This window comes from Anastrepha ludens, chromosome 5, assembly GCF_028408465.1.
Source record: "Anastrepha ludens isolate Willacy chromosome 5, idAnaLude1.1, whole genome shotgun sequence".
Classification (NCBI taxonomy): domain Eukaryota; kingdom Metazoa; phylum Arthropoda; class Insecta; order Diptera; family Tephritidae; genus Anastrepha; species Anastrepha ludens.
In genome coordinates, this window is record NC_071501.1 from 42,674,861 (window position 1) to 42,819,039 (window position 144,179).

General features: G+C 37.2%; 3 protein-coding genes across 10 annotated transcripts; 1 reads left to right on the plus strand and 2 right to left on the minus strand.

Moving 5' to 3' along the window:
• Window positions 1-2,633: 2,633 nt before the first annotated feature.
• LOC128863661 (uncharacterized) lies at window positions 2,634-116,684 on the minus strand. Of its 8 annotated transcripts, none has more exons than XM_054102926.1 (9): window positions 111,563-111,836; window positions 111,309-111,404; window positions 17,965-18,756; window positions 14,622-14,838; window positions 14,285-14,557; window positions 13,096-14,218; window positions 12,934-13,032; window positions 4,930-5,034; window positions 2,634-4,868 (listed from the first exon to the last, which is right to left on the minus strand). In XM_054102926.1, the coding sequence occupies exons 3-9, from the start codon at window positions 18,146-18,148 to the stop codon at window positions 2,862-2,864; spliced, it is 4,008 nt and encodes a 1,335-aa protein (XP_053958901.1). In that variant the 5' UTR covers window positions 18,149-18,756; window positions 111,309-111,404; window positions 111,563-111,836; the 3' UTR covers window positions 2,634-2,861. The 8 variants fall into 8 exon arrangements, with proteins under 8 accessions (XP_053958901.1, XP_053958898.1, XP_053958900.1 ...); XM_054102923.1 differs by having other exon boundaries at window positions 111,507-111,836; XM_054102925.1 differs by lacking the exons at window positions 111,309-111,404; window positions 111,563-111,836 and adding an exon at window positions 115,553-116,684.
• A 17,511-nt stretch (window positions 116,685-134,195) lies between these two features.
• On the plus strand, window positions 134,196-135,002 carry LOC128863664 (uncharacterized). The gene is made up of 2 exons (XM_054102930.1): window positions 134,196-134,402; window positions 134,462-135,002. Exons 1-2 carry the CDS (start codon window positions 134,331-134,333, stop codon window positions 134,978-134,980), a joined length of 591 nt encoding a protein of 196 aa, XP_053958905.1. The 5' UTR covers window positions 134,196-134,330; the 3' UTR covers window positions 134,981-135,002.
• A 1,117-nt stretch (window positions 135,003-136,119) lies between these two features.
• Window positions 136,120-138,512, minus strand: LOC128863662 (TBC1 domain family member 20). The gene is made up of 4 exons (XM_054102929.1): window positions 138,249-138,512; window positions 137,395-138,176; window positions 136,875-136,984; window positions 136,120-136,809 (listed from the first exon to the last, which is right to left on the minus strand). The coding sequence occupies exons 1-4, from the start codon at window positions 138,328-138,330 to the stop codon at window positions 136,599-136,601; spliced, it is 1,185 nt and encodes a 394-aa protein (XP_053958904.1). The 5' UTR covers window positions 138,331-138,512; the 3' UTR covers window positions 136,120-136,598.
• Between the last annotated feature and the right edge of the window lie 5,667 nt (window positions 138,513-144,179).

A 144,179-nucleotide genomic window follows, 5' to 3' on the forward strand; every position in this document is an offset into this window, starting at 1 on the left:
GAAATGAAAGGCCTAGTTTTCATATTTGATTTGCAGTTTTCGTTTAATAGTCCCATCAACCTTATCATAACTAAATCTTGCGGGACTCTAAGTCCCGGAACAGATTTGCAGCGGCCCAGTGGGCAACGGACTGACGGCCGGTTATCAGCTGATAAACTTCCGTCGGGAAATGCGGTCGGTAAAACACAACTGCGAGGGGGACGGAAAAGACTATTGCGACGGGCCGGTTTTCAACTGACTGTGGTTACATTAAAATTAATTTTGTAGTGAAATCTTTTCGTTTGCTATATTTTTGAAGCAATTCGTTGAAGCTCATTATTACAAAAAACAAAAAAACTTCTTTCTAACTTATTAATAATGAAACCATGCAATTTTTGGTGTTGATCGCTTTATTTGCTTATTATTTTCCTGCTGTTGCTTGTACGCAAATTGTCATCAAGTAATCGGAAAAGTAACACTGAGCCCCCAATCCGTATGAGAAAATAGAAATATAAAAGAAGAATCTTATCATTTTACCGCCGTAAAAATAACCACCAGCAAGAAATCCGTCCCCGCCGCAGTTCTGCGCAATTTCATGCTGTTACATGTGTTCTAATTTTGACAGCAAGTACCCGTTAGCCCGTTACCCACTGTTCGCTGCAATTTTGTTCAAGGCGTAAGTTTCCTGCGTCGAAATAGTACAACATTTTTAGATACTTATGACTTAAGGCCCTCGCCTTATTTGAAATGGTGCTTTTGGAGTGTTTCTTTAAAAGAGTGCAAAACGGAAACGAAAAGAGATTTTTTTTATTTTAAATACTTTATTTCTTCATCCATTGTTAAAAAATAAACGTTTTTTTTGTCGTACCTGGCTTGTTCAAAAAGTTGTCAGCCTTCAAAAAATGGTATTCGATCATTCGGAAAAAAAAACTTTTAGTATTTTTTTTGCGGACCTTTAAAGTCAAAAAAAGAATAAAAGTTAAAAAACTGTTAAAAAACTTTTAGTATTTTTTTCGCCCCTTTAAAGTAAAAAAAAGTTAAAAAGCTGTTTTTCATCTTTTATCTTCCGCCATTTTATCAATTTTTTTTCTTTTCTAAAGGTCGTAGTTCACGCGTTGTTCGGAAAAACATCTTTTAGTATTTTTTTCGGACCTTTAAAGTAAAAAAAAAAATATTAAAAAATCAGTATTTAACGTCTGCCATTTTGTCATTTTTTTTTCTTTTTAAAGGTCGTAGTTCACACGATAACGACATTCATACTGAACAAGAACCTTTTCGTCCTTTTGATTTCACACACCTGTGAGTCCCGGAATCCGTGTCGCCAGCGACAGACCTTTTTTTGGCAAACCATGCTTTAAAGGCTGACAAGTTTTTGAACGAACCTCGTATGGCTAAAAAACGTTTGGTTTTTGACAATGAATCCGAAAATAAAATATTCAAAACAAAAATGAAAAAATTTCGTTCTTTTTTTCGTTTCCGTTTTACACGCTTTCAAAAAAACATCAAAAAAACACCATTTCAAATGAGGCAAGGGCCTTTAAACTCCCATACACATTTTTTGTTCAATCTAAGTTTGAAGGTGCTGCATTTTTTTTACCCTTATCATAAATTTTCCATTGCTGGTTTCATTAAGTTTTCTGTTGAAATCCCTCCCTAAAAATCCAGTCTCCTTTTAATTAACCTAAATTCCCTTGAAAGAAGACAAACCATCTCTCTCTGTCTTTTGTTTTTCGCCTGACTAATGGCGACATTTATTGTCCCTCCCTTTAGTGTTCTATTCCATTCCTTGCTCCAACTGGGACTCTTTATTCGTATTACCCCTTTTATACCTAAAACTTTAATACGAATTATGCAATGTAGACTCCAGTAGCACGCTCACCTCCAGAGCTAAACGAGATTTCGAATTATATTACATTTGATTTTTCTTTGTGAAAAAAACGTGTTTTCTCAACTATTAAGCTCAATACTATTTTAGTAATTTCCTCAAAATGTTTCAATCTGGATTATCGTCTCAGTCAGTAGTTTACTGATTTTTCCAATAAAACAAGCAAATAGACTTAAACAAGCCCACATATTAACAACTTGTAAATTCACTCATAATTCGTTATGTGGAAGCATTTGAGTGTACATTTTGATATATAGGCTGAAGACTCTTGATAACGGCACTATAACAGCCTACTTTACATAGGTATATTAAGAACTTATTACATTAGAACTTACACCCTGAACTTTTGGGTATAAATAGAGGTAAACGTTTTTAGGCGAAAATTTATCTGCAACTTTGCCGTACGATTTCCTCTCGCCAAGTTATTCAAGCTTTAAGTTGACTAATGGACACAAAAAATGCTAAGGCTGAAGCGCAAGCCTACATTTTATTCATTCATGCATTCAAGTTGGCAAATCGCAGCATGGCTTTGTCGACTTGACTTGCGGTGCTCAAAGGAATCATTTTTAAGTGATCAACTTTCTTTCCATTGATGATGTAAATTGTACATCAAAGTAGAAGAAGAATTCTCGTATCCAAATTTCGCTTTCTTTGCATCCGCCATTTGCAAGGTTTCTTCATATTGTCTATGGCGCTTTTTAATAATAAAAATTTTCCAAGCAGAGAGATTTTCATTTTTTTTTCTTTCTTTGTTTGTTTTGTTAAAACGAGGTTCCTTATATCGCAGTTGCACTGCACTAAGCCACACTAAGTTTCATGATTTCGTCTTATATCTCTATGTATGTGTGATATGTACAAATGTGTATGCAAATTAAATTAAAAATGGCAATTGCCGCCAAGCTAAGCTTGCGGATAGTTACGCTATTATTGTACCATAGTTACAGCTGAGGACTTTTTCACCATACGAAATTTTCTCATCCACACTCAAATATTCCTCTCAAAATTCTGTCTGTTGCAGTGTCTCTAGAGAGGATTTCTTAATAAGTCTCGCCTGAGAAGAATCTGAACTCTCGCTGATGCGATGCATTAACAGCGGCGACATGATACTATAGCCATCGGGCGTTGTACCTGAGCAAGCGTCCAAACACATCGTTTTATTAGTATTTGTATTGTTATTATTCATAATAAGCGGCGTTAAGTTGGACTTTAACGTGCAGCTTGTGGGTATTTCAATATTTGTATGTTTCGGCCCATCGGTGCTATCAATTAAATCATTCGAGCAATCAAAATGATTCATGGCTGATGTTTGTGCCAAAATGTCGAGCGTAGAGTCTTGCTTGTTTGGTGAACACTTACGCGGCTTGGGCAACAGCTTAAGCTCATCACTTTCGGTTTCTGGCATCTCCACCGAGGCACTGGGGAAGTCCAAGCATGGCATCAATAAACGCGGATAATTGGAAATGTAATCAACCACTTCGGCAGCCGTAGGACGTTTCTTTGACTCTTGACTCCAACACGCTTTAATCAAGCCCTCTAAAGGTGGCTTAACACCAGCCGGTATTTTCATCGTTTTGCCGCTTTTAATGAACTCGAATGCTTGATTATTGGTGAGACCTTGATAGGGGAAAGAGCCAAAAGTGATTATCTCATATAGAACCACACCAAACGCCCATACATCCGAGGATGGCGTGAACATGCCAAGCGCCAGTGATTCAGGCGCCATCCAGCGCACAGGCAACATTCCCTTTCGGTTGAAACGATAGTAATCACTTTCGTAAGTAGAGCGAGCCATGCCGAAATCACCGAGTTTAACCACGCGCTGCGCATCTACCAGACAATTGCGGCATGCCAAATCGCGGTGCACATATTTTTGTCTAGCCAGATATGAGAGCCCACGTGCCACATCCATTGCATACATCGTTAAACGTTTGGAAGAGATGTCTGAGTCTTCGGAAACTTTTTCATTCAACAAATGGCGGCGCGCAAGCAGATATGTTTTCAAATCGCCATACAGCATGAATTCCATGATAGTGTAAATTGGCTCCGTTTGCAAACAAACACCTAACATTTTGACGATGTTCTTGTGATTGAAACGTTTCATCGCCTCAGCCTCGGATAGGAAATCCAATCGATCTTCTGTAGAGGCACCCGCCTTCAGCGTTTTAACAGCTACCGCACTCCAGCCGCTTGCACCAATCTGCGCCTCTCCGCCATATACTGTGCCGAATGCGCCTTCACCCAAGCGTCGATTTAGTACGACGTTTTCTTTGGGTACTTCCCATTTGTCGAGTGTGTTCCCCTTGTTGCGAGATGGTGAAAGTAAGTCAATTCCAAAATTCTTCATTATCTTTGCTGACTGTTTGAGTTTCTTATCATAAAGTTTCTTCCAGAAAAGGAACGAAGTCAGCGACACAATCACCACTACTAAAAGACACATAATCGTCGTAAAAGTGAAAGCAGCGCTGGAACAATCCTTGTTTAGGAATTTCGCTAAAGCGGCAAAACTACAATCGTAGGTACCGTCCGCAGGTCGCTGCCCGCCAGAAAACCACACCACCTTGCTCTCCATTAAACTCAATTGACCGCCTTCGGTGCGCATGTTTTTGTTCGCGCCTACCACTCTTGGCTTAAACTTGCCCACGCTATTAAATTGCATCTGCCGCCACTGCACTATATCTATGTTTGTAATACGCGAGCCACCTTGACCAAATTGTATTGGCCCGGAAAGGCCAGTGAAGTTCGTCTGCCATATAAGCTCCACAAAACGCGTGACTACATTGCCAGAACGCAGGCTATTCACAGCATCCTCGTTCTCCTCCAAAAGTCTGGCAGCGGCATGGGCGTAAGCCCAAACAGCATCGTAGGCGAACCCAGTGTAGTTGGAGAGTGAAGTATTGTTTTCGGAATGCAACGTCAGCCACTCTCCCACAGTTATATTTTCCTGCATAATCGCATCAGGATCGCCAAATGGTGTGTGCATTATACTGAAATGACCTTCCGAGGCCTAGAAAAATTACTTAAAAGTTATGAAAATTTGGAAATTTTACCACATTGCAGCTTCATACCTTTTGCAGCTGCTCAGTTGTGCAGTTATGATTGATATCCAGCGTGTTCCAGTCTTTAGATATCCAGGAAGGCAAAAACCACACGTAGCCCTCGTAGGCAGTCATCTACGGAGGAAAATATAAATATAATATCGAGGCAATGATAGGGTGAGGATATTTTTTTGTTAATATTTTATTATATTATAAATAAACCCAGTCAATAAAAATCTACGAGTATTTGACTTAAATGTATAAATAAAAAATAGTTGGGGCGTACACATCTGTTAAGTGTTTTTCTGAGTTCCTCTTCGTATTTGTGGTGTGCGTCTTGATATTTTCCACAAAAGAAGGAACGTACAGTTTTAAACCAACTACGAACAGTTTTAAACCAACTCCGAACGGCAAATGGTTTTTATGAGACAGAAAAACTTTGGAAGATTTGCCAAATCCCGCCAAGGGGCGACCGCTATTAGAAAAAACGTGTTCTATTATGATTATCGGGGAATGCTAATTGCATTCCCAGTAAATATTATATAATTCTAAATAATTTTGGGTTACATATATAAATAATTGGCGCGAACCTCCTCTTATTTGTGGCGTGCGTCTCGAAGTTGTTCCACAAATGGAGGGACCTACAGTTTCAAGCCGACTCCGAACGGCTGATAATTTTTTTATTTTTATGAGGAGCTTTTTCATGGAAGAAATATACTCGGACTTTGCCATTGCCTGCCGGGGGCGACCGTTATTAGAAACAGCTTCTTTTTTTTGTAATTAGAACTCTACCACACTTAGTTGGCAGAAGGCCTTCAGTGGATTCGCTACTTGACATGTGCTGCAGAATAGTGAGGGAAACACTAAACATTTCTGAGGTCAATGGAATATGAGGAATCACGTGAAAATGACTTTATTGTTTTTCAAAATATTACCCTTGGAAATCAATACACTTCTACAATCACTTGAATCAATATTCAAAGCACTTTTTGCCACTCAGAAACTCCAAAACAAGCTATTTAAAGGCTTCAACAGCTTCTTCAGGCGTTGAAAAATGTTGTGAGGTCAACTTCTGATATTCGAGAGCAAAAAAATAGTTTCTCTTTCTTCCAGTTCATTGCAAAATCTACAGTTGTCGTTGTTTGCGATTTATATTTTGTGTGCGTGGGCCTCTAGCAAATAACTAGTTCTGGATTAATTTTACTTGTAGCAATTTTTAAAAGAGATTTAAGATGCTGATCGGTTAATTTACATCTGTAAACATTCTTTGTGTATTTCATTTTGGAAAAGGTTTTCTCACACAAGTACGTAGTACCAAAAACAGAAAACAATCCACGAGCAAACTTATGCAAATTACCAAACTATGCCAGTATAGTACATAGTAGCACTACTTGCCACTAGATGTCTGTTTGCTTATGTGTGCAGAAAAATTAAAATTGTTTTGGCCGTTGGAACATTCCGAAAAAAATATTATAGGCCTAGGGTTTCAAAGTTGCGAGACCCCTGGCCCTAAGGCTTCAAAGTTTGAAGATCCCTGTTTTACACCATCAGTTGGGTATGAGACCCGTGGCTGCTCGACTCGTTCCAAGAGAGTTGAATTTATTTGAAAAAATTCATCGGAAGAAGGTGGCTGAAGACATGCTTGAGCAAGTGAATTAGGACCCAACGTTTATCTAGCTCATCAGAACAGATGGATGAGACGTGTGTATATGAGTTTGACATGCAAACCAGTCAACAGGCGGCTGAATGGTTGAATGGCGCTATCCACATGAGCCGAGACCCAAAGACCACGTCAAAGTCGGTCAAAAGTGAAAGTCATGCTACTCGTTTCCTTTGAATATCATGGTGTTGTTCACTCGAAACTCATTCCAATTGGTTCTACGGGAAATAAAGAATATTACTTGGAAGTTATGCGAAATTTGAGAGAGAATTTGAGAACTTGGAGAAAGAAAACTCATGGACCTTGCTCCATGATAACGCACCATGAATTCAGATCACTCGCCAATCTATCTAACTCTCAGCGAAACGGTAGTGTTACGTGATCCAGTTCTCAAATTAACTAGTCAATTTACCGACTGGGATTATTTCCGCAAAATGTTAGAAGAATCTGAAGACAATACGTTTCCAATGGAATCAACAACAAAGATAGATGACGAAGTTTTAAAACTGACGAGAGAAATACAACACTCTACTTGGTCGAGCACACCTCCTTAATGAAAATTTCCGCTGGCCACAAATACACAAAAGACATAAAAGAAATGGTGCTAAAGAAGCGAAAAATGCGGCGTAAGTGGCATCAAACAAGATCACCTGTTGATAAAGCAGCTTTGAACAAAGCAGCGAAAGATCTCAGCCATAAAATTAAAGAATACAAAAATCAATCATTTACAAACTACGCACAGCAATTAAATAATAAAAGAGGCACAAACTACTCACTATGGAAATGCACCAAAAAGCTTAAACAGCCAGCTAACCATAATCCACCAATCAAAGTAGGCAATAATGGGTGGGCGAAAACCAACATAGAAAAAGCAAACATATTTTCAGATTATCTAGCAAAAATCTTCACACCCAATAGCGACACATCACCAATACTAAATAATGATGGCATAGCCAATGATAATTATGGCGATATAGTACCCATAACTGAAGATGAGATGTGCGCCGAGATACAAACGTTGAAGTCGAAGAAATCTCCAGGGTTTGATTTAATAACTGCCGAAGTCCTCAAACAAGTTCCACGAAACATCATTACTAAGCTAACAAACATAATGAATGCAATACTTTCCAATCTATTAGAAAATAGCTGATGTCATCATGATTCTAAAACCAGGAAAGCCTCCAAACGATGTAGCATCATATCGACCAATTTCACTGTTGCCCATCTTGTCAAAACTGTTGGAAAAATTTTTGATAAAGCGCCTGAGCAATATCATAGAAAATAAACAAATAATACCAACACACCAATTTGGATTTCGCGCGCGCCACTCAACTATTGACCAAATTCACAGATTAACTCGTATCATCGAGAACACATTTGAAGAAAAAAATGTATGTTCGGCTGTATTTCTCGATGTCTCTAAAGCTTTCGATAAAGTATGTCATGCTGGCCTGCTGTGGAAAATAAAGAATGTACTGCCAACAAAATGTTTTAATATCTTAAAAACCTACCTGACTGAGCGCTATTTTCGCGTCAGGTACGAAGATGAGTTCTCTGAACTGAAAGAGATAAAAGCTGGTGTGCCGCAAGGAAGTGTGCTTGGACCTCTTCTCTATCTACTTTTCACTCACGACCTGCCAAATAGCAGAAATTGCTTTATAGCAACATTTGCTGATGATACTGCAATATTAACCGTCGGAAAGACAGAAATAGAGTCTACTACACAACTGCAGCTTGCTATCAATAAAATATACAATTGGACAGATAAATGGCACATTAAACTGAACGAAACAAAGTCTGTCCACATCAACTTTACAAACAAAAAGACCAACTACCTGCCAATATACATAAACAGCATTAAAGTACCATACTCTAATACAGCAAAGTATCTAGGTATGACGCTCGACACGAAACTTAGGTGGAGTGCGCACGTGAAAAAGAAAAGAGAAGAACTGGACCTAAAATTCCAAAATATGCATTGGCTAATGGGTAAGCAATCAGCGTTATCCGCACCCAACAAGATACTGCTTTACAAACAAATTCTCAAGCCTATCTGGACCTATGGGATTCAGCTATGGGGGTGCACCAGCTATAGTAACACAGCGCACATACAAAGATTTCAGACTAAGACACTCAAGCATGCAGTTTGTGATCCATGGTATATTAGGACGCAAGATCTAGAACGTGACCTCAATATTGATTCGGTTACGGCAACCATAAAGAAATTTGCAAAGTCGCACGCAGAGCGACTAAGCAAGCATGTGAACAATGAAGCCTTGATTCTTAACGATAATACAAAATGGAAACGAAGGTTCAAACGTAAAAAACCTCTAGATTTAAACTAATTAATAAATAAAAATCAGTTAAAAGTATGAATTGTATTTTGCTGAGGATTAACTCAAATTATTTGTTGTAACAAAACTCCACAAAAATTGCTCGTTAGTATATATATGTAATGTTATACTAGTTGCAATGAAAATACTAATAAAAAAAAAAAATAAAAAAATTATAACGCACCGTCTCACAAGCCTCATATTGTTAACACTTTTTTGACCAAAAACTCGACAAATACCATCGACAAATACCATATACAGTATATGACTCAAATTGTGGTCCGTATGTCAAGATCGTGCATTATAAGTGTAACGGCACGTACAAAGCATTATTAAAATGTATATAATAGAGGCGGCCGCCGTAGCCGAATGGGTTGGTGCGTGATTACCATTCAGAATTCACAGAGAGACCGTTGGTTCGAATCTCGGTGAAAACACCAAAATTAAGCAGAACATTTTTCTAATAGCGGTCGCCCCTCGGCAGGCAATGGCAAACCTCCGAGTGTATTTCTGCCATGAAAAAGCTTCTCATAAAAATATCTGCCGTTCGGAGTCGGCTTGAAACTGTAGGACCCTCCATTTGTGGAACAACATCAACACGCACACCACAAATAGGAGGAGGAGCTCGGCTAAGCACCTAACAGAAGTGTACGCGCCAATTATTTATTTATTATTTTTTTTTTAATGAAAAATCTTCAATTTATAGATAGCATTTTTACTGAAGAAAAGTTTTAATGCAAGTATATCAACCAAAAGCGCGCTCTAAACGAGTAGGTGTAAGCGAAGCCATTAAGAGTTATACTGGTGTGCAAAGAAGTCACATAGGAATTCGAAAAGAGGCATGGATATATAGAATATACACATAACTATATTAGAATATATAAGTATACATATTTTAAACTCATACTCAAGGGGGGTGGCCCAATACGGCCTGGCTTTGCTTCCTGTACTTGTTTTGTTCATAACAATCAGTTGATTCGTAAAAACGAAGCGGTAATAGAGGTGAAACATATTGCGATTTTTTTTTTAATACTAAACATTTTTCTATTTTTATATATTTGGACCAGGTAACAGCTGCACTAATTACCTTATTAATTGTAAAACCCAGTAGCCTGTATTTTCAAGAGTTTTAATCCTTTGTTGTTTCGGCATTATCACTCGGCTATCTACTAAAATTCGTACACATTAATAATTTCCCAAGTAACGCCTCAGCCGATTCCAAGATCTTTACTACTACTTGAACTACAGAGGGTCCTTAAATTTGTTTACTACTGCTCAGAGCTACTAGCAGTAATGAAATTGCTTCATCTTCGTCTACGGCTTCGCATCCTCTTTGTATCCAACATAAAATTCACAAATCTAGCTAAACCAAATGAAATTAAATGAAAGACGGGGGTGTTTAATTCCTAATATCAAAATCGCTGCAAATAGAACATTGAGGAATTTGAATTTTCGCCGTACTTGAAACGCTTCAAGCAAAACTGCCATTTGGTCTCATTTCATATATTTCAGTATTGTCCTATTCCAAGCAAATCCAACCTGCATTGGGTCTGGATCTTCAGACTTATTTGGTATTTGCTGTATAAATGTAGGCTTATATGATACTCCCATTGCACCATAAACTCGTGTTTAAGGTTTTGTGTTTATGAGCAACTGTCAAGTATTCGGACTGGAGTGTTTCAGAAACTCAAAGTCAAGGCAAATCTATTAAAGGTGGAGTTGGTAAATCAGCTGATTTGTTTTTTTCTTTCGCCGTGTCCATGTGGCTGTCAGCTCAGAATGAAACTAGGCGAATTCATTATATGTATTCTAGTTTCCCAATACTTTGCTTTGACAATCTAAAGAACAGAACATTGTTGTTGGTCTAGTGCCACCATCTTTAATGAATGCATCTTTTTCAGAGTTTAGTTTGTTTGCTTATTGGCTTTCTCTTCTCTTCATTCTGCTTAGTTATGTATACAAATGCTTTCTGTTCGCTACTCGTTCGGGCTCTATTCGCTTCACGTAAAATGTGCATGTGAAAGAAAAAACAAAGTTATCGAGCATGATTCACCACTAACGAATACGATTATACCTCCTAAAACTGATATTACTCACTAGTGCTGCCAGTATTTTTAGTGCTGCCAACTCTCTTTTCTGATATTAAGCGATCCGCCCTAAGGCTGTGTTCAAACACGACAACTTTTGTTGAGACAGCTCGTAACTTTTGGTAGAGGGATTCATGGGGAAAGAAATGCGGTACCGAATTGCTCGTGCTCGGACAACACGCGTTGTGTTCTCATTCAGCTCAATGGTGTTGGGAACTATCGACTAAAAACAAAAACAAATGCAAACAACTCGTTTAGCCGCGTCTAAACGCAGTATTACTAATACTTAGTGCTTCCAAGCAAATGGCAGCTCTTTTTCAGTGTTGCCAACGTATGTTGATTTGTCTTCGTCTATTTGCTATTTACTAACAGATGGCGTATCGAGAGGACTTATATACATATGCGAGTAAACTGTCAAAACAGTCAACCGTGCGGCCATTATGAGACCTCAAACAGGCAAATATCTACAGCCAGGCAGAGCCGTTTATGAAATAGAAAATATCGATGGAATTTAGGTTGGCACACTGCCCCAGGCTATTGAAGAAATCGTCTAGCTGCCAAATCTGGGCATTTTCAAAGAAAGTGTCTTTTTTCGATCTTCTTCTCTGAAAGGTCTCCACAGCTTCTGCAAGGTGAGTTTGAAAATTGAATGGTGTGAAGCCCTCAGGACTTTTTGAGTCTCCGTCTATTGTACTGGGGCCACAGGGTTTTCGAAATAGCACAAGCAGAAATGAAGGTCCATATTTTCTGAGCTTTCCTGCACCCAAGTAATCAAGCTTCAGCACCAATAACAACGGAATGCCGAAGTTAAAAACATTGACAACTTAATTGGACAAGGCCCAATCATTGAAAAGTCACAAAGCTGAAATTCTCGTGGCGTTATGCTGGAACAGTTTTAAGGAAAAATGGTGTTAATGTATCCAAAGACACGATTCGAGGACGTATAAATGCAGAAAACCTCAAATTCCGAAGCACATTGAAAAAACCGCGGCTCTCATTATCAGACATTGAAGAAAAGCGTGCAAGGGCTAAAGCAAATTCAGAACGGGATCGGGAAAATGTAATATTCACGAACGAATCTTCTTTCTGGGCGAATAGTTGCATACACCGCTCCTGGTGTACTGCTGATAATCGACAACTTCAACGAACTGCTAAGCATCCAGTTAATGTTCATGTTTTGGGCTGTTTCTCCGAAAACCTATTTGGCGTTTATTAGTTTCAAAGCTAATTTGAATGCAGTTGTTACGAAAAAAATGTGCTTTAAAGCATTATTATCGTCAGCTGAAAGAACTAGTTAACCTTGGATTTAACAAGACGACAACGACCCCAAGCTTCGAGGCCGAAGGTGTGTAGAGTGGAAACAGCAAAATGGAATTGCAATGTGGGATTGATCATCAGAGTCGCCTGATGCCAACCCAATCGGTCATACAGTGACTTGTAAGAATATTTAAAAAAAAAGAATAATCGCGAAATAAAATCATAAATCTCAAACCACAACTAAACTGTCCGCTAGAGAAGTAGTTACTTCCTATGGTCAAAAAGAAATTTGTGAGAGGAACTTTGACTGCCACCTGACTTAGGAGATTCGTCAGCCGAAGTCTGCACGATCATTTCACATGTATTCACACACTCATCCAATCAGTCCCTGCTCAGATAGCAACAAAGCAACATGAGCGAAAACTGGGTTAGTTTTTTTCGTATATTGCTAACACAATCTTATCGCCAGCCAAAAATTATTTCACACATATTGACACACTCGCCCAATCAGTCGTTCTTCAGGCGGCAACGAAGTGTCATTGGTTGATTTTTTTCGTATATCACCGTTTATTTGTAAACGCATCCCAAGTGACATCAGCCCATCAGCTGAATCTGTCATATTCGATTAGAGCTGAATAAGGGTATATTAAAGACAACACCTGCAACAATCTGTTCACTATATATCGACTAAACTTACACCCAAATGGTAGGCCTCGCAAAGCGCCAGCTCAGCATTCCTGTTATGTATGTCCGCAATAATTATCTTGGCGTGCTTCTGTTTTAGGTCTAACAAATACTGAAAGAGAAAAATGGTATAGTTATTTTCACAGCACAACAGCACCGATTTTACATTGCTTACTTTATTCATTTCCGCAGCTTTTACATCACTCAGGAACTTTTTATTAGTAATCAATTCCAAATTGTTTTGCTTCATAGCCGTCTCCATATGCGATATATACTCTGTGTACTTTTGTCCATCCTCCGTTAGCGCGGCCACCCGTTTCCAACCCATAAATTTCATTAGCTCTATGTACACATCTTCATACTGTCGATTGGAGCCAATTGTGCGAAAGAAATAGGGATAGGCACGCCGATCGGCAAACGAGGCACCTTCAGCCGAATAAGAAATCACTGCCATATTTGTGTGCTTTGAAATGCCTGCGATAGGTTCGACTGTTTCGCTACAAGCCGGTCCAAGTACACCCAGCACGCGTGGTTCGGTGAAGTAGTGGATGAACACTTTCATGACCTCATCCGGTTTACATTGACCGTCATGGATTTGCGCATCCAGATGATAATTTTGCAATAAATGACTACGATTTACAGCTTCAACCGCTTGCCTTACAGCTTTCTCGAGATTCTGGTGACCACGACTAAAATCAGTAAGCGGGAATATTCCACCAATGTATAATTTAATGGTTGACTTGGTGCTGATCCATTGTGTGTAAACGTCTTCGTTCGACTTCAACCATTTGCATGCTACCTGGTTATAGACATCCTCGATATCTTCGTCGTTTCTTTTCCAATGTTTACTCAATTGCAGATCGTGCAGCATATGATCGTGAATTTGAAATTCACGCAAAGTAGACACCAAACGTTCTTCGCTCCTACCCAAGCGCTGATCGTAATATTTAAGTACTGGCGTGAGTTCGTATTTGCATGCAGTTAACTGCAGTATAGACAAATCCTCACAACGCGGTAGTGTAATTTGATAAAAATGAATTTCGCCATCGATGACAATAGACGGGGTCCAGTGGAGTACTATGAAGCGTTTATCGAGGTACTCACCACTGGCATTGGACTGATACTTGGCGTACAAAAGCCGTATTGTTTCGCGAAAATCTACACCCAACCAGAGAATGTTAACATAACTGCTGGTATTTTGAATGTGGTGCATGACAAAGGTGGTATCAGGCTTATGCTCAGCAAGCAATGTAACACAGGAGCTTCTAATGCAATTCGGACTTATGTACTCCTCGTAACTGATTGGGTTCAAAATAAATTTCAATTCTCCAACAAATTCCATATAGTTCAATAATAATACTCACTTTTTACCATGCCGCAGCTCGTCTAATAGTTCCTGAGATATGACGTAACGTCCATAGTCCACATGCGACTGATTGAGGAACACACTGTAGTGCAGGCTGTAAGCAGCCAGCTCCAGTGGCATTTCGACTTGACTTTTGGGCACAAACCAACCAAATCGCCCGGGCGTTATCGAAATGCCACCCTCAATGATGGTGTCTGGCACAATTGATCGCACCAAAGCGGGCATCCAAACGGCTACATTGATCATGGTCATGTTGGAAAAAGGTGAGTACCTACAAATAATAATTAGAATAGTTTTTAAGTGGCACACAATAAGAGTACAGACATCAGATTTACTTCAACTGTTCGAATATGTAGCGATAACTGTTCTCTTCGTATTGGTTAATAGAAATATTTGATGTGTACTTGAGCGGCACCAATGAGATATTACGGTAATTGAGTTTCTCGCGCAGAACAATGGCAAAAATGCGACTCATTACTTGGTGTAAAGCGCGATCGGAAACTTGCAGCCCAATGGGATGGTCTTGCAAGTTTGGGATGTCCGGCAGAGTATCTGAAAGAGTAAAAACAAAATAAAGAACAATAAATAACATATTTACGCCTAAATGCAGCACTGCTATGAACTTTACTACGTTGTTTATTATCCAACAATCCTTGTTATCTAAAACGCAGTATATGTGTAGAGTAAAGGTGGATCTAGTCAATCGAGTAATCAAAGAGTACTAGAAATAAAGCGGTATAAGGTAGAGGCTGGACGTAGCAGAAGCTTTTAATTAGGAATACCCTTCGGAACGTTATAGCATCGACTTTAGCTGGTCGATCTCATCCATCAACTACTCACTTGTGGAGGGGTTAACTCCAAACTAAAAGGCGTTACGATAATAAGCCCTTGAGGTGCACTCAAGACGGGTGGTAACGGTTAACCAGCTACTGCAGTCAGAAAATGGAGCAGAAGCTCGACCAAGCACCCAACAAAGGATGTATACGCCAATTAAACCAGTTGATTTTTGTGTCAACGAAACCTCTGGGGCTCTTACAGTGCACTACCAAATAGCTATACATATTATCTAATTGTGAGTTCAGACTCCAGATTACAAACAGGTATCACTCAGCTATTCTACAACCATTGGCGTCCATTCCCCTCCATGGGAACCAAAAATGAGCAAGAAGAATTATAGCCATGATTTACACACCCTTCTCTTCTTCTTCTTCTTGATTGGCGGAATAACCGAATCTAAAGTATTTTTACAAGATAATTCCGAAAAATTATTTTTTTGTCAAACGAAGCGTGTCACCTTTTCACAATTTTTCTTTCATTTTCGAAGTTCCCTTGTAAAAACTCTTGCACTTTAGACTCAGAAAAGCTACAGAGAAGGCTGCTTAAATAGCGTCGTTACTCAGTAGACTGATGGCAAGCATAGGGTGGGACGACCCAGACCCAGAGGAAGCGGGAAATAATGATGGCTGCCATGCTGTCCGTTCTATTATACGGAGCTGAACTGTGGGCAAATGCACTAAAGGCAAATCACCAGAGTAAGCTCCTAACATCAGTACAATGCACGGTAACTGTGAAAGCTGTGTCTGCCTATCGCACAGTATCAGTTGTCTTGTAAAAACTCTCTGCACTTAAGGCTCAAGGATGCATGCAAAATTTTTTTTTCTTTTAAAAGGGTTCAGTCTAATAAGAATGTATGGCTTTCAAATCGGCAGTAGAGTTGGGAAGAATATTTTTCGTCAGATTTGGAGAAATAAGTCTTTTTGGCAGCGTTCTATTCATGGATATTCAAGTGGAAGTGATAATAAAAGGCATCGGATTTTTACTTTCTTTGGCAGTCAAATAGACTGCGACCACCCTCAACTTCTAGGAAAGAATAAAGTAGGTTTACCAATAGGCAGCATTAAGCCAAATATATGGAATCGTATAAATATATAATAATATTTAGCTGGAATAGCTAATAAACGCTGGGACAGCCTCTCATCTTGTAAAACTGGTAGGCGCACAACAACTCACCATGGCAAAAAACGACCGTCTGAACTTTTGCGGTTGAAGGGGAATGAAGATTTTTTCTTCTCGAACTCTAACAGGCTACTACCCAATTGTCATTTAGCCGGCCATGAGTGTAGGCACCAGACAACATTCAAAGCTGCAGATGCATAGAAGAGAAACTGGCAATTTGTTAGCGCCCGGCACCCTACAGAAAGAAGAAAATTCATTAAATTCATTGTGTGGACGAGGTGGTTCAACACCGACTTTGAACAGCAATATAAAAAGCTTGTCGAAGTTCACTGTACTACTATTTAGCACTTGGATGCACAAAAATGCAGCCAGCCTAAACATGGAAGTCACGGGAGCTGCGACACCTCAGTAATACAGGACAAGAAATTTTTCAGCTTCACATATTGATTATTGATCAGGCAAATAAAAAATAAAAGCAAAATAAAAAGCCTTTTTGTAGCTCAAAACATTGCTCATCTCGACTTGCATTAATTTCGTTCAATGGCGCTTGGTTCACTTTGGCAGCAATTCCATTCTTACGAAGATACCAAAATTGGGTCGATACGTGTTTGGCCTCAATATATGAACATTTTTTCCTGTGCTGAATCCATTTTCTCACCCAAAAATTGCAAACAGTTGTGGATATCGATGAAGGAAATTTTCAGGCGTAAGTCGGAAATAATATTTGCAGAAAAAAGTTTCAAACCATGAAAATCAATAGTATTGCTATCAACCCCGGCCTCGATAATACGTATATACATATACTTCTTCTATGCAGCCATACTCCCAATGACAATAAAAAGGTCTCGGTTCAAAATTCAGCGCTTCCAGATATACGCTTGGGGCCTACTGGTGTCTTTGTACTACTAGTATTTGGTGTTGTTCTACAAATTGTGGGACCGACAGTAATAGCGCCTCGAATATTGGCCTCGAACTCGTTCAAAGTGGTTGACTTATTAGAATTGGTTAAGGGCTTGCCGTATTACCAGAAAAAATAATCAAATCGTATGAACGCGACGGCCACTTGACAAACGCTTGCTTTGAGATGACTCATTCTTAAAATTTTTTCTTCAGAACTTCGAAAATGTCATCGCTTGTGTGGCATGTAGCGCCATCTACTTAGAACCACAGATCCAATACTCGAATATCGAAGGTGTCGAGCTCTGACCGCAGAAATTCAATTAGAATAGCTCGATACCAAGGACCTTTAGTAATAGTGGCTCCTTTCTCATTTTCAAAGAAATAAGGTCCGATAATACCAGCAAGTGATAAACCTTGCCAAACAAGCAGTCCATTTTTATGGATGTATTGCTGTTTAGTCGAACACTTGTGGATTGGTATTCGCTCCAATAATACCAAAATTGCTTATTGACTTAGCCGCTGAGCTCCAAACGGACTCCGTCTGAGACACTGATTTCGCATCACATTTACGTAAGTATTTACATATTGACAACTGAACCGGAATTTCGATAATATTTTTTAATAATTTCCGGGCGTTCAAAAACGTTTCAGCGTGCAACGTTCCATGATGAAATGGCAAATCCTACTAAAATAAACAGCTGGATGTGAGTGATAACTTTGATACCTGCTGCAACATAACAACTTAAAACAATTTGCATTACCCTGATCACCCTTTATATAATACCTAAATAATCATAATTAAATTCACAGTATATAAATTACCGCCATCCGTGAAACAGTTATATTCATAGTAATACGGATAATGCTTCGGGAATCCATTTGCTACCAACGGCGTCTCAGCTTCTGTAGATTGGCTAACTGTGACATGAGTGAGTAAGAGCATGAGAATTGCAAGCCAATGAAGTAAGAGCGATGATCGCAGTGTTCCAAAAATATTCCGTTCCATGATTACTTCGAAATTCTAAATGAACTGCTGGATAGATGAATTGTTTTATGAATCGCTTCGTTGTGCTTTAAGCATTTATTGTTTGAAAAATTCAATTTATTTTGCAAATCTTAATTGTTTTCTGCATTGTAGTGATTATTCATTCGATGAAGCTTTTAGATTTAAGCACTGGCTGCTTTGTTTACGTGCGTGGTCGATCGATCTGTGTATGTAGCATAGTTTTTTCACTAAGTCCGCCAGTTCGTTTATTTCGAATTCGACAAATACTAAGTGTTGTCGATTAATTTTTTTTTTTTTTTTTTGTAAAATTAGCGCTAGTGTGCTTGCAGTTTAAAAATGCGAGTGTGATAAATGCAGCGTTTGAAAATAAATATTTTAAAAAATGCAGAAATATGTTTATAGTTGGTACTCTTCTATATTATTTATAGTAGTTGCAGTATATTTTCGTAGTTGGTTCTATTAGTAGTTCGATTAGTCTGTAAATCACAATCATCGTGCCATATCCGATTTCAGGTACGTAATGTCTTCATTTATTTACAATATGTTTATTAATTTTTTAATTTTCTTTTATGAAATTAATGTGTGCAAGTAAATACGCAGTCCGAGCACTGGAAATAGAAAATGAAATGAGTTATTAATAACAGAGTGTGATTAATTGAAATTTATACATTGCAGCAGAATATTTTCGTAGAATAATAAATGTCTTATTCAAAAGTACTTTTTCGAAATTTTGGATTACAATTTTCCACGGCAAATTCTATTACACTAGCCAACAAAATTGCAACTTTTGTCTGATGATTGAGGTTTATCACTTGAAGTTTACTAATTGGACGTCGCCGATTATAAATATATCCTCAATTAATTTGGGACAGCTTTTATTTACGAGATAGAGCTTTCGTTAATAATTCATTGCGTTTATTGCTGTTGTTATGATTTAGCTGTTGTCATGTTTAAAGAATACCGATTAAATGTGACACCGTTCGTATTAATTGACAATTGAGGCTTACAAAAATTACTTTGGTCACCTGATGGAAATGAAAAGTAAATGAAATCTCGAAAAAGCAGGCTGCAAGGTTGTAGCCTATGCAGATGATATTGCTCTCTGCGTGTCAGGCAAACACCTGAATACCCTCACTGAGCTCATGCAACGCTCAATCAATATTCTGTCAAAATGGTGCACCGAATGCGGACTAAATGCGAATCCAGCAAAGACAGATCTTGTTCTCTTCAATAGGAAACAACAATCTCCTCCACTGCAAACAATAACTTTAAAAGGGGAATCATTACTTCTATCTGATTCAGCTAAATATCTAGGAGTTATTCTAGATAGGAAGTTGAGTTGGAAATTGAACATCGAAAACAGATGTAAAAAAGCTTTCATAGCTCTCTATACTTGTAAGAAAGCTATAGGCAAAACCTGGGGTTTTTCACCTCGGATCATTTATTGGATATATACCTCGATCATCAAACCGATACTCTTCTACGGTGTGGTTGTATGGTGGACAGCACTCGAAAAACGGTGCAGAGTAGCCACAATTGATCGAGTTCAAAGAACAGCCTGCCTCCTGATAACAGGATGCTTAAGTACAACACCTACTAAGGCTCTAAACACGTTGCTTCACTTGTTCCCTATCGATCTGGCTGGCAAAGCGATTGCAGCGAAAGCAGCGACACGCATGAATGCTATATCGAAATGGAATAAGTATCTCGGCCATTCGGCCATACTGAACAGGAACACTGTTATCTCTTCCGACATAGACTATCATGTAAGTCTTCCATCACCACCCTTGCTATTCTCCTGTTCACTCCCAACTAGGGAAGAATGGAAGACAAATCTTACCGAAATCGATGGCCCTCTGATTATATATACAGATGGTTCAAAACAAGACGGCAAAGTGGGATTTAGAATCTTTTCCAATTCCCCTCACATCAATCTATCATTTAGATTACCCGACTTCTGTGGCGTATTCCAAGCGGAAATATGCGCTATCTGGTATGCTGCGAAAACTCTCTTAGAAAATAGAATATCACTAGAGGATATCCGCTTTTTCACCGACAGTCAAGCGGCCGTTCGAGCACTCAGCTCCTCTTATACCCACTCAGATGTGGTTCGATCCTGTCTCTTATCTCTTAACGAGATAAGTGTTCAGAATTCTGTCCAAGTTATCTGGATACCGGGTCACAGGGGATTCGAAGGTAACTGCAAAGCTGATGAGCTCGCAAGAGCTGGAGCTGCGCAATCAAATGTTAGTAACTTACCCACAATCCACATTCCGCTCTCAACATGTAAAATGCTCATCGATCGAGAATTTCACAGCATTGCTGATCGGAGGTGGCGAGTGGAAACTACTTGCGTTACGACCAGACAAATCTGGCCATCCTACAATCTGAAACAGACAAAAACCCTTATAAGTCTTTCGAAACACGAACTAAGGCATATAACATCTCTTATCACCGGCCACTGCCTTTTGGGCACTCACGCACGTCGGCTCTGGGTTCCTCAAAACGACCTGTGCAGATACTGCGAGGACGAAGATGAGGAAGTAACGAGCAGACATTTGCTGTGCAGTTGTCCGGGTCTAGCCAGAAGTCGACTCGCTCTTCTAGGCTCTCCAACAATTGACAATCTTTCAGTACTCTCGGACCTGAAAATCGAATCTCTCATCAAATTTTCGAAACGAATTAATATCTTTGACCAAAATCTACAATAAAAATCTCGGTTAGGTGGGGAAATCATTTAAAATAATGAGCTCTAGGGCAACACAACGGACCCAACTTGCGGTCTATGTGGCACTCCGATGCGGGGTCACCCTTAAACCAACCAACCAACCAACCAACCAACCAAGCCTTGGATTCCTCAAAAGGCATGGAAAATATGCGTTGAGTTTTTACGTTTGTGGGCAAATAAGAAAAGGAGTAGATTTAGGTACGAAACTGCTATGGTCTGGAAGGAACACGTGAACCACCGCGACGACTGTTATTTTTGTTTGATTATCATAACTGGCATTAGCCGGAAAAATCGAGCCAAATGGGAATATCCTTACATATGGTCGACATATAGACGTGTTTTAAGCCCTAAGATATCACCTGAACCTCAAGCTGGTCCATCACAGGAGGAGCCATGCATTTAAAGGCGAATACTGACTGTAGGGATAATGACTATGAATGTGACCTGGAAACGTCCAGACCATTCAACCAAAATTATTGAAACGAGCTTATTAGAGATGTTGGGTCAATTAAAGTCTGCTTTTGAACTTTTGGCTTCTAGGCTAAAAGAAAGAAACTTAATAACAAAAAAAACTAAAATTTCTTATTACCGCATAAGAGAACAAAATCTTCTGAAATATTTTGCTGAAGAAGATGACTTTGTATTTTGTAAAGATATACCTGGTTTAATGGCCACAATGGGATTACAAAATTACGTTTCTAATGAGTGGTGCTTATTCATAGACTCGTCTAAAATGCACAGTGGAAATAAATTTGGGTCGTTGGCCATTGCACAATCTACAAATAAAAGAAGAATATACAACGTTACTCTGGTTTTAAATAAAATTAAAAATTTGGAACACAACTGGCTCATATGTGTCGATTTAAAACTCCGAATTTAATGGTTACACAAAGTATCCCTGTTTTCTTTGCTTGTGGGACAGTAGAGCTAAAACACAACATTGAACTAAAAAACATTGGCCTACTCGGGAAGCGCTCATTCCCGGTCACCAGAGCGTGATAAACCCACCTTTAGTATCAAGGGATGGTATAATTTGGATGGAGGAGCGCTGTCAAGGCTACTGGAACGTTCACATGATGGCTGACTGTTGTTGGAGCAATCAGAACAGCTCTGCCTTTAGCTTCAAAAAGAAGATCAATCAAAAAAACGTTTTTTTTCAACCTAAAACCTGAATACGAGTAAAATATGCTTATCATCTTTAAATATAAGTGTTTTTTATAAAAACACTTGTGTGTCATATTCTTTTAACAAGAGCTGATACTGAAATTTTAGTTACAGATTTGAAATCCTCATAAAAAATTGGACTAAGATAATGTCTGGTGCATGTTTCTGTGATGAAAAAGAATGATTTCGGAAGAATTATGAGACCGATACAGTACATATACCTCCCATGCGCCTTTCCTTTAGAAGCCTCTCGAATTTTGAGAGCAAACTGGGCATTTACACAAGTAAAATTACGATGGAAATACTTTGAGGCTTCAATATTTGTGGGGATCATCATTTTCCTCCAGCACTATGAGTAGACGTGATTTTACTGAGATTCTGGGATACATTCGTTTCGACAAAAAGAATCAGAGGAGTCAACGTTTGCAAACAGACAAATTCGCTTTAGTTTCAGCAGTTTGAAAAAAATGTATTGAAAACAGGCAAAATTGCTCCAAACTGAGAGATTATATTACCGTAAATAAGCAACTTTTTCCAAAGGAGCCAGATGCCAGTATATACCAAACAAACCCTATACATTTGGCATGCAATTTTGGCTGGCGTCTGATGTAGGAACGAAATACTCGTATCTGGTAAATGGTTTTGTGTATTTAGTAAAAGACGAGGCTCGAAATACGCGAACCATCCTCAGCGAATTTGTCGCAATGAAACTTCTTGAACCGTACATATACCATGGAGGGTAGAACTGTTACAACCGTTAATTTTTTGACAAAAGACAGCATCGCACGTTTCTCAACGTTGTTGCACCAATCCCATGGATGCGCACTTACTGCTTATAAGAGCAAACCATATAAAAAAGTACTTCTATTAAATAGAACTTATATTAATAGAACTACAGGGTCCGGCACTCGAAGCATAACCAACTTCAGACCACTCGAGCAGTGGATGCACGGGCATCAGCTGTCTGTTAGTTGGCTAAATGACAGTCCAGAGTATTGTTTAGTGAAGAAGCGACTTGAGCGAAATCTCCAACAAAGTGCCAATCAAATAGCGAAAGAACTTAAAATATCTGACCATAGCATCCGCCGCATACTGAAAAATTATCTCAAAGTCAGGCCTTACACGATCCAAATGGCGCATGATCTCACACTAAAGAAGCAACAAGTCAGACTTGAGAGAGCCAAGGTGTTGCTGCGCTTGGCCGAAAGCGGTCAATTTCCGAACCTTGTGTTTTCTAACGGGAAAATTTTTGAAATTAACCAATTTGTAAACTCCCAAAACGATAGGGTTTATTTGACCGACCGTTCATACGAGAATTTGAGTCATCGGTTGGCCACACCCACCACTGGTAATGGTTTGGGCCGCTGTAACCGCAGATGGACGCTCTCCAATCGTTTTCATCGAGCCTGGAATCAACGTAAATTCGAAATATTACCGGAAAAGTATTCAGGATGTTGCTTTGAAGCCGTAGGCCCACAAACATTTCGGTGGCAGGCCATGGACGTTTCAACAGCACTCGGCACCGACTCATAAAGCTCGAGTGAACCAAGAATGGCTATAAAACAACGTTCCGAACTCTACAACGTCCATACAATGGCTCTCAAATTCACCAGACGCAAATCCGATGAATTATTCTCTTTGGACCGTTTTGGAGAGCAAAGTCCAAACTAAAAGCTTCACCAGTCTCGAGGCGCTGAAAAAAGACATTGTTCGCGAGTGGTCCAAAATCAAGTCACATTCGTTTCTGAACCGTCTCAAAGCCATAGACAAGACAAAAGGTGATCATATCGAGGAAAAGTAAATGTATTCTTAATTCTGTATTATTATCACACATTTTTTACTTTGAATTGAATAAGAGTAATTTTTCAAACTAAATTTATGGTATTTTCAATTGGTTAAACTGTATAGCAGGGAGACTCGTGTGAATTCGCTTCTTCAATCGCCTTCTCGTTTGAGTAAAATGTTTTTCTCGCAAAGCATTTCTTCAAACTGGAGAGTAGTACAAAGACTCCGAGTGAGCCCACTCTAGATAGTAGGAGGTATGTGAAACGAATCAGAATCCTATTTCAGTTAATTTTGCAACCACAACTGCTAGTGCGTTGTTGTGTTGGAAAAGGAAAATCTCTCGACTTCCTCAATTCAAACGAATGTCAAACACAAAGAAATACACCGATCTGGCTGAAACTTGGTATGTGTTCTTCTAAGAGATGCTACAGTACGGGCCAGTAGTGTCATCTCACTGACTTTCCTCTGACTTTTCAAACGATCCTCTTACAAGGCAAATCAATTGATATCTTCATGAATGCAGACAAAATCAGCAAAGTTGGTGCCCGTATAATTTTTCTTCGCGAATTCACAATTCTCAATACTAAATCGAAAGATAAAGGCAACCCTTGCCAGTGCATCTCGAAAAATCGTGTTTTTCGGTTTATCAGTTATATGTCGCTTGTTCTCAAGTAAGAAATCCAAAGCTGGAAAAAAATTACTTTTGATTAATGACAGAGCAACACCTGCCGGATATTTACTATTGTAGTTTAATGGATATACATTGTAAAATCTCTTAAGTTGCAATTAAAATTTAAAATTATTTTCTAGAAATTTAAATATCAAAACAAAAAGTGGAAACATTGTAACTGAAAGCAATGATTTCCTTACATTTTTGAGGTGCAATTTTCATATTTTGTTTACTATTCATTTGCATTTAGCCGCGCTTTTTTCCTGCAACTCAGCGTATTTTTGCATATTTTTTATTTAAAGGTTATTGATTTGTGTTTTACTGTCCATTTTCAATACATTGTATTTATTCATTGTTATGCAGCTACGTAGTTTTTCAATGCATATTACGGAAGCAAAATTCATAAACAAAATACCAAAACAGTGGTTGTTTGCACAATAACTCTTTTGAAATAGTATACCTTGTCACATACATACAGTGTCCAACAAAGCTATGAGAACAGGAATAACTCTTTATAGCTCTGGTAAAAATGTGAGCATTTTTTAAATTTAAGTAATTTTGAATTAGAACAGCATACGGAACTTTAGTAACCTCCAATACTAAATACTGGGTTATCTCGCCGTTACTGTAGAGCCTACTCTTAAATGCATTGATTATTACCATAAACAAGGAAAGGATCAAGAGAATTGCGTTGAAGGAAGTCTCTTCCAGCCAAGACGAAACTAATTCTGTTCACTGGAAGATATAAGACACCGAGTTTTCAGTTACCGTCTATAGATGGAGCAACACCAAACAACCAAGAGTCTTGGCATAATTCTGGACTCAAAACTTTCTTGGAAAATGAACACCGAGGAAAGGATGAACAAGTCTGTAATGCCCTCTTTATCTGAAAGCGGACATTTGGCAAAAATTGGGTTCTAAAACTCTATATAAACCACTGGGCGTACCATACAATCATCCGACCCATTTTGACTTATGGAGCTTTCGGGTGGTGAAACGAGTTTCATAAATAATTAGCTTTTGTAGGAAAAACACCTCAAACGGCGCTGAAATAGGTCCTACATATTGCACCCATTAATATTATATGTTAAAGGGATAGCGGACAAATATGCTTCCAGGATTAAAGCAGCAGGCATACTAAAGGAGAACATATACTGCATGACCACTCAGTTCTGCTATCTGTGTCAAACTTGCAAGACGCATTGAAAACAGACTACCTGGTTCCCAAGTTAGATCTGAACAAAGACTATAAAATACGAATAGCCGACAGGAAGGATTGTCAGACCAGAGTCACATCAGCTGATATTGGTCACCATATTTTTACTAATGGCTCAAAGATGGACGGAATGGGAATGTACTCATAGCAACTATCTTTAAATTGCACATGTAGACTCCCAGGCTGGCGCAGCGTCTTCCAAACTCAGATCTGCGCTATAGACAAAGCAACAAAAACAATAGATTTATCTCCGACAAGCCTTACCATGTTTGTTGATAGCCAAGCGGCGATGAAGGCGCGCATCAATTCTAGATGTGTTAAAGAACACAGGAGATCGCTCTCTCTTATTGAACAACCCAACACCGCAATTTGGTGGGTCCCCGGTCACTCTGAAGTGGAAGGAAATAAATGAGCGGATGAGTGTGCAAAGAAAGGCTCTGAGTTTGCCCTTCAGCGAGTGGTAGAAAACATAATCATTCCTCTAATCGAACTGTACGCTGAGATTGATTTGAGCGTAATCGCGGTAACCAATTGAAGTTGGTTTCTAACTACTAACTGCAGGGTCTCCAAAGCGCTCTGGTCAAAACTGATTCTTAAAAGGACAAAATGTCTGCTTGGATTCAACAGACTATCTACCAGCGTCCTCACGGGTGTTATAACGGATCACTGCACAATTTGAGTGAGAATTGGTGTACCTCACAATGACTTCTGTAGGAGTTGTGGAGATGAAGAAGAAATTGGGTCTCTACAACACCTCCTCTGTGAATGTCCTGCACTTCCAAGAAGCCGTGCCAAATATCTTAGCGATTATTTTTTTGAAGACCTGGGAAATTTGAGTGGTTTAAGCAACTTGGTTAGGGGATGAAAATCAAATGCAGGTGTCACAAATGGGTCTTAGTGCCACCGAGGCTAGCCCAACCTAACCTAACGGAAGCAGATAGATTCTTTATGAGATTTGCACTTCGACCCCATGGTTTTTTGGGACCGCACTCACTATACTCCATAGACCCACGAAATTATGAACTTTTAATTCAGGTGTTCAATATGTAGGCATGTCTAAGTTGCCGGTGGATAAGACTTGTGAAGAAAAGTCACATTCAGTTTTTTGGAATACTCTACCGACTTCGTGGAAGTTACTGTTTAAGACTGGTCAAAATTATTATTTTTTACTTTTTTCAAATTGAAACTATTTCAACGATACCTCGGAGATCAAATTCTGATTACCCGTAAAAAAATTATAGTGCTAAAACGATCTTATGTGGCGTCTCCATTGAAGAACCTTTGAATTAATTTCGATACGTACTAACGTACCAAAAAGGGGCCTAGAATATAGCGGGATGCGTGCATTCGATTTTCGGTATTTTTTTACTTGTTTTTGATAGTAAATAAAAGATAGACGTGTTTTGGTGAACATAAGAATTTTTTTCTATCGAAAAACATGGTTTGAAAAATCTGTATATTTTGCCTTTAGCACAACACCGTAATCGTACATCAGGCACCTGCGACTTCTTTTTAACAAAACTAAAAAGGCTCTTGACAGCACGAAAATTTGTCACAATTCAAGAAATAAAGACTACACTACTAGCACAGATTATGACATTAAGTTCCAAGCTGCGAGAATTGAAATCGCTGAGCTAAATGTATTACATCTGGCTGGAGGATTACTGTGAACGTTAGATGTTGCTGATCATGAAAAATCACCTTTTCTTAGCAAAAAAAAAAAAAACAAACATGATTACGTTAGGGTGTCAGTTGGTACCTTATGGTTCTATATTTGTTCCTAAATTTTTCGATACGAAGTTTTCAACGACCGCCGTAGCCAATCCGTTCATTTTATAATAAACATATGCATATCGAGAAAAGAGTTTTGAGCCAAGCGAATGGCATCTATAGTGCTTCTGAAATATGAGTCTAACATGGCATTATTGGCTAAAAACTGCAAAGTGGCCTGCATCACATATACAGTATTGGCCAAACTATAACCGCCCCCTAGTACATGATTTGTGATTACTAATTCTCTCAAAAAAATGAGAGCAGAAATAAAAATTCTTCCAGCCAAATAAAAAAAAGTTTTTGTTTGTCAGTTAGTCGATTAAAAGGCGAGCAGTTGAAGCCGGGTTGTTCAGTCGACGGCCGGCTAAAAAACCGTACATTTCAACAAAAAATAGAAAGCTCACCTTGATTGGACGGTTCAAAAATGGAATACTGTTTTATTCTCGGATGAAATAAAGTGCAATATAAAAGATTCCGCGGCCGCCGTAGCCGAATGGGTTGGTGCGTGACTACCATTCGGGATTCACAGAGAGAACGTAGGATCGAAACACCAAAATTGAAAGAAAAAGAAAAACATTTTTCTAATAGCGTTCGCCCCTCGGCAGGCATGGCAAACCTCCGAGTGTATTTCTGCTATGAAAAAGCTCCTCATAAAAATATCTGCCGTTCGGAGTCGGCTTAAAACTGTAGGTCTCTCCATTTGTGGAACAACATCAAGACGCACACCACAAATAGGAGGAGAAGCTCGGCCAAACACCCAAAAAGGGTGTACGCACCAATTATATATAAATATAAAAGATTCCGATGGTATATGACATGTGAGAGGACCGCAAGGGCTTAGAATCCACCCTAAGTATTACATATCAACTCCAAATTCGGTGGTACGGAGTTTTTGTTTCGACAAAGGGTCGGAACAATTCATCGAATAATAAAAATAATGGGCGGATTTACCGAAAATGTGAGATTTCTTCACCGACACGTTACTAAACGTGTTGCTGCCATGCGCTGAAGAGAAGATGATATTAAGATGGAGGCTCCAACAGGACAACGATCTTAACCGTTTGAGTGCTAAGCGATTTTCTTTAATACATACGAAAATTGCGAAGCAAAATTTGGTCTAAGAAAACTGAAATATGATGGCTTTACAAATATAAGCATAGAGAACACAAAAAATTACATATTTCAATAATTTTATTTTTATTTTGTAGACTAAACTATTAGTTATGATTATAAGAAAAACTTATTTACATTTTTTTAATATCATCTTTTTTTTTTTTACAACAAGTTCCGGCATTATTATTCAAATTTTGGCACATTTGTGGTTCCCCACACATGTACCATGCACACCTTTTTTGCAAATGTTGCATATTAGCCGGGAACGCTTTGGATTTTTAGATCCTTTTACACTACATACTACACATTTGCGCAATTTATTTTCAAAATATCGATATTGAACGAAAAATAAAAATTGTTTTTAACGGTCTCAACTAATTTATACTTTTATATGACATAAATTTTTTATAAATATCGCAAAATAATATTCAACACGTTCCTAGCCGAACGCCAAATGCACAGTGATGCAATCGTCGCTATAGCAACGCGCCGCAAATTTGGAGTAATTAGTTATCGTCGCTATATCGACGAATCGCACTCAAACGGTTAAGCACACGTCTAACCATTGCTGGAAACATAAAACAGCTGCTCTTTAACATATATTCCTAGGAGGAAAACCACTTAGAGTAGCAGAAAAGGCGAAATATCTAGGACTTGTACTGGATAGAAAGCTAAATTAAGGGCTCACAGTCGCAGATAGAGTACACAAATCTATGATGGCGTTGTACTCCTGCGGTAGGCTAATTGGAAAGAAATGGGGATTGGAACCCAGAACGATATACAGGCTGTACACAGCAGTGGTTAGGCCTATTCTCTACTATGATATTGTAATATAGTGGAATGCCCTTAAGAAGGGTGAGAACTTAAAAATACTTCACAAAAACTAGCATCTGTGCTTATAACTGTCGCGATGTTAACCGCACCATCGAAAGCATTACATGCGGCTTTAAACTTCCTGCCGGTAGATCTGCGGGCAAAATATATCGCGCGTAATGCGATGGTCAAATAAGAGCTACGGTCACGGCAAAATCCTGCCTGGCACTTCGGAGCTTCCCGGATTGGTGGACTATGTACTCCCGCCTACACTTTCCATTACAACGTTCACGACTCCTACATCCAAGGGAAAAGTGGGAACGGGACGATGTAAGGCAGAGCGAGTGTATCCATATATACACAGATGGCTCAAAGCTAGAGGGCAGGGTGGGCGGTGGTATATACGGCTCCCCGACTACTGTAGCTTATTTCAGGCTGAACTGATGGCAATAAAGAAAGCTGTGGCACTGATACAGTGTGATGCGATATCTGGAAATGGCATCTACAATTTCCCTGATAGCCGGGCGGCGATAAAATCCCTCACGAAACAGTCGATAATGGCTACCTTGGAGGCCATGAAATGCCGTACATCTCTTAACAAGGCTGAGTCATTTCACCCAATAATAACATGAGTTCCTGGCCATCGCGCCATTGAGGGTAACTGCAGAGCCGATGAACTGGCGAGACTCGGCACCAAATTGACCGATGAGTACATAAACAATGACACATGTAAGCTCCTCATCCAACGAAAGATGGCGTAATGAAGCCACCTGCAGAATCGTCCGTCAACTGTGCCGACTCTCAATGCAAAATGCGCAGAATCTCTGCTAAGCCAAAATAAACACAGTCTGAGAGCACTGATTTCGGTCATAACGGGGTACTGCCTAATAGGTAGGCACGCCCAAAGAATGGGTATGCAAGCACATGACTTCTATAGAAGTTGTCTTGATGAGGACCTTCTGTGCCATTGTCCTGCTCGGAGACGGAGATTTACTATTCTAGGCAGACAATTTTTTAATGAATTCGAGGTCTCAGTTCTGCAGAAATAGAATATATTCTAAAAAGTTTGAAAAGCACACACTGGTTTTAGGAGAAATAGGGAAAGCTCCCCACGCGGCATCACAATGGGCTATGAGCCTGAGTCTATTCCACAGGGCGACCGCTTCAACCTAATCTAGCCTCACTATTGTAAAGCTTTGTTGCGACGTAATGCCATAGATGTTTTAAAGTAAACAGCTCAGCGCACCAACCACAACTCCATTGAGAACTAATGAGATCTCGTTAATATGAAAATTAATAGGGAAAACTTTGTGACCCAGGACGAACTGAAACTTTTATTTCTGAACTTATTTTTTTGAGAAAATCAGCAAACGCAAAAAATGCACTAGGGGGGGTCTATAGTTTTGGTCCATACTGTATGTTCGTATTGTATATTTTCTCGTAAACTAAATGGTCCCTTTTTTTAACCTTCTTCGAATGCAAAAATTCTTCAAGTGTACATAAAAAATTGTTTACTGCACTTTCAGAAAGCCTTAAAGACATATGCACATATGTATGTACGTATTCTTATATATGCCTGTATATGTACTAGTGTCATATAACATAAGTTCATTGTTTTCACATAAATTCAAGTCGAACTTGCTAACGTACAACTTTTTCAAAAGCCAACTCGTAGTATATACTTACATACATACATATTATTTCCGTATGCACGTAAATACATTTTTTTACAATAAGTCGTAAGTTAAAACGACTTTAATAGCAAATTTGCAGTAAACAACATGTTTTGATGGAGTCTATTTGAATTTGGCAATAAAAAAACGAGTATCATGACCCACACAAAATGAATACTTATGCTCGTATGTACGTACATACCGACATGCATTACGTAAGCGTTTTAAATTCTCTTTAAAAGAACCAGAGAATATCACCGACGCCCGATCTACAGATATCTTGGTACAGCTCATTGCTTTGAAACGCATTCTAAAAAACGAACTCTAGGAACTTACTGTTATTTTTTTTCTTTTTGGTTCAAATTTGACACTAGCCACACCCAACTTGCATTTCTTCGGTGCTTAAGTTTTTTAACTGAAAAGCTCGGAATTGGCTTTTTGCTTTTGAGGTATGCACTAAAATATCCACTGTTTGTGAACAAATAAAGTAAATGTGCTAGAATTTTTTTCTAGATTACTGTTATGTACTCAAATAGATCAGACATAAATAACATGAAGACCGATTCAATAGCAAAATTTAAAATTTACTTCATTTGCATGGTACCAGTCACAAGCTGAGACTGTGTAGAAATTCAAATTAATCTTAAAACACTGAGAAGAAATTAAAATCTTTTTCAGCGAACCAATTTTGATGAACCTATTTATTACCATTAATTACCACAGCTGCCTGTAAAAACGCCCTGAAGATTCGTTTAGTAGTTTTAGATATAAGCGCCTCTAGGATCCATTGTGCTGCCGGAGCTATGAATTTCGAGTCGAAGATATTATCATATTTTATGTAATTCTTAATGCATATCTTCGCGACTTTTAACAAGCCGTTCAGCCTTTTGTCAGCAATATCCGTCAAGTATAAAAAATATGTTGATTCTAGGCACATTTGTCGAGTCCTGCAGAGAGCAGGGCAGTGGCAAAGTAGGTGCTCCAAAGTGGCCCTAACATTTCGCTTCATTGTACTCGTATGTGTTACACGCATCGCGTAATGTGGGGAGAGACAGTGTCCCGTCAGTACTCCAACCAATATTTTGTAGGCTTTTCTAAAGAGTGATAAAATAAAGTTTGTAGTTTTCGTATTCCAAATTCTTAGTATAATTTTGGTAGTTTTGTACTAGGTTGAGTGTTCCCCATATCAACTGCGTTTTCAGAGTTAGTTTCTCATTTAGTTCCGTTTTCAGAAAGGAGAGTGAAGGGTATATGTCAGACCCGCTGAATCTCGACAAACGAATGTCTGCCTTATCGAGCTCATTGGCTATTTCATTCCTTTCTATTCCTTTCCATCCATTTCAGATCTGCATTGTTGAATACATTCTGAGTTAGCCCACGGAGTCATAATTGCTTTAATAGTCGCTTGTAATTGTAATTGTATGAATAGTATGTGAATTCTATACCTTTCTTCCATCCATTTTGCTCTATAATAAGGCTGGGATTGTTTCAGAAGGCTTCTGTGAGAATTGTCCTGGCACCTTCAGGCTTAGTGCAGATCTTTCGGCTGAGTTTCTTACTACTAGTTTGATTGGATGCCAGTTTAGAATTCTTTCTATTACCGCTGCTGTAGCTCTGCTCGGCGATTACACAAATTCCTGCAACCCTTTGCACACTTTCCAATCCTTAACGTAAGTAACTTTATCGCACGTCGTCCACCATAATAGTGAACCATAGAGCATATCCAATGTGTGAGTCGAGGAGATAAGCCCCATGTCTTAATCTCCATCATTCTGAGTCATCAAAAGGCCGATGGATGCATAGGTTGATCACACGGATTAACGAGTGAATCTGTCGAAAACACGTAGACAATGATTTCTTATTGATAAAATACAGCAAGGCAAATAGCAGACGAATTTAACTGACGATTGAGCTTATTGCTCACGACAGCCTCCAGACGTAATTACCAAAACGGTGTCCCTGTAGGATGAGCCGTCGGACTTGAAGTGAGATTAGTAGGCGTGAAAGTCCCACACTGACAAAGGCCTTCGCTTGCTTTAACACCTCGTTAAAAACAAAATAATAAATAAAAAAAGTCTTAATATACTTGACAGTTTGCTGTCCACAATAATACCTAGGAATTTAGTCGATGTTTTGGTCGGACCGTCAGTTTTAGTTCTCTATTCACAAGTTTGATGAGAATCTGATTTATCACTAGGTTCCATAGAAGAGCGAAGTCTACTCCTGCCCGGTTTTGGAGTTCCTCTGTTTATTTCTTTCGAGATTGTACTGGATCCTCATTCGCCATCACTATCCGATATTTTAATAACAGGTTTCTGTCTAATTCCATTAAGAGTTCATCTACTATTAAGCCCCACAGTGTGATAGTTCACCACCATTCGGCACCCTCTGTATGTATTTGCCGTTATGCCACCTGAGTGTGGAGGATACCCCGCGCGCTGGTCGTCCTGAAGTCTTTAACTCCGACGCCTTGCTCGAACTCGTGGAAGCTGAGCCAAATTTAACAGTCGATATGATAGCTCAGAGGTTAAATTCATCGCATGGAACAGTTCACAGGCACCTGGTTCAGTTGGGAAAGGTTTCAAAGCTGGGAAAATGGGTTCCGCATAGACTTTCCGTCGCCAACCTTCAGCAAAGAGTGAATGTGTGTTCTCAGCTGCTGCAACGGCTTGAAAATGAAAGTTTTTTGAACCGTATCGTTACTGGTGATAAAAAATGGGTCTTTTACAATAATCCTGTTCGCAAACGCCAATGGTTAGATAAAGATTAAACACCAGAACCGACCCCTAGAGATGGCCTTCACCCCTATCTATTTAGTGGGATATGGCCAGTATTGTTTATTATGAACTTCTGGAACCAAAGCAGACGATAACTGCTGATAATTATTCCATCAGCTATCAAACCTGAATGAGACACAAAGTTTTGTTTCACCACAACAACGCAAGACCTCATACCGCAAGGCAAACATTAGGCAAGCTGAACGAGCTTGGATGGGAGCTAATGCCGCATCCACCATACTCTCCGGATATTGCACCTTGTGATTATCACCTATTCCGTGGACTTCAATCCCATATGAGTAACAAGAACTACACCTCAAAAGAAACTATAAAAAGGGATATCGAAGCGTATTTTGGTTCCAAGGACAAACAATTTTTTGAGCAGGGAATTAAAAATTTACCTAAACGTTGGGAAGACATTGTAAGTAATGAAGAAAAATATATTATCGCTTAATAAAAACTTTAAACATCCTTTTTATTAATTTTAAAGCCACCTTTAAAAAACGCTCGAACTTATGGACTGACGTGATACTTTCCCCATCATTTTTTATGTAAATGACGTAAGTTAAATTGAAGAATTTAGGATGAAGTCTGTCCCTTCTTTCCTGCTTCTTGTAGAAATATCTCTTGTGCCCTCTGCACATATCTTTAGTATGTACCAAAATGCAATAGTTGTTCTAAAACTCCTGGTAAGTGGCTTTAGAAGCAGGTCTATACCTTTTTGGAGTAATGCCGGGAAGATACCACTAACAATAGATGGTTTTATCAGCTCGAAGTTCATCCATTAGTTCATATTAACTCTTTCCAAGATGTCAGTATGATCATTTCCTAGCTCTACTATGGGTGATGAAGATTTACAACCTTAGCTAACACTTTATGGAGTCTACGAGCCTGGTTGGTGTGGTCAATGTAGTCCCTTCATTGTAGAGAGTTAGAGCGCGTTTGTATTCGAACCTGTGAAGCTTTAAATGATTGAATTTACAAAACAATGGATTCTGCTATAAGTCCGGCACCGCTTTTGCAGTCAATTAGATTAATACCAATATCATTCAAAATGTCCTTAGCAAAATCGAATTAGGTAAACGAAAATTGTAGGTTTGTTAATCCCCCCACCACATGAAAATTTAAACAAAAAATATCAGCAAAAGTTTTAACCTCAAAAGTGGGCTTATCTTCAGGTATATTCACAAACACTTTAACTACAACAATGAACACAGTTGTATTTCTCTAATCGGAACAAAACTTTTAAAATAAAGCATTTAGTCGCTAGATTTCCCTCCTCCCCATTTAACCACACCCAAACAATTTGCTATTTTCTTTTTCAAAATTTTATGAAGAACGTTTTGAAAGTGAGTTTTAGTCCCCTTTTTCTATACCAAGGTATACTTTAGCATTTCTTTAAATTCTTTATGCTGTTGAAATTCACGAAGCCCATTAAATTATTTACGAAATATTCATATCCAGAAATTCCGGACGTATTTAATACAATAAAACCACAATAGCCTTTCCGTTCTCATTGATCAGTTGCGAGCTTAGAAAAATTAAATATTATAAAATTACTTGTTTTATACAATATAGAGGGTATTCCGAACACAGATATCTTGGGATACAATATCTTATTTTGAGACACACACTTTTTTTGGCGCTCAACATCTCGACTGTTAACCAGTCTTGTACCTCCATGGAAACTTGTGTTTTGTTTCGGACGAGAGCACCACAACCTTCGGCATTATGTCAACAAACAAAATTGGCGCTTCAGAGTGTCATGAAATCTGCAGAATCTGTCTAAATGAGAAAGAGGAAAAGATTATATCGCACCTTCTGTGCTATTGTCCTGCTCTATCCAGGCGTGAATTCATCATTTTCGGTAGACACTTCTCTAATCAATTGGAAGATCTCACTATAGTAAAATTCAAGGATCTTCTAACAAATTTTTAAAAGTTCACACTGCTTTTAGGAGAGATAAAGACAAGTGCCCCACGCAGCATCACAACGGACTATGACCCTGAGTGTATCCCATAGTTTACAATCGCTCCAACTTAACCCAACCTAACTAAACGTTTTTGGTTCTTGAGAAGCCCAATACATCTGCTGGAGAGTAGCTTTTTTGTTGTTGATTTTGAACTATTGGTAGTCCCATCATTGGTAAAAACGACTTGTTTGGCGGACATTGAAGGTATGAATCTAGAGAATCACCAATTACAATAAGATTTTGCACCATCTTAAACAGTCACACAAACGATTTTTTAAGAAGTTGAAAAGGAGTTATCTGTATGCCGCGATGTCTGAATTTGATATCCCCACAAAACTAATACGGCTTTGCAAGATGACGTTGCTCAGCACCAGCAGCACCGTCAGAATTGGGAAGGACCTCTCCGAGCCGTTTGATACCAAACGAGGTTTCAGACAGGGTGACTCGCTGTCGTGTGACTTCTTTAACCTGATGTTGGAGAACATCGTACAAGCCGCAGAACTTAATCGCTCAGGCACAATGTTTTATAAGAGCGTACAATTGTTGGCGTACGCCGATGATATTGACATCATCGGCCTTAACAACCGCGCTGTTAGTTCTGCCTTCTGCAAACTGGTTAAAGAGGCAAAGCGAATGAGTCTGGTGATGAACGAGGACAAAACGAAGTACCTCCTGTCTTCAAACCAACAGTCGGCGCACTCGCTTATCGGCACCCACGTCACTGTTGATAGTTATAATTTTGAGGTTGTAAAAGTCTTCGTGTATTTAGGAACCAGCATTAACACCGATCACAATGTTAGCCTTGAAATCTCTTGCCAACAAGTGCTACCTTGGACTAAGTAGGCAACTGAGCAGTAAAGTCCTCTCCCGACGAACAAAACTAACACTCTACAAGGCTCTGATCATGCCCGATCGCGAAGTTGCGAATCTCCGCCAATATGAAACTATTTTGTTAAAAATAAATACATAATTGGCACATACAACTCTGTTATTTGTTTTGCCGAGATCCTCCTCCTATTTGTAGCGTGTGTCTTGATGTTGATCCACAATTGAAGGGACCTACAGTTTTAAGCCGATTCTGGCAGATGATTTTTATGAGGAACTTTTTCATGCTGGTACTTTGCTTTGTTAAGCCTCCTCTGGACACTTCATCCATCCATGGAAAGGTGGGCTCATTGGAAACAAGTTCCGTCAATCCCAACTTTTTTATAATGAGATATGCAATGCTATCAGTCGCGACGGGACTATCCAATTATTCTCCTTGTCGTAACTCTTTGGGAAATGCTACCTCTTTGCAAAACATGAAATCCTTCTAAATCAACACATCACAAGAAATAAAGCTTTGTAAATTCTCCACTCATCGATCTTAGATTACGTCAAATACTCTATCATGTCCTGACTTAAGAGGTATGTATTCCACGTCATACTACCATTGTCGTGAACACACCGATGAAAACTCTTGAGCGAGTTGTTGCTCGTAAGCAGACCATTTTGAATATGGAATGTTTTTTCTACAAATTTTACTTTTCCTCCACTTTTACTCAAAATTTCTAGAGCTAGCAACCCAGGGTCTTGCTAAGGGAGCCGATTTGTCAAGAAAGAACGAGAAAGCTGCTTACTGAGCAAACCTTTTATCATTTAATCATGCACCAACACAATCTCAATTTTTTTGCAAACAAATGATTGGCATGACCTGGTTGGCTGACGTCACAGCAAAATTCTTTCCAATTCGCTGAGAGGAAGTAGAGTAGATCCCCAAAGCGTGAACAAGGTTTTAGAAAATGAGATTGACAGGAAACTGCTACATGAGTTAAATCCAATTCGAAAAAAAGAATGTTTATTCTTCCTAATAAATCATAACAAACCAATAAAGTTGAGATTTGTTCACACTAATTTATTTTTAAAGTATAGTAAGCAAAAATAATACTTTATAGCCTCATGTGTACTTATAAAGGGTGATCAGATTCAAGGTACTATTTCCAATAGGGTTTTTTTTTTGACAGTTCACGCATTACTACTGTCAAACTGAATACCTAAATTTGTTCAGTATTCAATAACATTTCATCCTGGAAAGACTTACAAATCTTACAATTCTGTTATGAAAATCGACGCTATTGGAAAAGTTTTCATCGCGCACTTATGTGTGTTCAGCGATGAGGCCCATTTTTGGCATACTGCCTACGTCAATAAGCAAAAAATTGCCGTATTCGAGCTGAAGAGCAAGCTGAAGCCACTGAAGAACAGTCATTACATCCATTGAAAACAACTGTTTGATGTGGCCTATGGGCTGGAAGAATCATCGGCCCATATTTCTCTTTGAAAACGGGGACGAAAATTGAAGCCCGTGATCTCCACAGCATTTGATTCCAACAAGATGGCGATGCTTGCCATACAGCCTGTGAAATAATGAATTTGCTGCGTCGTCGTTTCGGTACGTAATTTATCTCTCGTCTCGGACCAATGGATTGGCCACCAAGATTGTGTGATACCACATCTCTGGGTTTTTATTTATGAGGTATGGTTCAATAAGTACCCGTATTGGAGATGGAGATACCATTTTTTCAAAAAAAAAATTTTTTTTTTTATTTTTCCACATAATCCCCTTTTATTTAGAAAGATACACTACTCCCGACACTCGGGCCCCTCCAAAAAATAGGATTTATCGAACTCTCCAAAATACGTTTATTTTTCGGCGATGACTTCCTCGTCCGAACTAAATTTTTCCCCCGCGAGCCATTTCTTCATGTTAGGGAACAAGAAAAAGTCGCAGGGAGCCAGATCGGGTGAATACGGGGTGTGCGGCAGCAATTCATAACGCAATTCATGCAGTTCGGCGGGGGCAACTCCGGATGCATGTGATGGTGCATAATCGTGGTGAAAACATAAATGTCATGAATGGTTCTACGCAAAAATAATAAAGATTGCACAGCCAATTTGATTTTTCATTATTTTATTTCAATTTAAAATCCAATACCTCTAAATTGACCACTATTTATGACTAGTTTATTTTTTCAACTGCGTTTTGTTCACTTTATCCCGCATTTAAAACGATACGTATTTATATTTGAACCACCTTGTATTGAAGTATTAAAAAAATACCAAGAAACAAAATAATGCTAGGTGATATAAATATCCATAGCCTACTGCTAGATATCTCTTTAATTTTGCGTTTTTAATTCTTACGTTTTATTTATATGCATATGTATGCATGCATATGTGTATACAAAATACACAAAAGATATCTAGACTTACTCATAAATAAAATTTAATATTTGGTTTTGCCACCACTTTTTTTGACACTTATTTTTATGTGATGCTGTCGCTGCTGCTGTCGTCGTCGCCGTTGGTGCGGCTTTGTGGTTAGAATTTCTTGTCTCTGCTTACACACATACATACATATACATTTTATTGGTCGAATTGTTGTTTTGGTAAAATGGGAATTCAAAGCAAAATAAAGCTAGTGACAAAATCGAAAATGCTTGGAATTTTCGTTTTATTTCGTATAAATTAAAAACAAAAATTCGAAAATTAATAACGCGCCCATAGTACTAAATAAGGGCGATTATCAGATGTACATATAGAAAAGTGTGCGCATGTGTGTGTGCGTGTGTGGTTATGCACATTAATGGTAACCAGAAATGTATTCACTCCAGATATGAGCTCAGTTTGTGTGACTTTGTGACAGCAGCGAATTTTTAAACTAAATTCAATTCTCAAATATGAATGATTGAATTTAATTTGATGAGCACTAAAACTAAAATGCCATACCAAGGCGAATTTATTACATATGCCGACATCCGCATATAAGCAAAAACTTACACATATTTTGTTTTTGCTTTTCTTTTTATATTCATAACGTCGAAATCAGCTGGATCTTTCATGACGAGTTACTTGCGCAAGGAAAATCTACAAACGTAAATAAAGTATTTCAAGCTACGCGTTTAAATTGTTTGAAGAAAATATTTGTAAAACTTTCACCGAGTTTATTATTCACTCCTCGACGTTGAGCAAGAAGCTGGCGCGACTGTAATAACAAAGTGTGCAAGGTTGAAGATCAGATGCAAATGGAGAATAGATAAAAGAAATAAACGCGGGCATGCACTTGACGAGAAGCCCAACGTAGACTAGTACTTTCAATTTCGTTTCTTCATTTCTGGACTTAACCTTCAACCAAGCAAATTGATTTAGTTTGCAAGATACCCGCGCTGATAACAAAGTTATTTGCATTGCGGTGATGTGCAATTAGCGCTACGTTGTATGAAAATGGGCGGCTAAGCAAGGGCTTACTCACTTCTACTTTCATTCAGTTAATATTTCCTCTTATGCGCAGCGCCAGCCATGAGGAGTTTTTTGCAAGTACTTTAACAAAAGATTAGAATTTCTCACATACGAAGGCAATCGCATTGAGTGTGAAGCGCAAATCATATCCACCTTTGTTTTACTTGTGAACTTGTTTCATTCATCATTGGTATCATGAGCAGAAGCTCCAGTTGGCATTGGAAGGGCTCGCCAACTCAATGAGAGTGAAAGATACATCACACTTGGGATGAAAAGTCCCGGCTTAACACATAGATGGCACTAGTTTTATTGCATTCACCACTTTTTCAGTTAGTAAAGGGTGCCTCATATTTTATGTCGGTATGAAAACGTTGAATAACTTTGAAAAAAAAAACTGATTTGTATAAGTGAGGTATTTTTATTTGGTTTGGTTATTTACCATTTATTAAAACTATTTTTTGAATACAATATCAATCAAGTGGCCACCTTTATTAGCAATCACAAACTGCGATCTTTTTTCTGCGTTTGTCATCACCTTGTCAAGCATTTCGGATTTTATAGCATCGCTTTCGGCACGAATCTTTGCCTTAAGCTGGTCAATAGTCAGCGGTTTGTTGGAGTTAACCTTGCTTTTCAGATAACCCCACAAAAAGAAGCCCGGGGGTGTTAAGTCAGGTGATTTGGAGGGCCAATCGATGTCGCCTCTTTTTGAAACTAGACGTCCCAGGAATTTTTGCTGCAGAAACTCAATTGTTGCATTCGCAGTGTGGCTTGGCGCACCGGCTTGTTGAAACCAGTAACCGTCTAAGCCTTTCTCACGCATTTGCTGACAGACATAATGAGCCAACATCCATCGATATCGGTTTCCATTGGCTTTCAACCCATGTGTTATGTAAATAATTTCAAACGCTTCGATTGTGAGCGATTTTCAAGATGAATCCTGATATGTTGTTGGCACCAATGTGTATACTATTTGCTTGGGGTGTTCGGCGATCTCCTCCTCCTAAGTATTTATAGTGTAGGTGATTTGTGTGGCTAAGCCTGCTAAATTTTTACTCGATGAATAAACTGAATACAGTTTTTAAAAATTGGGTAAATGGTAAACTAAGCGTGTCACATGCTTTTCACTTTTCACTTTTCATTCGCTATTCTCTTCTTCTAAAGGCTTATAAACCCTCACGCTTCACTCCTTCTCTCTACATATTTACAACCGGCCACCCCGATTCGCTATAAGCTAAACAGTATTATTGGGCTATTTTAATTATAATAATCACCGCTGAGCTTCATATACTCGAATTTATGCTAAATTTATTTAAAATATAAATATATGTAAGTATACATGTGCTTTTGTTTGTATATTTTTAACAGTCATGCATACGCATTTGTATCATTTTGGGTGACCTTGCCAATGGTAAGCAGATAAAGTCATAATGTGCGACGCATTTTTTTTGGTTGGTGTTCGATAGCAAAAAACTAAAAAAATTCAAGTCCGTGTTATGAAGAAAAATATTTCGAATGAAAATATAAAAAAATACTGATATAAAATAATTTAAAAAAATCTTGAGCATTCCGCCTGAATGGTTTGAAATGTTGAACGACGCAGTTCATAAGACTGGTTTCTTTTTAAATTAAATGTTGGCGCTATTCCGCGCTCAAAAGAGAACCAGACATTTTTCTCAACGATATGGAATGGATTTAGTTTTCCGGTAAAAAAACGTTTCGAAATTTTAAAAGCCACATTTGCGACGTGTATGGAGAAGACGAGTCTACAGCACGGAAATGGTTTGCAAAGTTCAAAAATGGCGACTTTAACGACGATGACACGTCCCGCAGCGAAAGGCTTTCTGAATTCGATGAAGAAAGTCTCTAATCACTTTTGAAGGAAAACGGTCGTCAAACCAGTGATGAATTGGCAGAAAAAATGAACGAGCTGAACGAAAAAAACAATGAAAGTTGACTTCACAGCATCTCGCCCGCCATCGAGTAACACGCGGTCATAAACAGCGCTTTTTGTATCGAATTGTCACGGAAGATGAGAAATGGTGTCCATACATCAATATGAAGCAAAGAAAGGAGTGGCTCCAGGAGATACGCCAAAGTCGAGAGTCAAGCCGGATCTTTGTCCAAAGAAGATAAGCCCAAACCCAAATTGTTCGCATGCACCCTTAGAGTAGGGGGTGTACTTATGTCTACGGGGGTAGAGAAAAAAATGAATATAGGAACTTATCTACACCCAAGATAAGATATAATGAAAAGTGCAGTGTTCCTAAGGTATTTAGTGTCGCTGATTACAAATCTGAAGTCAAACATTCCATTTAAAAAGAAATAAAAAAAATCAAATTCAAATTTTCCTATGTTCATTTTTTCCCTACCCCCGTAGACATAAGTACACCCCTTACTCTAAGGGTGCATGCGAACAATTTGGTTTTGAGCTTATTTCAAAGAGCAAAGTTCAACCTTCAATTACTGACAATAACGAAGATCGTAGCACGTCAGGGTTCTGCTCCACAATTTTTGGAAAATGGCCAAATACGCTATTTTTAGGGGTTTCAACCCTGCGAAAATTCCCTTCGGGAACACATCTTATTCGCATCAGAAAAATTGAAATTTGCAGGGCAGTGTAATTATATATATAAAATATAATTAAATCCGCCTTGCTGAAAATAAAATGTCCTTGCCAAACTCGGTAGGGGCTGTGATTGACTTCCCGTCAACTCGAATAAAAAATATTCACATTCGAATTTTGATGGGTATATGCTTTCCTTATATGTATGTATATAACTTCTTTACCTTCGAGTGGAGCGAAGGGCCATTAAAATTCTAATATTGTATATGTATAAGTATATATTCTAGTTTATATACCTTCCAATAAAGAAGCGGGCCATCATTTGGCTTGGGATGCAGCCATTCAAAAATTCGTCTCAATATTGATGGAAAAAGTGAACAAATTTAGCGCGATAGTATCGATAGTCACAAAACCATCGATACATCACAAAATAAGACCCGCTGTCGATACTATCGACGATAGTTTAAAAGGCATATGGATCTTTAAGCCAGTCAACCCAAAGTTAAGCCATAATATCATAATAATATTTATACAAATTTAAATTTGCGCAACTAATATCTAAAAACTAAAATTTGTGAAAACTAGCCTCCTTGCCTAACCAACCTCAACATTTATATCTGATGTGCCATACGCACAGATTTATCGATGGCACATAAATTGAGGTTTATAAATATAATAAAAGTACATATTTAAATAAAAAAAACACGAAAAAAGAAGCAATCGAAAAGGTTTTTAATAGCGGTCGTCACTCGATAGGCAAAGCAAACTTCCAAGTGTGTTTCTGCTATGAAAATGTTCCTGATAAAAACAAAATTCGTCTACCATTCGGAGGCGGCATAAAACTGCACGTCCTTCCTTTGCGTGAAAACATCAAGACGCTCACCATAAATAGGAAGAGAAGCTCGGCCAAACGCTAATTATATAATTTAGTGTATATGAAAATTTTTCCAATTGAGTTAAAACATAAATCTTTATTTTTCCTATTGGGCATTGGGTATTACCTCTAATATGGATAGCAACTAATCACCAGAGTTGCGAATGCTGAAAATTAAAGTCAAATATTTGCTTGGCTATTTAACCAATTAGTTGCAATGAGCTATAATTATGTTATGTTTATTGATGAATATAAAGCTAATATTTAGTAGCCAAACCACAAGTTTACAGTCTGTGTCAGAAGAAAAGAGCCGGGTTTTTCATGTAACTTCAAGATATATTTCGTTCTGCTTTTTGTTGCACAATAGTCCCACTCAAGGGCTACGACGCCAGTGCTAACTCAGGTTTGTGTCGTAAACGCAACCCAACTAAAATGAGTGAGAAGTACGCGAAACTTTTCGAGGCGGTATTTTAATGCACGCGTTCGAAAGGCCGCAATTATCTTACGCCGCGACTGCAAAAGTGATTAAATAATCAGAAAAGTTAGTGGTGATGTGGAATCAGCGGAATAAAGTGTACAAAAAGTGACGACAAAAAAGCATGATAAAGTTCTCGTCCAACTTTTTAAACGGGACCCTTCTGTGTGACTACGCCAAGCACGCACAATTATTGCTAAAAAGGGAATAGATGCGAGTATCAACACCATCGAGCGTCGACTGAAGGAGGCGAACATATCCTACCGTCCCACATCATCAAATCCACTGCTCTCAGAAAAACACATTGAGAAACAACAAAACAAGAAAATGGTGTCATAGTATTGGACTGGCCTTCCCAGTCCTCAGACGCCAACCCCATTGAAAATGTGTGGGGAACTATGAAACTATGAATTTGCCGGAAGGCCAAGCCATGATTTAAAGCAACTCGTGCGTCAAGTTCGCAAAATCTAGTCCTGTTTGTCGACGAGTTGCGCAGAGATGCTGGTTCAAAGCATGAAGAAGATGCCAGGGTATACTCGACAACGATGAAGACTACACGGCTTATTGAGTAATTGCCACTCGTGGTTTGTACATTTCATGTACAAAAATTTTAAATATATATCTTTTATACTTTATGAATAATCGCGGTTCCTTTTTTCAAGCACAGACAAGCACATACGAGGGCGGCTCAATAAGTGTCCATGTTTGATAAAAGAAGGCATTCCTGAGGGAAGTTGGTATTACACGGCGAAACAAATTTCAGACTGATTTATAGGTTAGTTTGAATTTGACAGCTATTTGAGTAAGACCAGTTTCGTGATTTTCGCTAAAAAACAGTATCGTTCGCTAATTCGCTTTTTGTGTTTGGATGGGAAAAATGGAAGGAAATAAAAGCAAATTTGGATGCTGCCTATGGGGACGCTTCGCAATCTATGACCACAGTTAGATATTGGTTAAACGAATTTAAACGTGGGCGAAAATCCGTTTTTTTATGAGAAGCGACCACTACTCCCGGCAGACGTGGCTACCGAGGAAATCATTAAAAAAGTCCACGACATAATTCGCGCTGAGCGACGAACGAAAGTGTGCAAAGTAACAGAGGCGACAGGAGTGTCGACCGGAACGGCAATTAATATTTTACATGATAAGTTGGCGATGAAAAACTTGTCGGACCGATGGGTGCTACGATTGCACACAAGCAAGCGGATGCAGCTATTAGCTTCGAAGCAGTGTTTGCAGCAATTTAAGCGAGATTCGAAGGAATTTTTGCTACAAGTTTTCACCTGGATTCATCATTACACACCAAAAACTAAGCAACAATTAAAACAATGGATTTCTCTCAGTGAATCTGCTCTAAAGAAAGCGAAGACAGTCCCACCGGCCGAAAAGGTCATGGCGACGATTTTATGGGATGCGAGTGGCGTCATCCTCATGGATTTATTTTAGAAAAAGGAAGAAGGATGACGGAACAATACCACAGTATTGACACAAAAAATTGAATGAGACACGGCCGCATTTGGCGAAATAGAAGACGCTGTTTCACCACGATAACGAATCAGCACATTCTTCCGGAGCGGGCGCCGGCAAACTGCATGAATTACTGCCGTACTCCCTATATTCACCCGATATGGCTCCATGCAACTTTGTCTTGTTCCCTAACATGAAGAAATGGCTCACGGGAAAAAAATTTAGTTCAAGCGAGGAAGTAGTCGCCGAGACAAAGGCGTATTTTGAAGAGTTCGACAATTCCTATTTTTTGGAGGGTTTAAAAAATTGGCCGGAACGGGGGGACTAAAAGAGGACAATGTTGAAAAATATTTATTTATTTTTACATGGTGTCTTCTCTGTTAACATGGGTACATGGATGCTAACACCAACTTCCCTCAGGAACGCTCTCTGTCATCAAACGCGCGTACTTCTTGAAACGTCCTCGTAAGTACCTATGGAAGTGCCTCCGTATTGTATCTGTTGAACTTATTTAGCCAGGATATTACATCGCTAACCATTCTCAAAGCTATCAGAGTGGATAAACCCTTCGTTACAGCGGTGCGATAGATTATTGAAGACTAAAAGGAAGATTATTGAAGACTATTTTTAAAAACTGTTTTTCTTTTTTGGCAAGAAAATTGATATCGAATCAATAGCCTACGAATTGTAAACCGACAGCCGCACTCCAGCATACTCCGTAAAATATACACACATACACACATACAAAAATATAATTAGTGTGTAGTGTTAAAGCATAAAATGCACGGCTATGTTGATGTCATTGCTTGATGTGGAGCGAATAGGTGCACAACAACAAATGAAATAAAATTCTAAAAACAGATCGCTCAGCTCTTTTCCCGAAACGCAAAAAGAATGCAACAATAACACCAACAAAAGTTGATCATAAAATTCTAGCATATCATTATAATTTAAAAGAAGAAGAAGAAGAAGAAAAAACGCGGGAACGCATTGCTGTTAAGTCTGTGGTGGTCTTCTTTACAACGCCTCCGCAGTCTATTATAGGTGGTATGCAATCTTCCGTGTCATCTACAGATCGCGTCATGTCTGCATATTTTTCTATTCGCTAGAATTCATCGTTTTCTCACTTGGCCAATCTGTTTTATTTTCGTTGGTGCTGACAGTGATCGCGCGCTTGCCGAGTGGCTATTGATCAAAATCAGATTAAAGCTTCATTTCGTTTATTTCGTTACGAAACAATGGAATATGCAAACGGAGTAAACAACAACAACGGCATGACTGTTGAAATGGATATACTCTAGATATGTATTAAACGTATATGTATGTATATACATATATTAGGGTGCATCATTCTCAATACAAAAAAACGTCCGTACTGTTTTCCATCGTTGTTCCATAATATTTTTAAATTTATACCAGAATATTTCGGCAAAATATTAAGATTTACCTGAACTGAATCGAAATGAAAGTATTTACCTACAAAACATCGGCTCACTTGTTCTTTCTGATGATGATGTCATTGAGGGACTTTTAAAGATTAAAAGCTCTTCTCAATCGGATGTTGACGGTCTTTGTGTAACATTGCTTAAAAATTTTCGCTCTAAGCAACTCTAATTTTTTTGGAAGATGACTTCAATCAGAGCCATATTGTGAATTACAGACCAATTTCTAAATTATCTGCTGAATCTAAACTTTTTGAATGTGTTGCCAAAGACAATTTATATTTTAGCTCAAATCGTCTGATAAGTCCTAGACAGCATGGTTTTGTAGTTGCAAGATCTACGTTACCTACCTACTCAGTTTTTTCTGAAGATTGCAACGCAAGCCTCCAGAATAGATACCAAATTGACGCGATGTACACGAACTTCTCTAAAGGCTTCAATAAAATCTCCCATACGATTGTAGTAACTAAATTGGCATGTCCCGGTTTTCACTCGACTCTCCTTGATTGGACTCAATCCTTTTTAACAAAGAGGTGCAGTACTGTAGTTATCGATGGGATTTCTTCGAAACAGTTTATTGCCACCTCTGGTTTAGCTCAAGGGTAATATTTTAGGACCTTCGGTATTTCTTTTGTTTATTAATGATATTTGTTCGTGTTTTTCCTTCGCTAATTTTCTTCTCTATGCTGATGATCTAAAAGTGTACGCTGAAATAAGTAATTCTAGTGATTCAGCCACCCTACAGTCTGACCTGAATAATTTATTTTCCTGGTGCCTTATGAATCGTGTATTTCTTAATTTTTGTTTTGATTGTAAGATCAATTTTATCAACACTTAAACCATGCCGTTTGCAATTCCCTAGCTATGCTTGCTTTAGTAAGACGTCACTCATCGCACTTCACTGGCCTATGTACTCTTAAGATATTATGCTCTGCATTTGTTGGGTCCAAATGATGATGCTGCTTTTATTTGGACGTGACAGAGGTACTCTTCAGGCAATATGATTTATCTTTGATCTTGTTAATGGCGAAATTGACTGCCCGGCTCTTCTCGAAAAAATTGTTTCTCGCTAAATTGCTACAATATTTAGCATTGTATTTTACTTTAAAATTAATATCTAAAATCCTGTTCTGAATTTTGTTAGACATTAATGAATAAATAAATAAAAAATAAACAAAATCTCATTAAAAAACTAAATTATCATATGCATAAATCTTTACATTTTTTAAACATTTTTACGCATGCCTTTTAAACTCTAGCTCTTCTATCAGCCGAGATGATTTTTTAGAAACAAATATTTTTAAAAACTAATTTTGCTTATAAAAAATTCACATTTGAAAATTTCGAGCCAAGGAGCACCAAGAAATTTGATGGCTCCTAAAACACTCAGGCTAAACAGACCATTGTATTTAAAGCTCTGGAAAGGGGGTGGATAGTCAAGGAGGGAAGGAGAAAAGTATCAGAGAAAGAGATAGGAAGGAATAGAGACAGAGATAGAGATAGTTAGTCCCATGAGAATTTTCCAGATTCTTTTAGAGAACGAATATTACTCATTCTCACGACATCGGAACCCAACACTCGTAGCCGTGCCCTAGCAAAGGCAGGCTACTCACAGAGAAAGTGCTCAGTGCTATCCGCCTCCTCCAAACATGACAGATACACTGTGTCCTCAATGATTCCAATGGTGGTCATATGCTGACCCCATGGGTTGTGTCCTGTAATGATACTGATCATCAACCGAACGTTTTTCCTTCCAAGTTTTAGTAAAAAGTTTGACAGTTTTCTGTTCGGACTTATCACAAAACACTTTAAAGTTCTGCAGCGTTTTAGACCGAACCAACGCTCTTTATGTAGATTGCCCACATAATCGCTGATCAAATTCATGATTCCTGCGGAACTGATTCCGATTATTGGCTCTGGCCCTTGTGGAGGAACCGCTGATCCACGGTTGGCTAATTCAATGGCATTTTTGTTTCCTTGAACACCGGAGTGTCCTGAAACCCATAAAAGTACAAGCCCGTTTTGCGACAGAATTAAGCTTCTTCTTACATTCTTGAACAAACTTTGAGGTTTACTTACTACTAATCAGTGCAGCTTGACTATCAGTGAAAACTCCAATCTGTTTCCCGTTCCATCTCCTCTCGATTATCCATTCGGCTACTTTCAGGATGGCAAAAACTTCTGTTTGGAAAACAGTTGCCATTTCCCCCATAGCATAGTGATACTTATTTCTATCGTTTAAGTACCATCTGGCTCCAGGCCCTATTTCATTTTTGGACCCATCGGTAAAGAAAATTTCCGTCAAACCTCCCTGCATGCATTCTGTATTGCTCCGTTGCTCACGCAATGGAAATCTGACGTAAAATTTCCTTCCAAATGAAACTTTGGGTATTAGGTCGTCTTAAGGTGCCAAAAACAGTAGATACTGCTCAGATAGCAACTTAAAGATTTCTCTGTGCCCCGAAGTTCCGCCTTCGTACCAGAAACCATATTTACTCCATACATTGCTTTTATTGCTTCCTGTTGTATTTTAAGATCCAGGGGGAGCAAATCAAGCACAGCATTTAGGGAATCACCGGAGGTTGTACTCATGGCACCCGTCATGCATAAACATACACTTCTTTGCAGCCTGTACAGTTCCCTTATTGTGGACTTAACCATGCTTCGTCGCCACCAGGCCACAGAAGCGAAAGTGATGATTGGTCTGATAAGTGCTGTGGATATCCAATGGACCGCAGCAGGTTTCAGAATCCAGGTTTTACCAAGATTACTCTTAGATATTTAACCTCATCGGAAAGACCAAGTGTCACACCTTTCAGTGTTGGAAAACTGAGTCCATCCAATTTCAGCTTTCTCGTAAACAAGACTATGGAAAGACCTTGTCTCATGCACCAGTCATCGATTTTGTCCAGAATCCTCTGCACTTTCGTGCAAAGCCTCCTTAGAGATTTATCCGATGTTAGTGCACAGACATCGTACGCTGCTTGGACATGAAAACCGAGTTCCTGCATCTCCGCTAGTAGATAGTCTACGACCAAGCACCACAGCAGCGGAGAAAGAACACCCTCTTGCGGACATCCTTGCTTGGCCCTGACGGTGATTAGTTCGTCACTGTTCTCACAAGCGGTTAACAGCCTCTCAGAGAGCATGGCTCCTACATTACCTACAATAAGTTCACTGTCTTGAGTACTCCTTGGTGTGCAGTGATACATCAATGTTCCAACATTACGAAACGGTGCCACGGTGCCTTCTGGTTGTGATTGAATATTGCCAAATACTCCCTTGAAGTTGCCGAACGATTGCATTTAAAGTAATATCAATTTGAATCAAACTTGGTACGCATCTCCCGTATAGTTCTTTCATAATTATGAATACTGGTATTACTATAAAAAAATTGAGTAAACCAGAGGTGGATGATTTCAATTGAAGGTGAAGAACCTCCCAAAATGATTTTTAAATCTGGTTTTTGTTTTTCAAACTTAGTTTTTTGCTCCGAAATTTTTAATGAGAGTGCGATGTGAATTAGCCAGCGGAGCCGCTGCATCTTTATTCTTTGCACTAAGTTTATCATGTGTGGATGTTGAACACAGCGAATGAGCAAGGGTCTGCAAGTATAGATATCCAATATAAATTTTCAGCAGATGTCGTACCCGAATGGGTTGGTGCGTGACTACCATTCGGAGACGTAGGTTCGAATTTTGGTGAAATACCAAAATTAACAAATGATTTTTTCTAATAGCGGTCGCTCCTCGGTATTGCCAATGGCAAACCTCCTCCTAATAAAAAAATATCTGCCGTTCGGAGTCGGCTTGAACTGTAGGCGCCTCCATTTGAGGAACAACATCAAGACGCACACCGAAAATAAGAAGAGGAGCTTGCAGTATAAAACTGATCGAATAGTTTAATCTCTAACGCCTATTTCGGCCAAAAGCAGTTAGAGATCATTCGATACCACCCAAATGCCAAAAAGGAACCGCGTTGATATCACCAAATACATGATTTTAAAGGCTGAATCCGAGCCAACATTCATCAAACGCATCATTACCGGAGGCGAGACGTGGGTTCATGAGTACGATACGCAATGCAGACATTGGGCGAGTGAGTGGAGAGCTCCGAATGAACCAAGACCAAGAAAACCACTTCGTTTTCTGTCAAAAAAGAAAACGATGCTCACGTTTTTTTATGGATTTCAACGGTATGGTACAGTACAAATTTTTGCCAGAAGGTGAGAAAGTGAATAATGGCTATTATTTGGGCCTTATGATACGTTTACGTGAAGCAGTTAACCAAAAAAAAATCATTTGTAAAACAATTCAAGGTGTATGCACCTTTATAACGCACAGTCGCAAAGTGCCATCATTATTCGTGAATTTTTTACCAAGATCGAACTCACCTGATATGGCTCCCTGTGGTTTTCCTCTGTTTGATCGAGTGAAAACACCGCTACGTCAAAACTCACAAAAACGATTACTTCTTCTTCTTCTTAATTGGCGCGATAACCGCTTACGCGATTTTGGCCGAGTTTAACAAAGCGCGCCAGTCGTTTCTTTCTCGTGCTAACCGGCGCCAATTGGACACACCAAGTGAAGCCAAGTCCTTCTCCACCTGATCTTTCCAACGCAGAGGAGGCCTTCCTCTTCCTCTACTACCACAAGCTGGTACCGCATCGAATACTTTCAAAGCCGGAGCGTTTGTATCCATTCGGACGACATGACCCAGCCAACGAAGCCGCTGGATCTTTATTCGCTGCGCTATGTCTATGTCGTCGTAAAGCTCATACAGCTCATCGTTCCATCGTCTGCGATATTCGCCGTTGCCAACGTGCAAAGGTCCAAAAATCTTACGCAGAATCTTTCTCTCGAACACTCCAAGCGTCGCTTCATCGGATGTTGTCATCGTCCAAGCTTCTGCGCCATACGTTAGGACGGGCATGATGAGAGTCTTGTAGAGTGTTAGTTTTGTTCGTCGAGAGAGGACTTTACTGCTCAGTTGCCTACTTAGTCCAAAGTAGCACTTGTTGGCAAGAGAGATTCTACGTTGGATTTCAAGGCTGACATTGTTATCGGTGTTAATGCTGGTTCCTAAATAAACGAAGTCTTTTACAACCTCAAAATTATAACTGTCTACAGTGACGTGAGTGCCGATACGCGAGTGCGCCGACTGTTTGTTTGAAGACAGGAGGTACTTCGTTTTGTCCTCGTTCACCACCACACCCATTCGCTTTGCCTCTTTATCCATTCGCTGCGCTATGTCTATGTCGTCGTAAAGCTCATACAGCTCATCGTTCCATCCTCTGCGATATTCGCCGTTGCCAACGTGCAAAGGTCCAAAAATCTTACGCAGAATCTTTCTCTCGAACACTCCAAGCGTCGCTTCATCGGATGTTGTCATCGTCCAAGCTTCTGCGCCATACGTTAGGACGGGCATGATGAGAGTCTTGTAGAGTGTTAGTTTTGTTCGTCGAGAGAGGACTTTACTGCTCAGTTGCCTACTTAGTCCAAGGTAGCACTTGTTGGCAAGAGAGATTCTACGTTGGATTTCAAGGCTGACATTGTTATCGGTGTTAATGCTGGTTCCTAAATAAACGAAGTCTTTTACAACCTCAAAATTATAACTGTCTACAGTGACGTGAGTGCCGATACGCGAGTGCGCCGACTGTTTGTTTGAAGACAGGAGGTACTTCGTTTTGTCCTCGTTCACCACCACACCCATTCGCTTTGCCTCTTTATCCAGTTTGGAGAAGGCAGAACTCACAGCGCGGTTGTTAAGGCCGATGATGTCAATATCATCGGCATACGCCAACAATTGTACGCTCTTATAAAATATTGTGCCTGAGCGATTAAGTTCTGCGGCTCGTACGATGCTCTCCAACATCAGGTTAAAGAAGTCACACGACAGCAAGTCACCCTGTCTGAAACCTCGTTTGGTATCAAACGGCTCGGAGAGGTCCTTCCCAATTCTGATGGTGCTGCTGGTATTGAGCAACGTCATCTTACACAGCCGTATTAGTTTTGCGGGGATACCAAATTCAGACATAGCGGCATACAGGTAACTCCTTTCCGTACTGTCGAATGCAGCTTTGAAGTCGACGAAAAGATGGTGTGTGTCGATTCTCCTTTCATGGGTCTTTTCCAAGATTTGGCGTATTGTGAATATTTGGTCGATGGTAGACTTTCCAGGTCTGAAGCCACACTGATAAGGTCCAATCAGTTGGTTGACGGTGGGCTTCAGCCTTTCACACAATACGCTCGCTAGAACCTTATAGGCGATATTTAGAAGACTAATCCCGCGGTAATTGGCACAAATTGCAGGATCGCCCTTCTTATGGATTGGGCAGAGCACACTTAAATTCCAATCGGCAGGCATGCTTTCATCCGACCATATTTTGCATAGGAGCTGATGCATGCACCTTACCCAAAAACGATTACGCTACTATGGAAATAATAAATCAAATTAAAATGTTTTCATTTACTTGTTTCAAATAAAAAATTGCGATACCGGCTACGGGTAGCATGAAAAGGTGCCATTTACATCTGCCATTTAAAAAGTATTATTTTTTGTAATATATGAATTTAAAAACTCATTACATTCACTACATGGAAATAAATGTGAAAAAGATCTACTTCTAATTAACTCTTGTGAACTAGACAGCTGACAAATAGGCAAATAATGGAGCGCGTAAGGATCAAAATAAAGATTTCCAGCACTCAAAATCATTTTCTTTATTTAGTAAATACGTTTTTCAAAATCTTGATTGGACGATTTGTTTTTGTGGTAGACTAGAACTATAAAGCTGTTTCAAAAAGTTAATTCGCACCTCACTTTTCAGTTGCTTGCGGAAAGTACTTTACATGTCTACAACGACTACTTTTGCAATTTATTAATTTATTTGTTAATATTTTATTTATAATTGGACCACTAGCTGTCACGGCTAGCGACCCGAGGCGCCACATACACTTAAGTTAAATTAAGTCTTAAAAGTATTAGCAACTATCAGGTCAGTCCATAAGTTCGAGCGTTTTTTAAAGGTGGTTTTAAAATTAATAAAAAAGATGTTTGAAGTATTTATTAATCAATAATATATTTTCCTTCATTATTTACAATGTCTTCCCAACGTTTAGGCAAATTTTTAATTCCCTGCTCAAAAAATTGTTTGTCCTTGGAGCCAAAATACGCTTCGATATCCCATTTTATAACTTCTTTTGAGGAGTAGTTCTTGTTACTCATATGGGATTGAAGTCCTCGGAAAAGTTGATAATCACAAGTTGCAATATCCGGAGAGTATGGTGGATGCGGCATTAGCTCCCATCCGAGCTCGTTTAGCTTGCCTAATGTTTGCTTTGCGGTATGAGGTCTTGAGTAGTCGTGGTGAAACAAAACTTTGCGTCTATTCGCTAAGGACGGTCGATTTTTGTTAAGTGCCTCATTTAGGTTTGATAGCTGATGGGAATATTAGCAGTTATCGTCTGCTTTGGTTCCAGAAGTTTATAATAAATAATACCGGCCATATCCCACCAAATAGACAGGAGAATCTTCTTGGGTTGAAGGCCATCTCTAGGGGTCGGTTCTGGTGTTTAATCTTTATTTAACCATTGGCGTTTTCGAACAGGATTATTGTAAAGGACCCATTTTTCATTACCAGTAACGATACGGTTCAAAAAACTTTCATTTTCAAGCCGTTGCAGCAGCTGAGAACACACATTCACTCTCTGCTGAAGGTTGGTGACGGAAAGTCTATGAGGAACCCATTTTCCCAGCTTTGAAACCTTTCCCAACTGAACCAGGTGCCTGTGAACTGTTCCATGAAACGAATTTAACGTCTGAGCTACCACATCGATTGCCAAATTTGGCTCAGCTTCCACGAGTTCGAACAAGGCGTCGGACTTAAAGACTTCAGGACGACCAGCGCGCGGGGCGCTGGAGGATCACGTCGCAATTACCACTTCGGAATTTTGAAAACACCTTTTGCGCAGTCCTTACACTAACGGTATCGTCTCTGAGAACAGTGTTAATTTCTGCAGCAGCAATTGTTGCATTTTTATCACTTTTATAAAAAAAAATACAAAATATGCCTCTTATACGCGCTCGAAGATTCCATTTATTTTTTAGCAACACGTGCTTCTATCCGCGCTTAAAATCACTTGTTGAATGAACAATATATCAAAGAAAATATAAATAGTTCCGTTATATTCCGCGAATAATTTTTTGTATGCAAAAATCGTACAAAAGTGAAATTATGGGTAAAAAACGCACGAACTTATGGACTGACCTGATACTTTTCGAAATTCCCCTTACAAACAAACTCGCTGAAAGCGCTTTCCTTGCCTCGTGTAACGGCTCGGCTCTTTTATATGGATTATGCACTTTTAATTTCTGTACGTTTCCTATAATAAAACAGCGCCTTTTGTTCCAAATATATGTAGGTATGTATGTAAACAATAGAATATTTTCTCCTAATAAACTTGTGTAAATATTAAATGGAACTAAAGAAATATGATGTAAACAGTCACAAAAACGAATTGCCAGGTAATTATTTTATTGTAAATATAATAGCGTTTAATACAGTATTGTCAGCGGTATGGGCTTGGCTAAATATACATATACCTCTGTATACATACTCGTACAAATGTGCCTGTGCATACTTGTAAACGTATTTGGTTAATGTTTACGTTGTAAACGCATAAATGTTATAAAGCACTCGTAATCGAGGAAGATGTCTTAATTGTTTTAGTCAATCAAGCTGCTATTTTCCTCAATAGAATATTGAGACGTTCTTGTAAACGTAGCCGCTTCAGAGAATTTCAGCTAACTTTAATTGCACTTCACAATTTAAATCAGTGCGAACAAAAAATGGTATGGCAATAAGTTTGCGCCCTCGTAAAAAAGGAGCCGCTGCTGATACTATTTTTGTGTTCGCTCTAGTAATATACTGGTGATTTGAAGGTGTATATGAAAGATCTCGATCGCAGTAGTTGACATTCGTTTGAAGTGTAAAGATTATTTTTTATCTGACGCCAAAAATGTCTACATTCGTCCCGAAAAAACAGCATTTGCGGAAAATAATGCTTCATTATTATCTTTTAAAGAAAAGTGCAACTGAAACGTGAAACGTCGAATGTTCATCAATATTTACGGTAATCACACCCAATCATACACAGCTTGTAAATAGTGATTTCGACGCTTCCAAAGTGGCAATTTCGACGTGAGTGATAAAGATCGCGAAGGGGCACCGAAAAAAATCGAAGATACTCAGCTACAACAATTATTGGAGGAAGACGCATGTCGAACCCTTGATGATATGTCTAAAGAGTTGGATGTTGACAGGTCCACCGTCGTTAAATGTTTGCGCGCGACGTAAATGGTCCAGAAAGCAGCTAACTGGGTGTCACATCGATTGAAAGAGTGAGATGTCGAGAGACGTTTGGTAACGCGTCAAATGATTCTTGAACGGCAGAAAAGAAAAGGTTTTCTGTAACGCATGTTGTTGTTGTTGTTGTTGTAGCAGCATAAACATTCCCCGTGCATACACGAGGAATGCTGCTCAAGTGACAGTGCTTGGCCGAATATGAATCCGGGTCGTTCCGGTTACGTGGAACCGACTGGCGAGCGACTGTCGTGGAATCGCCTGTCTGCATCGCATCGTCACTGGCGATGAAAAATGGATCTTTATGATAACCCTAAACGTCGGCAATGTTGGAGCCTGCCAGGTAAACCAGATCCATCGACAGCGAAAAATAATATTCATGCTTCAAAGGTTATGTTGTGCATCTGTGTCATCTGTTTTGAACTCCTTAAACCATCTGAAACCATTACTGGCGATTGTTACCGACTGCAGCTAATGCGTTTGAATCGAGCTCTGAGCTCTCGAGGAAAAGCAGCCGGAATGGGATGGTAGACATGACAAACTGATTTTGCTGCATCACAACGCCAAGTCACACGTTGCTAAATCGGTCCAGAAATATTTAGAGAGATTAAACTGGGAAATATTCTCCCACCCGCCGTATTCCTCAGACATTGCACCTTCGGATTACCATCTGTTCCGATCAATGCAGTCAGCCCTTATTGGAGAGCGTTTAACTTCTTACGAAAGCATCGCAAACTGTTTTCGAGATATCGCTATAATACATTTTGGACTAAAAGAAAAGTTAGATCGTAAATTTCCTAATATCTGGAAAAAAACCAAAAAAACAAACATAAAAAACCATTTGCCGTTCGAAATTAGCTTAATACTGTAGGTCCCTCCATTTGTGCAACAACATCAATACGCACGCTACAAATAGGAGGAGGGCCTAAGGCATGGAAAATTTCAGCATCCCGGTTTGTGTCGCCATCGCCTTGTGTGTGAAGGAGGAGGGTCTTGCTAAAAGATATATGGACTGTCACCATGTACACTATCATTCCAGGGTTTTCCTACTGTCTCTAGAACCCCCTGGGTGTGCAGGTAACATTTCTCTGATCTCCGTTCCAGGACATAGGAACATAGAGGGAAATGAAATTGCTGGTGAGCTTTCCAGGAAGAGGACTGAATTGGCCTCAGGGTCCTCCTACCCGGTCATCGGCATCCCCCTGACAGTTATTAAAGGAGAACTGCACAATTTATTTCTCAGGAGAGCGCAGAAAAGATGGAGCTCCATTTCTTCATGTACCCTTTCGAAAACTCTTTGGCCCCAGTACAAGTACAGTACGGAGGACTCAGAAAGTCTTGGGGACTACGCGCCATTCAAATTCCATACTCGTATCTGAGTTTACCGGTCATTGGACGATGGGTACACAAGCGGAAACGCTAGGTTTACCTTTTAACCTCCATTGCAGGAGCTGTGGAGACCTTTCAGAGAAGGAGACTGTTGAGCACTTTCCCAATAAATATCCGGGTTTGGCAGCTAAACTATTAGGTTGACTGGGTACTCATTTCTTCGACAGCCTGGTTTAGTGCGTCAACCTAAATCCCATCAAAATTCTCCATTACATCAACAGCTCCGGCTGGATGCAAACATCTTCCTGTTGAAGGTGTCACAATGGTATCAAAACGGCGCTTTAGCGCTACTTGGGGAGTGCCAGAATGGTACTTCAACCATTTCACCTACCTGCCACGAACCTCGATGTATGCATCAAAATACACTGAAATTCCTTGAGTAAAGAAGTATGACTTGTCCTTTCTGCTCACGACACCTAAGACCATATCGACCAAGACGTAGCTGGAAACTTCGTGTGCATAACAACTGGAGCTACTGTAGGATTGGAACATAGCCATCTGCCATTTATGCAGTTGGTTTTTTGGTCTCGGTAAAAAATTTGTTCGACAGATACAAGGCAATTTGGTCGGAGGACTCGCTGTTCTCGTGTTTGCTATATTGCGATATAAACTGTCTGCGCATAATGTAAGATTTATACCGGAGATCTTCATGGACAAGTCGACGGATAAGAACCTCAGAAGCATTAAGCTTTTATTATTATTTTATTTGTATTATGAAACCTGGCGAGGCCATTTTACGTCTTACTTGAACCGCCATTGCTCCTTCGCACTTCCGTCTGTGCCTAGTGCTACTGTGGCCTTACCGAGCACTAATTCCATTCTTATGGGTAGCCAAATATTTCTTGAATTCGTGTATCGTCTCAAAAGGTAATAAGTGTTTTTAGAATTCAAGTGCTTGCAGACAGATAGGAAAAAATTTTGAGCTAGCGGTGTTAAAAATTAAAAAAAAAATGTATCCATTTGTACGCAAGAAACTTCCAGGCCTTGAATAAATAGAATGGATTTAGACTGCACACCCAACAGAATAAAAAACTTCTGTCATTTCTGGTGTTTTATCTCAAAGGTTGGGCTTTTGGGCTAATTTTCGGCACAACTACGCGCTTTCAAGGCGGCCATACCATTTGCGTGGGTCGTTAACAAATATATTTTGACTTAATAATAAATATTTGGGCTTTTGTGATTTGTATTTTGTATTAGGGAAACTATAGACTTTTGTCTGCTTCGTCTGAGTGTGTGTGTTTTTTTTTTTTGAAAGGACCCTCAGTAAGATTTTTCGGGAAATAACTCCGTAGAATATTTTAACCCTGTAGCGACCTCCAAATCTCAGTTTTCAAACCTTACAAACTGAGTAAACGACCCATTCGTGAGGAGCAATGAGTTAATGGTTAAAAAAACTCTACAAAATATTACTACAAGTTAACGCAAAATTAATCAACTTATCGGAAGATTTATAAGTTTTGTAAATGGTGTCATACGTCAATCAAAATCATTTTTTTTTTATTTAGTAAGAAAGTTCACTGATAGCCAAGCGGATTCCGCCGGAATGGGCAGGTCACTATTTACTGGATACCAGGACACAAAGGAATTAAAGGAAATGAGAGAACCAATGAGCTCGCTAAGGCAGGTATTCGCTCGCCGAGATTGAGCACGTCAGACATATACCCATCACTCTCCTTTCTGAAAACGGAACTGAATAGGGAACTGTCTCTGGAAACGCAGTCGATATGGGAACACTCAACCTCGTACAAGACTGTCCAAATTATGCTAAGGACTTGGAATACGAAAACTACAAACTTTATTTTATCACTGTCTAGAAATTTTCGTTGGAGTACTAATGGGGCACTGTCTCACCCCACATCACGAAGTCAAAATGGGATTTGTCTAGAGCTGTGCCTGTAACACCTACAACGAAACGAATGCTAGGAGCAAGGGGCACTTTGGGACACCTAATTAGTTGGTTGGTGGATGTAGGTGTTGTCCGTGCGACACAGCCCAGACCCAATTAGCATAAAAGATGCCATTTTGATACACCACTTGTAGAACCACTGCTTTTTTATTAGTCGAACCATCATGATTTGGCTATAAATCTGCCTAGGTCGCAAATTTTCTTTTCTGCAATTTCTTTCAAGTTGGCCATCGAGAATTCCCCCAGCGTCCTATGTCGTAGAGCCAGACTTAGGCACTTACATAGATAGTGAAAAACTGTTTCTCTAGATTCTTCTTGATTGCAGCTTCTACATTTATTGTTAAACGGCCACCTCATCCTCCTGGCATGGTCTCCAAAAGGCCAATCATTGGCTATTGTTGACGTAGTTTTGAAAATGTCTGCCCGTGGCTTTCTTAATAATTCGTGAGTTCAGGATTTATTGCAATTGGACCACATTTGTTTAGTTCCACTAGTAAGTCTACCTATCAATGGCCTGCTTCTGGAATAGCGGGAGTATCTTCCTTTTGCGCAGGTCTTGGGGACAACCTATTTCTACCGCTTCGGATTTGTTATAGGATGCCCCTGTCTTGCTAATTCATCAGCTTTCTCAATTCCTTCTATGTTCCTCAGACCAGGTACCCAGATGAGAGTAATGTCTGTCGTGCGTGCTAAAGCATTAAGTTCTTCTTTGCATTGTCTGACGATTTTTGAATTGGTTGTAGGTGTCTTTGAAGCTAAGATGGCTGCTTGACGTACTTCCGATAGTTGTTGTGAATGGTTTTTAATCATTCTGCAAGCTTCTCTTATCCCGAGAACTTTTGCTTGAAAAATACTAGTCCAGTTCCCCAGGAGGAAGGACCTTTGAAGATTCGAGATCTTTCGAATACACTCCGGCGCCGACGCCGCAATCCATCTCGGATCCGTGTAAAGTGCAGTTGTATTCTCTGTGACCACTGAATTCAAATCCCATTCCTTTCGCGTGGGTATCTTTACCTTAAACTCTATTCTGAAGTCTACATAAGCCTTTGGCTGTTTAAGATAACACTATGACCAAACATCCTAGCATTCCAAAAACCACCTTCTTGTATCCTGAAGACGGTTTCGTTGCTATTAATCGTAGTTGTAAGTCTATTGGTAACAGGTAGAGCATGGCATTAAGTGCCTCTGCTGGGCACGAGTTATATCAGTTATACCTGCGCAGGCTGCTCGTTGTACGCTTGTTAGCCGCCTATTACTAATCCTAGATATGTCGCTCTGTCTGTAAGCGGAATTTCAACCTTATTGATTGGGCTTCGGAACTGAGGAATGTTGCTTTTGGTTGTAACCAGCATTAATTGCGTTTTACTTGGGTTAACATTTAGGCCACTGGTCGCAGCCCATCTCCTTAGTTTCCCCAGGGCTTCTTCTTGGGACACTTACTTTGTCACTGCCCTGCTCTCTGTAGGACTCGACAAATGTGCCTAGGATCAACATATTTTTTATACTTGACGGATATTGCTGAGAAAAGTCTGAACGGCTTGTTAAAAGTCGCGAAGAGGTGCATTAAGAATTACATAAAATAATATCTTCGACTCCAGATACATAGCACTGGCAACACAATGGACCCTAAAGGTCTAAGTGAGATCGTTTTACAAATCAGCCAGCACTACATAGCCTGTCCTAAGAAAATCAAAAACGAATTGATTAATTTTTGGCCACCGTGTACAACTATTTGCTTCGCTTAGGTAAAGTGGGCGCGGCTTGTATAAGTAGAGCGTATACGGTGAGCGATGAGGAGGTTAATACTAGTATAAGAGTTATTACTTTTAAATATGAATCTGTATTTATTTCAATGCTGGTGCTGATATGATTTTTTCATGCAAATCGGTTACGCTAATGTGCCTGTACTGTACTAATATAACCGTACATACATACTCGTGCATATGTATACTCGTATGTAAACGCAGTTTGTTACTTTCCAGTCATAACAAAAGCTCATAAAATTGCATTCAAAAGCGAAACCAGAGCCGACGAGTCGCATTTATTCCAGGAAGTCGCCAAACATTGCCAAATGGGCTGGCGTCTGTATTAGTATCGCTGCTATAAAATATTAGACTCTAATTGCGATTCTAATTATATGAAGTAGGTACAGTCCATTTAACCTTTTTATGGAATATGCTTAATATTTTTGTTTTGCAATAGAAATATTTACAATCTGACCTCGAAAATGTGACGATGATATGCATAATTGCTTCAAAACTCGTGTGCCATTAAGCGATAGCAAGATGTTTAAAGATGTTCAGATTACATGAAGAGATTATATACATATGTACATATATATATAATAAAAATCGCTCATTGCTCTGTGAAAATCGTATTCTAGGGATCAAAATAAGCAACTTTGCCAAAGGAACCATACCTCTAAAACGAATTCTGATGTCCACCAATTCGGGTCGAACGAAAAATCCCACTTTGACCCATTTAGAGTGCTCCAATCGAGTCCAAATCTATGACCGACCCCCACTAACTTTGGACGGCCGATCCACCCATGCCAGTGGCACACCCCCTGGAACTCCCCTGGGGAGTTCCCCATACAATCATTTCAAAATATCACCATTTTTGGCCTTTACATGAGAAAAGAAACTAAAAAGTTCGACCCAAATTGGGGGGCATCAGAATTCGTTTTAGAGGTATGGTTCCTTCGGCAAAGTTTCTTATTTTGATCCCTAGAATATGATTTTCACAGAGCAATGGGCGATTTTTTTGCCTCCCCACAAATCGACCCGGCACTTACACTCTATTTGTGCGCGTCTTGCATTTTTATTAACTAATGCCGTAGCTTCTGATACTTTGCGGTGTGCCGATGTTATTCGGAGAGCAACCGTTCTTTGAATCTCCACCAAAGTCTTACGTCTTCGTGTTGTTTTGAGGGCATCAGCCTAAATTCTAGTTCCGTGTAGAAACGCTGATTGAGTAGTTACCATAAGTACAGGGTGGCTGATGAAAGCCGCTACCAAAAAAAAATTGAATATTTTTTTTTCTTTTTAAGTTATCTGTTCCATTTTTGTTTTAATTTGCAGATTGATCTTTAAAATTTATTAAAATGGATAACTGGGACACGCAAACAAGAATTTGGATAGTCCGCCGCTATCACGCACTGGAGTCCGTAGTTTTGGTACAGAGAGAGTACAGGCGGATGTTTGGCGGCGATCCCCCGAGCAGATGGACCATAATGAGACTGGTGAATAATTTTGCTGAGCAAGGAATAGTCGCAAGAAGGCCTTATCATCGAAACCCACCAGTTCGGACGGAGGAAACGATCGCTGCTGTAGCTGCAGCTATACAAAGCAATCCAAGGGTTTCAACAAGAAGCTTATCTGCTCAACTTGGTGTCAGCCGACAGCCTTTGCAAACAATAATGCACAAAGATTTAGACTTATTTCCCTACAAAATTCAAATGGTTAACAAACTGAATGCAGCAGACTTGCCGATTCGCTTGGAATTTCGCCAGAAGATCCTGCAAATGGTGGAAGAAGACCAAAACATGTTAAACTGCCTTTTCATGTCTGATGAGGCCCATTTCGATTTAAACGGCAATGTGAACAAACAAAATTGCCGAATATGGAGTACTTCTAGCCCACAGATACTCCACGAGACGGAATTGCATCCTCTTCGCGTGACAGTGTGGTGTGCGGTTTCTTCACGCTGTATTGTCGGGCCTTATTTTTTGAAGAAAATGGTCACACCGTTACGGTTACTGGAGACCGTTATTTGAAAATGCTGAAAGAATTTTTCTATCCAGAACTACGCCGAAAGAGAATTCCTTTCAACTCTGTGTGGTTTCTCACATAGCCCAGACTGTTATGACAGAGTTGCGACGAAAATTTCCCAATAAACTGATTTCAAGAAACTCCGAATTTCGTTGGCCCCCCAGGTCGCCTGACCTTACTGCACCTGACTTTTTCTTGTGGGGTTTATGTAAACAAGAAGTTTATAAAACAAAGCCAACAAATTTGGATGAACTAAAACAATCCATTCGGGCAACAATTGCGGCTATTCCTGTCGCAACTCTCAAAGCAGCAATGAACAACTTTTTACTAAGATGCCGCACTTGTGTCAACGAGCATGGGGGGCATTTAAATTCAATTATTTTTAAAACTAGTTAAGCTACATTTAATAAAATTTAATGACCTTCAACTTGAAAAAAAAATAAATGAATTCCATACACTAAAAAAAAAGTTATTTGAGTTTCTTAATGTAGCAAAATTCATCAGCCACCCTGTAGTTTCCTTTTGCTGGCTGGCTATTGGTCCGAAATTGTTAGCCGTTATTTTGGCTGATTTAATTTATGGCGAATCAAAGATAGCGGGGAAACACCTTGAAAATTAATTGACCTTGCTTCAACTTCGTTACAAATATGCTCTTGAGTTCCCTATTTGCAAATATGAAGTGACATTGAAAATTGAAAATGATGGATCTAAAATGACGGAGAAATTATGCACATCCAAAGTGCACAGAACTAACGTGCAAGGTACGTACTTGTGTATGTATGTATGTATTGTAAATCATATTCCCTTCGCGCTAATTTCAATTCTTGGATATGGGTTTGTGCATAAGCTGTGCAACTTCAACTCAACTTTAATTCATGTTGACATCTTCTGGAGTGTTACAAGCATACGCGTATTTATTTTATTTACGTAATGTGAAGTAATTTACATATGTACATATATACAGACCTTAGTTTCTTTAGCGATTGGTTGCAGTAATCAGCTTTTAGCTTTGTCGGTCAGATAAGGTGAGTAACATTTAGTAGCATCGCATCGCGTGTCCCATTAAAAACTTGTTTGGAATTTCATACATTTATTAAGCCTTTTTCTTAACGAAATTTTTTCCTCGGTACAATTGTTTGATTGAATGACATTAAGATGTAGTTGTGTGATCAAAGATCAAGTGGCAAAACTACTTTATGTGCTGAAGCAAACGAGGTGGTGTTAAGTCATGTAACCAAAGGCAGATTATGAAAATCACTTACAGTTGGGCCTTGATAATTCAAACGCTGCTTCGAATCAAGAAGAAATTACAGGAAATGAAAAATAGGGTTAAGGTTAAAATTTTTCTGATGGGAATACCAGCTCGTCGGTGCAAATTTAGCATTACAGAGTTATTTCTGCCTTAGCGATTTAAAGCAAATAAAGGGTGATCAACTTAGAGCTATCGGATTTTAATTCGAAATAAAAACGAGGCACGTAGCTTCAAATTGTTTGGGCAATCTATAATAATTTTGTGTAGAACCATTCATGGCATTTATTTTTTTAAAGATAATCTCTTTCAAATGTTGGCCGCAACTGCACAGTAATTAGGCCATCTGTAAACACCAATTTTGAATGACTCGCGGATGGACGTCGGTCGGTATCTCGTGAATAACTTTAGTAATGTTGGCTTTCAATGCCTCAATCGAAGCTGGTTTATACACGAAGCATTTAGACTTTACCTACCTCCGCAAATAAAAGTTCAAACGTGTGATATCACGCGATCTTGGTGGCCAATCCACTGGTCCGAGACGAGAGATAAATTGCTCACCAAAAGAACGGTTGGGCCTGGGGGCCTGCATTGTTTCACGGGATGTATGCAAGTAGCGCCGTCCGCCATCCTTTTGGAACCAAATGTTCTGGAGACCACAGGCTTGAGTTTCCGCCATCAAAGGGGCGGTTATCATGGCGCGATAGCGTTCATCACTCATTGTTACATTGGCACCAGCCTCGTCTTTGAAGGAATATGGGCCCATGATTGCTCCAACCGCGCCAAATGGTTGTTTTCAATGGATGTAATGGCTTATTTACCATTAAGCCAAAAATGCAGCATCGATTTTCGTAATACAATTGTATGATTTGTAAACGTTGTTGAGGCGTTAGTCTTTCCATGATGAAATGTGAATCAATACTAAAAAAATTATATTTAGATTGGCAGTAGTTACGCATGATCTGTCAGAAAAACCCTTTTGGGGAAAATACCTCCAATCTGATCACTCCTTTTATGGGTATTAGAAAACACAGAAATCGTTAAAGCTGATTTATTCTGTTTAATTTTAAAACAAAATTACTGATCTGAACTCTACTGATCCCGGAAAATGTTCCTTTACTCTTAATGGCATCTTGTCGCCAGATTGGCGACACCGACTTTTACGACGACTTGGAAATGCCGCCACTAGGGCGCCATCGGCCGCAAAATATATATATTTAACCTCTCTTCCGCAGAGCACCGATCATTATGCTCTGGTTTTGTTTTCTAAAAGCATTTGCAACGCAAGAATTCCAAGGTAGTTCACAGCTATGGCTGAGTAGCACAGGGAGCCTTTCATTGCAGAGCATTTCCGGTCGCAGTTTCATTAATTATTATTAGCCAGATTAGAAATGTAAAATGTTATGGACGCAGATTAGAGCACCTCGGGATAGAACTACACCGAAGAAAAGTAGCAACTTTAATGAGAATCATCCTGTAATTACACCTTTGAGCTCATTCTCTTCTAATTTCGAAATGACGCTGTACCGCACCTCACACGAGCCCCTGGATAACCTTTCTGAAGATACTCTAGCGTAATAAGAAAAAAATACAATTTTTCATCTCCTCTGTAACTGTCCGAAGGTGACATAAAACTGTATGCCCCTCCATTTGTGGCACGACATCAAGGCGCACACCATAAATAGGCGGAAAAACTCGCACAACCTCCTAATCATAAAATTGAGTTTACTATAGTTGCGGTCAGAAGCTCTGTTAATGCTATTCACCATTCAAATATCTTTATTTGCTTAATATCTTCTTTATTCAAGTCACTGCCATTACCGTTACTGCTGTTCATCTCAATTATACAAGTTTTCTGCTCATCAGTAATCAATTCACCACACAGCACACCGAAGCTAGCGCAGCTACGACATTCGCTTTATCTTTTTAGCTGAGTATTTGTTTCGGTTCTGATATTTAAGTGTCTTGACGTATTTATTTTTAGCAGATTTAGTTGTCTTGAATTTTTGATTGTTTAATTTCTATTAAAATTTGTTTATCTCAGCGTGTTTTTGGAATCATAATTTAGATTTTAATACGTTTCAGCATGCTTGTGTAAAATTTAAACTCATATAATATCAGATATTTAGATATGCATACAGTTTCGCACATAAAACCTCGGACAGCAAGTAAAAGCCTATACGGTCGAGGAGGTATAAGATTCAGCAAGTAAGCAACTTTTTTAGTATAAATACTAGATGATCCCCGCGGCTTCGCTGGTGTATGAAATTAAATACATTAAATAAAATTCTATCAATTTTAGTATGTATGTTACAACTGCGAAAATGATAAATCTTCCGGAAGGGTGATTCATTTTACGCTACCTTAATATGCACGTATATTTATATATCTTTATTTCCAATTAATATATTTTTGTAATTGATTCCTTAATTTCCAAAACATATATGACATGAGCAGCTAGAAACATTTTTTTATTAAATCTTGATTAAACAGCTTTCATCTGATGTCCTTATTTTAGTATTCAAGTAAAATTTGAAATAAGTTGAAATTTTTGCAATAAAAAAATGGATTTTCTTAACGAGACTTGGCTTGATAACCATCCTGTAATAAATACATACATCTTTTTTTAATACAAACAGATGGCAACACAATGTCGAAATGACTGTAGTAGCCTAGACAGACGGCGGAGTTAATCGGGATTACCAGTTAATTCTGATTTAAATTGTAATGTGACGCGAATCAGTGATTGTTTATTGGATAGTTTTGCCAGTAAAAGATGTATCGCAGGCGACAAATACGGGTATGATACTAAAATATAATTATTTATTTAAAAAAATCTTAAATTGCAATTTCTCAAACTGCTCCGATATATCAAAACAATTAATATAATTTCGAACGTGTTAGTGCAAACTAGTCTTCTTCTTGTTCTTCGCTTAAAAATTTCCATTATTTTTCATTCACTTTTCAGTTTTCGGCAATTTTGCCATCAATAATTCCCCTAATTCGCTTAAGTTATGTTTCATTATTTTTTAAGTTTTCAATCCGCATTAGTTGCACTTAATTCCTGAGATAATTCTGAATTAAATAGTAAAACCATCTACGAGCAAAATTATGATCGTAGCAAAACAGCTCAGACAAAACCGAAGCATGTTGCCAGGAGCCACTCAACAAATGGCAACTCGTGAACAAATATTGCAATAAAAATTGTGCGGCACTTGTTAATGAAATCTGCTTGAAGCTAAAATTTAACCCGGACTCTATTCAGACGTTTTGTCATAATTACAAAATTAATCTCCCAATCGAGAGATGTAAACTTTCTGCATATGGCGTCGCGCGTCAATCATATTTGACACTTGTGAACTAGTCAGCTAATAAAAAGCCATGCAATGGAGCGCGTAAAATAAAAAAAAAGTTCCATCACTTAAAATAATTTTTGTTTATTAAGTAGAAAAAAATATTTAAAAATTATTATTTATTTATTTAAAATTGGATGGAATATTTTTAATGTAATTAATTAGAAACAAAAAATATTTAATTAAAAACTAAAAAATAAACTAATTAAAAATAAAAAAATATTTTTTTTATCTTGCAAAATAAAAAAAACTAAAGTTTTGCCTGCAAATAAAAAAAAAATATTATTTAATTTATTAATTTTTTTTCAAATTTGATTTTTATTTTTTAATTAAAATAAACATTTTTTATTAAAACTGTTTTTTAGATTTAATTTTTGTTTTTAGATTTAATTTTTTTTAATTTAAAAAAAGATTTTTAATTTAATAAAAACAATATTTTTTAATTATTCAATTATTTTACTTTTTTATTTATTATTCAATTATTCTTTTACTTTGCTCACTCGCTTTAAATATTTATTATTTATTACGTATCGAGGCAAAATAAATATAAAATTTGCTGTCATTCCGAGGGAGCTCGTCTTGAATCCTAATTTTCAGCTGTATTTCATAATGAAATGAACCACAGAATGTTACTTCGACCTGTACTAAATAAAAAGGATCCCACACTTCTTACGCAGTGGTAAAGGAAAATCAGGAAGCTATCACGCACGTCCTTCTATTTTCATTCTGCTCGATTTTCACCGCTGAAGCAACCGCTATATCACAAGCCGTTCAATATATATATATAATTGGCGCGTACATTCTTTTTGGGTGTTTGGCCGAACTCCTCCTCCTATTTGTGGTGTGCGTTTTGATGTTGTTCCACAAATGAAGGGACCTACAGTTTCAAGCCGACTCTGAACGGCAGATATTTTTATGAGGAGCTTTTTCATGGCAGAAATACACTCGGAGGTTTGCCATTGCCTGCCCAGGGGCGACCGCTATTAGAAAAATGTTTTTATTAATTTTGGTTTCACCGAGATTCGAACCAACGTTCTCTCTGTGAATTTCGAATGGTGATCACGCACCAACCCATTCGACTACGGCGGCCGCCAATAGCAAGACGTTCAATACTGCGCCAAAAACAAGGGTAAACACATAATTTGCTCCGACAGTTTGTCCTGTTTCCAAGCCATCCAAAACCAGAATAAGTCAAGCAAAATCACCGACTTTATTAAAAACATACCCATTTCCCATCGGAGCAGTATCAAAATCATGTAGATACCTGGGCACTCCGGCATCCAGCGTAACACACTGGCAGATACAATTGCCATGAACATTTCCGTTACACCAACAATCACATCCAAAGTCATCCTACCCAGCGACATATACCGACTTATTCATAAGCAGAGACAAACAAAGTTACTTCGTGAATGGTTGTATTATAAACACAATTATTAGAACATAATCCGCAGACCTACAAATCCTGCCTATCCATCATGGATACCCACCAACCACATTACCCCAAACACACGGCTTCGTATTGGGCACACCATAATAACTAGCGCACATCTATTACAGGGTAGTATATCCAACACCTGCCTTTGCTGCCAAGCCACGGCCAGTGTGCATCACCTACTGGTATCCTGCCCAGAATTTGCTTCTCAAAGGCATCACGACTTCAGCTACAGAGATTCTCTTCAACTTTGAAAAGATGCCACTGAAGATAACATAAAAAAAATTTACACATTTCTAAAGGACATCGGCCTATTCCGTCGTATCTGATCCAGCACACATCACCAGCCAGCTGAAAGCCTCTGCTGCTACCGCTGCGTTTGCTTGAGTTTACTAATAATTTTATTATCATGTTAGCTTTTAAAAATAAAATAAAAAATAGCAATAAATAAAAAATTAAAACTCTGGTTAGGGAGTTGAAATCCTTTCATCGGAAGTAGTGAACATTTTTTACTTTACTTGAAGTGGGTCTAATACAAATATTTTTGTTTTTGGTTTTTCTAAAAGTTGTAGTTTGATTTACGTAAAAAATAAAATTGCATGCACTCACTTTTCCTATTACGATTTCAATATTAAGACATTACATATAATTTTCTTTGTAGCGCCATTTTGCGATTATTAAAAGAAAGAGGCAACTAAAATATATATTTTTTTGCGTATAACGTTGAGCATTTTCGTACATATTAAAGGATTCCGAACAGTGCCTTATATGGGAATTCTCTACAACGCATACACAAAAAAATTGTCAAAAATCAACGCAATCTTAGAACTTCCACTTTATTATACTTATACTAAAATTTAATGGGTTATAAAATTGCATACCTTAAAATTTTCTAAATATTCTGATTAAAAAGTTGGAAATTTGGATGTTAATTTTTTGAAATTTTTTGAATTTTTGTGAGTTTTGTACAAAGTTTGCAACTGCAACCGCGGCCCTTATGCTTGGAGACTTATGTAGCTCTGTCCGGAAACCTTTTGTTTAATGAATCGCCTCATTCTGCGTTTATCTTCCATCTGATTAAGATTCATTCGATAAGCGAGATTAGGTTGTTGTGTTAAAAAGCAAAATTTTCGGATTCTTGTTTGTTGTTTACTTGCAATATTTTTTAGTTATCTGCTAAGCGGAGGGCCAAACATTTTTTTAATATTTGTTTTATCCGAAACTAGAATATATTAAATACATTACAAGGTGGCGCAAAATTAATCATCCAATTTTCTTTTCGAATAATTGTTTACTGACCAAAAAAATTATTTTGAGCTATGAAAATTTTTATTTTGACTTTCATGCGCTTCATTGCTTGTCTGTATACCACAGCTCTCTGGTTCACAGGTATAAAATATGATTGACGTACAACACAGCTATCCCTAATCCCATGTCGTTCCATTTGGCAACTTAATCCCATGTCGATGGGTCGGCGCTTATTTCTGCTATATAACTCCAACAGAAAATTAGAAAAAAATCATAAGGTATCTTCGAAGCTTTAAATAAGCATATCCGAAGAGATTTTTTTAACATTTTTATTTTTGAATAATATTTTATCATAAACAAATGGTATGAAATATGCACCGTGCAGTAGTTTCATTAAAAACGGGCGGAACCGAACGACCCGTCGACATGAGATTAGGGTTATAAATCTTGATAGTGTGATCAATTTTGCGTCACCTTGTATATACCTCAATTTCTAGTAATCTAATCTATTTATGTAGTAGTGCTCCAATGCGTGGATTTTATTGTAAATAAATAAGACACGAGCAAATGTCTAAACCTGCCAAAGTGAAAATCAACTATATTAAATTTACATAAATTTTATAAGGTATTAATTGCCTAATAATTCGGCGGCCACAGTCAAGTTTAACAGCCGCACGCGTTAAGCTAAAGTTTATGCTTTCAAACTGAAGAACTAAAAGATGAAACATAAAAATTATAGAACAAGTTTTTTTTATGTGAAAAAGTGCGTGTAGCGTAGTACACATAACAGAAGTGAAACTTTCAAAGCAGACAAAGAAAAAGGGAGAGACCCGAAAGAGAATGCGAGAGAGAGAGAAAGAATATATGTCTAAATAAATTCACAACATTTGCAGAGAATACAAATAGTCAAAATTTACAAAAAACAAGGGTCGACCGGTGTAGATAAACGCCGGATATAAACCGTGGCAACAACGCGCACTACTCCGAGAGTTTATCACCCGCACAAACGCGATTTCAGGACCGCAGCAACGGCACAAATTACCGCAAGACAATACCTATAAATCCGACGCCGGAATGGATAGCACTTTATAGTACGCACAAGCACTAGCCAGGAAACGGAAATAAGCGCCAAAGAGTAGGCCCAAAAAAACGCAAACAAAATTGGGACCAAAAACGCCTCAGACATATATTTCCTACAAGTTTGCACCACCAAACAAGCGCCAAAAAGTAGGCAGGGTTATTTCTCAATAGAACCACAATGAAAAACTGAGGAAAAATAGCCTAAAGTGTATCTAAGATATATATAAGGTATAGCTTTCTCTCTCCTTTTCCTCTACGTTATATCTTTTTTCTCTCTCGCGGAACGAAAACGGCCAAAACGTTGCATGGCCTTGAAATTTTACTCTGCATGCTCGCTCGTCCATCGACGCCTAAGAAGTTTCACTTCAAAAGCTAAAAATTAACGCAAATTTAAAAAAAGTATGCTCTTGTCATGAAATATGTATTTAATCGAATAGTTCATAAAACTGTTAAAATATAAGCACGAAAAAAAATCGTTTTTAATAGGAATACTATAAAAGTATTATTTTCAAACTGATTAAACTGAAAAACTGTAACTGTGGCAAATAGTAGAGCAAATTATTTACAGCATCAAAACAAATATTCTGGCAGCATTTAAATTGGTTTGAAGGAATATAGGCGATTTCGTATATATGAATGTTCCAGTACCGCTATTCGGTTCATAGTGAAACTGAGAAAATCAACTGTAAGCAAATTATTTATATTCAATAAAGCGTGGGTTCGAGCTACGCAATAATTGCCTTTATTGTTTGTCATAGAACGTATGTTAGAGAATTTTTAAACCATAGACAGATAGAAAAGGCAGATAGAAATTTTCTTTTTAGTTGTGGTGAAAAGATTTGGAGAATCGATTTTTATTTTGCTCAGTAATATGTTCCAAAGATCCGATTTCTTTATTTTAAGGGGTTGCGTATAGTTAAAATTTTCAAAAAATCGATTTTTTTTTAATGTTCATTTATTTAAAAATAACACAGTAAATTTGATATCGTTCCGGTGAGTATTTTCCAAATTACACGCAAATTTAAAATGGCGTTTCAGAATGCTTGTAAAGAGCTTTTCAAACTTTAGAGGCATTGTTCTCAAAATGGTGTTTTCAAAATCGGTGACCAACATTACTCAATAACGACTACACCGATTAGTCTCAAATGTTAACACGAGCTTCTTCAATATATTTTATATTAATTAATCAAATATTTTTTCTCACCGGTAAATATTTTTTTATAAACAATTTAAGTCCGAAATTTCGGTTAAAAATCTTTTTTTTTTTAAATAGAAAGAGCCAGTTCGTGAAAAAACTTTTATTTTGCTTATTCCTTCGATTAATTACTAAATTAGCATTACTTTAACGAAATCTGTTTGGTTTTTTTAATTTCAGAGGATCCAGTTCAGAGATATAGTGGTCACCGCAAATCGTCTTGTTTGAGAGGAGCTACCGGAGATCAGCTGTAGATCCTTTCCAAATAAACATTTTTACTAATACTAAGTTTCAAAATACAGTTAAAAGATAACATAATATGTGTACAAGTTTTTAAATCAATAAATGTAAAAATTCGCTTTTTTTCTTCCTTCTAACTGTATATAACCCCGTAATCCGAAATTATCCCAACACAACAAAGACGTTTTTCAGAAAAATTTACATTAGGTTAGGTTAGGTTTGGCAGCCGTATCGAACATAGAGATAACGATGCTACTTAGACCACGAAACGGGTCCGTTGTGAGCCACGAGGACTGGGCTACACTTCCCTCTCTATATTGAACCATCCTCCCATTCCAGCATATTTGACATTTTGGTAAGAAAACGGTACTGTCCTCATTTAACTTCTTTTCAGCTGATAAATTATTCCTTTAGTTGAAAAGTTTTAGATTACCACGCTTAATAAACTCTGCAACTCTGCAAAACAAAACCTGATTTCGCCTCTAGAGTATTTTTAAATATAAAAAAACACCCCCACCCAAGGGTTAGTCAGTTGACTACCTAACTCATGTGATTTTATTTATTTGTACAGAGTTTTACGCGAGTACGTCAAGTCATTATCCTTTGCTGATAAACCAGCCAACATTAACTACTTAGAATCCAAAAATTGAGCCACTATTACGAAAGCACGACCAGTTAGAAGGAAAGGAATAATTTTTTTCGTTTTACTTCATTAAACCCATGTGGCAGCTGTAGCCCCATTAGCTAGCCAACGGTGTGCCGACATAAGTACGCAAAATATTGAATTGAAATTCAAAATTTTTATTTTCGAATAGGCTAAAAATATGCATAATGCACATTTATATACAACACAAAAATAATGTAAACTACGCACACGCGTATTTATATCTGCTTGCCCTAACACTTGCATTTCTTTCGTTTGTCAGTCAATGAATAAACTTGGCATTGATTTTGTCGACGGTCATTGCGCTATAGTCTCGATGTGCAATACGAATATGCAGCTGTTCTACTTTCATGGTAGGAAAATTTATTCTTTTTTGCCTATAAATTTCAGCGGTAAAAGCAAAACACATACACATATTTACAAGCCATATATTTAAGCCAGCTGATAGGGGCCAAACTTTTCTGCATATTCCGGTTTTTTACGGCGGTATAAAGAATTAAAAATAGCTAAATGGCGCGTACTACTCTTATCGAGTATTTGTCTGAGCTACTCCTTCTATTTGTGGCGTGCGTCTTGATGTTGTTCCACAAATAAAGGGACCTACCGGGACATTTATGCCGCCTGCGAATGGCATATAATTTTTTATGAGGAGCTTTTTATGGCACTCGGAGACTTCCATTGTCTGCCTAGTGACGAGCGCAACTAGAAAAAAAACCTTTTCTATCAATTAGTGTTTCATAGACTACAGTGGGTTTTGAAACCGGGCGCTACCGAATGGTGGTCACACCATTACACCTTAACATATTTTTAATTCATTTTTCTAGTATTAGAAGAAAATTACATATATCCATTTAGATCAGGTCTGAGGGAAAAGTAGCGTTTACTTCTCAAACAGTTTTTTTTTAATCTTGAATATTTGTCAAGTAAAAGTAGATGAGTGAGAAAATGGCTTTGAAGAAGAAGATGTTCATAAATATTAAATTCAAGCCGCTCTCTGTGTTATGGAGTATGTTTTAATATTTTCCTTCAAATGGAGGCAAACTTTCAAAATGTAATAGGACTATGAATAAGTTCGTGCGGTTTTTTTCGAAATTTGAAACTTTATTGACGTAAAATGGTTACAAATTTAATATTCAAAATATTGTCCATCGCTTACTACTACTTTTTCCCATCTTTCTGGCAATTCACGGATTCCCTTTGTGAAAAATTCGGTCGGTTTTGCCGCAATCCACGAATCGATCCATTTTTTGACTTCATTGTAATTACGGAAGTGCTGGTCAGCCAGGCCATGTTGCATCGATCGGAAGAGATAGTAATCGGATGGCGCAAGGTCTGGACTATACGGCGGGTGGGGTAGGACATCCCATTTGAGCGTTTCTAAGTATGTTTTGACCACTTGTGCAACATGTGGCCGAGCATTGTCATGTTGCAAAATAACTTTGTCGTGTCTATCGGCGTATTGCGGCCGTTTTTCTCGCAGTGCTCGGCTCAAACGCATCAATTGTCGTCGGTAGACATCCCCCGTAATCGTTTCATTCGGTTTCAGTAGCTCATAATACACAACACCCAGCTGGTCCCACCAGATACACAGCATAACCTTCAGGCCATGAATATTCTGCGCCGACGTCGATGTTGAAGCATGGCCAGGGTATCCATACGTTGCCCGACGTTTTGGATTGTCGTAATGGACCCACTTTTCATCGCCAGTCACAATTCGATGCAAAAAACCCTTTCTTTTGTGCCGTTGAAGCAGTTGTTCGCATGCCATAAAACGGCGTTCAACGTCTCTTGGCTTCAATTCATACGGCACCCAATGGCCTACCTTTCGGATCATTCCCATGGCTTTTAAACGTTTGGAAATGGTTGATTGATCAACTCCCAAAGTTTTTGCAACCTCTTCTTGCGTTTGAGCCGGATCTTGATCGAGCAATTCCTCCAATTCGGTATCCATGAACTTTGGCGGCGCACCCTCGCGTTCTTCGTCTTCCAAGCCAAAATCACCACTTTTAAAGCGTGCAAACCACTTCTGGCACGTTCGCTCAGATAGAGCATGCTCACCATAAACTTCCACCAAGATACGATGACTTTCGGCTGCTTTTTTCTTCATATTAAAATAATGAAGAAGAATTCCCCGCAAAAACACATTATTTGGCACGAAATTCGACATTTTCAAGTGTGGTAAAAATATTGTTGTTTACGCTTCAAATAAAAAACTTATACTGACGTTTGTGCCTTACGACAGTAGCTCTCCAATGAATGTTTGGAAATGTGGATCGATGGAATAATAATCAAGTTACGCCATCTGTTGTAAAACCGTAACGAACTTATTCATAGTCCTATTATATCTGGTGTTGCCACCTATTTATTTGGAAGCGAAGAAATTGATTACAAAAATATATATTAACTGTAAAAATATAAGGGAGAATGGGGAGTTGTGAGACGGGTTTTGTTTTTGGACCCGTATTACTCAAAATCTTAATATTCTGCATATGTCAACGATGGAATCTTTAGTCAATGAATACTGGAAGCTATTGGTATGGCCTATTTAACAAAACTACAATTTTCCTTAAAATTAAAATTGTATATAATAATATAAAATATAATACAAAATACAAAAATGTGGGGAGTTGTGAGACACCATGGTTTAAATCAATATAAATGACTTATTTTAGTTGTTAGTTCTTTATTGAGATGAAAAATAAAAAAGAAAAGACAATTGTTATAAAAAAGTGTATAAAAAATGCAATGCCATCAATCTGATGATTCGCAGTGAGAACATGTATAATAACCAGTTCGTAAATTGGCACACTTTAGGTGCACAGCTCGATCGCATACATTGCAATGAATGGAGTTTTTTCTGCTTAACTTTAAAAGCGGAAAAACAATAAAAACTCAAATTTAACCAAAAATTTCATGACATATGTACAAACAATGCATGAATATTGCGAGGTACTTATGAAAGATGCGTTAAAACGTCGAAAAAAACGGTGTCTCACAACTCCCCACATTTGTTGTCTTACAACTCCCCAAATCGTTTTTTTTATAAATGGCCGCGTAGTCATAAACACATCGAACGTTCATGACCAAGTGAATGTGTAAATTCAAAGCTAATAGGACAATTAATAACTTCTATATATTAACATTTGCAATTTGTTTCAACAACTGATCGAATGTATCGCAAAACAAATGATGAAAAAAACTTACCGAGACATTCCAAAACACAGTAACTGGAGAGACGCGTCGAATGCGTGTAAATATGACCAATGCTAGCTGAAAAGTGAGATCGCATCGAGAACACTTGTTGACACTTAAAATCGAATGTAAACAAATGAATAATGCCGAACGGTAACAATGTCTCACAATTCCCCATTCTCCCCTATAATAAATATATATACATAAAAATATATGTACACATAACGGTAAAAAATATATACATATAAAAGTAAAGATAGATCTAGTCCAATAATATTTCTACAAGGCGTTGCCATCTAATTAAAGAAAATAAATCAATAAAAAAAATTTAATTAATGGTTAGAACATTTGCATCAACCGAAATGTGTTCAAAAGGATGAACAAAACTTTAACAAAAATTATTTGTATATGGCGTTGCCACCTAACACTTAAAGCGCCAATGAAAAATGATGGCACAAATAAATTATATATGTATATGTGTGTATCATGCAAGTTATGATGGGCAACACTTTAATTAAAAAGTATTTTTTGAATGGCATTGCCACCTCTTTTTTTAGTTAAAAAAATATTCGATTTGCCCTATAATATACATAAGTATGCACTTAAAAAAAATTTCAAATAAAAATAAAAATCGTAGCTTTTCCCTTTCACTATTAAAAATGTGATAAGTATTTCATTAATTTTCAGGGGTTAGCGGTAGTCGGAATTTTCAAAAAATTGGGTTTTTATTTTTTTTGCATTTTCTTAAAGTATAATATCTTAAAAATATTGTGTGAAAATTTGAAGTGAATCCGACAAATACTTTTCAAATTATTCAACAATTAGCAAAGGGCGCTCGGGCGCTCCGGAGCGTTCGAGAGCAAGTAGCTAGCAGCAGCTGCTAGCAAACGACTTCTCGGGTTTTATTGTTATGAATGTCCATTTTGATGTACATATTGGGTAGTCGAAAAAGTCTTTTCGTATTTTGTCAATAGATGTCGTTGGAGTCATCTATCTCCAGTGCTACCAATCACATTGTGTCATGTCATATGGTGTTAGAAAGGTGACATTTTAAGCTTCATTTAACCAAAAAAAAATTAAATTCGGAGAAGTTGAAAAAAAGTCATAGCTGTTCAAAAATGAGTGAAAATAATGAAGAAATTCGCTATATTTTGAAATTTTTGTATAAAAAGGGAAGAATGCCACGCAAGCCACCAATGAAATTTGTGACGTTTACTGAGACGATGCTGTATCAGTTCGTGTAGCACAACAATGGTTCGCTCGCTTCCGTTCTGGAAATTTCGATGTGAAAGATGCACCTCGCTCCGGTCGACCTATCGTTGAAAAAGTCGATGAAATTATGGAAAAGATTGACCAGGATCGTCACAAAAGCACTAAACATTCATCGGCAAACGGTTTTGAACCATTTAAAAAAGGCTAGTTACAAAAAGAAGCTCGATGTTTGGGTACCACATGAATTGTCTGTGAAAAATTTAATGGACCGAATTAACATCTGCGATTCTTTACTGAAACGAAATGAAATCGAGCCATTTCTGAAGCGAATGGTAACAGGAGACGAAAAGTGGATCAAATACGACAATAATGTGTGAAAAAGATCATGGTGCAAGGGTGGTGAAGCTCAACAAATGGTCGCAAAGCCAGGATTGACGCCTCGAAAGGTTATGCCACTATGAGCTTCTCCAGCCTGCTCGAACGATTGATTCTACAATTTACTGTCAACAACTGATGAGATTGAAGCAAGCAATCGAAAAAAAACGGCCAGAACTGATCAGCAGAAAGGGCGTCGTCTTCCATCAGGACAACGCTAGGCCACACACATCTTTGATGACTCGGCAAAAACTGGGAGAGCTTGCACCATCGGACTACCATTTGTTTCGGTGCAATGCAAAACCCCCTTTATGGAGTAAAGTTGGCTTCAAGAGAAGCCTATGAAAATTACTTGCACAAAAGCTTTACACTGATGGAATAATGTCTCTAAAAGAAAAATGGCAAAAGGTGGTCGACCAAAATGGTACGTATTTGGTTTAATAAAGTTCATTATAAATATAAAAAAAATGAGTTGAAGCTTGATTAGAAATACGAAAAGACTTTTTCGACTACCAAATATATAAATATTAATGCTATGTTTTTATTTTTGTAAAATAAAGCAATTGACCAGCAAAAAAAAAAAATATTGAAAATCATCATTTTTTCTGACTACCTCTAACCCCTTAAATACATGAAGACCAGCTCGTAATAATATATTGAGATTATAGCGTTCGCCTAACAAAGAAAAATTTTAAATCTTAAATCAAAGACATTTTAATTATGGAGCACATTTATAAGTTGCAGCTGCTGAAACGTTGATAGCTGCTAGGTTATCAATCTACGCTTCCATTTCACACTGGGCTTACAAACATTCTTACTTATTCATCTACTTCACGCGTTGAGTTTGTTGTATTAAAATAAACACAAACCACAATTAACCAAAGTGGAATAGTAAGATTTAGAATTTTCCCATTTTTCGGTCAACAATGTCTCAATGAGTTGACCCCAAAATTTCATTTAAGAAAATGTTGTACGAAAAACCCATGAGAAAAAAGTCAAGAGGAATGAAGAAGATCTGCATTTCAATCGTTAAAAATGCGAACATACAGTAACCGTTGAAATAATTGTGGACGGTAAGAGCTACTCATAAAATTCGCCATTGAGAGGCGAGCGAAATAACGAGCAAATAGAGCAACAAACTATTGAGAATTGCATACTTCCAGGCGAGTGGAACACGGAATTTACTACAAAATTTAAATAAAATTCCAACAAAAATTCTTTTTAAATATTAACTGTACCGCAGCTTGGTTTCATTTTTCATTCATTACGCATGGATGAATATATTGTTGTAAGTGTGAATGAAAATTCCAAATACATGCGCAAAACTTTTCGAATTCCATTTTTTATTTATTTTCTTCGCATGTGTCCCTTTGTATACAAATATGTTAGTACGTATGTCTCTATGTGTGTTACATCACTTATGTGTGTTAACATCATTTTTTTAATTTTTTTTACACTATTATTTGTAAAACCTGTTTCAATAAAAAAACGATTAATTACACGTAAAAACTAGAGCTATGCGAAAGGTGAGTATTCGTATGTATTTGCACTGGGGCATAATTCGCATAACAGCACAAGCATACACACATACATATGTACATGGAAATTTGTACATATATTTTTGATCATACTATAATTAAGTCACTTCATCTTTTTAAAATATTCGCTATATTTTTCGTGCAACATTTTTTTCATTGATTTTTGATAAAAATATGATTCATTTTATAAGAAAATGCCTTATAAATCAAAGATGAAGACTTCGTACAAAAAATTAAAAAGTTATTCCATATTTTTCTAGAGTGGTCACTTTTATCAGCGCAGTACTGTATTTACGAGTATTTCAAAATATTCTGAATGGCGAGGAGAATCGATTTAGGCATGTCTGCCAGTCTGATAACTTAGATATTATTCTATACAACAAAAGTAGGCCCGTCTGAACACCACCTTCTGGAGCGCCTTTTGATGTCACCGCGTACACCGTCTACTCTACATAGTAAAGTGCATACACTGAAGAGCAAAACTGTAACAAAATGTAATACTTTCTATTTCAACACATTTTTTTTTAGACATGTTTTAACAAATCAAATATTTTTTTTAACAGTAACAAAGGAGGCCGGCCAAGGAAGATAAGCTGGGAACAGCGTCTGGTACATTTTTCCGCAGCCTTTGCACAGCCATGTGGCTCACTTCGAATTTTTTAGCTATTTTTCTTATAGACTCGCCCTTCTTCAGCAAATCAATTATTTGGCGTTGTACTTCCCGATTTAACATTTTGTCTTATTCACGGTCACGTTTATAATAATTAAAAATCCACCAAATATATAATTACGAGAAAAATAACGAAAAATTTGAAAATTAAGAGTGAGTGCAAAACTGTAACATTTGTCTTTATTTGCATTATTGCTTGCTACTAGTGTTGTTGTTGTTGCATTGACACCAAACCGGTTTGAGAGAGAGAGTACATACATGCCAATAAAGTTATGCAAAAAAAAATATTTGATTTGTTAAAACATGTCTAAAAAAAAATGTGTTGAAATAGAAAGTATTACATTTTGTTACAGTTTTGCTCTTCAGTGTATGTATCGGGTGTGTTTCAAGAGCTTGAGAACTTCAAATGATAATACAACACAAAAGCAATGTTGGAATGATTTTTTTTTTTCACTACAGTCTGGTAGATAATTTCATGGCATTTATTTTTTGAATATAATATCCGACATATCTCTCCCCCGGCTACGAGTTACATGGTCCATTCGATCAGTCGAATTTTTGTTTTTTCCAATAAACGTAAACGAGCCCAGTCAGTCTTCGTTCTAGGTACTTCGCAAACAAATTTAGTTTTTTTCAAAGTAAATTTCCATAATCTGGAATCGTTGTTCTGGCGTTAAACGATTTAAGATGACTAGCTAAAACTTATATATATGTATATAATTGGCGCATACACCCTTTTTGGGTGTTTGGCCGAGCTCCTCTTCCTATTTGTGGCGTGCGTATTGATGTTGTTCCACAAATGGAGGGGCCTACAGTTTCAAGCCGACTCCGAACGGCAGATATTTTTTATGAGCAGAAATACACTCGGAGGTTTGCCATTGCCTTTTTCTTAATTTTGATATTTCACCGAGATGATGGTCAGGCATATCCCCTTTACAAACTCTCGCTTCATGAATAACGTCAACGGTCAACGTCCGTCCACCATCTATTTCAGACGAAGCGTTTCAGCTGCCTTGAGACAAGGATGATAGATTTACTAGGTTTGCTGTTTAATTATAGTCAAAAACGAAATTTTGAGTGGAACTTCAGCTGCTACGTCACATAGGATTCGACAGCCGAATTCTGCACGAACATTTCACATGTATTCACACACTCGTCCAATTCTCAGTTTTTTTAAACGCATCACAAGTGACGTCAGCTCATCGGCTGATTCTGTCAAATTCGCGCAGAGCCGAATAACGGTATGTTATGGAGCACACCTTCTGAATTCTTTTCATCATGGACTTGAGTTACCCGACTTACTCTGGCACAATTACGTTGTGCATTTTCTAGTAGGTTAAGCACCTATCTCCAAATAAAGTTCAACATAATCTACACAAGGTACCCCACATGACTCTTGCCCGCTTAAACATACTCATCTAATACGCCTCACACTCTGGGCACACCCCATCGAAATGCCTAGTTTCCTGAGCCTACCGCTAAACGATTTCGACGAGTTTTGTCAGCCGCTGAAACAACTAAAACAATATTACCTTAGCCATTGTTGAAAAAAATTTCATAGAATGGTTTTGAATAAGTTCCACATCTTACCAAGCCGTCATTCCAAGAAAAAAATTATTTAGCAGACTTATTTTTCGCTTTTTAATCCACTCACTTCAATTAAGAGAAAACGGTAATATGCTGATTTAGAAATTTTTGAAAATGGGCGTGGCACTATCTGACTTTCAGTTCAATAATATTATATTTTTTTTAGAAGTTTGAAACTAACTTTACTAATACGCTTCCAAAGTAGCGTGAGTGATAAAGATCACATAGGGGCACCGAACAAATTCGAAGATACTCAACTACAACAATTATTGGAGGAAGACGCATGTCGAACCCTTGATGATATGTCTAAAGAGTTGGATATTGACAGATCAACAGTCGCCAAACGTTTGCACGCGATGGGAATGGTCCAGAAAGCAGGTAACTGGGTGCCAAATCAATTGATGGAGAGGGATCGAGAGACATGAGGTGACGTGTGAGATGCTTCTTGATTATGTTGTACTTCAAAGGTTATGTTGTGCATCTAGTGGGATCAGAAGGGTGTTATCAATTATGAACTCCTGAAACCATCTGAAACGATCACTGGCGATCGTTACCGACTGCAGCTAATGCGTTTGAATCGAGCTCTCAAAGAAAAGCGGCCGGATATTCTCAAATATTTGAAAAGTACACACAGATTTTAGGAGAGATAGTTCTCCCCGCGCCAACACAATGGGCTATAATCCTAAGTGTGTCCCACAGTAGACAACCGCTACTAACGCGAACCATTTGCGTTGAGCTATCGCATGCAAACTCTCAACTTCATGGCATACGGATTAATTATATTATAGCAGATATATATTTTAAGTGATCATTTTATCCAAGGTGAAGCCAAGGAAAAGCTGATATCCAGCTAGACCAGCTTATTTGTTTTTTTTTTCGCCTTGTATGCTTCGTCGATTGCTTCTAGCTCCAACTGCATGTCGGCTATTCGACTCAGTTCGTCCTTTTCTTTTATTTTTTTTCTATTTTCTTTTGTCGTATTATTGGTTTAATGCCGCCATTGTTAATGAATGCGCTTTAATTTTGTCGCTAAACTTTCGTTAAAAAAATTCGAACAAAACACTTTTTGCATTTTCTAGCCAAAGAAAAAAGTTTATTAAAAGATAAATAATAAAACAAAAAATCGCTAAAAATATGCGAAATAGTCTTCTCTGTTAAGTTTCAGTTTTGATTTTATACAGTTGCCGCTACAAAAATTTAATATATGTATAATAAATGAAAATGTAACTATCAAAACACCAAAGTGACAATTTATTGCAAGCAATACCCTCGTGCCGACCATAAGCTCTACTCATGCCGTATTGCATGACGTCTGCGGTGAGCGGCCTCCATTTGCATTATATTGAGATGGCTTGCATGCGATCAACGTCGGCATGCCGAGACAGGGAATCACCAGAGTATACTCGTCTAAAATAAAATACGTATAACATGAAGAATTTAACCGTTTTATTTTACGAACCGTTGACAAGTTACGGATACACCTCACCTAACCTACGGATTCTTTTTCAGCAGAAACGTGTCTTAAAAATATGTAATTCGGTTAAAAGCACAAAACATATAAAATTTAATTGGTTGCGCTAGAACGAAATCATAAAAGACTAATCTCCATTTCTAACATATATTATACACATATTTTAGTTTCTTAAAGATGTCGCAAATAAATTATGTTAACCATGCGAACATATGTACATCGTAAATTTTTACATATACTCGTACACAGACCAGTTCGAAAATCCATTTCGACATAACCCACAAATGTATGTATATATGTGTATCGAAAATAAAATCCCAATATATGTTATATAGCATATTTCGATGCCGGATTACCATATATATGGTACTTATATATGTACATACATTAGGTCGGTTCTGTTTTTTCACTGCCCAACAGGATAATAATAGGCCTCTTCGATTCGCCAAGCGTTATCAAGTGGCGAATAAATGAAGCAGATGCTATAAATATGCTGGTAGCGCTGGAAAAGAGCTGCCAGCAATTGAATTTGCTCGGAAGTACTTAATGAGTATTAGTAAGACTGTGTTCATACAGGGCAAACTTTGTTGCTTCAATTCGTTACTTGTGTTGCACGCGCTCTGTTAATACCCGATCCTCTCAATGTTGTCATTGACTTTAGACTAAAAACTACCAATTGCAAGGTAGGTAAACACGGCGGGCAGCACCAAAAAAGGAATTCGCAATGTTGAAGCTACAAAAGTCTCCTGTATGAACGCGGTCTAATGAAACTCTCTGAAAAGAGTGGATTACACCAGTTTTATGAGGTATAACCATAATCGCTAGCGGTGAAACTTACTCGATCACTGTGCTTTTGCTTTCACATGCAAATTTTTCGCCAAGTTGGGAAAGCCCAGTAAAACGCGAGCGGAGAAGTGGCGAATTGCAGGCGCCTAATAATGTGCGCTCAAGGTATTTATGAAACTTACGGATTAAAAATAAGAATAATAATAGATATACTAAACAACTAGCGAGCCAGGGTTTAACTTATATCTACTTATTAAGAAGACCGCTGAAGGCGATGCATTCACCCCACAAGTTTCTGGACAAACTGTACTGAAACCCTTAAGGGTTTGTGCACTCAACGCTACTGTTATGAGTTGGCTATCAACTTTCTATTACATAATATTTTTTATTAGAAAATTCTAGTACTAACTTCATAGCCGCGTAAATTTGCCAGCAACATGCATTTGCCGTGAAATGTCGCTAGCAGCATTGATTGCCACTATGACACAAATTTATAAGCATTGGACTAGGAGCAATTGGCAAATTTAGATAAGAAAAGTCTCTTTTACCAATTTAACACTCATATAAATTGACATAAAAAAATATAAAAAAGATTTAGTTACACTCTTTGCGGAGACTTTTTGCTTAAAAATGGCATAGCTTCGGAGTATTTGAACTCAGCAACTTCACCTCGAACTCAGGCACTTCACCAGTCCGTTTTCGCTCACTTTTAAAAGGCATATACATTTTATTTAGGTGTGAAAAAATGTTGCTGGCACGTTACGCGTTGTTTTCGGCGTGAACTGAGTGCTACTTTGCGGTGAGATATACATGAAATTTCACGCGTATTTCACCGCAATGCGATTTGTATTCATTTTGACAGCCATTTTGCGTATAACGTGAACTTAATACTATTCTTAAGTAGTATTTTGTAAGTACTGCCTTCGGATATGAGATTTACACTCCTATTTAATTCAAACCGCCCTAATGTAAAAATGTATATACATATATGCATACATAGATATATTTTATATTCATTCACATATATATTTATAGTTCGAATAAAAAGCATTTTTTATTAACAAAATAAATTATTGCTCTTTTGCGCCATTTTTCTAGAAAAAAAAAAATTTATTGACGAGGTAACTATTACGTTTTGCAAGAAATTCCGCGTTATGGTATGAGACAAACATAAATTAAGCGAAAATAAGTTTACTACTAAGACGATCAAGATTAGACTAAGACAAAGGGCCCAACTAGACTTTTTTTCTATTACGTCACAATTTCATTTAAAGTGCATTAAAACTGTTTTTTTTTTCTGCCAAAAATCAAATAATAATTTATAAAACCGCAAGTAATTCTCTGTGGGAAAGTTAATAGAACCTCTAAGCCATACTGAAATACCACCAAGAAGAAATAATGGCATTTGGGCTTAAAGTCAGAGAAAAAGTCCAATTGCTTTGTAAAACACCTCTAGCTGGTTATTCAACCTAATAAAGCTTAAAAGCTTTTCCTTTCAACTTTCATAACATCTTCAATTCGAACCTCTCCATAAGAGAACAAGTACCCTCCTGCTACTATTCTCGCACAAAGATGTTGTTTTAAAATAAAACACGTAAAAATTTAGATTTGTTCAGGTTTTACTATTTTTGTTGAAAATATTTGTTTTAATAATTACTTGTGAAAAATAACATCATTTAAATGTCTACCGCGCACATCTATAGGTAAAATCCCGCAAACAGTCGATTAATGAGCGCCTAATTGTTGAGAACGTCGAGATATCGATGGTAAAGGTTAATCAGCAATACTTTGCGCTACAGCAGCAATATTTTCAACAGAACATCCAGTTTTTGGCCTGCCAGTCCTTTTTCTATCCTCACCAACCTTTGAATTGGCGACTCATTCGGACGATTATATCCACACAAAAAATCACGATTTTTGCATCCATAATAAGTTTCAATAACTTTAACGCGTTGTTCTGTCGTATAAGTACCCATGGTTAAGATTTTACTTCCGTTTACTTGACAAATGTCAAAGCTGACATAAAAGAAGGCACCGTCTAAGAATTATTCCCTACTGACATCTAGGCGTCACTTTTGAAAGACCGAGTATGATCGGCAAATCTCGAGTAGAACGAAGTGATCGGCTCACATTAGATGAAGAAACGTACACCTCTGGTCAAAATAATAAGAGCGGAACGAATTACCAAGTTTAGAGCACAAAATACCATGAGCTCGAAGTGCAAACCTCCAATAAATCTAACTAATTTTTTTTTCAATCAATTTTTATATTACACCTTCATAATACTATAGTGTATTTTACAAAAAGCATATAACACAAAGTTTGTAAAAAATTTACAAAAATTTTTTAAATAAAAAAAAATGCATCAAAATATTCAACTTTTTATTAAATTTTTTAGAAATTTCAAAGTATGCAATTTATAGCTTATCCATTGGGCAATTCAGTAAACAAAGCCATATTTATCGCTCATTTACTGCAAAAGTGCCATAACCCAAAGAACCAAAATGTTGGGGTAGACGGCTTAAAAGTTTTAAATTTGCCAGGATCTCTTAAGTACGCGTAAAAGTAAGGGCATATTTATTAGATATTATCACCATGAATTTTTTACACGGTGTAAAAGATACACCCTTTTTGGGTGTTTGGTCTCCTCCTCCTATTTGTGACGTACGTTTTGATGTTGTTCCACAAATAGAGGGACCTACAGTTTTAAGCCGACACCGAACGGCAGATTTGCCAGTGCCTGCCGAGGGGCGACGGCTATCAGGAATATCTTTTTCTATCATTTTGATGCTTAATGCACTGAGTTCGGAATCTATGCACTGCCGAATGCTAGTCACGCACCAACTCATCGGCTACGGCGGCCGCTGTCGTTTCTGCACACTTATCTAAAAAAGCATTTTTAGGTTTTTGATTGTGACACTCTTGAAACAAATGAGCGATATGTGCACTGCTTTTCCACTTCGGCAACTCCTGGTCGCTTTTGACGGTATACAAATTTGTTTACGCATTGCTTCTAATATTTTTTCATAATGAACTAATAAATATTATCTATTTTGCAAATTTGACCCAATTATTCGCAATTCTGTTTTTCGTTTGTATCATTCGTGCATTAGTACATTGTGTAAAATAAGTACCCGGAATTTATAATTTAAACTCTCCCGGGAATACCTGACACTTCAAATTTGGTTTTTTCATGTTGGTACACATGTCCTTGAATGCACAAGCCTTATTAGAACGGGATCTATTACTTAGTGTGTTTTATTCTGCAGTCAAAGTGAGTTGATCTTTTGTTTACTTGGCGAATTTTACTATGGATTTTTGCAAAAAGAGCATCGGAAGGAGGTCTCTGAAGACATGGTTTCCCGAGCTAATACGGACCCTACGTTCATGAAACGCATAATAACTGGTGATGAGACATGGGTCTACGAGTACGATATGCAAACCAGTCAGCAATCGTCTGAATGGCGCTTCGAGAACGAGCCGTATCCAAAAAAAACCACGCCAAAGCCGGTCAAAAGTGAAGGTTATGCTCACGGTATTCTTTGATTACCAAGGCGTGGTGCACTCTGAGTTCCTTCCAGAGGGCCAAACGGTTAATAAGGAATATTATTTATCCGTTTTAAGGCGTTTACGTGAAGCCATTCGCCGTAAACGGCCCGAATTGTGGAAGGACAATTCGTGGATTCTGCACAACGACAACGCGCCATCGCACCGAGCCTTGATTGTACGCGAATACAAGACCAAAAACTTAATAAATACTATCGAACAGCCACCGTATTCGCCAGATCTCGCACCCTGTGACTTTTTTCTCTTCCCAAAACTAAAATTGTCACTTCGGGGAAGGCGTTTTGAGTCGATTGAAGACATTAAAAAAAATTCGCTAAAGGAGCTGAAGGCCATCCCGGCGCCGACCTACCAGCGGGCCATGGATGACTGGGTTGTTCGTTGGAATATTTGTATCGGCTCAAAAGGAGCCTATTTTGAAGGCGATCCAACAAATAATGATGAATAATATGAAAAAATGTGTTTTTTTTTTAATTCCGGGTACTTATTTTACACAATGTATGTGACTTTAGCACTTCTTCTTCACCTCCTTCCAATTCGTACTACAGTCGACTCTCGTTAATTCGAAATTCGAGAGACTCTTATAATATTACGAATTATCGAATAGCTCAAAATTTTTTAGAGAAAATAAATAAAACTTCGAATTATCAAGTGCTTTTATTTGATTGCTAATGTTTTACATATTCGTAATGAGAATTAATTAATCTTTGAAAAGAACTCATTCGATGCACATTGCTGCTGCTCAGACTTGTATATATTTCTTTTAAGCAGAAAAACTGCCTGATATGCTGTTTCATCAGTTTCATTTTGTAGACAAAAGCTTTGTAAGTTATCGAATGGGGCTCTTGCTACCTTAACTCACACCTCTACCATAGGTTCTGATGTATAGTCTTCATCTTCATCGTTGCTCTTTTCATTCGTATGTATCTGTCTTGTCCGGTAAGCATTTGAAAAATAGGTCAGTTTCATCAGTATTGAAAATGTCTCGGGCATCATAGTTTTCAATCAGTGTCTTCCATTTACCATGCCAATCTGAGCAAACAGCAACATTAACAGTTCCACTTCCTCCACAAACTTGTTTAAGGGGTTACATGGGTTTCATCGGGTAAAAGAAGGCCTATTTTCAATATTTTTTTTTCTATGTAAAAATTATTTATTTAATTCCAACTTTTTTCTGTCTTATAGATACATATTTAAAGAATAATTTCTGAAATTTCAAAAAAAAAAATTAAAACTCCTCCATTGTGAAATTTCCGGTGACCCCTCGAAAAAAAAGTGCGTCCGCGTTGTCCGCATAACTCCTGACAGACTCATCAAAAATGGAAAAACAAAAATAAGTGCTTTAGTTAAGACCATAAACTCGTGCTTGAACGAAGGAAAGAAAAAAAGTAAAAATTGGAATTTTGGCAGACATTTTTCCATAAAAATGAAAATTTCGGTCAAATTTGCTTGACATTTTTTTTTTTTTTTTAAATACAATAGTTGTAATTGAAAAAAAACAAAATTCTTCGTTCAAGCACGAGTAAATAGTATTTCGAACACCTGAGTAAAATTTCATCAAGATCGGTTGAGTAGTTTTCGAGAACATTTGACAACCGACTTTGAAAACACAGGTCCGAGAAAAACGCGTTTAAAGTTTTGAGTAACAATAAAAATGGCTTGGAGCGCACACCTTCCAAAGGCTTTATCTCCGAATTTATTATTCGGATCGGCTTGAAAATTTAGGATAATATTCCTGAGATGTTGTAGAAATTAATAAGTAAAAAAAATAAATCGATTTTTTGAGCCAACGAAACCCATGTAACCTCTTAAACCCTTCACTTGCCGCAAAGTTTTGTATGTTTAGAGTAGACGCAATCTAGTTTGCTCTTCCTTTAACAAAGTTCCGCTGATAGATATATTACTTTTTGTCCTCTAGACTGTCTAAGCCAAATGACCAGACTTTCTTCCAGACGAGGAAATTCACTTTTAGTTATTGTTTTCCGTACTTCAGCAGTTTGAGCAGCAGTAACTTTCTCCTTGTTCTTTATTATGGTCGAGAGAGTAATCTTAAATTCTTTTGCAATTAATTTCTTCTTTTCAGCATTCGGCAAGCATTTATACTTCTTAGGACTCATATTTAAAATAAATTTTTAATCTGTATACCAACGAAGCGATTCGTGCGAAAGCGTGTGTGAAAATGTGCCTATGTTTTATGTGTAACACGCAACCACGCACAGTAAAGATATTTTCAGGGGAGTCCCAAAATTCAAAGTTCTTACTAACACTCCAAGAAACTTTACAAATTTGAATTGTCGAGTGTTTGACCATATGAGTTCGAATTACCGCGTCGTAACACTGATTTTTTCGTTCGAATTACCGAGTGCCTAAAAATATATGGACATAATTCGAAATACATATAAAGAGATTTTGTAGGGGACTCGTGATAACTTTGAATTAATGAGAGGTTCGAAATATCGCAGTTTTGAATTAACGAGAGTCGAGTGTATTTCGTTTCTGGCATGCGAGCTCAAGTCTCAGAGTGCAATCCTCTATTCTAACATTCTTGGTTGCATGTTTTAAATGTACGTTAATCTGTTGTTAATCGATTGCCCGTTATCAGAATTCAATCAAGCAGTTTTATATGAGCCGCTCAGTGCACACATCGATTAACTCCATAAAACGAAAAGTTGAAAAACGCGATGATGTAATGTATATTATTTTTAAAAATTCCTTTGATAATATGAATTCAAATATATTAAATGGAATGCATCATTGCAGATATAGCTTCCATCTAACGGTATATAAAATTAATAAGAAAGAATAGCCAATAAGCAATCGTCAGTAATGTTAGAGTTTTTATGCGACTGATGAAATTAATCGATTTGGCAACAAAAGTAATAAAGTTAAATTTAGTCTTTTCATTTTTAAGTTTTTATTACAGAAAAAGTTAGTTATTATACATTTTTATCACAGCTTTTCCATAAAAATTGATGTTGGAAATTCGGTTATAAAATAATTTTCGTAATTAATTTATAGCAGCTTACTGTTAGCGGCATTATTCTTTCGGATGATTCAGCAATATTATAAGTAATGTGTTCTTCATCAGCTGTATGCGAGGATTCGTCATTTCGATTCGTTGAAAAGTTCTTAATAATCGTGTTTAACAGGAGGAATGAATTTTAGCAGGTCCATCACGTCTCTCCATTTGTCCTTTGTCACAGTTCTAGGATATAATAAAGGCTGATCTAGATTTTTCAAACTTTGCGGTCTACCCAATAAAGATTTTCTTTTATTAATGGCTCGAAATTCTGTATCTTCATTATAGTCACATTTGAATTGTATGAGATAGGATTTGGACCTTTCTAACTTTATCCAGAGTATTTTAAGCCAATTTACTGGAAGCCCTGTAACGGTTACTTTTCTGCCAATGATAGACTGTTCTAGAGGTTTTGTTGACAAAAAATCCTGGTGAGTCATTTGGATTAGATGAAACGGCGCTTTCTTTTTAAATGTTTTGATTATATGGTACCAATAATCTGGTGAAAAAATGTTTTGATTTTTTTTCTTACATGACTCAATAATGGCAAAATCTGAGTCATTGGGTAAATAGCTGTGTCCACTTACCAAAAATTTCATGTCAATTGATTCAGCTTTGATTTCCGTGCTTAAGACGGTTTTAATATTTCTGTTTTGACCGGTACACGAATCCGAATATGTTATTATTTTTTCGAAGTTGGCAGCGTAAGTCTTTATGTACATTTTTAGACAAGATGAAATTTCTTGACATCCACGAGATCCTCAGTTTCTGGCCAAACAAACATGTGGCTTATATTATACTTTTATTGAATTCATGACATCCAAAATTATAAACATATAAATTTCGCTTATAATAAGCTACGGATGTGGTCAACTTGGGAAAGGCTAAAGCTTTTTCCAAGTCAAAAGAAAATATAACAATTTTTCCGATGTTGCCATTCGATCGGCATCCATATGACTGCGAGTTCGTTCAGCCTCTTCTAAGTGATTTTCCTTTTAAATTTTTACCATCTTAATTCCCTCATCGGCTGAAGATTGAATTTTTATTTGAAAAGCATCACAAGTTTGACACACATCCTTTGATGGTTGTTTAAAAATTAAATTAAATTTTGTAAGGAACACATTCTGTGACGTATAGTTCATATATCTTCTTAATATTTAAGTCAGGATTTAAATATTGTCGTCTTGGATTATGAGCTCTGGTGTGGCCTACAATAGGGCTGGAAATGACTTATAACATTTGTATCATCTATTTTATTGCTTGCAACGCGACCTTTGCGCTTATCAACCAAAGATGTAACATGTTCTTTAGAACAACAATCGTATATCCTCCCGTCACTCACTCGATAAGTGTCTCTAAAATATTTCTTACAAACGGTAATATCAAGTCCCTCTTTTGAAAGTAATATGTAAACGAATATGATCTTTGTTCCTTAGTTTCATTCGTAGGGCGCCGTCTTTTTATTTCGTTAACTTTCATGCAACCTCTTAAGAAAATATTTTGGTCAAGTTGACTATGTACTCGTAAACTATAAAATTCTTTCATGGCAGCCTCTCTCTCATCCGAAATATTTTTTTTATTGCAATTTTGACGGTATCTGCATTATATACCGACAAATGTTTTTGCAGGTATTCATTTTCCTGTTATGCTTTTGTAAATTTCATATCCATTTAACAAGATTACGACTTCTTTTTCTCCCAATCAATGTGTTTGTTGGGTGTGTACGATTGCAATCCGATGAATCCGAGGAAAACGATAAACGTCTTCTTAACCCAGAATTTCTGTTGATAAATCGTATTGAAGAATCATCACTGCTTTCCTCACTCACATTATTAGTCTCACTCGTCTTGATTAAAATTATTATTCAGGAAAGTTATTATAAATATAAAAAGTTATGACTATACCAAGGGCTTTGACACCTAAATTTAAGATTTTTTAGAAGTGGAGTTAATCGATGTGCGCATTGAGCGGCTCATATCTCCATAAAACGTTAAGTATAATCAAAAAACAATGAAAGTAGCTGTAATTTGAACACTTTTCAAAAATAATCAAAAATGTCACAATTTGTAAAAAAAAATATTATATTTTTAAATTTTCTGTTCACTTTTTTAGCCGTGAAATCGAAAAACAAAACTCTACCGAAGAAATATCTATTTTTTCTCTACTCTAAGACCGACTTTTATTAGAGAGAGAAGTTGACTCAATATGTCCTCTCCCCTTTTACCCAATTTAAGCTATTGTATAATAGAGCAACTTCACCAAGTTTCATTCTAATCGCCGTGCTGAAGTTTTTAGGCGGGTAAATTGCCGTGTTTTGCGCCATATGCATGTAACGCTGAAATCTTCCTCGCATGTACTATAAATGCATATTCGAGTGCACATTCACTTCCGTGTGTATGGAAACATGTGCGCATGTACATGCATGTAATGACTATTTACAAAGCATTGCTAGAGTGAAAATTATTGAATAAGTTAATATTTGTCTCACATTACGTTATTATTGATATTTGTTAACACAATTTTCCATTTCAAATAATATTTGAAATTTATTGAGACATACATGTGTCGGCCATAATGCGATATACTGCGCATAAGCCAATAGAGTGTGCGTTATATGTGTAAAGTTAGCTTTTACCAATTATTATATTATAGTTTTCTCTAACGTGCTACTTCATAGGTAATAAAAAAGCAAATAAATATCAAATTCAAAAATGTATTCGATACTTTAAAAGTAATTTTTCAGTTAAGGCAAATGCAGTGGTAATCACCTTAACTCCATACATCCAACTATTCCTTTTTTGGATAGGTTAATTTTACGATTTTATTCGCCGAGGCTCTGTAATTCAGATTCCTACCGCAAGAGAAGGGTACCTAGTCAATCAGTATGGCTGTTCTAAAGACCCATTTGAATACTAGAAGTGAAGTCCACAATAAACAAGACTGAGCTAAAATAGAAACGTCAGGAATTTTGTTCTGATAACTTCGATTTTATTTATTTAAAATAGTCCTCTCTGGCCTCGATACACTGTTTTCCGTGATCTAAAAACTTTTCGAAAGAGTGTTTCAGGTCATTGACGGGAATGTCCTTGAGGATGTCGGTACAAGCCTTTTGGATGGCCTCTACGGACGCAAAACGTTTTCCTTTCATAACCAAATACATACAATTTTCCGTATAGGTAGAAGTCACAGGCAGCGAATACGGTGTGTGATTGATGGTTAAAATGCGATTTCTAGTCAAAAATCAGTAGCAAGAGTGGATCGATGAGATGGGGCATTATCATGCAATAAGCGCCAGCTTCCCCCTTCCCGGTATTCAGGGCGAATTCGATGAATGCGATGCAATAAACGCTTCGAAACGCTAAGCTAGAAAATTACATTGACGGTTTGGCCCATTGGTACAAACTCCTTGTGGACAATTCCTTTGGAATCATAAAAACAAATAAGCATCGTTCCATCACCAGTTACGCAAAAGCTCTCAGTGATGGTCGATGTACCTTGATGCACTCAGCTTATTGATTTTTAAAATTGCATAGACGGTTGGGTCCATTGGCACGAATTCCCTTGGAATCGTAAAAACAAATGAGCATCGTTTCATCACCAGTTCCTTAAAAGCTCCCCGTGATGGTCGGTGTACACGAGGGTTCAGCACTCAGCCCGTTGATTTTTAAAATTGCCATCTGAAAACTAAAGTTCAAGGCAAACCGCCATGGAATATCCTTTACGCGGGCGATTAATAAGGGGAATCTGCACTTGAAGTGAAATATTGGCAACAACGGAATATTGGCATAAAAGTGAAGAAACCCGAATACCTTGACATACCGTTCGACGGAGAGAAAACAAACCAACGAGAAGTTCCTGTATTAAAGAGCGGCCAATAAGCGCAACAAGTTCAAGTACCTAGGATCGGTCTTGAGCGAAAATGGAAACATAGACAAAGATGTGGCACACAGAGTCTTGAAGACAAATATAAGGAAAAAGATGTCATCCATAACAAATCTGATCTGAAATAGACGATACTTCAAGATACACAAAAAAATTAGTTGGCTCCCATGATAACAAGGGATACTCAACAAAGTACTAAAAATTTAAAAAAATTAGAAATAAATATTTGCTCTTTTTTAACTGTATTATTTAAGCTGCGGCGTGAATTCTCTTTTAGTTTTTATTTTGTTTTGCATTACAATGAAATGAGTGGGCACCTTCATGTTGTTATAAATGAAATAAAACAAAATAAATTAAATATTTGCATACTCTGTTTTCCGTTTTCGCAAATGGTTTGGAAATATAGAACACTTAACAAAAAAATCACATCTGTGCCAAATAAGGTGTGACTGACTGTATGTTTAGTTTTTTCGGACAATCGGTACTCAGGCTTTGGCTAACTTAGTCATGGATCGTTACACATTTGAACAGGGCTTAAAGCTGAACCAAACACATTTTTCACCATACGACGAATACTCGAAATAGTGCTCGAAATTTTTTTTAAATAAAAGGAAATGTGCAACACCTTAGAGCTACTTTAAACTTACACAATATGACGCCATACTTGAACGGGCTAAAAAACTGCTTGCCACATTACTAAAAGTTCCGACTAAAAATTTTGAAATATTGATGAAAATTGTCCGAGTTGGATGCGTTATAAATGATATAGAGTCCTGAATTATGCCAAAAAGTCATGGACAATTTTGATATCCGCAGCCTGTGTCGCCAGGTGGGACTTGGTGGGCATTTAACGATTATTGTGTTTCTTACATAAATGTCATAAACTGAAAAACATGAGGAAATAAATCATGTAAAAAGACTGAATTCGGCCCGCACTCAACTTTGTGAACCCACGCACATTTTAGTAAAAATTTTATTTTGGCTGACTGTTTTTGGAATCTAACAAACTCATAGACAATGAGTGTTACAGCTTGCGTTATCAGAGGGATCAACGAAAATTTAATTTTATCATATAAAAAGTGGGCGTAGTTTTCGTCTGATCTCAATAATATTTATGTCGGATCTAAATAAGGTGGGCGACAATACATGTGCTAAGTTTGAGCGAGTTTTATTAGGTTGCGTCTATTTATATATTTTTGTTTTGGGTTCATCACTCGCCCAAAATCTGCGTAATTTTTTATTTATAGCAGATATCACGTATTTTTTTCTGCTTGGAAAAGTATCGTTATTTGGAAGGTGGACGAGCCAATTTCCCTGCCTGATTTCTCTGTCGTTTTTATGATGAACTTTTTGACGGCTAAAGTACACACAGGGGTTTGCCATTGCATGGCGAAGAGCGGCCGCTATTAGAAAAAAACATTTTTATAATTTGGTGTTTCGTGACTAGGTTTCGAGCCTAAATACTTCCGAATGGTAGTCACGTGGCAAACCATTCGGCTACGCTTCCGCTTTACTTCATGTAGCTTTTATTAAAGATTTTAGGTAGAAAAACTATTTCTATTTTTTTATCCTTTATGCTTCACTTCACATTATAAAAATAGTTTAGAAATTTATAAAATTTATTCTTTGAAACCGAAAAGCCAAGCGGAATAGAACTCGAGATCTCATTGAATTCTCTTAGAGCGCGGGCAATAGGGAAATTACGCGCAGAATTCGTGTTAGGAAATTTAAGATGAAATGGGTGAGTATTTCGTGGAGATCTAGTAGGAATGTGAAAGTGAATGCCACCTAATAGGGATGAACAATCAATTTCTCCTTTATTTACACTAAAAACAAAATACAGTGAGAGCATATACCTTCTACTCTCTAGAGGCTCTAAGTTAATAAAAACGGGAATTATAGGAAGGGATAAGATTTGAGAATTTTAACGACCTGAGAGCATAGATACTCAATTCTCTCAATTGCAAACTGGTGATAAGACCTCCAGATAAATTTTACATATTTTAATCTAGAGCGAACATAGAAAGGAAAATGTAATTTATGAGTGTCGCACGCCGAACATCGAGTTAATACGCCGTATAAAACCTATTATTGAGTAAGAAGTGGATACAATAAAGTTAATGCGACTGATGAGTGCAAAATGGGAGTCCAAGATCGCACCTAGATATTTTAATTCATAAACAGATTGAAGTAAGGTATTACCAATGCTATAAGCTGACTGGATAATATTTTGAGTTTTGGCGAAAGTGACATGAAAACTTAATATTTCGAAAGATGCCAGAGTTACTGCACTAGCGAAAGAGCGCATTAATTTCCGTTTGCAACATAGGAACATCCTCATTTTTTCTAATTGCAGAAAATATTTTCAAATCACCAGCTTACAGAAGAAAGTTGGCAAATGAAAGGCAGGTACTAATATTATTAATAAATAGAACGAAGAGAAGAGGCCGTAAAATACTACCTTGTGGCACCCCTGAAGATGCAGTGAAAGTTTACGAACATTCACCCTCAATCGTTGGCACACATCGTCTATCGTATAAATTTTAGTTTTTAACCATTGAAAAGAAAACAGAATGAAAACCCAGCGAGGCTAATTTTCGTAATAGAATTGTATGAGAAACTCTATCAAATACTTTAGAAAAGTCCATATAAACACAATCGACTTGAAAACCTTAAGCAAGTTCACCGGATACTGCTAGTGAATAAGTCGCCGTTAGTATTTGTGACCGAATCCATGCATTTTACGCATAAGCAATTTTTTTTCGTAAACTTAAATAAAAGTAAAGATATTGACGAAACGCACTTATGCGTAGTTTTATCAAATTTTATTCAGCACATCCTGTTTTTCATTTGTTGTATATTTTGTGAAGTCATTTACGCTTGAGAAACGATTGTTTGTGACACCATAAATATGTATGTATATATTGGGAATGTCTATCCCGAGATCCAGATCTTTTTAAGATCCGAAAATCCCGGGATTGTTGGATAATTTGTAATTTCTTACTGAGCATACGAAATCGCCTTTTATTGTCCAAAAAAAATGGCTTCAAGTTTTTAGCAAGTATGCTTAATGCTTTTTTTTTTTGTATGCGCATAAGTAAACCTCTGTTGTTAGAGGTTATTTTGACTTCTTTATTTATTTATTTAAGAAATGAGGTTTTTTATTATTTTATATCTAATATATCAAATGATTGGAAGTTACAAAACTCAAAGTCAGTTATTGTTTATATAGGGGTTTTAAGAGCTTGAGAAATTAAAATGATATTACAAAACAGAAATATTGTTGGAATGAATTTTTTCTTATTAGAATCTGGTAGATAATTTCATAGCATTTATTTGTGGAATATGTGGTCCTTTCAATCGGTCCAATTTTCGTTACTTTTTCCAGTAATCTGAATAATAAATCTAATCAGCCAATCAGCTGAAATGCGGCGCAAATGATGGTTTTTCATAGGCCGTAAGCCAAGATCCTCACTTAAAAATTTCCCGTAGTCGAAAGGCAAAGGCTAACAAGTTGAGAACGCCGGGGAATCGACTTTTCGGCGTCATTTCGCGCTACAGCAGCAATATTCCCTTCGATACGCACTTTTCTTTGTCTTGTTGATAGTTTTGAATCGAGAAGAGTAAAATTAGTGCGAAAACGATCAATAACTGCACGAATTGCTTGCTCACTAGGCCGTTTATGTTGACTGTAAAATAGACGAAGTGCTCTATGAACTTCGCAAACAGATTTACTAGTATTACATGATGTCTTGCACAACTCTATATATATATATATATATAATTGGCGCGTACACCCTTTTTTGGGTATTTGGCCGAGCTCCTCCTCCTGTTTGTGGTGTGGGTCTTGATGTTGTTCCACAATGGAGAGACCTACAGTTTCAAGCCAACTCCGAACGGCAGATATTTTCATGAGGAGCTTTTTCATGGCAGAAATACACTCGGAGGTTTGCCATTGCCTGCCGAGGGGCGACCGCTATTAGAAAAATGTTTTTCTTAATTTTAGTGTTTCACCGAGATTCGAACCTACGCTCACTCTGTGAATTCCAAATGGTAGTCACGCACCAACCCATTCGGCTACGGCGGCTGCTTGCGCACTGTTTGCCATTCTCACTTGTCAAACCATAATTATCGATATCCATTTCGAACAATTTAGAAAATAAAATAATAGCAGTAAATTTAACTGTATATGTGTGAATGTATAATTGAAATTAAAATACATTTAGAGATAAATATAGAAATAGACACTTCAGACACTTCAATAGGAATATAAAATATTAGACTAGGAGTGCAGAATTAAAGTAATCGTGCATTCTTACCCATCGCAGCCTTAAGGGGCGGTCTACAAATGTCAAAAAATTGATTTTTTTTTTTCAATATTTCGAAAGTACAGTATCTTAAAAATATACTGTGACATTTTCATGCCAAAATTCCCAATATTATAGCTTCTACAGCCATTAACTAGGTTGAGAGCGGTCCGAGTGCTCCTATACCGCACACTTTAAACCTCATTTACCTCGAAATGACTTTTTTCGGCCTAGTGTTGTAAAAAAAATGCTATTAATATGTTGTTCACAACATTAATGGCTATCGCCCGTACTAGAATCATATTATTAATTCAATTATTTCGAATATTTTGGTTCGAATATTTTTAGAGTGTCAAAATCAAAATCGCGCTGTTGCGGCGCTTTCCTTGCAAAATATCCAAATGATAAAAATAGTAGCTTTAGGAATTTCGTTCTTAATTAATTCAATTTATTGCGTACTTTAAATGACTTCTTCGAATATATTCGTACGTAAAAATATACAATAGTTTTGCAAGAATCTAATTATTTGGCAGCGGTAATGTTAGCGAGTTGTATGCACACGATCAATTGGCCAAAGTCATTTTTTTACTAGGAAGTTACAAACAAAAGAATAAAATGGAATGGGATAATGCAACTGTGTAGACTTGAATGTTAACCCTTATGTTATCATATTTGCATAAACTCAACAGGCCCCGTTTTGTCAATTTTTTTTTTTTTTTTTTTTTTTTTCTAGTACGGTACATAGCTACAGTCATACTAATTAATAATTTTTTGGGTTTTTGAGTTTCAGATAAATAGAAGATCCAAAATGGACAACACCGTCCAGGTCCAATTTTTCGGGAGATCAACTTTAGCGCGGTTTTCTAAATGATTAAAATTAAAAAAAATGTTTAATAGTTTAAAAAAAAAATGTTAATATCGTTTTTCATTTGACATTTCACACAAATGTTCCAATTATGCACCGCTTATTTATTTATACAATAAAAAAAGTACAAAAAACAAATAATTTTAATATTCCGCCCAAAGCCCCTTCGATTTTTTTAATGCCTTTATACGGTTTGGCATACTTTCTGTATGTTTAGCCACAGTTTGTGGCGAAATGGAGTACCACACATCCTGGACTCGCTCCCAAACCTCACTCATCCCTTTTGGCGGGTTTTTATAGTGTACGAGCTTTGGTTTTACGAGAATCCACAAATTCCCAATGGGGTTCATGTGAGGGCTTTGTGCTGGCCACTGCATAACCGAAAATTTTTGGGACTACAGCCAGCTGGACACCATTTTTGCCGTATGTTTAGGGTCGTTGTCTTATTGAAAAATATCTTTTTCAACAGCAAGACCGGTTTTGTGGATGGCAGCAGGCAAATTTTCTTGCAAGATTGTCAAGTACTGCTCCTTTTTCATTCGTCCTTGGAGAGCAACTTTTACTACCTGCAGCTATAAAAATGTCTGAAATTATTCATGGAAAACAGTATGCTGCTGAAATTAGTAAAATTCCATTATCAAATGACACTGTGTCCAAAAGAATTTCAGACATTAGCAATGATCAATTTCAACAGCTTCTTATGAAGCTTAAAGACAGTTAAAAGTTTTCAATACAACTGGACGAGTCGACAGACATTTTAAAAAATGGCACAGTTGTTACTTTTTGTAAGATATATTTATGAGGGAAGCATTCATGAAGATATACTGTTTTGTCGTCCTCTGGAAGGTCATACTCGTGGAAAAGATATATATAAAAAAGTAAATGAGTTTTTTGAAAAAGAAGGATTAAATTGGAAAAATTGTGTTGGTGTGTGCACGGACGGTGCTGCAGCCATGACCGGACAAGATCTTGGTTTTACAGCATTTGTTAAAGCTGGAAATGATCATATTACATTTACACATTGTATGATTCACCGAGAGGCACTTGTTGTTAAAAAAATTGCACCAGAATTAAACACTGTGTTTTTTGATGCAGTCAAAATCATTAACTTTATTAAAAGTCGAGCACTTAATAGTCGATTGTTTAAAAATTTGTGCATTGATATAGATTCGGATTATACAAGTTTATTGCAACATGCTGAAGTTAGGTGGCTATCAAGAGGTCGAAGTTTAAACGATTATTAACTTTAAAAGATGAAGTTCTTATATTTCTAACAGAGCAAAATTCTAATTTGGCCGATTATTTTCACGATAATTTATGGATTCTCAAGCTATGCTATTTGGCAGATATTTTTGATAAAATCAATGATATGAATTTATCAATGCAGGGAGTCTGCGTAAATATTTTTATGTTAAAAAATAAACTTGAGGCCTTTGTTAAAAAAATTCTTATATGGAAGAACAGAGTGGAAAGTGGATCGCTCGAAATGTTTCCATTTACTGACAAGTATATAATTAGTAACAATATTTCAAAAAAAGATACTCCTATAGCAAAAATTATAGTTAATCATTTGAAGGATATAGAAGTTTACATGCATAGGTATTTTCCCAATGATATCGATACACAACAATGGATTTGCAATCCATTTTCAATTGAAATGGAAGAAATTAATTTTTTAAACTTAACAGCACAAGAAGAATTTGCCGAATTAACAAGTGATACTACCTTGCGACTCAGATTTTCTCAAGTGCCTGTGCATGAATTTTGGATAGAAATCAAATCAGAATATCCCCTACATAAAATCAAAATACCATTCAACTTTAATAAACGTTAAAAATTTATTACGATCTGCACTAACTCGAATTGATCCTAAATTTAATTATTTGTGTAAAAATAAACAATCACATCCGTCACATTAATATTGTTTGATGTTAATAATATGTTTTTATTAAAAAAAATGTTACAAAAGTTTATTTTTTCTATTGAATAAATATATATATAGTTTTATGTCATTCTATTTATTGTGTTTTATTACGACCGATATCCCGTCAACGTTTCCAATTATATATATGTGAAATGAATGGGTACGTATTCTTTAATCCTTATTTTATTTACATTGTAAAATAGTGCGATATTACATCTACATCTACGATTAATATATATTTCATTATATGGACCCCCTCGTTTAAAGCTTGAAGGGGGTCGCTATATAAAAAAGTTTAAGAAGCCCTGCTCTAGACCACCAGAACCCCTTAACAGATTCAGACATTGAATTTCAGAGCTTCACACCATTAATGAAGAACAACCTTGATGGAGACAAGTAGGAATATTTGCAGACAATCAGACTTTAAAGAACAACTTTGATGGAGGCAAGTAGGAATATTTGCGGACAATCAGACTTTGAAGAACAACTTTGATGGAGGTAAGTAGGAATATTTGCGGACAATCAGACTTTGAAGAACAACCTTGATGGAGACAAGTAGGAATATTTGCGGACAATCAGACTTTGAAGAACAACTTTGATCGAGACAAGTAGGAATATTTGCGGACAATCAGTCTTTGAAGAACAACCTTGATGGAGACAAGTAGGAATATTTGCGGACAATCAGACTTTGAAGAACAACTTTGATCGAGACAAGTAGGAATATTTGCGGACAATCAGTCTTTGAAGAACAACCTTGATGGAGACAAGTAGGAATATTTGCAGACAATCAGACTTTGAAGAACAACTTTGATCGAGACAAGTAGGAATATTTGCGGACAATCAGTCTTTGAAGAACAACCTTGATGGAGACAAGTAGGAATATTTGCGGACAAATTTTTTTTTTTATATAAGGAAGTTTTGAATTCTATGAGCTATACACATGTATACATATATACAATTTCTAGCGGCCGAACAAACCAAAATGAATCACACTAGAATTTCGTTTTTCTACAAAGAAATGTTTTGATGTAATGGGTTGAATAGTTGGCTTTCTTCTACTCACTAATAACGTAAACCCGAAAGTGCTTGATTTTTTATTTTAATGTATGTAAACGAATTTGTATTAAAGCCTATCACTTTCCGGTTATTCTGCTTAAATTTACGTGCTTAAATAAAATATGGCCTTCTTTAAACCAGAAAATGCATTTGTTTACTTCTTACATTTTTTGCTTCGACTTTTCTTCGATACACCTTAAGTTACTTTATGAGAAATGTTCTCGTACATACTAAAGGTTTATTAAATACTTATAAATTTAACTAATGTGTTTTCCTTTGTTCGTATTGAAATATTTGTCACTTTAAATAAAAAAGTATATTTAAAATCGATTAATTAGCGATGGTTGCCTTTTATATTTTGCATCTTTGCATTACTACTCGTGATTGTAATTTTAATAAGCTGTAATTCGCAATTTGTATAAACAAGTTTGGTATTTTTAGCATAAACTTACATGCATATAAAATTTACACTTACAAACATTTTTCAGTGAGTTGAAAAATGTATCTCGCCCAAAAGATGCAACTAACTCGCGAAAACTGTCGTGCGATGATTTATTAAAATTTTCGACGTGGATTATCAAGAAAGGAGTGCATTGATCAACATACTTCGACTTTCAACGTTGTAGTCAGTGTTGCCAGAAAAAATTTGCTGTTGGAGCTAAATTTGTCAAAAAAAAGAGCTAAAAAGAGCCAAAAATTTTTTTTTGGAGCTAATAAAAGAGCTAAAATTTTTTCAATGACTTTTATTATATTTCACATTTATATATTCACATATTTTATTTTTTTACAAAAATTAAAATTATTTTTAAACAATTCAGTAATAACAATATATGAAAAAGTTCATATATTCATTTATTTGCAAAAGCAGAAACAAAAAAAAATAGTCTATTAAACATCACATTAAATAAATCTTGTACTTTAAAGAATTCATTAGGAACACATTTATGTATGGAAAACAATGAAAAAAATACATTTCTTACTTTTTTTTAAATAAAGTGTAACGATATAACATATCAATTTAAATATATCAAAATATATCAAATTCTTCATCACCACAAAAATCTTCTACAATATCATCATTATTGTTGCAGTCGTATATATCATTTCTCATCAACTTTAAGAGATCATCTTTTATGACAAAATCATGGCAACACTTATTAAGTCTCTTAAGCCCACATCTTATTGTTAACAAAGTGTTTAACATAACCAAATTAATTTTATTGCGTTGTTTATTTTTAATGCAATTCATCATCGAAAAAGTTCTTTCAACTTCAGCGTTGCTAAGTGGTAGCACAAGAAGAGAAAATACAAAATTTGCCAGTTCATTAAACGGATTATCATTTACAGAATTTTTATATTCCTTAACCTCGATCCAAAAATCTAAAGTATTGTTCACATTTTTCCAATCATATAAATGTATGTTGCGCCACTGCATTTCCAAGCATGTAATTTCATCTATGTATATTGAAATTATTTTTTTCGTTTTCAAAGTAATCAAAAATTTGAGGCTTTATTGTTTTTAGAGTATTTTCAGTGGAAAAAAAATCAATTTTTTTTAAAGTATTTATGTTATGTGGCAAACGTTGCCTCAACTGTTCAATTAATTTCATTATAAATTTTCGACAAATATTACGAATTTCGTTTTCTGTGCTCTCATTTATGGTGTTTTCTTCTTTTTTTTGTCGAATAAATTGTTCAAAATTATAATGAAAGTAAGGAATAGGAGTAAAAAAATTGTCTAATTCAGACGTTAAAGGGTTGAAATCTTCGAAGGTGACACTATACTGATGCACAAGCTTGAAATTAAATATACAACTTCGGAAAACAATTTCATAGGGTCAGCTATGTTACTTTCAAAAAGTTTGTTCACTTTTTGCACTTCACTTAAAATTGGTTTTAAAAACTGGAAATATGCCAAATTTTCATCAGTGTACATTTTTGAAAGAAGTTGGGCTTTGTGACATGATTCATTCAAAGCGGCTATGCCAAAATGAGTTTTAAGTTCCAACCACTGATCTACAATTCTTTTGACTGCTGGTTCGATTGACAGCCACCGTGTTTCACACGCTCGAGTAATTTTTAATGGACACATACCATCGTTAATGGTAGAGTATAGAGACTCGTATTGTGCTTGTCGCAGCGAAGATTTTGAAAACCAGTTGTAGGTTTCGGAAATTATAAATTCGATTTCATTTGGCATACATTTCGAAGCCGCACAAACAGCTAGTTGTATTGAGTGACAAATGCAAGGAACGAGTTTGATATTGGCATTGAATTCCTTCAGTCGAGTAATGACTCCGTTATTAACCCCAACCATAACGCTAGCATTATCTGTTCCTACATCCACCATGTTTTCAAAACTTAAATTAAATTCCTTTAATGTATTGGAAATGGCTAACACAATGCCATCCGCCGTGCACTTTTCCAACTCCGCGAGTTTTAAAAAAGTATTAACGAAAACTTTCGATGAGTTACTGTAGTATCTGACTACAATGCCCACATATTTTTTTGTAGTTATGTCTGTTGCTTCGTCGATAATTAGACTAAATTTATTATCTTTGAGATCAGCCATTAGCAAACTTTTAAAATAGGGACTTAGCACATTTTTAAGTATAGCGCTACACTTTGATCTTCGTAGCTTCAAATTGGGTGCAGCTTTGCTATCCGAAAATATCCCGCTTTGCAAAATGGTTAGGTGGTCAACCACTCTAATTGAAGTGTGTACTCCGATGAATAACGCATTGGCCAATTCCGCTCTGTGTACTTCCATTTCTTGCTTTTTTATAAATGAAACTGTCGGCTGAGAGCCCGACATAAATGGCGAAGCTGCATTTATGTGCTTGCTTGTGGCAGCGTGACGAATAAGGCCGTGTAATTTGGATTTCAAGCTGCAGTGGCAGTACTTACATTGCAAACCTTTTCCAGTCTCGATCAACCACTTCCTGAATCTTTTGTCTTGAAGCCATGTAGATCGCGGTTTTTGCTCGTACTTCCTATAAGCATTAAAGAGGTTATTTTTATATTAAACAAAATAACAAAAATTTTACCTTATTTGCTTTGCCAAACATTCATGGTCAGAACCCTCATTGGCGGCAGTCGGCAGTCTTTTGCTTATAAATCTGCATAAGTAAAAAGTGATCTTAAAGTATTATTAATTAGAAAAATAAAAAAAAGGCTTACCTCTCCATTGCGCGTTTTTAAGTGAAAATGCGCCAATAGTATTAGGTATGATACTTTTGAAACTAATCGATTATAGAACATAGAAATCGTTCATGGCTACAGGAGTTACCACACGGCAACAAAAAAAAACACGTCGAATTAATTTAAGTACAAAGAGTAGTAAATTATTTTGTTTAAATATTTAAAATATTTGTAGCTAAAAAGAACTATTTCATTTTAAAAAGAGCTAAAAAAAGAGCTAGGAGCTAAATCCAAATTTTTGGAGCAATTTAAAAAAAAAAGAGCTAAATCTAGCTCCAAAATCACCAAAATGGCAACACTGGTTGTAGTACCACACTGAGCCACTATGAAACGCTGGTACAACCAGTTCTTTTGTGGCCGTCGATACTTCCAGGATGAATTTCGTGCAGGCCATTCCAAAAACCATTAATGCTGTGCATCAATTGATAACGCCAGATCGTCAACGATAGAGGCATCCTTGGGTATTAATGTGACTGACGTACATTCAATATTGCATGAACATTTAGTTGTCAAGAAGATTTTTCCTCGTTGGATACCGCATAATTTGACGATTTCATAATTGCCCCAAATTGAACTCGTGTTGATTGATGTATGAAGGATGTTGAAGAATTTAAGCCGGCGTGATTCAAGGTACGCTTATGACATCGTAACAGGTGGCGAATCTTGGATTTGAGCCGGAAACAAAACAGCAATCTACAGTATGGGTATTCCAAGACGAACTTAATCCAACGAAAGTTTTTCGCGGAAGAAGCAACTGAAAGCCCATAATCGCCTATTTTTTCCAGAAAATCTGGTCAAGTCGCAATTTTGCCACCTTCACCTTCACCACCCTCACCAAGCCAAAGCTCTCACTCTATCGGCATATAAGACTGCTTTTGAGCACTCAAATGTTCGAATTAATAATTAATAATTTCTTTTTGCTCCCGAACAGCAAAAATAAAATGCAAGGCCGACGTTTTTCAATGTCTCAATAATCTACCTTTAAACAGCTCGTTTTACAGGTATCCACTTCTGAGTCGCAAAAGTGCTTTGAAAATTGGTTCACGTGAATGCAGAAGTGTTTTGACTACCACGGAGAATATTTTAAAAAACAATAAAATCATTTTCATTATTACAATATTTTACTATGTTTTCATTATTGGGCGCAAAATATCGTATAAAATGCGACTCTTATTTATTACGTGTATGGTGCACGTAGGTTCGAATCTCCATGCATGAAACACCAAATCATAGAAACAGGCTATTGAGCAGGCTATTGCAAACATCAAAGTGCATTTCTGCCATGAAAAAGCTGCTCATAAAAAATCATTTGCCATTCGGAGTCGACGTAAAACTGTAGGCCCCTGAATTTGTGTGACAACATCAAGACATACACCACAAATAGGAGGAGGAGCTCGGCTTAACATCTAACAAAAGTGTACGCGCCAGTTATTTATTTATTTTATTTTTTTATTTATGGTAGGAGAGATTCTCATATAATACCAATGCATTTTTTTTCGAGTTACGCTGTTGCAAAATAATAAATATGTAAAGCTCGGGAATTATCTCGGAATCCTGGTCTTGTAATAACGAGCTCCCGAAAATTCCGGGGTCGTAAACAGGGAAAACATTCGCATCCCTAGTATGTATTCGTGGTTGATGAAGCTAGATTTTTTTTACTTACATATTCTAAAACACTTTGACAACCCTTCAATTCAGCATAAAGCTCGATGTAGAGGTGCCATAACGATAACCACACAAATCTGCTGATGGAACCAACCTATGCAAAAAATAGATTAAATGTGGCACACCATAATGTCGAGGTCATAACCATAACCGTAACCATAACCAGCTGATGGTTGATTTGCTGCATTGTGGTATAAATGCCGTTATATTAAGAAATATATTACTAATATATGTATGTAAATGTTGTCCCCTGTCGCCCATTCTCATCGCCTTCGTTCTTGATGACGTCATGAACCAACGGACCCTGCACCCTGGAGTTTCACCAGACATCTTGAGGGCCTGGACTCCGCCGTGACCTCTGCCTCCTCTCTCACAAACTCTCTGACATGCAATCGAAGGCGCAATAGTCGCGCTCTCACTCACTGTCGGACTCGAGGTTAACATCGCCAATACCAAGGCTATGAGAGTTAACCACAATAACGCAAGGCAGATATTGGTTGACGGATGCCCGGTGGAATTCGTCGAAAGCTACTGCTACCTCGGCTGTATTATCACCGATGAAGATGTCAACTGCAGGCTAAACAAAGCAAGGGCGGCATTCGGCCGCATGCATACAGTATGAGGGAGTTCGCAATTTTCCAGGCACCCTAAACTACGAATATTCGGCTCATGCGTGAAGTCCGCATTGTTAAACGGAAGCGAAACATGGCTGGTCTCTAACACCATCACACAGAGGCTACAATCCTTCATCAACAAATGCCATCAGTAACGACGCACTGTAGAGATTAACGAACGAGGACCCCATCCTTAGATAAATCAAACGCAGAAAGGGGCGATGGATAGGTCACACATTAAGAAAACCACCAGATAGCACCGCGAGAATGGCATTGGACTGGAACCCGCAAGGGAGCACAGGTCGCCCAAAAAACACTTGGAGAAGGTCGATGCTGCGCGAACTAGCAGATGCCGGCTTCTCATGGGACAGTGCAAAAACTGCAGCACAGAACCGTGTATGATGGACAGTCTTGTCGAGGCCCTATGCTCCCGAGAGGAGTGAACAAGGAAACAAAACAATTTATGTAAATATCAGCTGCTATGGCTATGGCAGCAATAATTGATGCCAATCAATATCGTTATGGGTAATAGTACGATTAAGGTTATGGCGCAATATTAGGGCACCTCTACTTTGAGCTTAAGCGTGAGAATGAACTCCAGCGCCCATTTTGACAAAAGGAAATTCTAGAAGTTACTATTGAACCGAGCGGTTGTATCTTTGACTGAGTTTTTCTTTGTAAATTATTTGAATGAATAAAAATTATGTAAATATAAATGTACAATTTCTACCTTAATACATGAGACAATCCTTTTCCGACTAAATCATTTGGCGAGAACTTAGTTAATGAGTCTGCAGAATGTAATAAAATTAGCGCATGCATACCATTGCGTATAGTACACAAATAATTGCATATGCATGTGTATTATGGTAAGGCATAAGTAAGCAATTAAGTGAGACATAAGTGGGCATAGAAAAAGACACACACACATATAAATGTAAGTATAATTAGCAAATAGAAATATTTTATTAAGTGTTTGGGCGAGCTTCCCATTCAATTAGTGTGTGTTTTATGCCGCCAACGAACGGCCAACGGTTTTTATGTAAAGTTTTTCCGCAGCAGACATTTACACAGAGATTTTCGAATGCCTGCCAAGCAACGCTATGAACAGCAATTTTTCCATCATTTCGATGTTTTATGTCCGCAGCAAGTTTCGAACTAAGCATCTGATATGCTGCACACATGAATCACAATATCGCCGAGTGTACTGGTCAATAATTTAATGTGATTTTTATGATTATTTTTATGGCACCACTACAACATTTGTCAACTGGCTTTACTACCGTGGCCATTATTAAATGCGCATTTTTCTGAAAATCATATACGAGTATAAGTATATTTTATACCTATTTATAATCCATACATAAGTACAGTGGGTTACGAATGTTTTCATTCACTTATAATTTTTTTCCATTTCGTCATTTTCCATACAAGTAGCGGATTATTATTATAAGCTGATAACGGGTTAATTATATTTGTACAACTTTTTATGATATATGGTAGCTCATATTTTTGCTTAACACTTTCGTAGCGGCTGTGGAATTAAACCACATCGTTTCACTGGAAGTTTGTGAATGAAATTTCGTGGGAATTAAAACTATTTATTTAACAAATCGATTCATATATAATAAATAAAATTAATGCGTGCGTAATTTTGCAATAAAAACTTTATAAAGCTTACATTAAATAGACACAACTCAGACAAACGTTTTTAATTTTTTATCATCTGTCTGTTTGGCTGGGCTAATTTTCAAAATGGCTGGACCAATTTTAATGGGTCTGATTGAAGACTTTTAAGAGTACATTGATTTCTAGATGTTATTAGATTAGATTAGATTACTTGGAAGTTTGAACTTTGACCTCATGGTCTTTTGTGCCCTCTACTCATCACAGTACCTCATCCAGACCCAGTTCCTTTATTAAACTCAACATTATTGAAAACAAAAATCTAATGAACTTCATTAGCAACATAAAGAGGTTAACACAACCGCTGACTAGTCACCGTTCGTAGTCCACAATTACTCAACCTTCCCCATCCCTTTCCCTTTCGTACTCTTTTACCCTTCACCTCTATCCCATCTTGCAATGGTATCACAAAGGGTGAACCAAACTTCTTCATCCAATTGGGCCCACTCGCTGGGCAACCATCACTACCTAACCTAACCTATTCCTCACATCTTACTAACTTACCATATTTTTAAAAAATGGTAAAATAAATTTTGAAGTTTATTTTGAAAATTTTCTCCGACAACAAAATCCCGTCACAACAAATTCTTCGACAAATCTACGAAATGACACTCCGAATGAACTCAGTCACTCTACGAATTTTGGACGCAGAGTGTTGCGACTCCATATAAACTGTTGACAAAAATAGTAATCGTGTTCCGATTTCGCTAAAACTTCATTATTTTTCTAATTTCTGTAGGAAAAGAAGAAACAGGAAACGTGGTTTCGGTAGGTTCATTGACACGTGGGCAGAAAAAATAAATGTTATCCGATTTTGCTTTATCTAAATAAAAACATAAACTTAAAAAATAGAAAAGATTGACTCACAACAACGCCTACTGCACACATAAAAATTCAGCGCAACCATTGTTGATCGCACTCAACAAAGATTAATGATATCCCGAATTAGCGCACAGGTCTTCACTGAAATACACAAATAACTTTTATTTAAGCTAATATGCGCAGCTATTAAAATTTACACACTTATTTAATCTATTAATTATTGCTTAGTAATTATAATATTACCATTAAAAGGCCTTAGCGACGAGGTCCATCGACCTACGCTTTAAAATATCGCTCACCCTCAAAATGTGGCCAAACTCATGAGTTTAACTTTCCAGAAAAAACCGTTTTTGGCCTTATAACATATTATATTTTAGGAAAATTAAACGTTGTTTATTTGGAAGAAAAGATTTTTCAGAAATCAAATGAGAAATTATTATCAATATTGTTTTTTTTTTTGTAATCATGACAATCAAGGTTATAAATTAAATGAAGGCAGTTTTAGAATAGATAGTCACAATTCAAGAAAAGTCTATTTTCAATAACGCACTTCGAGTATCACAACACAACTAAACATATTAAATGTTTCCCAATTGCAGTGCAGTGTCATTTATAACAACGAAAGAAACAACGAAAGAGACCTAACTGTTTTTTCGACGATGTGTAGTGCAATAATAAAGGGTTTACCAATAAGAGGTGTTATTCCCGTAAAAGATCAATGGTTTCGTTGCTTGTGTGGCACGTAGCGCCGTCTTGTTGAAAATACACATTGTCCAGATCAATACCATCCAATAACGGCCATAAAATATCGTTAATCATCGCTCGATAGCGCAATCCATTCACCGTAACTGTTGCTCCAGCTTCATTTTCGGAAATGTAAGGTCCAATGACTCCGCTGGACCATAAACCGCACCAAACAGTCAAACGTTGAGGATAGAGAGGCTTTGCAACAATAACTCTTGGATTTTCTGAGCCCCAAATCCGACAATATTGCTTGTTGACGAAGCCACCGAGGTGGAAATGGGCCCCATCACTCAAAATGATTTTTCGATGGAGTTCCGAATCGTTTTCATGCATTTCAACGACCCAATCAGCAAAGACTCGACGTTGTTGGTGATCGGTCGGCTTGAGTTCTTGTGTTAACTGAACTTTATAAGCCTTAAGACCCTTATGCAAAATACGGTGCAATGACGTTTGTGGAATGCCTAATTCCAAAGAACGACGAGGAGTGGACGAACCTGGGTTTTCCTCAACACTTTCGGTTACAACAGCAAGATTTTCGGCTGTTCTTGAGCGACGTGCACGGGTTTTATTCTTCACATCACTAACATGTCCCAAAAGCTTGAATTTTTTCACCGATTTCTGTATTGAGGTCCGACCAAGTGCTTCCCGATGGCCCAAAAATGTTCGAGTTTTATGAACCGTCTCTGCCATATTTTCACCATTTTTATAGTAAATTTTAATAATTTCAATCCGTTGTTCAAGCGTGTATCGTATCGGTGTAGTTTCTACTTGTCAAATATCAAAAAATGGCAGCTTCAAAGTGACATCTACGGAAATAGCGGACTATTCAAAATAACACCTCTTATTGGAAACCCCTTTATTAAAAAACATTTGTAAGATGTACGCAGACTTTATCGGCTATGTGTATGTGTATGCAACACAATAGCCCATAAATAGCAATTTCGAGACATCAGTTCTTTTGGCATTTTATTGCCGACGCTCGTCGGTGCCATTGAAAAATGTTCGATGACCTTTGGGCATAGTGCCGGGTCAATTTCATTAACAGCTCTTCGAATAAAGCTTTGCTTACGGAAAAAAAATTGCCGAAGAGGAAATAGATTATTTTTTATTAGTGAAGAGTAAGAACCAACAACATCAAGACGCCACAACAACTAATTAATAACACTGATCAACAAAAAAAAACGTTCGGAAAATATCTTGGAAACCAACACTTGTTTTAAGACAAGTAAGACATGCTGATTACAAATATAGAAACCGTTTGTCTCTATCACCCACCGTTGTTGAGATATTTGGCATTGACCATTTATATATGTTTAATATTGTATCAAAGCAAACAACTCGCAGGCAAGTCACAGTAGAGCTATATCGCTGAATAGAGTACTACTTAACATAAATACACATAGTTTAAGATATAATACACTTGTAAAATACATAGATATAACGTAAAGTTCCTTAAATTAAAAGTTAGTTTGGTTTGAATTTCTTGGCTGTAGACTTGCGTTCGTGCTGACAATTTGGCATGTTGCGCTGAAGCATCCAGCAATAGTCGGCTAACATTGCTGCACTCCATCGACTTTGATAGCGTGACTCCATCACCGAGATGTCCTGATGGAAACGTTCACCATGTTCATCACTAACAGAACCTAGGTTTTCTGGAAAGAAGTCGAGATGTGAGTCGAGGAGATGAATCTTGAGGGACATGTTAATATCTTAAAAACCTGACGTGATAGAGAAAAACGGTTTTCAGATTTGTCATCAGCATGAAAAACTGCTTTAGAAAATGTAATCATCAAACAAGATATTTTTGGGTTGTTATTCAGTGTAATTATCACACACACATTAACACACTCCACATGTAATAGAGCTTGCTACCTTTCCTTTGATTAGCATGACACTAGTAGCTAATTCTCAACCCCTTAGCGTGAGATAACGACAATTTTGACCCGCCTCCACAAAACTCCTACCATTTCGATAGTGGATTTTCGTAAATTCTAGGCCCTCTAAATTCATGCAATTATGCGACTGATACCAATAAATTGTGCTACATACGAAATAGGCAGCCTTAAGGAGTTATATGTATATGTACAGTTAGAATTTTCGAAAAAAATCGATTTTTTTTTTTCTTAATGTACATATATTTAAGAATACACAAGAAAATTTAATACCGTTCCGATGAATATTTTCGAGGTTACACGCAAATTTGAAAAAGCGTTTCAGAGAATTTTTATCCTATGTAAAGTGTTTTTCAAACTTTAAACGCGTTTTTCTCAAAATGGTTTTTTAAATGTCGGTGACAAACATTATTCGAAAGCGGCTAAATTTAGTCTCATTATTATCTCGATTAGTCTCAAATTTTAACACGAGCTTCTTAAATATATTTTATAGCAATTAATCGAAGATTTTTTCTCACCGATAAATACTGTTTTTTATAAATAATTTAAGGCCGAAAATTTTAGACAAAAATCGATTTTATTTTTTTTTTTTGAGAAACCGCCATTTCGTCAAAAAAATTTATTTTGCTTATTTCTTCCATTAATTACTACATTTAACATTGCTTTAACGAAATCTGTTTGGTTTTTCAATTTCAGAGGATACAGTGGTCACCGCAAAACGTCTTTATTGAGAGTATCTCCCGGAGATCAGCTCTAGCTCCTTTACAAATAAATATTTTTACTAATACTAAGTCTTGAAACCGCCGTAGCCGTATGGGTTGGTGCGTGACTACCGTTCAGAATTCACAGAGAGAACGTAGGTTCGAATCTCGGTAAAACACCAAAATTAAAGAAAAACATTTTTCTAATAGCGGTCGCCCCTCGGCTTAAAACTGTAGGTCCCTCCATTTGTGGAACAACATCAAGACGCACACCACAAATAGGAGGGGGAGCTCGGTCAAACACCCAAAAAAGGTGTATGCGCCAATTATATGTGTATGTAAGTCTTGAAACACAGGTAAAATATAACATAATATGTGTACAAATTTTTAGATTAATAAATTTAAAAGTTTTCTCTGAAAAAATTGTGGAAAATTCGTTTTTTCGGCCTTTTAACTGTTTATAACCTCTCAATGGAAAACTTGTATATCATTTATTTTAAATACTGCTAATGATGCTATGCATAAGTATCATATACTATATAAAGTACGTACATTATTTTGACCAAAGGAACCCGTTACTAATTAATTCCATACTGTTATGTTTTCGATGTTTTATAAACTTTTTGGCTTTATGAAGGTAATTATTATTTATTTTTATGTGTAGCTGAAGCACATTAACTGTCATATGAGCAAACGCATAGTTTTTCTACACATCACTCATTCGGTGCGCAATTTTTCACAGTTATTCTAATGCATAGTCGTCTTAACTTTCCATTTTGCTGCGCAGTTAGATTTTTTCACTAAATAAATGCAAATTATTTGACTAATTTATATTTATATCTTGCTTTACTGCTTTATTGTTATGGCGCTTCAGACAATTAGCAAAGTTATTTTATTTTGAACAATATCAAATGTTTAGAAGTTGCATGTATGTATGCACACGTGTGTTTACCTTTGAATTCTGTCGACTTCTTTACTTTTTGTCAGAGCACAATGTACTGCACATTTTTTAATGTGTAGTTGTTTTTTTCTCAGCACTCTTCTACGATTCAACCAACAACAAATCAGTTGCTGATAGACGATGATGACAACAAATAGACGTCTGCACATTCGTGAAGCTTCAGCACTCATTCACGCTTCATTTTCTATTTTATTTTTGGTTTTGGTTTTTGTTTTCGTTTGTTTTTCTTTTCTGTTTGCTAAATCATAAAGCACTTGTTGCACTTTAGAGATATGTGCGTATGTGCATTATTTAATTTTTAGTTGCTATAAATTATAAATACTTCAGTCTATTTCCTGCGAAACAGAACACTCTTATCTACATGATAATGAAACTACGCGCCTATTAGGTGTCTAATCAGTTGATATACAAAAAATTATTCAATGAAACTTTGCTCCTCCCGATTTTCGTAGCTTTCGTTGTAGTTTTCAATTATTACTCATTTGTTGTGATCCGCCGTTTCTATTTATTTGAAAAAAGCTCTTGTTTTCATACACTATTCGCACTGAAATAGACGCTAATCATACCGTATCATATTGAGAGTTTTATGTAAAATGTTAATTAATGAAGCATTACAGGTTGTTTTACATTTTTTCTTTGTTTTTTTTTTCATCACTGCCTTAACGCCTACATTAAGAAGCTTTTGCTCTCATATTGCGTGATAAGTATTTTCGTGTATTTTTGGCTCTTGCCGCTTAAAGTTGAGCGCATCTTAATTGTTCCATCAATAACGTTTGGCACCTGAGTTCGAAGTATTTACATATTGCGACATTTCAAACCACGTTAACAGTCGAAATTTAATGGTCAACTGTGTCAAATTTGGTTTAATGCGGTATTTTCTAGAAAAAAAATATTTTTGTTACACGCACCAATTTTTCTTTTCATATAATTTTCGTGTTACTACACGCACAATTTATTATATGTTTCGTAATTTTTACATAAGTATGTATGTTTTCTCATTTATATACACGCTTTATGATATTTATGATACGCATTTGAAATTAAAACATAATAATTTATGTGTACACGCGCGAAAAATTAGCAACAGAACAACAATTTGTAAACAACGACGCGTCGTACACGGCGTATATCAAACAACTAAAATTTAAATTAAGGCATTTATTTAATCGCGTTCGTTGGACTCTTGCGCACTCCTGCACTCATTCTCGCACTCACTCATAGTAGCGGATATACTCATGAAACTCTTGTGAGCGCATACCGGCAAAAGCTTAAGCTCCACTTGCCGGTGTACACTTGCATATACGTATGTTCACACATACATATTCAAAAGCATGCTTGCAGCAAGGCAGCAGCAGCAAGTTAGTGTGTTCTTTCCAGCCGCTGTGATTGATAAAAGCATAGTTGCTCTTAAAAGAAATTTAAAGTTTACCAAAAAATACACGATATACAGAATTCTAAAGTGTGGCTCTCAGCGAGTTTGCTGCGGATGGTCAAATCTTGTAACCTATCATTCTTTGAAAAAAATCATATGAAAAGTCGAATAATCTCTTTCAAACAAAAAAAGTAATGTTGTATTATTGAAGTTAGAGGGAAAGGAAATTAATTGTAAGAAAAAGAACCCGACGCTAAAATGTGATAGGTATAGAATAGGAATGTCGATTTCCGGGATGCTACCGACCCCGGGACTGTCACGAGATTAAAAGGCTTTTCATTTTACTAAAATTAAATCTTGAAAAGTATAACACATACAGCGATGGACACCAAAAAGTTGCTTGAAAAATGTATGGATACAATTTTATTTGAATTTTTGTTTTTCTAATAATAATAAGCTAAAAAATCATTCTTTAACATAAAATATCAAAATTATGGAGAAAAAAGGCAAAAACAGCCTATATACAGGGTCCGGCACTCGAAGTGTAACCAATTAAAAAGGCCATCAATTTAGTTTGGAAAATTACTTTTATTCAATTCAAAAAAAGAAATGTGGGAAAATAATACAAAATTAAGAATCAATTTACTTTTGCTCGATTATGACCACCTTTTGCCTTGGCTATGGCCTTGAGGCGGTCCAGAAACGAATTGCAAGCTGCCCGAAAGAGACTTGCAGGTATTTTGGCCCACTCGCGGACAAAGACTTTTTTCAGCGCCTCGAGGCTGGTGAATCTCTTAGTTCGGACCATGCTCTCCAAAATGGCTCAAAGAGAATAACCCATCGGATTCGCGTCTGGTGAATTTGAGAGCCATGTTATGAAGTTCGGAACGTTGGTTTTTAGCCATTCTAGGTTCACTCGAGCTTTGTGAGATGGTGCCGAGTCCTGCTGAAATGTCCATGGTTTGTCACCGAAAGGTTTGTCTGCCCACGGCTTCAAAGTAATCCCCAGAATACTTTCCCGATAATATTTCGTATTTACCTTGAGCGGCCCAAACCATTACCAATCAATGAATCAAATTCTCGTATGAACTCTCGGTCAAAAAACCATATCGTTTTAGGAGTTTGCTCAATTTGAAAAATTGTATCGTCAGAAAACACAATGTTCGGAAATTGACCGCTTTCGGCCAAGCGAAGCCACTCCTTCGTTCTCTCAAGTCTGACTTGTTGCTGTTTTGGTGTGAGATCATGCGCCTTTTGGATCTTGTAAGGCTTGACTTTGAGATCATTTTTCAATATGCGTCGTATGCTACGGTCTGATATTTTCAGTTCTTTCGCCATTCGATTGGACTTCGTCGGGGATTTCGCTCAAGTCGCTTGTACCATTTTTGATATATGGCGCGACCGCTGTTAGAAAAATGTTTCTTTTCATAATTTTGGTGTTTCACCGAGACTCGAACCGAAGTTCTCTCTGTGAATTGCGAATGGTAGTCACGCACCAACCCATTCGGCTACGGCGGCCGCCATAGAGGGCTGATTTTTTTCTATGCGTTTTGCGCTGCCACTGTGCGCGTTTCAGGTGCAGTATTATCCTTTTAACTGCGTTCCAACAGTCATTTGAAGCGCACATGTTACTGATTTAGCTGTCTGCACTCAGCTGTTCTCCCAAGTCTAACTCAAGCGTTCCGCGTTTTTCGTTGAAACGATCACAAAAGAAGACCGCGTGCTCCGCGCTTTTTATTGTATTGTTGCAGCTTGGACAGAACGGAGTGTTCTCCATGTGAAAACGATGGAGGTACTCCAAGAAACATCCGTGACCGCTGTCTTCTGGTCACCCATTGGCTAGTTTTGGGGATAAGTCTATAGGTCCAACGTCCATTAACAGACGCGTTTCATCTGCTTGGCCACTTTTCTAACGAATGCAGGCGTTTTGCACGTATTTTTCTCAACTTAATAGCTCGGATGGGCTATTGATGCAAGGAAGTACTTAAGTTGACCTACTACCTAGCCAGATTTGATCACTCGGGTGCCGTATGTGTGTAGGTTTAAAGAAGCCTACCATTTAGTGGAACCCAGCCTCGAAATGCACTGAGGAAAAGGTTTTTATTTCAACAGCAGTCGGCCCACGGTAGATAATATCAAACCTCCAAACAAATTTCCTCCATGAAAAATCATCTCATAAAAACCATCTGACTCTCAGAGGCGGCATAAAACTCCAGGGCGCTCCATTTGTAGACGAAGAAGACTCACACCACACAGCAAAACACTTCCATTTGTTCCTCTTACTATACCAGTATGTAGCAACCTATTTTCGATTTGAGGTTTGTCCAAATTAAACTTCGCCAGAAGGCCTTGCTTTTTATATAAGCTTACGTAGCCCTTGCCTTAAGTACATCTAATAAATTAAATAAATAATTCACTCGTACTGAACCGTTGTCTTGTAAATACTCTTATTTGATTATTATTCTCATATAGAGAATATTGGGGCTTATTCAAGCTGATTTTGTTTTTTTCCTTAGCGATGAATGTTTTTTCACACTTTCGTCTCAATTATAAAATACTTCATTAGACAACAGATAACAAGCGGACTCTTGTGTGGGAGTCATATTGAAGCAATGAGTAGTATTTAATCCTCTATACATATGTGTGTAACCACAATTATGTATATTATATATTAATAATATATTATATAGCAAATACGATTATATACCCTAGCTTAACAATACTATAAGTATAATTACGTCTCTACAAAGGTTAATTTCCCTTGAAAGAAGTCCAGCATATTTGGCAATTCATTCCCAACAGAATTTTGTTCAGATTAAAATTCTACTCTTGTTTTTGCATTTGATATACGCGAAATTCTACTTTTTTCTTCTCTTACTATTCGCAATGATATTCTCATTTATATTTGTATTCGAACTTACATACATTCCTACAATAACGCTGTTAAGCCTTAACACTGTTAAGTCCGCTACATGTTAAGGCAAAATTTATATAAGGTGTTAATAACATAACGCGGTTAAGTCCGTTGCATGTAAAGCTTAACAGCGTTATGTTGTTAATACTTGATTTAAATTTTGCCTCTGTCGAAGCCAAAAATATTTCAAATTAAAAATATGTTTTGAGCTTACTATATTTTTCGAGAGGCATTTTCCATATCTTTTTTGATATTTGTTTTCAGATTAATTTGACGAGTAATCTCAGAGCGTTACATCAGTCAAAAATACACACAAAAAAAATATTTACAAATTGTTCAACATTACATATTAATTTAGTATTGTATTAATTGTACTCATCAGTTCGTCGAACTTATACGCCGTCAGATAATTTTCTGTGTGCTTAGTCACCAAGGCAGTAGTTTATGTTATTTACAGTCTTGTTTGTAAATTCTTTAACAACAAAAATATTCTCATCAATATTTTAATGGCCAGTATTTATTATTAAAGAAATTACACCACTAATATTGAAAAAAGATGTAGAGTAGTTCATCACTTGCCGTATTTGAAGTGGATCAGCATAAGTAAGAAGTAATCTATCATTGATGGCATAGATTAAACTTTCAAATATATTTATAGCTCACTGCCGCCTTAACGAGGTGCTTTTCTGCGTCACAACCATTCGGAAGAATGTGGATGTGTAATATTTATTTGTTTCTAATAGCCGCAAATACTGACAAACCTATCTGCAATACGGAGGTGGCATAAAAATATTGTATTTTCCAAAGTACTTTGACACTTTTAGCTGTAAAATATAATTTTTCAAATATAATTATTTAGCATAACTTGTTGTTCAATAAGTTTTGCGGTTCGATAAGAAAAACACAATTTTATCTTTTGAAATTCGCTTTATTATTCAGTATAGTCTACCTGAGAATCAGTGCACTTGCTCAAACGAAATTCCAATTTACTAATTCCATCTCTGAAGTGAGAATCTTTAGCCTTTTGTTTAGATTTAAGATCAAGGTAATAGACCCAAGTCTCATCCATAGTGATGAATCTATGCACAAAATCCACTTTATCCTCTCGAAAACGTTTTAAATGTTGCTGAGAAAGTCGCTTTCGAATGCATTTTTGTTTCAGCTTTCTGAAACCCAATACTTCAGTCAATTGCTTGCACTGCCCAATGAGATGCCTAGGGCTTCTACTAAATCTCTTTCAGTCACTTACTTCCCATCGACTTTTCCGTTATTTTTATCGCAGCACAAAGTGCAATCAGGTTAAAGGAGATTGGCCTCTGGAGGCCGTATTTCTCCTAACTTCGAAAAGATATCTCTATCCGCTAACTAGAGTTTGAAGGTCGTGCTAGGGCAATCTTTCCAAATAGGCAGAATCGGGAGTCGGAGCAGGCGTTTTCTCTAAATCAGCCAATTTTTCTATCTCTTTTAAACTGCTGAACACTGCTAGTGTTTTTCAAGAAGAAGTCTTTGCAATCCTGCAGGCATGCAAAATGCTTAGGCAACGCGGAAGCGAGGAAGATATTAACATTTTCTCCAATATTCAAGCCGCGATAAAGCCCTGATGACGCCGTGGTGCAGAACGAAATTAGTAAACTCCTGTAAGGAGGAGACCAAATATCTTGGGTGTGCAGGTAACATTTCTCTGAGCTCCGTTCCAGGACATATGGTAGGTAAGTAGAAACACAGAGGAAAATGAAATTGCTGATGAGCTTGCCCGGAAGGGGACTGAATTAGCCTCAGAGACCTCCTACCCGGTCATCGGCATCGCCTTAACAGATGTTAAAGGGGAACTGCACAAATTATTTCTTAGGAAAGCGCAGAAAAGATGAAGCTCCATTCCTTCATGTGCTATTTCAAAAATCCTTTGGCCCTAATGCGGTATACGAAGGTCCCAGAACGTCCTTTGGACTCCTCGCCACTCCATTTTCAAACTCGTAGATGTATTTACCGGTCACTGGACGATCGACACATACGCAGAAAAGCTAGGGTTACCATTTCACCCCCATTGCAGAAGCTGTGGGGTCAGAGAAGGAAACTGTAGAGCATTTTCTCTGTAAATGTCCGGGTTTGGCAGCTAGACGACTAAAATCACTCCTTTCTTCGACAGCCTGGGGCAGTGTACCAACCTAAATCCAATCAATCTCCTCCATTATAATATATCAACAGCTCTGGCTCTCTTATTGAACTGCAAAACTTATTGAACAACCTAGTATATTATAAAACTTATATATTTTTTAAATTTATGTATTTTAGAATTTGATTTATTTTAAGATTTATTCACAGTTAATCGTTTATTGTTAAATGCTGTTTTCAAACAGGACATAGACCTAAAGAAAGATGAAGAAAAAGAAGACTCTTGTTGGTAGCTTTTGACCGTAAGTAACGACGGAGCTTCATCCTCCCTACAACATTTGCCATATGCACTCGTATTGTCAGCATCTGGAATTACCTTCAATAAATTAACAAAATGGGTGCCGTATTGTTTAACAGCTCTAACGGTTTCGAATTTCAACACTTCATCGCACTTGTCAACGAATGATCAAATTTTTCTATTATTGTAAATAGTTGCATTTTTATGGCAATTTCTTTGAGGCAACCGTCAACTAAGTGATCAGGGTTTGGTTGAGGATATTAAAGTCAAATTCTTAGCCGCGCATCAAGCCCATGGTGTTTGTTCGCTTAAATGAACGAGTGCTGGGAAATCTTGCTTTAATGCGCGTTAAGGCGAGAAACACCTCACTGAAACCGAGTTCGCGCTTCGTTCTAATATTACAAATCCTAAAGTAATATGATATAATAATATATAAATCATTACAATAGATATTTTCCGAGTTTTCACAGTTACGGCAGCTTTTTGTATTAGTGTCTTAGTAAAGCTTAACATCGAGTTTTGAGGAAAGAGGAATATCCCATCACCTTATCAACTAATCAAATGCATGTAGTTGCGCAAGCATTCCGATTCTATTTATATCTAATTTGCTATATTTATATTGCATGAACAAAAACATTTTGTGATAATGCTTATCGACGAATAATATATTATTAGCTGCATAATATAAACGATAAGCAAAATATGTAAGTACAAATAAGCAAAATATTTAAGATAACAGACAAAAGTACATTATTAATTTTGTTTTCTAGCTCTGTTAAACCTATCGTACCCACTATCTTCTGCAATGAATTATAATTTGTACAAAAGTACATACATAAATATGTACTTTGACAAAGTTCAATGAATTCTGAAAAAAATAAAATAAAAAAGTTACTCTTGTTCTTTTAATTTTTAGAGTCTTTTACGAGTCTTAATCATCTTTGATTTAAATTATTCCTTTACCTTGATTTGACGAGATGGACAAATTTGGATTTTCGACATTTGTAACATATAACAAATGGGCTGAAAAGCCCCGGGCCTAGCACATTCACCTCTTTTTCAGTTAGTGCTAACCTTAAAAATACAGCAGTAAAAATTTCATGACATTCTATTCATTAGCTCGTGAGTTATTGTGCTAAGAGTGACGCTACTTTGTTATTTTCAACACAATGGATCAAACAAAATTTCGTATTTTAATTTTACACTGCTTCTTGATGGGAAAAAATACGCGCCTTCAGAAACAATAATAAAACGATGGTTTACTGAGTTTAAATGTGGTCGTAGAGGCACCGATGACGCACAACGCAGTGGTCGTCCAAATGAGGCGGTAATATCAGAAAACATAAAAAAATACCACAAAATCGCTTTGAATGATCGAAAAGTAAAGTTGTGTGAGTTAGCTGACATCGTAAAGATATCAAGAGAACGCCTTGACTTTAGGTTGCATGAGCATTTGACTATGGAAAGCTCTGTTCAAGATGACGGCCGCGTTTGCTCACTGTTGACCAAAAACAAGACAACGCACCGTATCACAAATCAATCCAAACAATGGCAGAACTACATGAATTGAATTTCGAATTCCTCCCTCATCCACCGTATTCGCCAGATTTTTCTTCCAGCGCTTGCTGGTTGTTCGCAGACCTTAAGAAAATACTCGCCGGCAAGAAATTTCGCTCGAATGAAGAGGTTATCGCCGAAACTGATTTTTAGGCAAAAGATAAATCGTTCTACAAAAGTGGTATTGAAATGTTAGATCAGCACTGGAATGATTACGTTGTTCTTGATGGAAACAACGTTGATGAATAAATCTAATTTTGAACAAAAAAACTTTTCAGCTCATGTGTTAGATTAGGTTAGGTTAGGTTTTTGTGGCAGTCGGCTTAGAATAGCCAACTCACTTAGACCATGTAGGTCCGTTGTGGTACCACTGGGTAACACAGAAACTTTACTGTTTACTTTTCATGGAATCAGTTAGACTATTTTATGAAGCGTAAGATAGGTTTTATCCAAACAGTGGATAGTTCCGTGAGAAAGTCAAAAGGGTATTTTCCTAACAACCTTGCTCTATTCCTAGCTAAGACTAGACAATTACAGAGGAAGTGTTCTACTCTTTCTTCCTCTTCCTCGTCTCTACAACTTCTGCAGTATTCGTGCGGAAGTATTCCTAACGTAGAAGAGTGCCTACCTAACAGCCAATGGCTGGTGACGCAAGCCACGACCTTCGAGATGTTCTCTCTAGAGAAGTTAAGTAATTCTCCTGACCTTTTCTTATCTATTTGCAGTCAAATTAGCCTGGTTGTAAAACACGTATTTTCTTCTAACCATGATCATTGGCCTCCTAAAGTATTTTATTTTTTATAATTAATTTGTAAGTTGCCATACGAGTTCCAATATTGCCTCTGTTTTCAAGCAGAGGAAGATTCGTACCCTTTCTGGCTAGCTTATCATTCAGAGCTACCAGGCATTCCTGAGCAACCTTTGATCTTAGTATAACTGCCTCCATTGATTTGATGGCCGCCTGGCTGTCCGAAAAGATATTTATCATAGTTTTTGTTACGGCGCGGCGCGTGTGTTAAGGTACACAGATACCTTCTGTATGGCCAAGACTTCTGCCTGGTAGAGGCTACAGCAGTATGGAAGTCGGACAAATAGTACTAACCCGAATTTTATAGAAATAACTCCATAGCCAACTTTATTTTCTAGCTTGAATTCATTCGTGTAGAAATTAATTCCCCCTCTTCTCCATGGTCTTTGAATTTGCCACTCTCTTCTTAACGGAATGCTAGTCTTGAAGAGGCTGTCGAAGGTGGGTTTAGGGAAAGAGTAGTCTATTCCCAGGTTATAAGTACTCATAATATGTAATGTAGAAGCGTGGCCGAACTGGGGGATCTTCAATAGCGCCATACTATTAAGTCTCAGCGCTGAAGCGACGGCCACGTGCTTTCCTACCAGAACTAGAGCAGGCAAGTTGACTAGTGCCTCGAGTGCTTTATTAGGGGTGGTCCTTAAAGCGCCGGCGATGCATAAAAATGCAGTTCTTTGGGCCTTACTCACCAGTTTCGTATAGCTTGCCTTCTGAGTTGATGCATGTATTCCATATAGTAAAATAGGCCGAACTACCGCAGTGTAAAGTCAGTGGGTGATGCGAGGTGTTAATCCCCATTTGGTTCCGACCGCTTTTTTGCAAGTGTGCAATACAATGTTCGCCTTTTGAACACTGTTCTCAATATTAGATTTCCACGTAAGTTTCCTGTCTAATATGAGTCCTAAGTATTTAACAATCTCCTTCAAAGGAGATAACGCATGACAGGTTCATTTATTGAATAATTGCTTTTGTTAGTTGCATGGACAACCAAGCGATTATTTCTAAAGCTATAGCGCGCGATATGAGCTTGGAAGAGATTGGTAAACTCATTGCAACTAGTTTTGCCATTAACTGATACTAAGCTGATGTCGAGTATGTGAATTAACATTCCATAAGGCATCGGCATAAAAAATCAGTTGCTAGCATTTAAAGACAGAAGGCGAATTATTTCAGCTGCAAAGCAAACTAGTGGCATAGTAATTCAAACATAGTAAGTTTAAACGCAGGATATGAAAACATATTTTGAAGATGAAAAAGGCAATTATTTTTATATCATTTATCAAATTAGATAAGTATGTATTGCAAAGTCCGTACTGGACTGAAGTAAGACTAGACTCAAGACTAAGCTTCTGGGCCCAAATAAGGCACACAGCAGAGAAAGCCTTACTCAGTAAACTGATGGCAAACATAGGGCATCCAACCCAAACGAAACGGGAAATAATGATAGCTACCACGCTCTCCGTTCTCTTATACGGAGCTGAACTGTGGGCAAATGCGTTGAAGGTAAAGTACCGATGCAAGCTCTTAACAACGAACGGCCTAGAGTTGTGTCCGCCTATCGCACAGTAGCAGGGCCAGTTGTTCATGTAATAAGCACTTCAATATCGATGGACTTACTAGCCTTCGAGAGGAAAAAGTTGGGGGCTTTAAAGAAGGAAGGAATGGAGGAAAGAGTTAGCAAACCTGGAGCGCGCGAAAGAAGAGGCGAAACGCCAAAGCTATGGCAAAACCGCTGGATTAACGAGACACGTGGCAGATGGACGGCTGGGCTTATAAAAATCACCGCCACATAGAACAGCAACATGAACTTCGGTGAAGTCAATGTTTATACAACCCAAATGCTTGCGGGGCACGGGTATTTCCAGAAATACCTGTTCAAAATAGGTAAATGCGAACATCCCACATGCATGTACGGGGATAAAGCCGAAGATGACGCTGCGTTGGGAAAAAGAACGTCGAACGCCGGAAAATGCGGTCGGACACAAAACCACTGAAAATGACGAGGAAACGTGGGAGATCATCAGTGGTTTCGCGGAAAGAATTCTTCGGATAAAAAAGCGGGACCTGGTCGCAGACACCTAGGTGTAGACCTTTGTACTGAGGAAGGTGGAACGCCACTCTGAAGGAATGCGAAAGCGGTTTCAGAATGGGCGAAGGTTCCAAACTAGGGGGAGTTTTTAGTCTCTGGACATACCATTGCTGCGACGGCAGCTTGATAATGCATTAGGCATTTTCCACTCCCTTACCCACAAAAAAACAACAAAAGGCCCAACTCAATCTTCGCTGATCCTCGGTATTCGTTGTTATAAAATGTATTTAACTACAAAGCAGCACTATTTAGAACTAAAACAATTCTTAGCTGACAAAGAAATTGACATAGCATTGATTGCAGAAACACATTTTACTGACAAAAGTTTTCTGAAATTTCCTAATTATAAAATGTATGTGACAAACCATCCTGATGGAAGAGCCCATGGAGGGACAGCTATAATTATTAAATCAAGCATAACTCACATAGAGCAACTCCAATATTCGACGCCTCATCTTCAATCCACGACATTGCAAATATATGACAAAAATGGACCAGTATCTATTTCTTCCATTTACTGTCCACCTAGACATATAATAAACTCGGATGAATATGACAAATACATAAGAACGCTTAACAATAGATTTATTGCAGCTGGAGATCTCAATGCAAAACACATTGACTGGGGCTCAAGACTCACCAACAAAAAGGGCCGTATTCTAATTAACGCAATTAACAAAAACAATTGCAGATTTATAAGTACCGGAGAACCTACCTATTGGCCAACTGACGTAAAGAAAATTCCAGACTTGATCGATTTCTGCATAACCAAAAACATAAGCCATAACCAATTGACAATTTAGTCGTGCTATGAACTTTCTTCTGACCACTCGCCGATATTGCTTGAATATGTTAGTTATATAAAATCTATAGATACATCTTTCCGCGTATTTAATGACAGAACCAACTGGGAAAAATTCCGCCACCATATTGACGATCAACTTATACCAAATGTGATATTAAAAACGCAACTTGACATTGAACGTGCCATTATCCATTTTAATGACGTAGTACTAGAAGCAGGGATCAGATCGGCACCAAAGCAAGCTAATAGAACTAATTCAGCAGAAACTGACATTTCTATAAAGAAGCAAATTATTGAAAAACGAAAGTTAAGAAAAAGATGGCAAAAAACTAGATAACCTGACGACAAAAGAAAACTAAACTTAGCCACAAAAATTCTTAAGGATACTTTGAACAAAAGAAATAACAAAGAAATCGAAAACTATTTGAAGAACCTGACTCCCAACAAAGATACAAACTACTCTCTTTGGAAATGAACCAAAACATTAAAAACCCAAATAAAACATCAACCACCACTAAAGAAAGATGACAATTCATGGGCCGTTACAAAAGAGGAAAAAGCGAAAACTTTAGCAAAATACTTTGAAGAGGTTCTATCAAATGACGAAGAAAAGAAAATTGACAACCAAAACAACTACCATTATGACTTTACAAAAATAAAAAGGACGAATACACACGAAATAATAGCTTGCATCAAAAAAGGACTAAAACATAAAAAAGCACCCGGATATGACTTGATAACAGGAAAAGCATTAGTGGAGCTACCAACGCATATATATTTTTGCGAAACGTTTTCAATGCCATGTTTCGCTTGCAATATTTTCCGAAACTCTGGAAAGTGGCAGAGAATATTGCATTGCCAAAACCGGGTAAAGATCCAACTACCGTATCATCTTATAGACCAATAAGCTTACTACCGACAATATCTAAAATTGCTGAAAAATTACTGCATGATCGACTAACCCAATTTCTGGAGAAAAAACGTATAATACCGGATCATCAATTTGGATTTAGAAAAAAACATTCGACTATCCAACAGATCCACAGAATTACAAATAAAATCCAATCAGACTTTGAAAACAATCGTTATTGTGCGGCAGTATTCTTAGACGTAGCTAAAGCGTTTGACAAAGTGTGGCACAAAGGCTTACTCGACAAAATAAAAATAATGATTCCTTTTGACTACTATCTTATCATAAAAAGCTACCTAACTAACCGAAGTTTCTATATTAAATATGACAATCAATGTTCAGATATTCATCAAATAACTGCTGGAGTTCCGCAAGGAAGCGTTCTTGGACCTCTACTATATGTTTTATTCACCGCAGACATACCACCTCCTGACGAAACTAATTCATCAATTGCTACGTTCGCAGACGATACAATACTACTGGCATCGGATAAAAGCTTAACTATCGCTACTGAAAAACTGCAGCGATACACAAACGCAGTTAAGGAATGGTTCGATAATTGGTGCCTAAAAATAAATGAAGACAAAACCGTACAGGTTATATTTACTACCAAAACAAAATTTACTGCAGTTCCAATAAAAATAAATGGCAAAGCAATTACAATTAAACCAACTACTAAATACTTTGGAATACATTTGGACTCGAAACTAAATTGGAATCACCACATAAAGCAAAAGGTCAAACAAATAAAAGAAAATCTTCGACAATTTCATTGGTTAGTCAGCACAAAATCCAGACTTACTATACAGAACAAGCTATTATTGTACAAAGCCATGATTAAACCAATCTGGCTATATGGACTACAGGTGTGGGGAACGGCTGAAAAATCTCCCCTAGTAAAAATTCAACGACAGCAATCGAAGATTCTTCGAATTTTGACCATGTCTGTCAGGTACACGAAAAATGATGACATCCACAGGACTTTTAATATAGCAACAGTAGACGAAGAGACCAAAAAAATAGCAAGAAGCCACTTTGAAAAAATACAGGAACACAATAATGCAGAAATCAACAAAATAATAAATGTGCAAAGGGATTAAATAGCTGTTAAATTGTTGTAAAATTGTAATTATGTAGAGTAAAACTTGTATTGAATATTATTAAATTGTATATAGTATTATTTCGTTTATTTTAATTTTTATCTTTGGCACTGGTCATTAAGCGATGTATGTAAATCCTGGCCCAATTGTTAAACAACGTACTTAATGTCAATGGACAGATGTATAAAATAAAGGGGACAAAAAAAAAAAAACAAAAAAAGCAATACGCAGTATAAATATTTTTATGCATTGCAACATACCTCAGCAAAAATTCTATGTAGACACAAAGAGTTCAGCCACATCAGCAAATGGAATTTAAAAATTTAAATACATACTTTTGTATAGCTGTGTGTGTATAGGAGAACCAGATTCATATTACCTTTTTTTAATAACTATCTGCAAGTTCTAACAAATAGCCTACGTCGTACACGATAATGCCCACATACTCGTACATATACACCCCTATGCGTGTGTGTTTGTAAGTGCATCCCTGTATACCGATTGTCACCTATAATGTTTGCAATGCTGTTTTATTACGAAATTGTGTGCAGACCCGCAAATTTCAAAATTCCAAGTGAGTCCACTAAAACATTGCGCACTCACATACAGATGTGAGCATGTAAAGGGTTTTCTAATAACAGGTGTTATTTTGATATTCAAAGAAAAATGCTATTTTTTAATATAAATGATCGGATGTTTATTTCATTATAAAGAGGAAGGTATGCCGTTAATAGTGGAAAATAACATCAGGCAAATGACCACACGACCACGCTTACAGGACAATATCCTTTTCATGAAATTTTCCATAATAGCCTCACGAGTTCCATCTTTGAGGTCTTAAATCGGCAATGGGGTGTTGTCGTAAATCTTCTCTTTCACGTGGCCCCAAAGAAAAAAGACAAAAGGTGTTAAATCACAAGATCTCGGTGGCCAATTGAGATCACCTCTTCAAGGGATAACACGGTCCGGAAACTTTTCCCGTAACATATCAATGGTTTCGTTGCTTGTCTGGCACGTAGCGGCGTCTTGTTGAAAATAAACGTTGTCCAGATCAATACCATCCAATTTCGGCCATAAAAAATCGTTAATCATCTCTCGATAGCGATAGATAACACCTGTTATTGGAAAACCCTTTATTTAAGTACAGTGCAGCGAATGATTATAAACTCAAAGTATTTTTTTTTTTTGTTTGCATTTTTATTATAACAACAAATGGTGGTAAATTCTTTTATAAGTGTAATTAATTAATAGTATAATATAATTTTAAAGACAAAAACTAAATGTGTTCTTTTATTTTTTAAATTAGATAAATAATAAATAGAGAAATAAAAAGATAAACGCCTTATGTTTACAAACTTGCAAATAGTAATAAATATTATATAGTTAGCTTAGCTTTTTATTTAATAGACCTACCCTTATTTTGAGTAACGACCAGTAATTGACGAGGAACATTTCAAGCGAGGTTCTTAAGAGTTTAAGTAGGAATTTCTTTCGACGCGCTGACCCTTTTCTTAGGTTAGGTTAGGTTGACCGGGTTGACTTGCAGTCGCGCATAGACTAGTTCGGTCCATCTGTTCGGTGCTTCTATCGCGAATTTAAGGAGGCATTTCCAACCCACTACTGAGATGTCTTCCAATCCGTCAAACTGTGGTGACACCCAAATATTTTAAGCGTGCTTTGAATAAGGCAGGATATCCGCAAAGGAGATGCTCTGCAGTTTTCCATGAGCTCTGCTCCCTACATTTCCTGCATTCCTCACTGCCCGAGATTCCTGTCTTATAAGCATGCGCTGCTATTGAGCTATATCTCGTTAGCATGTCTATCATATGATAATATAAATCGAGTACGTCTGTGATCGTCTTGTTCACTCATGATCTTTGCATTTCTGGAAGTGGACAGAGTTTCTCATCTTGTCCCGAATTTTCTGATCATATTTTCGTCGAATTGTTTATACAATACAATGACTCGGTTTTTCGCTATATGTAACGTCTACTATCTCATTCCCTTCAACGCCCTTATGGGCTGGAACCCAATAGAAAAGCAGCTTACAATTCGTAGCCTACTGTCTCCTTGCTCTGAAGAACCATCTTGGACGTTATACTAACCGACAAACTAACCCACAAGCGAGCTTGGCAGGCTGAGAAAGGCTGCGAATGGACAAAACTGATGTTACCTGTCATATCCGATCGACTGTCGCAGCTCCTCCTGTCACTAAGCAGAGGGGACTGTAGACGACTAGTTGGACTGATGACGAGCCACTTTCAATGAGCAAAGCACAATGTTCGCAAGCAAAAAATTTATAAAAAAAGCAACAAAAGCAGTTTTAAATGAAAACCAATTAAATCCAAATCAAAATGGAGAGACCAAATGTCTTTAGGTCGCAAGAAAACAAAAAAAAAATCTATAGTTTGATTCCGACTCATCGCATTTCAGCATATTTTCAGCAATTTTTTCTAAAATTCTTTTCACGGTGGGAATTTAAGTCTCGATAGAAAGATTTGCTATTCTCATTAAAAGGTTCTTGTGACATCGTTCTTTTTCAATACACTCCTTCTCATTTGATTAAGACCAATTTTTCCTCATTTTTTTCGTGTCAAATTTCTTTTCAGGGTCATAAAAAAATTCATTTTTGCCAAGAATTTAATTTTTTTCTTTGTTCACTCCTCTCGGGAGCATAGGGCCTCGACAAGACTCTTACATTGTACACGGTTCTGTGCTGTTGTTTTTGTACCGTCCCATAAGATGTCGGCATCTACTAGATCGCGCAAAATCGGCCTTCTCTAAATATTTATTGGTCCACCGCTACCTCTGCTCCCTTGCGGGTTCCAATCCAGTGCCATTCTCGTGATGCTATCTGGTGGTTTTCTCAACGTGTGACCTATCCATCGCCACTTTCTGCATTTAATTTGCCTAAGGATGGGTTCCTCATTCGTTAATCTCCACAGTGCGTCGTTACTGATGGTGTTTGGCCAGAATATTCTGCAGATGACGCGGAGGCATTTGTTGGCGTAAGAATATATAAGAGGGCTACATGGATAATAATATTATATTTGTACTTTCAAAAGATCGGACGGGAGTTTAACACAACATCGGGGAGAAACGTGGAAGCCTCTGCCTGAGCCGGGCTGTTCTACTATCCAGGCTGGGTTCGCTCATAGGTTGACCCAATGCCAATAGAAAACAAAGCCTTGCGACTAAGCTTGCCACGGCAGAGCGAGTGTAATGGTCTACTCTAGCGGGGGTGAACCAAATAGAGCATCTGTTCTGCGGGGTTACATATTCAACATGCGGACAGAGGTTAAAATAGTTATATCGAGAGCAGGAAAACGCAAGCAAATGCCCTTATCCTACCAAACAATTATCCTTAAATTCTTATTTCTAAAAGGTAGGGAGAAAATGTTTAATCCTTTTATATACATTTCGGGAGCTTTCGACAATACATCGTATCAAGCCATGCTGAGCAGGGACGTAAATGCTACGATTAGTCGCAGGATGACATCCATGCTCAAGGCAAGAAAAATCACCATGGAAGAACAAACGAATGGCCACGAGAGGATACCCTTAAGGGGTAAACACTTCCTCTTCGGTGACCATTGTTAATAAATAAACTGAGTATGCGGACTGTAAATATTTTTTTAGTGGTTCATAAGCCTTAAAAATTCTGATAGATTCCAAACCAATTTGATAGATTTACGGTATTATGATGCGAAATGTTTAGTTTATCACGTCTTTTATTAGTTTATTAAAAGTACAACACAATAATTTAAAATTTAGAATTACTAATGTAAAATAAAAACAAACTTATAAAAGGGACTCAAAATCCATTTTTTCAAGACTCTTCGTAGGTGTTCTATGGAGTTAAGATCGGGTGAATAACTAAATTGTCGTATTTTTCTGATCTTACGCATAAGTTATCATGCCCCCTGACGTCCCTGGCATTACCTCACAAGCAAGTGTAAATAGTAAATTTCCTATCCGAGTTTTTTTAGCGGAATGGGTCGGGCCTTGGTGTGTAATGCCTTGTACCGGCTAGCCGGCTGAAATTTGGCGATTCAACTATTTATTCCAGCCTTTGTTTGGATATTAGAATGTCCGAAAATATCCAATATTTAGATAAATATGTAGAATTCTCAAAGATCCACCATTTTCGTAGTGGATCTTAATAATATTTATTTACCTATATATGGTTTTCGAGCATGTAGAAGATGTATAGTAGATTTTCTACATATATACATATATATATATATATAATTGACTGAGCTCCTCCTTTACTTTGTGGTGTGCATCTTGATGTTTTCTCACGGTTTCCTACGGTTTTGTGCCGCCTCGTTTTTATCAGGAACTTTTTCATATCAAACATACACTCGGAGATTTGCCATTGTTTGCCTAGTGAAAAAACAGTTTCTAATCATTTGGTGTTTCATGCACTGGGTTTCGAACCCGAGCACTACCGAATGGTAATCACAATCCCACCAATTGGGCTACGACGAATTTTCTACTTACAATTAGAAAAAAATATATTTCCAAGCAACTTCAAAAATAAAATGCCGTTAAAACATAAAATCGAACATGAAAGGCCCTGTATTGATTTTACCCATTCTGCTTGTTCACAAAGTTCCATTTCATTCCGTGGCCACTATTTAATCAGCACTAACGCCGTCACAATTTGTTATAGCGACTCGAGTTTTCTCGGACAGTAAACAAAACCAGCTGACTAATCAAATTTGTGTTGTTGAGTTTTCTGAATTCTCTAATAAAAGTATTTCTAAGAACAGAGATTTTATTTGCGAAATATTAAAGGAAAATGTCACTCGGCTACACATTTCTAGGTTGTCCATTTTTACTAAATATCGATAACAAGGAAATCCTTTATGAGGTAGCGAAATCCTAAACAAGTAAAGAAGTGTTGCCAATGAACTTACTGCTCCCTTCCAGATTCTGAACTACTCGGTTGATGTGCTTCTTGGCAATAGTGATGAGCATCAAATGGAAAAACATTGCCACAAGTATGGATTTCAGAATGTGCACGATTTCATGTTGATGACTCGTAAAATTGCGCGTGCCTACAGGTCACACTACGAAAATGAAAATTCCACGGAAGCGGAATTGCTCTACGAATTTAGCAATTTAAGTCCTGAATTCCAGCGATTGGTACCAGCAGTATATGAGGCGCGTAAATCGGAAATTGGAAAATATATGTTGCAGCTGCATAATGCCCAAGAACATTCGTTGGTATTGTCATTCGACTATGATGCTCGTGTGGTACTTGGAGATAGTAGCTTCGCTCAAAATTACCGTGAACTAGTACGACTATACTTCAATTGCTGTGATGCAAATGGCAAAATAAGCAAAATACATTTTGAAATGAATCCAGATAAATTGAATGAATTTATTATGGCGTTGGAAGAGGCACTTGCCAAAGATGACAATAAAAGTAATCTCATGCAGCCCTAAAATTAGGCAGTTTGTTTCTGAATTATTAAGTTCGTTGGAAAAAATGTGTACTATCATTTTCAGAGAACTCTTGAAAATTTTTCTACGTATGTATGTATGTGTTTATCAAATACTCCCGCCTCCTTCATATTTCCCGTGCTTAGATAGTAATAAGTTAATAAAGTAGTAAAACGTAGTACATTACACACTTTGTATAGCGTCCTAAAGTATTTACACTAAAGCTTACACAAAAAGTGAAGTTAATCCCATGTATCACCCTTTATAGTCCTCCCAATAAATAAACTGCAACAGCAACAAGTATTGTTGTTGTAACAGTATAAAAATGTCTAATTTTGAAGAAATTTGCTGAAGTAATAGTCCTTGCGTAGACTCGCGTCATGGGACGAAAACAACGTCCTTGCATCTTGTATCGCCAGTACTTCAGAAGAACGAACAAACGCGACGTTCCCAGGACAGCCGGTTCTACGTAACCGGAACGACCCGGATATATGTACATATATATGGCCAAGGACTGTCACTTCAGCAGCATTCCTCGTATATGTATGGGGAATGCTTATGTTGTTACAATAACAACAGCGAGCAATGGCGACGCGTTCTTCCACGACAAGCAGTTCTACATCTAGCCAACTGGTACTGTCGCTCCAGGAGCATTCTCCATACATGTATAGGAATGTTTATGCTGCTACCACAACGGTTAGTATGTAGTAAGATAATAACACGCACTCGCGCGATCACTCGAAATCGCGCAAAAACAATTTTATGAGGGGATGTTACTTGAAAAGTGTTTCCGACAGAGACTTCATGGCCTACCGTCAGTTGGCATCGAGGAAAATGAATAGTACTCAAAGTTTGGTTAGCTATTAGAATACAAATTTCAGAAAAAAAAATTACTATGTGCTCGATATTTTTTAAACAATAACCGGGCCTTCATGACAGTTTTATTTTATATACGTAGGTATGTCCATACGTAATTGTTATTTTCACCTACAAATAATGAAGTCATGAGTACAGTACAGTAAGAGTAGACTAGAGGAGCGAGCTATACAGAGTTGTAATTACAAAAATATTTCCTAACATTTGACTATTTTTGCCAACTACAGTATCAAAGAGCAGAGAATAAATATTTTAAATATCCCAAATATTTATGAAATCTAACATTGCCTTTTAATTTATTATATTCACATTAAACTTCGATTAAAATTTACATTGCAACATATGCGTGTTGTATAAATACATTGGACTTATATGAGTATATATGGTAATGAATGTGGATAGATACAGCTAGTGCACCGCTTCATACTAGATGTGATGCTCTTAATCACTTAAAGCCATTCGTAAATAACAAATACAATGCATAACAATATTCTTATCAATATACATAAATTAACTACTATGAAACCAAAAAAGTACCCTTAAAATGCCAGCTTAGAAGAGCAATGAAAAACTTATAGTATAATGTAGTGAACGTATTTTTCCAGCCATGGATATGAATGGTTAAAATTTTTTATTACAATATTTTTTGCATTTAGTAAAATGAAAAGCCGATCATCCAGTTACAAATGGGGGTTGTCGCATGCCGCAGCGCATGGTTTTGGCTTGGCTGCATGTAAATGCTTACTCAACTAACTCCCGCCGACAGATACTGATTTTTGTAGTAGTACGCACAAATGCCAACCAGAATGGAGAACGCTGTCGTTACTATCATTGATTTTGGAGTGAGTACTTGCGGTAACCATCGCGCTAACACATTATTACCGGCACGAGCGTTGCGGGCCAGTTTCTTGCGACGCTCTTGAATACGCTGCTCCTCTAACTGCCGTTGAAGTTTTCTAAATTAGAATAAAAAAACATTAAGTTGATAGCACCCGCATTTAAACTAGTTAAGAAAACTTACTCTCTCCTTACTAACTCCTCAACATGTTTTTCAATTACTGTCAACGAATATTTATCATACAAAATACTCGATGTTTTTAAAAGCTCTTCAAAAGGCAGGTTATCGGGAAGCTAAAAAATACAAACACAAATATTTATGTTGTATGTAGATATAAAATTTCACACTATTAAAGGGCATTATAAACATAACGAAAGTTATATTTTCAACTAAGCTTCAGGGGAAAAAATTTTGGCGGTAAAAGGTTTTAAAATATATAACAAAAAATGCGACCACGGTACCGATGAGCTGAAGGGATTTTCTGGCATAGGTCCTCCATTTTTTAAGGCGAATTTTCGTAAATTATAAATATTTTAAGTATTCGATTTTACCATCCGAATGTTGTTGTGGCATCAAATCTACACTTCACTTTGTTCATTTAGGTTCACAATCATTAAATACATAGACCGATAACTCGCACATTAAGTACATTCACAGCATCAGCAGTTTACGCTAGATTTATAGTTTGTTATCATTTATTTACCTTGGACAGAATGCAGTGCACTGAGGCCATATCACAATCGACCTTCAAAATGTCTTCTGCACGATGCAATATGATGGCAGCAGTCACAAATATTGGCATATAAATGGGTGATGCCAAGAAGTAATCATATAGTCGCACCACATCCTTATACGAATTCAAACTGTGTCCAAACCAAGTAAGATACCAGGGCAATGCAAATAGTGTACCTACTGCAGATTCTTGTAAAAATTGGAACAATTGAGGATTTTCAAAATCGACTAATGGCCATATGAACATAAGACGTTTTTGCGTAGCATCCATTGTTTCCTGCATACATTCTGAAAAATGATTGGTCGATAGCTCTTCCATAACCGCAAATGCAACCTCCTCGCCGACGACCAACAAAAATGTCACAGCTACATCGTGGTAGCCTTGATAGTAACGCAAATTAGGATACTTTTTTATCACACGCAGTATTAAAACAGTCAATTGATCTTGTAATGCTATACGTTGTTCATATGGAATGCCAGGCGGAAAACGCTTAAGCGATCTATTCACATCAAGCACCACTTGTTGGTATTCGGGATGTGTCGTTAAATCACTAAGACTAGGTGCAGGCTCCAAATTTGATGTATCCACACCAGCCAACTGTGGCCACAATAAACGTCGCAGTTCATCGGTAACTAACCCATGGTCTGAACGTGCAACCTCTTGAAGCTTTTGTATGGGTATGCAACCTTTGTATTCCTGCAGTAATCGTTCGATTTCCAAACGTTTTTCTTGCTCTTCACTACTCTCTGGACCTATTATGAAATGTATATTTGATATGGTAAAAAAACGCACAAACAAATCAAGTGTACTCAAATATTACATACATTTCTCAAAACATAATTCCTGTGGCTGATCGATTTTTATTTCATTTTGCTGCAAACTACCACCATTGCCGTTGTTCGTCATCCTGTCAATTTGTCTTCAGATGCGTCTATAAGCCAAGATACTTATAACTACTCTTCAGATGTTTATTCACTAGAGGAAAATTATTCCAATGCAAACATGACGAATACAAAATAAATGATTTCTATTAACAAATGTAGCGAATATGGGACACCTATGCACTCTAATCAGACACTAGGGTTGCCGTGCCACATACTTTTCATGTCACGTACTTAGTATTTACAAGCAGTCTCCGCTAAACATGTTTCATGATAAAATACTTAACGTTATCTTCGAAGTGATAGAAGACAAGATCCACTACGCTAAAGTTTCTTTTTACAAACTACGACGGATTTATTAGTGGAAAATTTAACATATTAAAATATTTCGTGTAGTATACAGCCTGTTGAAAAATAGGTGTTTTTAGTAAGAGGACGAATCATCGAAAGTCTTGCCCAGTCAGTGTGGGACTTTAACCCGAACTTAACATCCTACCGCCAAAGTACCGATCCCCCCGGTACTACCGTCAAGTATTTCATCGAAAGGGGTCAGTTACTGTTCTGATGCAAAACGTCAGAAGCTGCATCTGCTTATTACCACCCACTGTTAAGTCATTTCTGAAGAGAGCCACCCCTGTCGGATTTATACGCCACCTCCCATCATGTCCCTGTTCATTACCATAGAAAATTTTGTTTCTAATAGTGGTATCGTCAGTTTACCTGCATTTTCAACTCTGGATAGATGTGCTGCTTTACGTTCCTATTTGGAGTTTGCTCATCCGCCTTGCCTGCTCGCTATATCGGAGTTGCTGAATTATTTCGGCAGCCATGTGTTGATCTTTGTTCCATTTGTCCTGCCTCTGAGACATAAGTGTGATGTGGTCTAAATGTCAAAGTGCCCTGCTTCTTTGTGGTTGCCTTGTTTGTTCACTATATTTTCATTGAAGTTTTGACATTCAAACTACAAAACTACAAAAGCAAAATACTCTGCCGAAGTTAGTTTCTAAGAACTAACCTTGTTTCAAGTACTTCAATTGCAATTGTAATGCTGTACCCTTTTACACCAAACTCAAATATTTCAGTGAGGCTACACACACACACTTTCTTGCCACGGCATCCGCATAAAAACGCAAACAAACTGCATTTGGATATATATATATATTTTCCCGTGGTTCCTAGGTGGAACAAAGGGCCTCAATAAACAAGTTAAAGTTAAATCTATTAGAAGCTAGGAATTTTATTTGCCGCCAGGAGCGGCCTGCTTGTTGCACTTCTGTTTCTACTAGTCGCCTCCACGTGTTAGATGGTCTGCCAGGTCTGCGGCTGCCTTGGGGGTTCCAATCCAGGGCTGCTCTAGTGATATCACCATATGGCTTTCGAAGTGTGTGACCGATCCATTTCCATTTGCGGCGTCGAATTTCGAGATAGACTGGTATCTGTTTCGTTATAGTCCACAGATCGGAGTTTGATATGACGTTAGGCCAAAAAATGTGCGTGATCTTGCGAAGGCTGCGGTTGATGAATACTTGCATTGCTTGTATGTCGCGTGTTGACGCGTTCCACGTTTCGCATGCATACAAGAGGACAGATTTCACATTGGACTCGAAGATTCTCAGTTTCGTGCGCCTCGTTATATGCGTTGCTCTCCAAACTTTATCAAGCATGCCAAACACTACGCGAGCTTTCGATATCCGGTTACGTATGTCAGCCGCTGAACCGCCGTTTTTATTTATTACACTGCCTAGGTAGCAGAATTCATCTACAGCTTCGATGTTAGTGCCGCGTATCTGAAAGATATGTGAATCGGTGGTGTTGATGCGCATTATCTTTGTCTTCGCAATGTTTATTTTCAGTCCAGCCCTCGCTGCGAATTCGCTCACCGCCTCTATTTTTGCTTGCATATGTGAGTGTTTGTGTGATAGCAGGCAAATATCGTCAGCGTAGTCTAGATGCTTTACGGATGCTTTATGTTAATTTATGCTTTCAAAATTTAACACACGGCACTTCGTTTTCATTAGTTTGTTTGGTTTAAATTTCATAAAGCACCATACTACCAAGCCATTTACTGAATTTTCTCAAACATATAATTTCTCCTCCTCGGAGAAATCGGACTTAATCAAATCAAAAATCAAAATATTCACTGATTGATTCACAAACAAGTACCTTTGCACACAAATGTTTGTTTATTTTCTGTATTTGACATCACTCAAATTTTACTTTCGCCAAGAACAAAGTATTGGTTTCGGATGGTGCTGCTTGTATACTCGACATCGTGACAAGTGTCTGTATCAAATCGAAAACATATGCATACATAAATGGTCCGGCCGAACAAAATGAGCCGATCATGGTGACTAAAACTTCAAATATTGTCCGTGGAAGTCTACTAAAATTTAGATGAGAATACATCATCTGGATAAATACATAGTAACAGCTTCGCTTCCTTTGTAACTGTTTTTATCGGCGTCACTCGTCCAACATGCATCGATCAAACTCATCTCGCACGTCAGCTGGCACGTCACCGGGTATTCGGCAGCGGCCCTACGAACAAAAACCAACTCTGTCTATTTAGCTGCGGCGGAGCATCGAAGCTTCGCATTGTGCTGGTTGAGAATGGATTAACTCTCTGTAGTTCGAACTCGAGGCCTAAAACGAAGTGTACCGAAGAGACGGAGTTTTACAGTGTAGATCTACAAGAGGTGGAGAGATTCTGCAGTTTCACTTAAATTCGCTAGCCGTGAAGTCTAACTCGCGAATGTGGATTCTACCGCCGAGCAAATATATATTGTATTAAAAAGGACAATACTCTTTAATACCTTTCCAGTAAGCCTGAGATAATACAAAAGATATTCGCAGATTTTATAAGCATTTTTTATATATTAATAACATACGAGTTTAACCTCGAAACTTCAAAGCTCGATAAAAATATAATTCGAAGTGACCTAAGTAAGGAGGATGGTTGGAGGTGAAAGCATACCAGATAGAGTTTTAGTCAAAACATTTACGTGGTCAGTAATAGTTGACAATTTGTTAAGGGAAGCTAAGTTAAGTCTGCACTAACTGAGTTTTACGAAGAGTTGTAAAGAGACTCGGTGCGAGCAAGAAAAAATAAACCCAACAATATTAAAGACATATTTACAGAAAAACATAAAAATGGGCAACGAACGCTTAAATTTGCTAATTTATTAATTTTTCTACGGAATTGTGCATTTATGCGTGTACTGTTCACATTAAGCAAAATTTTGGTAATATCTCTATGCATACTTCGAAGCAAATTGCTTACGAGCTAAGCAGCTTTAATAAACTCGCTTAAAGTTGTTTCCGCTCGCTTCATTTTTTGTTGCTTTCCAATGCAAATTTTACTTCAAGCGAGCAAAGTCTTTAGCCCTTTAACGAACAAGAGACCAGCTTTAAAGCTTCATTAATGGAATACGGAAATCTCAAAGTCAATATGACGAATTCCCTTTTGTTCTGAGCACTTTCAAACCTTTAGTGAAAGGTAAGAGGTACTCGTATTTATGGGCGAAACATTTTCAAAAATATACTGTATTTTTCGATATGGTTTCTTTTCTTTTTAAAAAATACAATATTTTTTGACATTATTGTGCATTTACTTTATATTTACAGGAGTGTCAGTTAATTTAGAACCTTTCAAAAAGAAACAAACTGTATTCAAATTTATAAAAATGAGAGCCAAACAGCACCAAAAATTTATTTTTTCATCTATTAAGCCATACGTCAATTTCATGACGTTTTTAAATTCCTTAAACTTTTCTGCGTGAAAAGTAATGGGGAGTCTAAAATTTCTTGATATACGGACTATTTATTTTTAACTTTCATTTCATAGAGACGATAACAATAATGAGAATATTTTCTCTTTCTAATAAAATCAAAATAAAAAGCAGCAAAATTAGTTTTTATTCATATTATTGTATTTAAAAAGAATTTTATATTTCAATACCTTTCATTTTCGAAAATGTATGTTCTTAAAAAAGTTTTGACAGCGTTTTATTGAAAATTGTAGAATAAATATGAGTGAGCTCAAAGAAAAAGATAAAATAAAAGATAAATTTCATTCCGGACGAATCTCTTGAAACCCATACGCCAAGTCGGGATGAAAAATTCAATTCAGTAAAAAAATTGTACGTGTTTGGGCATTGAAGTTAAAGCACTTAGGCAGCTACACGTTAAAGCAGGAACAAATTTTAAGATTTGGGATAATTATGTATATATATTTGTATAATTATGTATGATATATGCATTATATAAGAAGTATGGCGCTCATACAGATACATATTACATACATACATACATACAATACATATGGGTCAAAACATGTCAAATGTCCCCACTACAAACTTCACTGCTTCGATGTGAATGAAATTTGATGCAATATTGAGTGGTTGCCGAGATATAGGGGTTACAGATTTGGTTTTCTCTTTTGGACAAATCTTTTTTCAGTGAATTTAGATAATGAATATATGTATGATAATAATATGAAATAACAATAATGAAACTTTTACGCCTTGGATGCAATGCTAGTTTGAACTGACACGTTTGAAATTACATTAATTCTTTCGATATTTCGGAGCAGTTTGAGGAATTGCAATTTAAGATTTTTTTAATGGGTTAGAGGTAGTCAGAATTTTCAAAAAATTCGATTTTTTTGCATTTTCTTAAAGTATAATATTTTAAAAATATTGTGTGAAAATTTGAAGTAAATCCGACAAATGCGTTTGGAGTTATTCAACAATTAACAAAGGGCGCTAGGGCAAAAACAAGCAAAAACAAAAACTTTAAATGCGTTTTTCTCAAAAGTATTTTTTTTTTGAACTGGTGATCCCTATAACTTAAAAACCCCTTGATATATTTCAATAAAATTTATACCGCTTTTGAAACATAAAAAACTCGTGCCTGACTTTTTTAAACAATTAATTGTCGGTTTTTTTTTTCTCAAAAATCTGAAAAATATTTCCTGAGGCCGCCATATTGTTAATTTTGAAAAAAAAAACTTCGATCAGGCACAAGATTATCTACTAACAAAACTTATTTCTCTTGTAACATTGAGTTCAGATGAATCTCCAAGAACTTGTGATGATCACCGCAAGTAGAGAAACGGGCTCCACACAAACAGGGATAACTTTTACAATTATTACTTTTTTTTGTTGAAATTTTGCTAAAGTCAAATCGAAGCATGATGATAATGCTATGTTTTTATTTTTGTAAAATAAAGCAATTGACTAGCAAAGAAATTATTGCAAATTATCATATTTTCGGGCCTCTGGCTACCCCTAATCCTTTAAATAAAAAATTATTTCTTAGTAGGCAGCTTTTACCCGTATTTGTTGCTTGCGGTCCATCTTTTACTGGCAAAACTATTCAATAAACAAATCAGCTGTTCACTACTCCGTGTAACAACTATCTGTCACAGTACAATTTTAATAAGAAGTAACTGCGCTGGTAATGCCGATTAACGCCGCCGTCTGTCTAGGCTATAGGAGAAAAAACAAATGGTTTCTATTTTTCGTATTTTCCGATAACTAAAAAAGTAATAAATTTGATCTCAATTATTGCACAAAAAAAGTTTTAATTAAAAAAAATTGAATTAACTATTTTTTTTTTAAATTAAAAAATAATCTAGGCTATAAAAGAAAAAACAAATGGTTTCTCTTTTTCGTATTTTCCGATAACAAAAATGGTAATGAATTTGATCTTAATTTTAGCACAAAAAAAAATGTAATTAAATAAAAATTGAATTAACACTTTTTTTTTAATTAAAAATTAATCTAGGCTGTAAGAGAAAAAACAAATGGTTTCTATTTTTCGTATATTCCGATGACAAAATTGTAAAAAACAAAAAATAAAATTTAAAATTTA

What these genes read in the sequence shown, in the direction of transcription:
- LOC128863662 (XM_054102929.1), bottom strand. Translation starts at nt 138,330, where the DNA reads ATGACGAACAACGGCAATGGTGGTAGTTTGCAGCAAAATGAAATAAAA. An exon ending in TGCACTGCATTCTGTCCAAG is followed by an intron (nt 136,985 to 137,394) that starts GTAAATAAATGA and finishes TGTATTTTTTAG; the next exon opens with CTTCCCGATAACCTGCCTTT. An exon ending in GAGGAGTTAGTAAGGAGAGA is followed by an intron (nt 136,810 to 136,874) that starts GTAAGTTTTCTT and finishes ATTCTAATTTAG; the next exon opens with AAAACTTCAACGGCAGTTAG.
- LOC128863661 (XM_054102925.1), bottom strand. Translation starts at nt 18,148, where the DNA reads ATGGAACGGAATATTTTTGGAACACTGCGATCATCGCTCTTACTTCAT. An exon ending in AAGCTGCGGAAATGAATAAA is followed by an intron (nt 13,033 to 13,095) that starts GTAAGCAATGTA and finishes TTTCTCTTTCAG; the next exon opens with TATTTGTTAGACCTAAAACA. An exon ending in GCGAGGCCTACCATTTGGGT is followed by an intron (nt 5,035 to 12,933) that starts GTAAGTTTAGTC and finishes TTTCCTCCGTAG; the next exon opens with ATGACTGCCTACGAGGGCTA.
- LOC128863664 (XM_054102930.1), top strand. Translation starts at nt 134,331, where the DNA reads ATGTCACTCGGCTACACATTTCTAGGTTGTCCATTTTTACTAAATATC. An exon ending in ACAAGGAAATCCTTTATGAG is followed by an intron (nt 134,403 to 134,461) that starts GTAGCGAAATCC and finishes GCTCCCTTCCAG; the next exon opens with ATTCTGAACTACTCGGTTGA.